The sequence below is a fragment of the Manihot esculenta genome, chromosome 9 (genome assembly GCF_001659605.2).
Source record: "Manihot esculenta cultivar AM560-2 chromosome 9, M.esculenta_v8, whole genome shotgun sequence".
In the NCBI taxonomy this organism is placed as follows: Eukaryota; Viridiplantae; Streptophyta; class Magnoliopsida; order Malpighiales; family Euphorbiaceae; genus Manihot; species Manihot esculenta.
Genome location: NC_035169.2, coordinates 31237131 through 31342602, shown reverse-complemented (window position 1 = coordinate 31342602; position 105472 = coordinate 31237131). Strand labels below are relative to the sequence as shown.

Here is a 105472-nt window from a genome sequence, read left to right as displayed (position 1 = left end):
GATCGTAATAAACTCCTGCAACCAATAACTTGTTTGGGCACAGGGAAGGAATATAATTTTTCGCAAAATGGTGCCAATAATTTATTATGAATTGGTACAGTTTGGTCCATTTCATAACAAACAGCAGCATGTGAATCATGATGATGCACAATTTAACATGTTAATGTTAATGTATGTGCCCCAGCAGTTTTGCCCATTCACGTTTGATTGGCATTGTTAGACTGGTAATTTCAATTTATAATTTTTATTTATTTTTTTAAAATTATTATTCATTATTTTTCTGATATAATACATAAATTTATAAAATTTATGTTTTATAGCAAAAAATAAAAAATAAAGTAACCAAATCAACCAATATAATTTTTCAAGCAAAATTGACTGATTTTGATTCAAAACCAGTCAGTTTTGGTCCCATTCCTAGATGATTCAAAGAATGAAAACCTGTAACTGGCTCCCTGATAAGAGTTCTAAGATCCAATTCATATAGGCCTGCCCAATCTTCTTTGCCAATCAAATCGAAATCAATCTGATTTCAAGGATTTAAAAACGGTTGTGGTTCAATTTTAAAATATTTACTATTAAGGTTTTTTTATATTTCCGGTTCTAATTAAATTTAAATATTTAATTTATTTTAATAAAAAATAAAAGTAAAAAAAATTAAATAAAATTATATAAAAAATAAATATAAATATTAAATATTATTGAACAAATAATTAAATAAATGAATAAATAAATTGTATAAAAAGTGAAATTCGTATAATATAGAAAATAAAATGATATTATGTTTAAATAAAAATAATATTTCTTATAAATTTATTAAATAATATATTTTAAAATTTTAAAATTTAATCGAATTTAACAAACCGATTTTAATTTGATTTTGATTTTAGTTTATAGGAGAGGCTCATAACTTGCTTTCTTACAGTAAGATTCAGTCTTGTTTAAAAATCAAAATCAATTGATTGATCCAATTTTAAATTTGATTAGTTCAATTTATGATTCAAATCAAATCATGACCAACCTATATTCATAAATCCAGACGGTTTGACCGATTATAGTCTCAAACTTTTACCTGATTCTGGTTCAATTCACAATTTAAATCAGACAGCGGTTAAATCGAGGTGGCGCTTTCAGAAATTGAAAGCCAGAAAAAACAAAAAAACAAAATAAAAAGAAAAAACAATAGAGCAATTAATTATTATTGTTTTTGTGGTAATACAGTAAATATTATGCAGATGAGGGTTCAAGTTGGTATACCATTTATGGGAAAATCCCAAATTCTGTCAAACTCGATGCAGACTCTGCTACCCCAAATAAACTCTACACTGACTCGTAGGGGAAGGGGAGGAGGAGAGGCCCTTGGAAATTGAACCCCTGGCCCTACTTTCATTTACTGCTACGCCTCTGCTTTTGGCCTCAATTCCAGAGTTTCTTTTTCTTCCCTTCCCCTCTCTCTCTTCCAAATTGCATTTCTGACCCCTCCGAGCCTTTGTCGTCCTTCTCCATCATTGTCCTGCTTTACTATTTATTTTTTATTAAATTGGCCCCCACCTCATATAATCCTAAACTATTTTTATAATTTTAATTCACTTTAATTTTTCATATATATTATTTTTAGAGTTTTGAGCATAAAAGCAAGATGAGTGGAACCAAAAAGATGAAAATGAGGAGTTGAGGAGGTCATATTGGTATTAATTAGTAAGGATGGGGCGTGTATGGAGAGAGAAAAAATTATAGGGGTAGGTAGCTTTTGAGTCTTGAGCTTTTATATTTATTTATGAGGCGATCTGCCAAGCAGCTGCTTTATGCACTTATCGCTCCTGAATTTGCAGCAACTTTTGGATACCACTCACTGCCCAACTGCTGGAGTAAGCCCTCGCCATTTTCCACCGCAGCTCTTGCATCAGCAATCAGCAGATCAATTTAACCCTTATTAATTATAAATTCTTCATTTTAATCATGAATTGAATTCTATCAGAATTGATGGACATAATTTTTAATTTAAAATTGAAAAAACGAAGGCATAATGGGGATAAAAAAAATGGGGGTGACGGCAAAACCCGTCTGTCGACAGTCGGTAAGAGTTGGTGGGAAGAGCTAATCAAAGAATTGGTGGTGAGATTTGCTTTGATAAGAAAAAACGGCCCCTCACCCTTCCACATTTCAAAGCACAAACCTAGCATATGTATTCAAATTATAAACATGTTACCGATAAGCTTTGCATGTTTTTGATTTCAAATGAATCCACCAATTTGACAATCGAAGAAATAATTTCATTTTGAAAAAGTGAGAACTTCCCACTCGATTATATACGAAGTGTAAGAATCTAGTCAAAGATGTCATATAATGTGATTAAATAATTTAAATTACAAGTTGATTTTATATTGTGGCACATATGGAAATGCCGCAATACTTTGATTTTCAAACCATAAAAATTGACCTCCTTTAAGGTAATTGAAGTAGATTTGTACATTTTTCTGATTTCACAATGGCAAAGGATAAAGAAGAGTAACCTGTTACTCAATTGATTCTTCAATCATTGCGCTTAAATTATAATTATAATTTAAAAAAATACTTTGATTTAAATAAAATACTTTATAAAATCTACAGTGATCACATCCTTGAAGTTAAAATCTATTATTAATTCCATTTACAATACGTTGTAAATATAAAGATATAAATATTAATTTTAATATAATTTAAATAATATTATATATTTAAAAGTATTTTAAAAAACATAGAGATATAAATATTAATTTTAATATAATTTAATTTAAATAATATTATATATTTAAGTGTATTTTGATTATTTCAAATATAATTAAACAATATAATTTTTGACATATTTAATAAAAACTATAGTTTAATTATTTTATGAAATATATTTTTATTAATAAAATAGTATTTTTACTAAAATTACTCGCTAATTGATTTTAAATAAGCAAATAAATAATTCTCTTTATATGAAAATGAAATAGAACATACGTGTTTATTTCCTGAGTTTATAATGAATTGAATATAGATAAAAATTGCAGGTCGAGATGGGCCGTGCTCTGCTGGGGTGAATTGATATCCCATCAAAAGACCATTTTTTTTGGGCTTAATCGAATTTCAATTAGGAAAATACGGAGAAGCCCGAACTGTTCCGTCTTAATTCCCTCCACCGCCATATTTAATTTAATTTTAACTTTCCCGCTTTTTGGAAAAGTCCACTTAATACTGGTGCTCATCTGACGGGAATGCCCTAATTTCATCCTATCCCCGGAAAATGTCAACGTGGAAGATCTTCTCCGACACCGGGAATAATTTTCGCTGGGAGCCATCCGGTCAAATCATCCACCGCAGGCCCTTACATGGACCAAACAACCCCCCGATTCAACCTCGCTGCTCTACTCCTCGTCTCCCTTCCATGGCCGATGTCCTACGTCAAGGTCTCTCTCTCTCTCTCTCTCTCATTATATGTGCCGCATTACAATATTCTTGTTTTTGATGTACGTATCTGGTGTGATCTGCTTTGTAGAATGTTCGCCGCTTCTAGAAAACGGCGAAGAGGATATCGAGCATGCTCCGATGTTCCGCACAGGATTAGGGAATTCGGTTGCATTGAAACAATCTTCGATTGCGAAAGCGTTGTCTATTCTTGAAGACAATGACAATGCTATCAGCTCTGGTAGGTGCTCCTTCTTTTCTTGCCTTTCTCCCTATTCCTTTACTTATTTTGGACACTTGATTGGTCTTGAGCCTCTTAAGTATTTTGGTAAGCACTGTCAATTTGCTGCCTACCTGTCATTTTTGGCTATTTTTAACTTGACTGTGCGGAAGGATTAAAATTGATTTCTTTAATTCATGACACCTTTAGACTATGAAATCAATGTTCTGCTTGATCCCAAGATAAGTGAGGATAGTTTAGAAGAACTGAAATTTGGGCTTATGTTACATTGGCTTTTGTTCCTGAGAATAGGAAGATATAAAGTCATTGAGCTGGGCACAGGTAGCTGGAATTATAGTTTGATACTCTTCTCTTCCTTTCTAGAAATTGGAATAGTGGAAACATAAGACACCGACAGTATTTTGTTCCCCTCCCCTTTACTTCTTCCATTAGCTTTTCAGCAAGCGCTTACTTGCTTGAACATGATCTATCAGACTGAAATTCATGTTACTATACAAAATTTTCATTTGTCCTGCAAGCGGTTTGCATAACTTCAGGGTGCTTGGCAGGTGAAACGCATTCTACAGACAATGATTGTGGATTCAACAACTCCCTGTTCTGTACAGGGTCAGGGAAATCAGTCAATGTCTCTTCTGCTGGTCTTTTCAGAGCCAAGGCATTATTAGGCTTGGAAAATAATAATGATGTCTCCATTTCTCAAGTCTTTCAACATCCAAGGAAATCATCTAATTCTAATGCCACTGAAGAACATGAGTGGCAGGGTTTATCACATTTGAGGATGAAAGAGAGTACGAAAAATAGTTCCATGGAGTCAGTACCAAGGCCATCTTTAATTTCTAAGGCTAGTTCAATTGGAAGCAAATTATCAAATGTGGTTAATCAAAACTTGTTGCAACCTGAGCTGCATAATTCTATTTCCAAGCCGCCTCCCATCAAATTCCATACTGCAGGTGGAAGATCCTTATCTGTTTCTAGTGATGCATTGGAACGTGCAAAGAGTCTTCTTGGTGACCCGGACTTTGGTGCTTTGTTAAATGAAGAAGACGTAGTTGATCCAGCCCTTTCTGTTTACAAAGAGAGTAGGTTCAATGATGCTTCATCCACAAAGGAAACAGATTTTCGCGCTTTTACTTATCCGGGGACTGCAAAAAGCAAGCAAATCTCAAAAATTTTCACATCCCCTATGAGGTTATCTACAAAACACATCCAGTCATCCTTAAATTCAGAAAACATTGTTTCAGGAATTAGCTTGATAAAGAAATTTGATGCAGTTGATGACGACAAATTTTATAGGTTGGATAATACTTCCCCTTTCCCTCAGAGGCCCTTAAGCAACGGGTCTAGTAAAACTGATATGGTAGAAGATAAGTCCTTGGAAATTTGTGACGTTTCAAGGATTAATCAAAATGTAAGGTCATCTAGGGGGCCATTGGTTGACATCTCAAATACCATTGGCACAGTTTACACAAATAATGAGAAGAGGAGATTTGGAAGGGGATCATCAACATCTCCATTCAAGAGGCCCCGTAGCTCCAAATTTACCACCCCTTTGAACAGGAATGTCTCATATGCTCCTAGTGGTAACTTCATGAAAGCAATTTAAATTAACTTTTTTATTTTTATTATAGTTTCTTTTCGCCAAAACAATTTGTGCTCATAACAAACTTGTGTTTTTGAGCAGGTTTATCTGCTTCATCTTCTGAAAATTCTTGCTGCAGAAGAATGATTTCCACTAGATATCCTTTTCAGATTCCAAGAATGTATATGAAGGAGTATTTTGGAGTGCCTTCCTCAGACAAAGGCTTGGTATGTAGCCTTGAAAACTGTTGTTGGCCTCTCACAGATGTGTGTTTCTCTCACCAATCAAAAACATTTTTTTAGTTGGAGCACTTGGCGGATGAAGTAAGAAGGATCAAACCAGAAACTGCAGAAAAATACACATTTTGTGATGAATCTGGCCTGAATTACATTGGAGGAGAAGCTTTCTACCACATGTTGGTTCAATCAGGAGCTTCAGTACAATATGCTTCTAAACAGTAACCTTTCTACCAGCAATTTCCTTATCCTTTTATAGTCCATTGGCATATTTTTGAGTCATGCAAGTTCCTAAACTGCCAATTTTCCATGTTAATCAGCGTGAAAATGGCAGTTATTGACTCAAAAGTTTTTATGTGGGTATTGGAATGAGGATGAATAGAAGATGAATTATTGGCTCTACTTGTAACTACTACTTATGGTTAATGTATTAATGTGGACTCTTGCATTGCAGCTACATTTGGAAAGAATAGTTGCGTGTTGAAATATGGAACTTAAGTCCCATTTCATGATCCATGGGTTTATTAATATATTGGATGCTCTGTCACGTATTCTAAGAAGAAGAGGAGAGGAATTGTAAAATTGAGTGGAGGGAAAGTTTTTATTAGTTAAGTCCTTTGGGGGGAAAATGTACAGGTAGTTTGGGTTGTTAAGAGAGTTAGATTGCAGTTCCACTATCTGTTGTATAAACTGGATGGATTCTCCAGGGATAATGAATAATCAATGCAAATATCCTGTTCCTTCTCTCTGCTTTTCTGCTTCTTTCTCTCATCTGATTCTATTATTTTCTCATCTCCGATCTCTTCTATAATTCTCTTCTCATTTCAATCTCTCTCCCATCTCTAAGTTCTATTTTCTGTCCCTGTTCTTGACATGCTCCTACATACACAAGATAGCTGTCTCTTCCCCCCCCCCCCCCCCTGTTTCTTAACGTCTTAGTAATCCATTTTTTTCCCTGCATATCTGTCAAGGTGGATTGCAAATCACTACAAGTGGATAGTTTGGAAACTCGCATGTTATGAGAGATGCTACCCCTTGAAATCTGCCACAAGGTTTTTAACAGTTACCAATGTGCTTGAAGAGCTGAAGTATAGGTATCTAAACTATTTTTGTATGTGTTACTTTAAATTTACAAGAATTTGATGATAACAATAAAAGATTATTTTTGATAGATATGAAAGAGAAGTGAACCATGGCCACCGCTCTGCAATTAAGAGAATTCTGGAAGGAGATGCATCTCCTTCTTCAATGTTGGTCCTGTGCATTTCAGCTATCTGCATTAGTTGTGAACCAAAGATTGAGAATGTAGCAGTAAATGGAGGTGAATGTACTAGTGGTGCAAAAGTGGAACTAACAGATGGGTGGTAAGAGAAGTGCCAATGTTAGTGCCTGCTCTACTTCCTTGTTTCTTCATAAGTCTGAATGCATCTTTGGCTCACAGGTATTCAATAGAATCTCTTTTGGATGTACCATTGTCAAAGCAACTTGCCGCAGGAAAACTGTTTGTGGGGCAGAAACTTCGAGTGAGATATTTGCTTCTGTGCTTTTCATTTCAGATATTTTCTTGGAACACTTGCCTCTTGCTTACAGTTCAATCTTCTTTGTTGTGAAGATATGGGGAGCTGGATTATGTGGCTGGGTTGGCCCTGTTTCACCTCTTGAGGTTCTTGTGAGCTTTAGATGTCTGGATGAAGTTGAATCCTGTGGTTCTTTTCTTCCTTTCACTGCTTACCATTCTCAGGTTTTGGCTAATTTCAGGCACCGAGGACAGTTAGCTTGTCGTTGCACATTAATGGAACTTACAGAGCTCACTGGTCTGACCGATTAGGATTTTGTAAGCATTATTTGAATAATGTAATTTACAGTTTTGCTCTCAGTTTACAGCAATTTGCCACATTTGTATTTATCTGCGTCCATTTCCATGGCTTTCAATTACTTTCTACAGGCAAGGATGCTGGTCCTCCTTTGGCATTTAGGTGCATCAAAAGTAATGGGGGTCTCGTCCCTCGGACATTAGTTGGAGTCGCAAGAATATACCCTGTCCTGTACAAGGAAAAGTAAAATGAAGCTAATCCTGTTTTCTCAGTCAATTGAAGTTCATATTATGCTCAATTTGGTTAAGGTTTTTTCTGTTTCTCTTTCTAGATTTATTACCGGTGGATCAATTGTGAGAACAGAGAGAATGGAGGCTAAAACTCTGCAATCATACAACCAGAGGTGACTTCTGTAGTTTGCTTTCCCCTTCTTTCTCCTCTTCCTTTTCCTTGAAACTGTTCATTTTCAATATCCCCCGCGTTATTCCCTCTTTGAATACTGTTTCCATTTCAAGTGTCTCATTACGGCCTGGAATACACCGGTGGCATTTGCCTATGGCTGTTAAAAATCCCATATTATGTGATGTTTGATTTCTAATTATGCCATACTAAGTTCTAGAGAATTATGCATTAAAACCTTATGTATGGCGAGTAGGTGGGAGCTTGGGACACAAATGCTGTTAAGGTGCAATGAGAGTAAAATAACAAAAACAGAATTCAGAGGATCTATAGATTGTAAAGTGGATGTTTGGTTGTAAAAATTTTGGATTCTTGGGCAATTGCCAATTGTTGATTTCCAAAATGCATTTGCTTATTTAAACTAAGGCCGTTAAATTTAGTTGAGTTCAGTTTTTTAACTAATTTGCTAACAGTGCCTTGAGAGTCATCATCACTTTTGATCAATAGAAGAGGAAGTAAATTTTTCTTAGATAAATAAAAGCATCGTTAATGCATCCGTGGCGCATGTTGATGTACATTTGCATTACAATTCCAGCAACTTCTAACTTGCTTATTCTTTTGGGTCACAGGCATTCTGCTGTTGTAGAAGGCATCGTTTCTGAGTACCAAAGAGGGATGAAAGGGTCTTACATCTGTAATGACAGTGATAGTGAAGAAGGAGCTAAAATTTTGAAGATACTCGAGACAGCAGCAGAACCGGAAGTTATAATGGCAGAGATGAGTCCAGAGCAGCTAACTTCATTTGCCTCTTACCAAGCAAAACTAGAGGTGGGCACAGATATTATGCTTTGAGCATCATTCTTGTTTAGAAAGTGATAATCAAACTCTACGGATCTGATATTAGGCAATAAAGCAATTGGACATGGAGAAGGCAGTTAAGAAAGCTCTGCAAGATGCTGGCTTAGCGGAGAGAGATGTGACCCCATTTATGAGGGTTAGAGTGGTTGGGTTAACTAATTATCAAGACAAGTGCTTTCCTAAAGAGGGCCTGATAACCATTTGGAACCCAACAGAGAAGCAGGTGAATCCAAGTGTGTAGATATGCCATATTTCATTTTGTACCTTCATCTTTATCTCTCTGTTTGAAGGTTGTTTTTGCCTGTGCTTTCACATATCTAACTAAACACAACGTTACACCCTTTCTGGCTTTCTCTCAGCGTCTTTTATGTTGGCCTACTTTAACACTGAAAACTTCTATTAAAGTTTCTTTGGAAGAAAATTATTAAATTTACTTGCCATTCGAACAGCAAAATGAGCTGGTTGAGGGACAGGCCTATGCTGTAGAAGGACTGTCACCTGTGAACTCTGACTCGAATACACTATACTTACAAGCAAGAGGATCTACAACCAAATGGCGACCCTTATCTCCCTTCACAGTCCAACGCTACCAGTAAGTCTACATATGTTCATCAGTTATCATAACAATTGGAGCTGGCTAATCATTATTACTTTTTAGGCCCTTTTTCAGTTCTCGAGTGTCTGTATTATTGTCAAATTTGGGTGAAGTTCCTCTTTCCAGGTGAATCATGTGATGCAATTTAGGCCTCTGGATTTCTTTCTAGAGTTTAAAAAGAGATAATTTGTAAGCTATCGTTAGTCTCATTTGTTCTCTGGCGTTATGCAGTGAATTTGATACAGCTGCATATGTTGTGCATGTGGGAGAGGTTTATACAACTGCACAGTGGAAGAGACAGTGGGTGTTTGTTACTGATAGCTCCATTTCCACCTTAGATTTGGAGGAAATGTCAAATTCTTTACTTGCCATCAGCTTCTGCTCACCATATATAGATGGTGACTCATTCACACCAATCAACTATAATCTTGCAGGATCCACAGTGAGTCATTTTGTTCCTTTTTTATAGTCAAACTCCAAATTACTCCAATTTGTGAAACTGACATGGATTCTTTCACAGAAAAATTGTCAAATAGGACATGTTAGTTGCCTGACAATAAAGTCCAAGTGTAGGATATAGATCAGTCCATTCTTCTTTTGTCATGGTGTGAAAACTGTGAGAAATTAAAATTCTTATGGCAAAAGACACTGCAATATTCGTGTTGGGATCCAATTAATTATGCACTCCCCCCTTATTCTCATATATGTATTTTCTCTGGACAGAAGTGTAAAATAACCAACTATTGAAACAATAGATGACTTCATAACTTGGACAATTAAAGATTGAGAAACCAATTAACTTTAGAAGTCTGCCCGGCAATCTATGTACTCATTAGTAGTTATATTAGCTTGAGTCATAAATAAAATTCTTAATCAATACATGGACTATTTTAGAAATGCAAGAAATTCCTTTCTGCTATCTCCTTTCTTTTTGGCTGAGATGGATTACGACATACATCATGTTACCTGCAACTGAAACTGACCTGAGCCAGCGTACACTTGCAAAAGCCAACATAAGCGAACAGCCAAATAATATGGAAGTACAATCAGTCCAACACTTGTGGGACTTGAATTTGGTCTCAATCTTAGTAAGCTTACCACTAGATATTGGCTTCTGCTTTCTATTGCGCTACTTCTCAAAGTTGTATTATTTATTCAATTTTGAACTAGTATGAATGAACTGATTAATATGTTTCTCGCAAGTTTTCTGAACTACTCCATGTTTGATCGGTGCAGGTCAGCTTCATTAATCTCATTAAGAAGGCAAAGGACCAAATAAATAACCTCTGGATTGCAGAAGCAACAGAAAATTCAATTTATTCTTTAAGTTTTGATTCTCCAAATTGTTCTCACCTTAAAAATGCTGCTGCTTCTGCACAAAGCTGGGCAAAAACTTCTAGCTTGGTGCGCAATATTTAGAATTTGGATTATGATGGTTTCAGTATGTTGTAATGATGCATGCTTTTTGACGATTTTTCTTGTTACACTTAATGCAGGCTATTGATAAACTCAAAGAGAAAGTTCTACATATTATTGGCGATCATAAAGGCTAGAAGTTGATGGTCCTATTGGACTGACAAGTAAGCTTCTTTATGTGCCAATCCAATCGACATATTATCAGTCTCTTCATTATAGGCAGCACTGGAAGTGTTTGAAGTTCACCTATGCCAGTGTGTGAATGCGTGTGAGATATTGGACCAACAAACTGATGTTTCTATTCAAAATATATGCTTCTGTTGAAGTTCCTAAGCTAGTTCAAAATGTCATCACAAATCAATTACGGGATGTATACTTGATCGTAGATATTGAACAACATGCAGAAAAGGGCGTGGGATGCTGCTAGTAGCAGTTGTGACAAGCACATCCATATGAATGCTTGACCAGCATTTCACATATTTATTGGTAACTGTTTTCTGAACGAGTCATCAGCTTATTTCACTTTCTTATCATTCCTGTAATTATGACAATCTCCTTGCAGGTTTTCGCTCCTCCACCGTTATTTGGTTGAAGCATGTAGATAAAGACATTTACATCGATTTCAAACCATCAAGCACTTCACTGGCATGGGCGTATTCCAGTTTAGGAACTCAAACCATGTAATTGCTGCAGCATAATGTAGCTGTGCAATGTGGTCCTTTTGATCCCGCTCACCATTTGCAGGGAAGGGCTTGAGAATGGCATGTGGGAGTTGTAGATATTTGGCAAATGATTAAGAACCAGTAGTGTTTAAGTGTTCACAGCGTCACTAAAATATGTAAATATCGAGGTCCTCAAAATATATGGAAATTTTAAAGAAAATCTCTTCAATTTTCTAGAACTTGAAGCAAAATTATGCACTTTCTTTCTTTTTCTTTTTTTCTTTTTTCTTTTTTCTTTTTTCTAAAGCAAATGGAATAGCAAAGTGTTCAATTTTATCTTAATTTTTTAAATTAATCCGAAGGTGGACACAAATTCTTGAAACAAAAAAGTTTGTTTCCTTTTCGCTACCAAGTTAAGTAAAGCTCTGCCTGGATTCAATTTACAGATTAATTATTTATTATTTGTATTTTGATGCTACATTGGGATTCTATTGATCAAAGAATCAGTTTGGAATTAACATTAGATTTATTCAATAGAAAATTGAAAGTTAATCAAATTTAAATTGATAAAAATTGCCCTTAAATAGATAGTTGATCTATCTGCTTTTGAATTAAAATTAATTTTTTTATTAAGAAGTCAATATTAAATTTGATTCACATCGAATCAAATTAGGCATAAAGTAAAGCCACTGATGGTTGTCTTATTTTCAGCGGCTGCGGATTGTGCACGTTTGTCCCAACAGCACATTGCCTGAAACTCGCATTGTCCGTGCAAATTGCCTTGAAATGTTAATAAAAAGGTGTTCTTCGCATAAAGCTTTTGATCTCTACCTTCATAGGACTGGAGAAAACTTTATCCATCGGCTCTAATCTCAAGCGATGAATTAGTGATCTTTTGGGTCAAAAGGAAACAAGCATGACCAACTTGCTCAGTGATAATGCTACTCATTCTCTAGAAATATATATCTTTCTTCTCTGCTTACCGTTGTCTTGGGTTTGCAATTTGATTGGCGTGGCTAGAAAATAATGACCTATTTCTTTCTACCTTTCATTCTGAACATGTCTTCTTCCAAGAAGCACAGCATGGAATTTCTCTGCACAAACAAGTACAACTTTTGCATGGGACCTCTATCAATATGCTTCCCAGTTCCTACTCTGTACGACTTTAAGACTATACTGACAGGTGCAGTCACAAAGACGAGCATCGACAAAACTGTCCCTGAACCCACACCTGAAAAATCAGATGAAGCATGCAAATACTGGTAACCCTTTTTGGTAAATGTGGTCATGCACCATGCTCAACTAAGATCAACCACGTTACAGCATCTAGAGAACACTGTTGAGGAACTGTTCATAATATGCTTTTCTTGATTTGCCTACGCTGCTTTTTTGTGGTTCATTTCTTTTAGGAAATTGAAGAGGATTCAGAGAAAGAAAGAAATGGAAGATGAGAAGAAGAGGATAACGAGGGGCTGTATTAAGACTGATAGAGGGCCTTGGATAGTTCATAGAACTACCAACAATGGGATTGTCACTAGATTTCGTGTTCCTTCTGATAGGGAGCACGAAAACAACAAGCAGAGGGAGCGCAGAAGGAGAGCAGTGGCTCGGAAGATATTTGCTGGCCTTAGACAGCATGGAAACTATAAGCTTCCCAGACATGTATTAAGGCTCTTTGTGAAGAAGCAGGTTGGCATGTTGAAGTAGACGGCACCGTTTATAGGAAAAAGGTGAAGTCTTGCATGCATGTACACTTACAAACATTTTAGCTTCGTGTTTCTGAAATCTACTTGTTTTGCATTTTTCTTCTTTCACTGCAACAAGTTTCTTATATATATATGTATATATATATATTGTGTAACAGGAGTTCACGCTCAGATTGGTCAAAGCTAGCTCCTACGATGCTCAGACAGAAGATCTTGATTGTTATAAAGGCAATAATCTTATGGGTTCAGAATATGGAACATTCCCATCAAGCTCTTTGATCGAAGGGTGCCATGGAGATTGAGAAGACCTAAAGCTCTCGCTCTCACCGTCTCTTTCAAGTTCAAATTGGAAAAAGAATACAGATGGCTAGATGCTTTGGGTTCGGGAGCGCAGCCATGCCAATACAAACACTAAATTGGTATGAACTGACTATCAAGAAACACTGTATATATAAGAAACTGTTTTATTAGAAAAAGATAACATTGTTAAACTTAAACTGTTTGATGAAAGGCATATTCGAACCTATACATATTCTTGTTTGAGCACTAGCTAGCCATTCACCATCTCCTTTTGAATGTCTATAAATTCTTAAAATTTAATTTTTGGCTTATTTGATTAAATCAAATGGATCAAAGGTTCACTCTAATTATATATTCACACAATCGGTGCTTAAACAACACTCACATCTTGTTTAATTTAAATGAATTATTTCTTTAATTAAAATTTTTAATTTTAAAAATTTTTTTAAAAAAATAGCTAACTAAAAAAATAAAACTTTAACACTTGATAAAAACTTAAAATTTCTTAATTAAATTATTAAGCTAATTTGTAGGCTACTTGCTAGATCACTAGCATCATTTGCTCTTTCTAATAATTTCTTATAAAGCATCGGGAGATTAAGCAACAATTTTGTCATTTCCTCTCAGGAAGTATATATTTGAAAAATAATCTAAGAATTGTATTTTTTTTTTCTTTCTTTTTCTTTTTATTTTAAATATTTACTGTATTTTTATCCTCCATTTGCAAAAATAATATTTTTCACACTAAAATTTTAATGAAAATAAGTCTAATTAAGTTATTATATTTTTTTAGTCAAATAAATTCAATTTAAAATTTTGATTCAATTAAAATCTTGTATTTTTTATAAGGATCAAATAAATTCTAATATAATATAATATTAGGATTTTTTTTCCATATGATATTATTTACATGTAGAGCTTGTCAATTAGAATCAAATAAAAGAACCTGCGAAAGTCCCAAATTTGCTGGGATTTCTTGAATAAATTTCCAGGATTTGAAAAAGAAAAAAAAATCCAATTTGGATTAAGTTGTAAATTAAGTATCAAAGATTAATAATATGAGCATAAAGAAGCTGATTCCAGACATCAGGCACTCCAGGGAGACACCAATGTATACAATCTGCATAAGTTTTTGGATTCGATATTTGTTCTTCTGTTAAGGGTTCCCATTGCTTTCTGTATATAGATGGATGCCCTTCTTTCCTGTATTCTGAGAGCTGCGTAATATTTATCATCTGCACATTCAATCCTCTTGTTTTCAGGTCATCCAGAACTCTATCCACCACTCTCATCATCTCTGGACATGTCGCTTTTCCTCTGTATCCTTCTTTGAACACTTGCTCTGTTTCGCCGTAGCAGTTTTCGTCTTCAGCTCCTCCCCACTCTGCAGCCCTGCAACGATAACCATGTTGTTGAAACAATCGCATAATCACGTGAATAACGAATGTTACATTTTGGAGCTCAGCAGAGTATAAAGAAGAAGGGCTGCTCGGTCTGTTACGTACTTTTGGTGAGTTGGTGAAATGCTGACGAAGAACAATTGTGTTTTGGTTCGGTTAATGTGCACCTCCAGCCAGTCGGCCCATGTCTTCAAAGCCATTTCATAAACTCTTGGCATCTTTACTGGTTTGTAAATTCCATCTGGGCTTTCGAATGATCCCCACCTGTTGAATTTTCTGTTATCAGATTTTGCAATTTAATTTGCTTATTTTGGTGGGTGGTTTCAAGGTTACTTACAGAACTTTCATTTGGGATCTCCTCCACCAAAGATAGGTATTGAAAACGAGTATATCTGCATCTGTCCAATGCCTAGCATGCTTTTCAATTGCCTGAACTCTCACAATCCGATCAGGTACACGGTGGTTTACTGGATCATCGGAGTTTGATTCCACTAGCAGCGGAGCCCAGTAGAACTCGATCGTTGCATTATATTCCTTAATTCATCAAAATTAGTTAAAATCAACTTCAGTTATATATATATATATATGGAGAAAGAAGAAGCAGCCCATGAAGCATTGACAAGAAACTAAAAGCCCATTGGGATAAAAAGGCCTTCGGACCAGAGCCTGGTGCCTTATAACAATTCGGCCACCTCAACATTGGTGTAGTTATGTGGTAATGAGGAAATTGGCATCGGCTGCTGTATATATCCATTCAATTTAAAATTAACATGTTATTTAAAACTAGAGAATTATTTAAAATATTATAAAATTCACATCTTAATATATTATTTTAATTTAAAAAAAAAAGGGAAAAAGGGCCAAGTTGAAGGACTTACGAAGGCCTTGAAGGCTGCCAATGAACCATTCTGGTGCATGGATTTTTTGGCAGGAGGAATGGAGGAGTCGACAAGACACACCATTGAAACCCATTGACCTCTGTTGAGCGAGTCTCCGACAAACATAAGCCTCTTGTTCCTTAGCCTCTCGAGCAATGCCGTGGCATTGAACCTTTACTTAACAAGGAGAAGAAGAAAAAGAAAATCCACAATAACTCAAAAACATAGCCAAAGTACACAACCTGTACATAATCACAAAGTCACCATACAAATTCAAAAACAACATTAAAAAAAACTGCAAATTCTAGATAGAAAAACCGACCTCGGAAGATCACATTGGTGAGGCTGCCACCTCCAGTTCTGGTAGTCTAAATCCTTCCTGCCAAACTTCTGACAGGCCAACTGATCAGACATGAAAGTGCACTGCTGTTCTTTGTACAAAGGGTAAGTTTTGTTATCGAAAACCCACTTGCCGGAGAACAAATTGCACTGGGAAAGCAAGTCGCCTGAACTTTTACCAGTAGTCCTGTCTTGTGTGAGCTCTCCACTGTTTTGCGTAAGATAAACGGTGATTATGACGAGAACAGCGACGAGGAGGGCAATGAGGGAATGGAAAGTGGTTCTGATCCCCCAAGCATTGGCGGCTGCTGCTGGAAGAATTTGGAGTTGGTGTTTCTTCGGAGCCATTGAGAAAGTGTGTAATGTTGAGATAGCGTTTTCTCCTTTATGAAGTTTGTGAAAAAGGTTGTTGGGAGCAAATCATTTTCCAAAATTAGGAGTAATGGAAGTGGATTTCTGGGTAGTTTGCTGAAAGCTACACAAACAATTTGGAAGCCTGTCTAGCTTCCTTCTTTTTTACCACAATACCCTTCTGTTTCATCCCACTCTACCCCATGGAAAATTCTTCATTAAATTTTTTACTTTTGTGTATTTTTTGTGTTGAGATATCTAAATTTTCTTAATTTTTTGTGTCATTTTTGTATATTATGATTGATTGAATAATTTTTTTTAGTATTATGCATTTATTTTAAATTTGATTTTTTTTATATTTAAAAAAAATAAAAGGAGAAAATGGGCAATTGGGTAAGAATATTATTGATATTAAAGGGAGTATATGGTAAATTTAGAAGCAACAAGTTGCAATGCAAAATTTTCAGTGGAATTATTTAGTAGTTGTAGTTGGGGGTGGTGAAATAAAATAAATGGGCAGTGGTTAATGTCTCCACATCCACTGCCGTTGCCTTAAAGTACCATCCACACCTTCATACGCTTCGTCGTTTCCACGTACATGTATTATATATAAAGGTAATTTATTTCTAAGATCGAGTTTGTATGAATTTATAGTTTAAATGTATAGAATTTTATATGAATTTATTATTATTTTATATTATAAATAAAAATTTTTTAATCGAATATTTATATGATGGTTAAATTATATCCATACATATGTTTTAATGTTTTTTTATGACAAATTAAAATTCGATTGTATTTATTATAGATAAACTATATAATAAAAGTCATTTCTTTTTTTTTTTAAAATAATTATGGAAAAATGTGTTAGAGTTATTATTTATGATAGCTTTTGCTTTTTTTTTACTGATATTTTAATTTTATTTGTTAAAAAAATTTGTGACTCCATATAATATGAATATATATTAAGTATATTTTTAAATAAACTACTTTTTAATTAAAATAATTTTATAATTTTTATATGCTATAAATCCCGAAACATCTTCCTTTATAATTTGCTCCGGCATTCATTTTATCTGATAATATAAGATTTCTTGGTGGATGGGGCCTCAACACCACCAATTCTCATTTCTCTATTGAATCAACTGCTTATATATAACTATTCAGACGTTGATATCTAGCAGTTAAGATAGGATGCTTTACTTGCTCCATCAATTTTGAGATGTGCATGCTTCACCTACTCATCCCTTGCTTTTCTTTCATTCTCAACTAATTTATATTCTTTTTTCTTGTTACCTTACTATTATTGAAAAAAAAATAAATTAAATAAAATAAATTTTTATAAAATTATTCATAATTTTAATTTTACTTAATTTTTATTAAAATTAATTATTTGATATTGAACTGGATAAAAATACAACTCATCTTAGCTTTATCTTTCCAGAAAGTTCTCTTATTCCCTTTCAATTTGATTGTATGACTGAATATTCAAACTTAGGTTATGAGTGTGACATCTGTTCATTTATCCAATCTTTGAATTCGGCCCCTTAAAATTGGTGTTTCTTCAATGTGGCCCATTTTATTTTTATAATTATCATAAAAGTTTTAATTACTATACTAAATTAAACTTGACAAAATTTTAAATTATGAATTGCAATAAATCTTTTATAAAATTTACTAATCTGAGTTTTATACTTTTATTCAATGATGCTAAATAATAATATTGTAAAATTGTAATTTTATAGATAAAAATAATTTAATTTTAAATTTTATTTGTTTGTAAAAATTAATTTATATTTAAAAAATATTTTTTTAATGAAATAATTTATTTTTTATTATTTAATTTTAATTTTAAAAAATAAAACTTAATAAAGATTTTAAAATGTAAAAAATATTTTTTTTTCAAAGAGAAAGTTATGAAAAAAATCTCACTTATAGAGCTTTTTTATTTGAATTTGACAGTTGCTTGACTCAGAATTAATCGGGTTCAATATGACATCCAAGCCTAAGGAGATTAGAATTAAAAAAAAAAAAATGTAAGTTCATGACAAACACAAAATTATCAATTGAGATCAACAACGAATAAGCTTGTCTTTCATATTTTTTTAAAAAGAAAAAATATACTTCATTAATTAAAATTATAATATAAATTTAAAATATAAATTATTTTTTACTATATTTTTCTATAAAGTAATTAAATCTAATATAAATTATTTATAAAAACAATAATTATTAAATTAATTTAAAGGGTTCAATTGTATTAATAAAATATTAACTTGACTAATCAGTATAAAACATGCTCTTTTCAATGATAATTTATAACTATCTTCTGTATAACTCTTTACAATATTATGTAATTTGAAAAATTAAAAAAATTAGATATAATCATTCTTATTTTAACAAAAAATCTATTTCTTTATAAAAAAAAAGTTATTTTAATAAGCTTTCCTCATAATTCAACATTTTTTTATTAATTCTCCAAAATAACATTTAATAAGGTTTCATAATTGGATAATATTTATAAGAAAAAAAATATCACCACAATCCAACCGCAAATTCAATCTGAATATTTAGTCCGTAACCAATCATCTTGAAAATACGCATCATGATAAAAAAATAAGTATCGTCAAAGATAAAACCACCGAAAAACGCCTAACCCCTACATATTAGCTAGTATCAATAAAAAAAATATGTTAAAAATAAATTACATATAGCAAATGAAGACTTACAAAAATCAAATACAAAAGATAAAAAATAGAAAAACTTGACATACAAATTTAAAAGATAGAAAAATGTCATCAACCTCTGCGATAAAACCACCAAAAAACGCTACTAACCCCAACACCTTAGCCTTCGCCAATAAAAAAAACATGTTTAGAAAAATAAATTGCATATAGCAAATAGAGACTTACAAAAACTAAATACAAAAGATGAAAAATAAAAAAACTTAACATATAAATCCAAATAGCGGAGCGACAAAAAAATCACAACAATAGAATAAATTTTAATATAAAAGAGTTTTTAGCATCAATAAAAAATTTAATCTCTAAAAGAATTTGATTCACCTAAGGACATCACCACACAAGAAAAAGAAAGCGATCAACCTCAATTTTATCGAAATCAATGGTAGCGTTATTCACTGAACACAATAATGCAGTTCTAAGATATTACTATCAACGACAAAGAGTTCGTCTTCGAATAAAAAATAAAAATATTTCAAAAAATCAAAATAAACGGATAATTCAAGATCCAACAAAGAATTCGATACCCACCAAAATAAAAGCAAAATCACCACACACACACCAAAATGAAACAACACGAAACATGACCAAACAGGAAAAAGAATGGGACCGAATCCCCTGTCCCGCTGGCCAGCAAAATTTTAATCCAAACTCCAAGAGGGAAGATTCTAAAGAGATTTTTTCCCCAAAATATATGTATATAAGAAATAACAAACAGAGATTTCGAATTAAGAAATTGAAATTGTATATTTAAATTTTACCTATCGAAATCATCTTTCCAGAAAAGTTCTCTCATTCCATTTCCATTTGACTAGATGCCTCAAGGCTCTGAACCTTCAAACTTGCCTCTGACCGCGACTTCTGCTCATTTATCAATTATTAAAATTCGGCCCCTTAAAATTAGTGTTTCTCCATTTGGCCCCATTTTATTTCTATAATTATCAAAAGTTATAAATACTATACTAAATTACACCAGACAAACTTTTAAGTAGTAAACTTTTAAATATCAATTATTGGAATTTGAACAATACTATTAATTCAAAGAAATCTATAATTATATTTTTATAAAAAGAAATTTAAGATTTTTTTTTTGAATTATTAAATAATATACAATGTAATATATAACTAAAAATAATAAATAATATAATAATAAAATAATACACGCTTCAGAAATAGATAAACTCTTTAATGGACTCTCTATTTCTGCTTTATCATTTTCTTTAAGAGGATTAATCTAAATAATCTCAATATTTTTATCAATTTATATTTATATCTTAAATTTTTATTTTAAATAATTAAATTAAAATTTTAAAATTTATCATAATTTTAATTAAGAGTTTTAATTGATTTTAATTAAAGTATGAAATACAAATTTTTATTTTAAATAATTAAATTAAACTTTTAAAGTTTATCATAATTAAAATCATAATAAATTTATAAAGATGAAATTATAAAGGTGAATGTATGAAAGTGTTTGAATTATTTAGGTTAATAAGTTTTTTTTTTCTTAATATTAACAAAACAAATAATATTCGAATATGTACTTAAGTTATCAATATTATTGATAATTTTTTTTTAAAATTTTAGTAATTATTTTTAAATTAAAAAATATTAACCTCATGAATCAAATTACGAAATGGTATCTTATAATTTTTTTTATTTTTATTTTAAAATTTATAATTTAATTTTATATTAAAATAATATTTTTAAATATTATCAAAAATTACTAATATGATAAATAAAATATAATTATTAATTAAAAATATAAAAAATTATAATTTTATTATTTTTTATTTTACCGTTTATAATTTAATTTATATTAAAATAATATTTTATAATATAATTTTTATATCAATATTTTTAAAAATATATAAAAAATATTATTATTTATTAATAATCTAATATTATAGAATATTATTTTTATATAAATTAAATTAATAAAATTTACTTTTTAATTAAATTATAAATATAATTAACACTAATTTTTAAAATTAAATTAAAAATATTGCCTATAATTGATAATAGGCCAAAAATTTTGGCTTTTCCAACATATGTTGCCTTAAATTTAATGGATACGACAGACAAAGAGATGAACATATGGACTCAAGTGGAGGATGGCGCCACAGTTCTGATTCTGAGGCTTTATTTTTTTTTTGAAAAAAAGAAACTAAGAGAAGAAAATTTAAAAAAAAAAGAGGGTGGTGGCGTGAGCGTATTCAAAAAGCAAAAGAGAGAAAAGTACACTTGAAAACATTAAAAGCTCTCTCTCTCTCTCTCTCTCTCTCTCTCTCTCTCTCCTTCCACTTGCATGCCAACTTGCCCAACCCCCCCCCCCCCCCCCTCCTACTCACAGACATCAACATGATACAAACACTGCAACTTGCATCGCATTTATTCATAATATTTATTATATAAAATTCAATTTTTTAAAAATAAAGAGCTCGAGAAAAACAAATTCGCAACTTGCTTCCACTTTCTGATGTATCAAAAGTCAAGTTGCAGCAGGCAGCTGCTTCTTTATTCCCTACTTCACGTTATTACTTATTTATTAGTTGTTTTTATTTTTTTAATAAATTAATTTTTCAACATGCTTTCCATTCCTCTCGCCCCTTCGTATTTATAAAAAATTTACCCATAGTGATAAAATGAAAGTCCATGAAACAAACAATATCCCAGATTTCCATAACCACCGAGTATTTTTCCACCGTTTTCAAATTAAATTATTGTCATCCTACAAAAACGACAATGTCGTTTAATGATTTAATAATAACCCTCATTAATTACCGCCGTTAATGACGACAGAAAATTAGTGAAACCAACATTATAAACCTTGAGATTAAGGATTTTACGAGAAATATATTAATTCATAATAATTTTCTACTTCACAGAATGACAAAAAAAATAAACAAATAAATTAAAGTGACAACAAATAATAAGTAATATTACAAGAAAAAAAATAAAAAACACTAGCTGTTTCAAGTTTCATTGGCAAACTCACATCGGATGCTTACAAAAACGACGCTGTATAATTAAAGCCAACTCATTTTTAACACTAGGATATTCTACATATGATAATTCATATTCTATAAGACGATGATGTGTGTGTTTATTACATTACATGACTCACGATGATGATGTATTGTTTCTGGCCAAGTTCTCTGCGATCTGCGTCAGTGACTGCAGGTTGCACCGGACGATGGTGTCCACAAAAACACACGTATCCTCCTTCGTGTTGCCGGGAGGAATATCCACCACGTAAGACTCCACCAGTACGGTGCCGTTACCTGCGGGAGAAGGATGGAGGGTTGTTACCGACCTGTAATTAGCAAGCCGATGATCCCCACCAACGACGCTGAAGCTAATAACATGACGTTCGTCGTCCAGGATCTCCAGTCGCTCCGTGCTATTAGCTGCAGGGAGTCCAGAGACAACGTGGACCTCTCGGAGGGTACCCACGTTACCATCTCCGACAATTACGTGACAACTCTTCACGAAGTGCTTGTAAGCTTGAGGGTTATCGAATCGTCGAACTACGGACCACACAATGGAGACAGGGGCAGCGATCTGCTGTACCTCGAAGGAGCAGCACTGGTTAGGACCTACAACATGGTTATGATAGCGTGCGACAGTTTCTGGGATCAGGGTGGCACACGATAGAGGCGACCACCGCGTCTGGCAGGCAGATGTGGAGGCAGCGGTGGTTGAATTTGTTGGGGTGGTGTTGATCCGATGGAGCAGGAGTGAGGACTTGTGAGGATTAGAAGGCATTTTTTGCAGCTTCTGAGGTTGAATAGCTTTCTGGGCTTGTGGAATTGTGTAAGCGTATGTGTATATATATGGGATATGGAGCTGAGGTTAGTCACTTTCGAACTCGACTCGAAAGAGGTGAATCATGAAAATTGTTGTTTGCAGTGAGTGACGTCTTTGCACAGAGACAGAGAAAGAGAGAGAGAGAGGGGGCTGAACTGGATTTTCTGAAGCAGAAGGAGAAGAAGTAGGAGAAGAGAGTTGGATGTGAAATGAAAATTCATGTAAGGTAACTAAATAGATATAATAAGGCCCTGGTTTGTCTTATTTGAAATTACGAAAGTAGCCTTCTTTTGAATCGTTTTTTAAGTTACTATTACACCCTTCTATTATTATCCAATTGTTGTCTTTCCTTGGTTAGAAAAAACAAAGTCAAACACACGTTTTTTTTTCTACGTTTTCTTTCCTTGTCAATTAGTATATTTTAATTTAATATTTACGGAGTTAATTCAATGATAAATACATTGCATTGAATTTGAAGTTTAAGGTTGAACAATCCAATGCCTTATTTTTTTATATATAAAAAATGTATTTTTTAGTTCATAAATTTTAAATATTTAGTATAAATGAATAATTAAAAATATATTTTTAATTATAAATGTAAATATGTGTATTGAATAATAGATTAAAAAATTAATACTTTTAGTCGAGCACTAAGGCTAATTTAATTTTTTATTAATTAAATCTTATTCTTTTGTTAAAAGTTAAATAAATTTTGAATAATTATATAACTTTTAATAAAAATAAATGACTTAATTAGTAAAGAAAATTAAATTAATTTTATTTATTCTTTATTTTTAATAAAATAAAGAAATGCTACATGATAGGGGCGACGAAGTGGATATTAAGGAACTTGGAATCCAAGAAAGGCAGTGGCATATGTGTATAACAGGGAAGAGGTGAGGGCGAGAATGAAGGTAATATTATCAGGAAAGTTCTTATACTCATCCAAATTTATATATTTAATTTAATTTAATTTTTAATTAAATAAATGAGAAGAATTTTCCGGAGCTGTCAAGTGGGTGAAGAGGCGTAAGCCTAAATGGAAACTGAACCAGTTAAAGACTGAAGACTGCAAAACTGAAAATGAATAAATTACTAAGAAGAGGAAATTAAAAATATAAGAAAAAAGCAAGTAGGGAGAAGGTGCATGCGTCCACTAGCATCTCTCTTCCAAATGAGGTCTGCTCTGCCCCGCCGTGTTTGCTTTACCATTTGTCTAAAAGTTTTCGCAAATTGAACTTCAACGTGATTCTTTATCTCCTTTTCTTGTCGTCTTCTTTCTTCTTCTTCTTCCACTTGCAGTTGTATTGTTGTTATTATTATTATTAAACAACAACAACTTGGACCCCATGCCACATGATCCACAACTACCAGTTTTCTGATCTGTGGTCCATGTCCCGTTTTATATACGCTGGGTCCATCTTATTTGATGGGCTCCACTTTTACGCTATGCCTAATTTCATTTCTAATTAGATTTCCACTTCGGAAAATTTAATAAAAATTCAATTTAATTAATTTTTTTTATTTACCATCTTTTATTTAACCTGCCGTAAAGGATGATCATCCCTGAAATACGGCCATTAACATATAAAACAAACTCCTAAAAGCAAAATTTGACCTTAGACCAATAGAGCTAAAATACACACAGAACTAACTGTTGTTGCTATCATAGTGATGAAAGAAAACCTTCAATTTTGATGAACAAGGTTAGTGATGATAATGGATCGAGCATTTTTAGTATCTTATCGAATTAAATTTTAATAGGACGAATTTAAATTTAAAATATAATATCTATTATAGATTCAATCGATTTGAATTTTATATATAAGATATTCACTATTTAAATTCGTTTATATAAATAATTAATTTAATATAAAAATATATTTTATAATAATAATTATAAATTAAAATTTAAATATTTTTTAAAAATATTAAATTTTTTAAATAAAAATTATTAATAAAAATATTTTTATATAAATTATTAATTAAAATATATAAGACTAAACGGATTAAAGTTTTATTCGGATAATAATGATCGAATTTGAGAAGACTTTAAATAGTTTAAATTAATTTTTAATTAAATTCGAGATGGATTCAAATATTACTAATATAAATTGAATTTATAATCGGATTGTTTAATTTTCATAAATATTTTATTCATTTACATTTTTAAATAGGATATGTATGAAAAATAAAATTAAAAAAATCCTAGACTGTGATTAAAATAAATTTTTTATTGATATTATTTTTTGGCTTAATAAAAGAAATTAAAAAAATTCTCTCCCTAAAAATTTAATAAACCAAGGTCCAATCTAAAAATTCTCCATCTAAAAGTTTAGATATTGTGAAGCTGCTTGATACTTGAGAAATTCCAATGCCAAAAACTCCAGCTATGGATAAATCAGAAATTTTATTCTTTATTTTTCTTTTGTCTTTTTTAGAGAAAAAGCTAAATGAAGTACAGTCCAGTTTTCTTTTATACTTTTTTTTATAGATTCTTTTATAGTTGTTTTTTTTTTTCTTTTTTAGTTGCTATAATAATAATAATAATAATAATAATAATATCACCGGCTGATACCGTGATTCTCCTCTATCTCGTAAAATATTCCCAAAATATCACCGGCTTCCTTCCACTTCTACATGCCATTTGAAGTATTTACAGCCGTGGATTAGTGGTCATCAACGGTGGTACCATCTCAACATCTATCTATGCCATGTTTTAAAATACAAGTTATTTATAACTTGCATTATCCTTTGACAGAAATATTATTATATTTTTATTATTAAGAGTAAAAATATTATTAAATAATGATATTTTATTTTAAAATTTTTTATTACTATATATAATATTATAAAATAATTTTTATGCAAATTTACTTTATTAAATAAATTTTATTTTCTGATAATTATTAATTATTACAGACGAAATGTTTCTCCGATATTTTTTATTTTTTTATAATGTAGTTGCTAAAACCTATTACTAGTGATAAGTTCAAACGCAACGCTCAAAATACTAATTTTTATAACTTTCATATACGATTTTTTTTAATTAAATTTTTTTAAAAAAAATTAATTTAATTTATGATAAAATTTTAATAAATAAAATTTAAATATTAAGAGATTTTTCAATTAATTTAATTTTAAATAAAATATTAATATAATTAAATAATTAATAACAGTAAAATTATGATTATCAAACATATTAGGGTACAAATTTTTTTAATAAAATATTAATAAAAAGAATTATTCTATATAATAAAATTTGATTAATTATAATTTAAATATTAAGAGATTTATTCAATTAATTTGAATTCAAATAAAATATTAATATAAATAAAAAGAAAATAAAGTTTATATATGTAGTTCAAACGATTCTTGCCGTTTCCTTATAAACTTCCATGGTCATATAACAAAGGAAGTAAACTCAAAGGATATTGCAGCTCTCTACTGAATCTGATGCTCCAGACTTTTGAGATTGCAACGATATATATTCCTTTTACAAACGTAATTTTCTATACATGTGCACAAAAATTACGAAGTGGAATGATAATTTTATATTATTTATAAAATATTTTTGAAAAAACTATAATATTTGATAAAATTGACATACCGAAAATTTTTATTTATATCGAATCTGTATGCTACGATTTTTTCTTTTAACATAAAGGGAAAATCAAACAAGTTCTTTCAACATTGAGTAATCAGCATATCCGCTCATTGCCATTGTTGAATCTCAGCAGAATCTATTTCAGGAATCAAATGTATACTTGTGATTAATTTCATAATATGAAAATACTTGTCCATTATTAAAATTAAGAGTTGATAAAAATATTTTAATAAATTTTTAAAAGTACATACAATGTTGAAGATTAAATAATAAAACTCTATTTTCTTTTAAATGGTTTTGACGTTGACGTGTTGGACATTTTTTTATGGATAAAAATCAAAAATTAAACTAAAAAGAACGGGGCAGTGGAGGACCTGTCACTCTCTCCGGAAAGAGAAATTTCTCATTTTCTAGGAAGACGGATTAAATTCCTTGCTTTTGAATTAGATCTATTTCTTTGTAGTTTTAGGTAATAACAATAATAATAGACAAGGGCAGAAATTATCAGGATAATTAAACCACTTGTTCGATCGAGGGTTTGAGAGAGGGCACTGCACACAAGAGGTACATGGATCAGGTTCTGAATAAGGTTGGTTCCTATTGGTTGGGCCAGAAGGCGAACAAGGAGCTCAATTCCGTCGGCAACGACATTAACGTGCGTTTTCCTTTCCATTTCTCTCCGATTTCAATACGTTCTCTTCAATCGACTTGTTAATTTCACTTTTAATTTCGATCTACTCCTAATCGCCTTCGTTCCCTTTTTTATGTGCATAATTGCTTATTATATTAGGGATTTTTCTTATGCAGAAATGTCAATGCCATGATTTTTCATCTTTCCTGGCAATAATTGCTGTAGAATGCGTTAGAATTAAGATGGTTTTCGAAAATTTGTGATTTGCGTTAATCGGAACTGGATTATAATATTACTGGAATGAACATAATGGGGGGTTTTGTTTTGAAACATCATGAAATGGCTTTGTTTGTTTGTAAACGTATATAACGCTAGCTTTTAATGAAATTTGAAGCTGTTTTCATTTCATGTAACCGCCTGATCAATTTGCTCTTGGTGATTAGGAATATGATACCTAAATAGTGGAACATGTTGTAATGCTGGAGATTGTGATAAATAATTGCTCTGAATGCTTTAAATTAATGTGGAAGAAATGATCAATGTGAGACTTTTTAGTGGTGTAAGATGGTCGAATATAGTAGAGCAGAAATACAGAATGTAGACATATGAACCAATAAAGAAATAGCATCTCTTGACCTAGCTCACCGTCATAAATACTGTCAGACTTGCAACAGCTGATGATGATGCTTGATAGTGTGTCTTGATCATATTTTCATGTCAAGAAAATTGAAAAACTGAAATTTGAGTACCAATTATGATTAGAAGTTGGAAAATTAGATGATGTGTTTGTTTTGGAATTTTTTAGAATGTTATGAAAATTCATATGGTCTCTTTTCAAGTTGAAGTCGACATTTGAGAAGTCCACCTTTTGTTGTTCAGCTTTTAGTATTGATAATGTTGTGCACGCATGTAAAAATATTTCCTTTCTGTATATTTGCTTAAGCCCATATGCCCTGATACTGCTGCCTCAGTGGTTAACGCAATTTTCATGCTGACATTTTCCCCCTGCTGCAGTCACTGTCGAGCAGTATTGAAGGAGGAGCCAAATGGTTAGTCAACAAAATGAAAGGTTGGTTAATTTTCTCTTTTGCTTTCTTCTTGTTCTCCCCCCTGATATTGCATCTTTCGCCATTGTCTATTATGTATTTTTCCAGTTGTAAACTACATTCATTTCCCTTGATTTCATTGCCATGTTGTGATTCCAAAACGTGATGGTTCAATTGTTCTGTGCTGCTTTTGTGTCCAAAAGACTATACTGTATTTTCAAGTGCTTATGATACTCCCGATGTCAAATATAGTAGTATGTTGCCCCCTACTGATTTGAATTTGATTACCTTTGGCATTTTTTCGTTTAATTTCATCCACTGGGGATGTTAAATAAGTTCAAGTTGGCTGTGCATATATTTTACTGTCAGGTCTGATAATTCCGCAATTTTGGCCTCCCTCTCTTTTTCTCCGAGTTGCAAGCTGTTCATGCCTGTGGAATGAACATTTCAGGAACATCTATATTCATTATATTTTATATTATGCTTCTCTATTACTTTGTAGTTAACCAGTACATATGACATAATTCCTAATTATAACTTTCAGTGGTTCAGAATACTAGAGAATAATTCATATATGAAATCAAGAGTGTTTGCTAAGTAAGGATGTGTGGAGATTTGAGTTGCCAGCCTCCCAAATCCCAAGTTAGGATAATAACCAACTAGGCTTAAAGCATAGGTTATTTTTTCATTGTGGAAATAACTATTTGATACTGGCTGAAGGTCAGATTAAGCTGCCATTTGGCTTTAATCTGGTCTTTGTTGAGTGACACTGAAGTTTCTTGGAATAAGAAGCCGTTCTAGTCTGCAGCCTCATCCATAGTGCTATTAGGATAGAACCCTAAAAATAGTACCTCTGAGAGAGAAGCAGAGATTTTAAGAGAAAGAAATAGAAGAAATAGGTAGAGAAGCTAGAAAGTAAAGAAATAGTGTTGAGGAGTATAGACTGAGATGTTTCATTAGAATTGCAGAATAATCTCTACAACAGACTGTACGGCCTTTGTATAACAATTCCCTCCAAAACAGCAACTGCTCTCAACAACTTTTCCCTCCCATTCACAACTACTAACAGTTCTATGAACTCTTAAATCATTTCCCTCCACAACTCTTAACTACTTTTCCCTCCACCACTACACACTTATTCTCGATACTCTGAACCATTCATCTATTTCCTTCTATATGTAACATGCATATGATTAGTTCATCTTCATGTTTAGTGTGTGTATTGATTCGTTGGTTCTCTATAAAAGTTGTTCCGAGGTAGCCTTGGCATTTATTTGTTGTAGTAACTTCTGATGCACAGGGAAAATGCAACAGCCATTGCCAGAACTGCTCAAGGAGTATGACTTGGCTGTCGGAATCTTCCCTCGAGATGCTACCAACTATGAGTTTAATGAGGAGACGGGAAAGCTTACTGTCTTTATTCCCTCAGTATGTGAAGTGGGCTACAAGGATTCATCTGTCTTGCGTTTTTCCACTGCTGTAACCGGGTATTTGGAGAAAGGAAAACTATCTGATATAGAGGGGATTAAGACTAAGATAATGATTTGGGTTAAAGTGAGTTGTATTACCTCTGATGGATCGAAGCTCTATTTCACAGCCGGGATAAAGAAAACCAGGAGTAGGGAGGCTTACGAGGTCCTTAGAGATGGAGTGAGTGTAGAGAAGTTCTAAAAAGTGGTCAAAGTGTTTCTTAGGTATGATGATGCTGTGAATAACAAACTCCGCCATTCCTTCTGCATATGCCTGCCTTTCTCGTTGTACGATTACCATGACTGATTTAAAACTGAATTTCTTTTCCTTTGTTCCCTGTGGAAGTATTTATGATATATATAATTCCTTTATACTAACACTGGATCAGGCAAATAGATAACCAAGGAGCGATGTCATTTATATTTTGTTTGACAAAATTTTCTTGTTCAGTTATTTGAGACATGAGTTGCTCTTTTCACTGCAACTTTAAAGATGAGAGGATATTAAACGGTGAAAATTTGTCGCAAACCCAAAACTATAATTTGTTTTCTAATATGATTTTCTTACGAATTAGTAAGCTGGACACAGGGTGTGCCACCGAATTATTGGGTTTCCCGAGGGACATGATCTGCTTGCGGAGCTGGTAGTCTAGCTCCAAATTGCATGGCCGTGGTGCTAATGGCCTGACAGAGTCCAGTTGGGCCCACGAGTTTGAAGATAGAGTCTAGAGAGTGGCGTGCTCCTACCCTACGAAGAAAATCATCTAATCTTCCAAACACAGTATATCGACAATGAAGTTCTCGTCTGATATGGCGGAGATGGGTCCTCTTCAATAATCCTAAATCTCTTTAGTTCTACACTGGTGTCTGGTAGTGGTTAAATATAATAAAATCCAATTGAATTCTTTTATATTAGAAAAATTAATAATAAATTTAAATTAATTTAATTTTTATTATTTTTAAACTAAAAATAAATATTTATTCTTATAAATAATAATAGTTTTCATCACATTTATTAAAAAATTATTATTATTATTTTTATAACATTTAAAATTTAAATTTTATATAATTTTTTACCATTAAAAATATAAAGTTGTTTTTTTAAATTACAAAAATATAATAATTTTTTTAATATTAATTATAAATATACTAAATATTAATAATTAATATTAAATTAAAATATTTTTTTAAAGAGTAATTATTAATTAAAAATAAGAAATAAATTTAAAATTAAAAAAAATAAAAGTACAAAAAAAAGGAAAGAGTTCTGAAGAACTAATTAAGAATTTTGATATAAATAACTTTAAATGAAATCATTTCTTACAAAATTTTAACGATTTTGATAAAATTTATTTTTAGTTTAAAATTAATTTTTATAAAAATTTAAGAAATTTAAATTTTTATAATATTAATTTTGCTAAATATATAAATTTTAAAATTTTTTTTTCTTTTAAATTCTTTCTAAAATAGAACATTCCAAATGAGGGCATATAGTTTTTTCATTAATTTTATATTTTAGATTTCAAATTAAGTTGGTTATATATATATATAGTTCATTTTACGAATTAATTTTTGGCTAATTGAACGGAAAATGTTAGTATATAATTGTTTTCATTTTATATCATACATGTCAACTCTAACGATTTAAATAATAATAGTTAAACCTTAATATTTATAACAAAAATATTCAACTAAATAAAGTTTTTATTATGATTTTTTTTTCTTTTACAAAGTTAAGATTTCATTAAGGAAAATGCCCAAGTCCCTAGATACACGCATCTAAATATAAACCTACGTTATAATGCCCATGGCTTTAAAGGAAAGCCCAGTATCGACTAAGAAGCTACCTTCAAACCAGCCGACGTCATCCATCTCAACGATCGCTTGCCTCGGACAGCTAAGGAAGAGGTTCACAATAGAAGCTAAAAGCTTATCAACAAGTACAGGAACCCTAAAACGCCAACTGGGGAAAAGTGGCGCCTACGGGAAGGAACCTAGGCAAAAGCATCAGGTCAAGGCAAGAGCTAAGCACTGGTCAAGGAGAACCAGCAAAACCAGAGATATAGGATAGCTAAAATACCAAACAAGCAGGCATCCAGAAATGCCATGTCTATAAAGGCTACCGAAACCTAGTTGTTTGATCTATGCGATGTAGAAGCTCAATCCATCCTTGTGTACCTTCAGCCAATGGTGCAATTAGGATTCTAGGTCTTGCATGTCAGCCAGAGACGATTGCCTTCCAGAAGTAGACCTGCAGGCAGGAGATATTCAAGTTGGAAAAAAACCATTTCCCCTCCTGCTCCTCCTATCTCCTATTCATTTTTCTAATTTAATTAAGCAAACGAAAATAACATATTCCTAATTTAATTTTTATTTTATTATTTTTTAAATATAAAATATGAAAGATTAATAAATATATGAGATTAATTTATAAAAATTTTCAAATATAAATAGTTACAATATTTAAGTACTGATTTATAAAAGTATACAAATGAATGGTAACTTTAAAAGTTTAAATCCAAGTATTACTTTATTGATAAAATAAAATAAAAAATTCTGAATTAAATTTAACAATGCATTAAAGTTTTTATTTAATAATTTATTCTAATTAAAAAATTAATTAAATATTTAATATCATCTAACTATATTTAACTGTGTTTAAACATTAAAAATTTTGACGATATTAAAATTTAAAAATAAAAATATTCTATTTTAAAAATAAAGTAACAGATGATATATATTTAAGGTACTAAAAAGGTAATTTTTCTGATTGGCTCGGTCGATGAGATACTAATCCAACACCATGCAATAATTTCCAGCACTTAGATAGAAGCAAACAAAACTCTGGAGAAATCGGGAAGGCAACGTGGATGGGATATTTGCTTTTTCACCCTGGAAAGACCACGAGCTCGACACACGCCTCTACACGTGCTTCATATCCCACCCTCCATTTTCTATTTAATCTAACGGTTCAAAATTAACACCCAGCCACACTGGAGCTCCTCCTCTAGTACTCTGGTCACTCAATTTATATGTTCTGCATCTTCTCTTCGCCCAACGTTCTTCAATTTCATTCCATCTCCGATTTGGCTTTCGAGTTTCTGTTTCTGCCACACAATTTCTTCCCCAGTCTATAGTAGAAATGCAAGCAACAACGTTTCTGAGAGCTGTTTCAGCTTTTTCTCTGTCAGCCAGACAGAGAGATGCTGCTTTTAGTTCCAGCAATGGTCTTTCTTCTTCTTCTTCTTCTTCTTCTTCTTCTCTCTCAGCTCTCAAATTATCGCCAGGACGGCCAAGAAACAGCCGTGTGGTCTCTGCCGCTAAGGAGAGCGGTTTGCAGTTGACTGGTGTAGTTTTCCAGCCATTTGAAGAGGTCAAGAAGGAAGCTTATGTGGTTCCTATCTCTCCTCAAGTTTCTCTCGCTCGCCAGTCATATGGGGATGAGTGTGAATCTGCCTTAAACGAGCAGATCAAGTAAGCATCTTGAAATCGAGGAAATTTAATTTGATCCAAACACTAGAATTTTTATTTTGCTATTTTTTTATTGTGTCTTTCCCCCCTTCTCCCAGCGTGGAATACAATGCTTCCTACGTATACCACGCCATGTTCGCATATTTTGACAGGGACAACGTTGCCCTGAGGGGCCTAGCCAAGTAAGCTTCTTTCTCAATTTGCTCTCCATTTTTCTAATTATTATCATTATGAACTAAGAGATGTATTCTTGGGAACCAGATTTTTCTGGGAGTCCAGTGAAGAAGAAAGAGAGCACGCTGAAAAGCTAATGAAGTATCAGGTACTTTATTCTCCAATTACGAGTAGTGTCTAATTATAAATTAAATGTTTGAGTATTTGATTAATACATAATTATTCTCCTATTATGAGTAGAACACACGTGGTGGGCGAGTTAAACTGCACTCTATGGTGATGCCTCCGACAGAGTTTGAGCATGTAGAGAAGGGAGATGCATTGTATGGTAAAGTCTGCTCATCTCCATAGGATGTTAGAAATAAAGTAGATGCGTCATTACAAAATTTGGGCATTATCCTTTTGCTGTATTCTGTGTTGACTTTCATGCTGAAACTCTCTCTTGATACTGAAGATGCTAAATCATATTTGTTGGCTTTTGGAAGAAGAGATATAATGGTATTTGAATGTCTTTACAAGTTTAAATTTTTAGGTTGAGTGATTTCTAGATACTTGCTAAGTTAATACTGTATCATAAATCAGGTGACTTTTCAAGTTGTAATTGTTGGCCACAATTGAAAACTTGTGGATCTTTTTTGAATTGTCTAAAAGATCAAACCAACTCAAAAGGCTAAATATGGAGGGAAGCGTTGTATGTCTCTGATGTAGCTCGTAGCTTGTATTTATTAGCACCGGTCCAAATAACAGCTAAATTTTTTTTGGCTTTTCTCCTGTCCAAAACCTTGGATTTCTGTGTGTCTTTTCCTGTTATGAGGTCTAAGAAAGAAGTTTTCTGTATAAGCCTTTAGAAGTCAGTTTCTGTCCAACCTTGGTTTTCTCTGATGCTCTCGTCCTGTAGCAAGGTCTAAAAGAAGTTTCATGTCCAAAACTCATATTTCAAGGTTCTTTTGCATTTCTGTGTCTAAATTTGAAACAATTATAGGCGATGATGATATAAATAACTGCTGAAATGCAATTAGAAGCTCTAAAGGTCAGTTTTCTGATTGAAATGGTGTTATATTTGGCTTCTCATCGCTGTAAATGTTCATTGTCACAGAAACCCTAATTGTGGGTCTCAGTAACCATAGAATTAGAAGAAAGAAGAGTTTTAGGGTGAAGAGAGAGAGAAAATAAGAGAAGTATTTGAGAGAGAGAGAATGAGATAATTCTTCATTGATCTAAGAAAGATGTCCTTTACTACTCAGCTACCAGTCTTTATAGTGAGCTGGAAGTGAGGCAGTTATACACTAACTAACTGACTTGTAACTGTCTAACTATCTTTAACAGTCTTTCCCTCCAATTCTTGAGTCTTTCTAAATCTCTTTCTCTTGTATGTAACATTCATTTTCTCTAATGAAGAAGAAAAGAGTTCATTTTCCTCACCGCACCCCAGTTTCTCGCTTCTGGTTGCATATAGAGAGTTGTGCAGTACACAAAAGCCAAGGGCAAAACAGGATGCATCTCCATGTGATGGCAGACATGTTGGCCTTCTGCTTTTGGTGCTCTGAAACTTAGCCATGAGGCTAAGTGCTCTAGAAGAAGCCTCTAAGTTTGCTGCTTACAGGCTTCTAAGCCTTCTATTGATACAGTGTTGCCCAAAAATTCATCAGCAAACTTTAACCAACTGGTGCAGTTGACACCCTAAGTAAACATGTTGCACACATCTTGGAGCATATCTTACAGTTTGTTAACCCATTTTGTACAACCAATTTTCCATTGTGTTTCTTTTTGAATGTTCTTATGAAGCTAGTGTATTATAATTTACAAAAGAAAGGGTCATGCTTTAATTGTCGACTATTTGATCTTTGTGAAGATGCACATAAATTTGACTTGATCTATGGTCTGAACCACATTTGCAAGTCTCAAATATGCGCTTTTCTATTTTTTAACATCAATTTCTTGTCGTCTTCGTCATGTGTGCCAATAGGTATGCCATCTGTTTTTTTGATTGGCAGTCTTTGTTCTGAATACATTAGATACATGTGGCTGCAATTGTCAGCAATTTTGGCTATTCAAATTAACTTCAGCTTTGATTCTTTGGTTCAGCTATGGAATTAGCATTGTCTTTGGAGAAGTTGACAAATGAGAAACTGTTGAGCTTGTACAGTGTAATACATCTTTGCCATAAAAGTCTCATTTCAGTACATTCCTTCTATGATCAAGCAGCAGGCATTTTCTCACAATGACATGAAAAGTATTTTTGTGTTTTGTATCGATTTTATGAACCATGCTATGTTCTTTATGAACTCAGGTGGCAGATCAAAGTAATGATCCAGAAATGACAGAATTCATTGCGAGAGAGTTTTTAAAAGAGCAGGTGAGCTCACGTATTTCTATTTCTCTGGAACTAATGCAGTTTTAAAACACAGGTTTTAAGTTCCAAAACACAAGTTTTATTTAGAAGATATACTTCAAGAATATGCTTATTGATTTTCCAAATAATTTATCTGCTTGGTTTAATATTTTCCTTCAAACTTTAAATAAGAGAACATAATCTGCTTTTACTGGTTCTTTATCATTTTCATGGGTTGCACACTGGATGTAGCATTTACACTTAGAGGAGCTAACATATCATTTACATTAGGGGCCAAATTATTCACTAACGCAGTATTTACACTTGTAGGAGTAAAATATACATTTAACAAGTTTAAATTCAATAATTTTGCTAAACTAATTATAGTTTACCTAAAAATATAATTCTGATTTATTAACTTTGAAGTCATTAAATTTTTATTTAGTTAGACTAATAAAAAGATCAACTTCTGAGGGGTTATGCTTAATAGTATATTAAAATAAACTCATATTCAATCTACTCCTACTTAAAATTTCAGAAGCTTTGTCGCCCCCTGCCTCCTTTAGGTCCGTTACTGCTTGTTTTGTCCAACACCAAGATCAGAATTGACAACCATCTAGGAAACCAGAATCATGACATTTTGATAACATATAACGTTAACATTTGAAAATTATATATTGCTCGTTGTTTGAATAATTCGAATTTTTGAACAGGTTGAAGACATTAAAAGGATAGCAGAGTATGTCACTCAATTAAGGATGGTTGGTAAAGGCCATGGTATGTATGAACTTTCCAAATACATCTTCATCTTTTCTTTCACTAAGCTACTTCAATTTCTTCATTGTTATCTTCGGTTCCATAAATGACTATACAATACTTTATTTTTCTGAAAGAAAAATTATATATATATAATACAAATATGTTCTCAGAGATTGTTTATGGATTGCAGGAGTGTGGCACTTTGATCAGATGCTTCTGCATGAGGATGATGCTGTATGATGTAGATTACAACTTGTACTTTGTTCTTGGTTTAAGTATGCCCTTCTGTATTAAAATTATAGGACTTTTGTAGCTTTGGTGTGTCGGTGAAAATAAATTAGCATTGTGCCACATAGATTGTATAGACATCGATGTGTACAGAGCAGGTGGCTGTCTTGGTTAAAAAAATGAGAGTAACCTCACAGGAGTAGGTGACAGAATGTGAGCTTTTGTATCATTTGAGTAATGCTTGATACTTTCTTGACTATTGTTCTGTGTCACTTTTTAGTATTGAGTTGATTTGAAATCTTTCAAACTCATTCCGAGCAAAATTCCCTTCTGTAGATGAAATATACGAACCAGATGGAATTCTATTGAACAAAAAAAACAGATCAGAAAATTTGAGTCCATTCTCTTCTGCTGGTATATACATGTAACATTTGGATGCTTCTTTCTTCTTTTTTTTTCAACCTCTGCGAATCTTTTTATTTTTCTCAGCTCATACGGATAAATACAACAATTGTAGCAGTAGTAATAGGGAGCCACACCAAGTTCATCAATCCTGGCCACATCCTTTCAAAGGAATTGCATTATTCAAGTTGGCCTGAAACAGAACTTCCAGTAAGTTCTCTTCCTCCTGGCACAATAACCATTTGGAGGAGAAGAAGAGTGAATTATCTCCCACATAACTTGTATATCTGTGTATCCCCCGCAAGATTCCATGTCCTTGTAAAGATTCATCAGCCCCTGATTGTTCCCTGCATCATCATTGTCATCATCGTCATCAAGGGGACATAAGAACTCCATGTAAGAACAACATTGTACCGACAGACAGAAACAAGTGAACTTGTATTTCCAGGTGAAACCTGAGGACAAGGCATAAAATAATGAACTTGATCTTACCTCTGGCCTTGGGTCTTAAATTTGAAGTCAGCTTCAGAAGAATACGCTTAGCTGAGAAGTGAAACGTCTGCTCAAAGCATAGCCAAGCCTTCCACCTTCCCATCTTCCCATCAACTTTGCTCAAAGCTCATAGCTTCTCTTCCATTTTATACTTCCATTTCTTGTTTTATTCTCCCTCTCTCCCTGAAAAACTAATCCTAAAGCTAGCAACCAAGTCAATCCGACAAAGCAAATAACAACACAAGTGAAGACATGAGAGCCTTTCTGTAGAGTAAAATAATATAATGGACACTCGTGGGCAGTTGTGCTTACTCGAAACTCTCCAAAATGCAAGATATTTAAGTTATGAAAAAATTTATTATTTTTTTCCGTTATACAAATATTTTTAAAAATTATATTTTACTATTTATTCTATATAATTTTAAAAAATTTATTAATTAATCTCTATAAAAAATTATTTAATTTTTTTAATAATATTTAACATTAAAATTAATGAAAGAGTAATTAATAAATATTTTAAAATATTAAAATGTTTTAATATATTTTTTAAAATAAAAAAATTAACTAATGTGTTTTAAATAATAATTTTTGCTATTTTTAATTGTCAGCACTGCAAGATAGTCAAATAGCTCAACGGCTAAAGTAAGTTGGGATTGAAATGGAAGTGATAATTGGAAGGAATGGACAGAGAGCAGGGGAAGGTTGATTGGACTTAGCAGACTATAACTTTCCTCTCACCAAATATTCTCACTGGTATTTGTGTTGAAGGGCAGTAGGTAAATGGGGCCCAAGTCAAACGGTTAGTTGGTGTTTCCTTGGAAGGTTCTCTGTTTGTCCACACTTCTCTTCTCATAATACATGAAAGATTTGAAATTTAAATTGTTAATGATTCAAAGAAAAATTCTTGGAATATGCTAATACTGTTATTTGCATCGCTTTCAATTTGTGTGTTTAATCAATCTACTGGGGTAAGGAGATTGAAGCATGTGCTTGGCAACTACTGGAGATTGAAGCATGTGCTCGGCAACTACTTGGCTTTATCCAATGTTGTCTGAGGAGCAGGCATTGGCTATAAGCCTAAATACGACCAAGCTCTGATCAGCAGGCACACAGACCAGTGAGAACTAAGCCGATAAGCTCGACCCAAGACTCTAAACGTACTCATGAACCTAGCCCATTGAAGGATCCAAGCCCACAGGAAGACGACCTATTTAATCGATTCTTGTTTGATGGCTTATGGCAATCTTTCTTATTCATATATGAAGGAAAATTGTAAATGCACCTAAAACTTGTCTAGATAATCAAACTAAAGCATAAACAAGAATATAACAAGCTAATAAAAATTTAGCAAATAGATATATATACTATAAAAAGTAGATAAGTAAACTCTTAAAATATGGTAATTAATTAATTTTTTTTTTCAAAAAAAATAACATACTTATTCTATATTTTCTTTCTTCTAGGCCTTCAACACTCTTATTAATGAGATAGTTTTCCTTTTAATTTTATTTTATTTCTAAGGCAGAAAGGTTTTTATTATTGGCTAGTTCACTCTTGGCTCTTCCCAACTTGTTCAATGTGAATTCGCTCCCTCTCATTTAGTGATGTTGTATATAATTTTTCTATTTATTTTGGTCTTTAGCAATGTGAGTTTTTACAAGGAAGACAATTTAAAATCCTTTGTAATTTTTTGAGTGTTTATCTGTTTTTTTTCTTTAAATCTATACTATTTCCTTCAAATCTATTCTATCCAAAACTAAAACTCAATGAAGAAGAATGGTTATTTTTAGCATAACACTCCCTTCTTTCGTTGGTGTCAATTGATTTGAAAGTTATTTCTCTCGATTTATTAGTCATTTCTTCGAATTGATTGTAGAAGTTTTTTCCTTTCCTTTTATTTTGTACTATTTGTATGGCATTTTGCATGTGTACTAATCTAGTGGCTTCTATTTGCAAGTGTTAATTGGTGACCTCTAATCACCGAGTGAAATGAGTTTAAAAGTTTTTTGGCTTAGGTGTGGCATATCTTTTTCTTCTCAAATATGAATTACGTGTAATTGTTCGAGTTTATTTGCGATTGTCGGAGATTTATTTAAATTTTAGTGGCAATTTTAGTCTTAAATAGCATGTAGATAGAGAAATCATATCAAGGGTTTTCAACAATTGATTCTTAATTTTGAATCGTGAATGGAGCTTAAAATTTTATATTGTACAGATTTTCTTTTGTATTTAGACCTTAGATCTTCATATAAATGCATTACTAAAGTAAAATTAATCTTGCACCATGAAAATAGAGTAATTTTTTATTAAAAAGATTTCAAACATGAAATTAAAGTAGAGGGAAAAGAATCACATGTGACATTTTGAATAACTCAATTTATCTTATAGGCACAACCAATAGCCCTCCTCATTCTGTTATTTAACCTCTATTTCTCCTAAGCTTAGCTTTTCATCTATCTCAATCTCTATATTATATCGGCTCACCGAAAACCTATTCTCTTGGCACTAAACAAAAAAAAAAGAGCCATCAGTGAGATGGTATCAATCTTTTTCAAAATTTTAAAATCCATTTATATAGATTTTTTAGATATAAATATATACATGCTACCAATCATCCTCATGCTTCAGAAACTGTTTGCTTTTCAGTTTCTGCATTAAGGATTAATACGTGCTAGATTTTAATCACCTTATTTAGTAAAAAAAATTACTTAATTACTTTTCAATAAAATTGACTTTTATTTGATTACTTTTCAATAAAATTCACTTTTATTATTTTTAACAATTAAAGAATTCACTATTTTAGATTTTAAAAAAATACACTAAAAATAAAGTATTTAGGGATGGCAACGGATTCAAAATTTTAATAAAATGGATTTGGATAGTTATAGTCGGATTTAAGACGAGTATGAATTTAGAAAATAATATCTATTCCGAATTCGAATTAAATTCAAATTTTATATAGATTATTCATTGGGGCGAACAGACACTAAAATGAAATAAACTCGCTAATATGTCCAGTGTTTCCGCTGTAATATGACTCTAAACTTTTATATAAATTATTCACGGTCTGAATCCATTTATATAAATAATAAATTTAATATATAAAAAAGTATATTTTATAATAATATTTATAATTTTTTTTTATATATTTTTATTTAAAAATTAAAATTTAAATATTTTTAAAAATATTAATTTTTAAATAAAAATTATTAATAAAAAATATTTTTTATATAAATTATTAATTAAAATATATAAAACTAAAATGTTCGAATTTTATTCAAATTATAATCATTAAATTTAAAATGAATTTAAATAATTTAAATTAATTTTTAAATAAATTTAAAATAAATTTAAATGTTACTAATATAAATTAGATTCAGATTTAAATAGTTTAATTTCCAATATAATATCTTCCTTTATGATGACCGCTGGATTCCTTCGCCCCGGGCCAGGGGCTTGACCACAGCCCAAGGCCCATGACGTAGAGGCCCACACACCTGACATACATAACAAGCATGGCTCATCCAACCCTCAATGCCGGACTCGACCCATCTTCTTCATCCGACCGGCCCGGCCCACACGAAGCAGGCCCTCTCCACTCAGGCTTAGCATCCGGCCCAACTCTCAGCCTAGCCCAGGATCCAGAAAAATATTCACCAGACAGCCTGGCAGATCCGCTCGAACGTACGCACGAGAAGAATCAGAGGCCGTTACGCATGGAGCAGGCGGCTGATACCCTAGTACCTCCGAATCCGCATGGCAGAGACGCGTGGCCCAATCCTGGAGAGACCTTTACACGTCACCAGCAAGCAAGACAATGTATAAAAGAGGAGTCCCCTCCTCAGGAAACTTAGGCCTTATTCAGTAATACAAAACCCTTGTAAAACCTTATTCTATTGGATCTCAGATCATCAATTGGCGCCGTCTGTGGGGAACGAAGGAGATCTTTTCATCACCGGAGTTTTCACTTTCAAAACCCACTGAGATCCACGATGGCAAACCACCAAGAAAGTAACCTTAATATTCCAAATGACCTGAGCTCTGCCCACGATGGGCAGCAGTTCTCCTTTTCTAGCCCTACAACGTTGAATAACCAAACACCTATTTCTCTTAATCCCTCGCCAAGCCTGGCAGGGAATACTCCCACCATGACCCTATCTAACCAAGACATTCAAACCATGGCTCTCCAGCTACAAACCACTGCTCACTGGTTGGGGCAGATAATGCAACAAAGGGGACTTAGCACCCCAGTAAACGCACTCCCAGTAGTGGAGGAACCCAGAACCGATGAACCCCAACCTACCTCTGCCCGCCTCCAAACTAACAACCACGATGCCAGAGAAGAAGAAGAACCGGAGGCCCGAATTCATGGGAGAAGGGCAAGAGAGTTGATAGAAAATGAAGAGGTGAACGACTATTCTGCTGAAACAACCAGGGAAACGGGAACTGAAACAGAGGAGGAAGAATGTAGTTTGGGCAAAAGATCCAGCCCGGAAGACGAGAAAATGAACCAAAAGCTGAAAAGGTTGAAGGAGCAGCTCCTAGCCGAGCTAGGTAAGAAAGATCAGAGTCAAACCTCCTTGCCTACTTCTTCTCCCTTCTCAAAGTTAATGCAGCAGGAGACCGTTCCCAAAAAGTTTATGATGCCGCCAATGGCGGCCTATAATGGGGCTGGTAACCCGAGAGAGCATGTCATGAACTATAAGACCTTCATGGAGTTGCAAACTCTGTCAGATGCTTTGATGTGCAAGGTGTTCCCAACAACGCTCTCGGGACCAGCGAGGGCATGGTTCAACAGCCTGGAGGCCAGAAGCATTAAAATTTTCGGAGATCTGGCCACCCGCTTCATTAGCCGGTTCGTAGCCGGGGTGCCAGCAGATAGGAAGACGAGCTATCTGGAAACAATGAGACAAAAAGCTGGTGAATCCCTCAGAGAGTATGTCGCCCGTTTCAATACGGAGGCCCTGCAGATTCCCGAGCTTGACGAAGGAAGGGCGGTAGAGGCCATGCAAAAGGGAACAACCTCTGCCGAGTTCTTTGGTTCTCTGATCAGGAAACCTCCAACCTCACTGGCCGAGTTGATGAAGAGGGCGGAAAAGTATATAAGGCAGGATGACGCCTTAGTAACGAGTAGATTTGCCAAAGGGGTGGAAGGAAAAGAGAAAGCCCCGGAGGAAGGGAGGTCGGAGAAACACGAGAAGAAGCGTGGAAAGAGGCCTGAGCCGTACAAGCAGGCCTAGGAAAGAAGGGATCAAAGGCCTCCTCCTCCTCGGGTTCTCGAACCAAGAGTGCTCCCTCCTTGGGTCCCGGAGAAACCGACTCCATTAAATGCGTCCAGAGCCGAGGTGCTCATGGCTGTCCAGGATAAGGAGTTTCTCCAGTGGCCCAAACCTTTGAAGTCGGAAGCAGATCAGAGGAATCCTGACAAGTATTGTCAATACCACCGGACGCATGGCCACGATACAAATAACTGTTTTCAGTTAATCGCGGAGATTGAAAGATTGATAAAAAGGGGGCATCTCAAAAATTTTGTGAAGAAACCGGAGGGGCAGAGGCCTCAACCCGGTCCGGCAGCCCAGATGCCCAGGAGAACTGGAGCTGGACCAGTGAATGATGGGTCCAGTGGGACTATTAATATGATTGTTGGAGGAACTGGAGGACGGATGAACCGTCGAGGAAAGAAGAGAAACCGGGAAGGGGAGACCAGCAATGGCGAGGTTATGCAGATCGTTGAACACTCTCCCATGACCATCGCTTTCTCTTCGGAGGATGCACAGGGCATTCAGATGCCCCATGATGACGCGCTTGTCATTGAAGCAGTCATTCATAATTTTCGGGTGAAGAAGGTTCTGGTGGATGATGGGAGTAAGGTCAATTTATTGCCATATCGGGTTTTCCAGCAGATGGGAATCCCAGAGGAACAGCTGGTTCGGGACCAGTCACCCATCAAAGGGATCGGAGGAGCACCGGTACTTGTAGAAGGGAAGGTGAAGCTGGCCCTTACCTTGGGAGAAGCACCCAGAGCTCGCACCCATCATGAGGTGTTTTTGGTGGTCAAACTCCCACTAAGCTACAATGCGATTTTGGGGAGGCCGGCGTTGTTCAACTTCGAAGCTGTCACTAGCATCAGGTATTTGGCACTCAAGTTCCCAACGGAAGGAGGAGTGGGAATGGTCCGGGGCAGCCAGGAAGAAGCAAGGGCAGTATACTTGGCCACAGTGACGGAACCGAACTCAACCGGAGAAGCGCTTGATTCGGAAGTTTTGGAGGTCAGGGATGAGACAAAGGAAGCCCGGACAGAACCCGTAGGAGAGCTGGAGACCTTCTCTCTATCAGAAGAAGAAGCGAGTAAGGTCTTCAGTCTCAATGCCGGCCTCACCAAAGAACAAAAAGGTGAAGCCATGGCCCTGATCCGAAGTCACTCGCCGACCTTCGCATGGAAGCCCTCAGACATGCCGAGAATTGACCCCAAAGTGATGACACACCGATTGAATGTCCTCCCCGAGGCCAGACCAGTAAAGCAAAAGAAGAGAGTAGTGGGAAGAGAGAAGCAGCAGGCTACCCAGGAAGAAGTGCAGAAGCTAGAAGAGGCAGGCTTTATTAGGGAGGTTATGTACCCACAGTGGTTGGCAAATCCTGTGTTAATCAAAAAAGCCAATGGCAAATACAGGATGTGTATAGATTTTACCGACCTGAATAAAGTCTGCCCTAAAGATTGTTACCCCCTCCCCGATATTAATAAGATGGTCGACTCAACGGCCGGTTTTGATTATATGTCTTCTTTGGATGCTATGTCTGGTTACCACCAAATCCCAATGGAAAAGACGGATGAGGAGAAGACCTCATTTATAACTGAAGACGGGACTTACTGCTACAGAGCTATGCCCTTCGGATTAAGAAACGCCGGGGCAACTTACCAACGATTAATGAATAAAATCTTTAAGAACCAGATCGGTAGGAATGTAGAAGTGTATGTGGATGACATGGTGGTTAAAAGTTCAACTTTTCAACAACACATAACGGATTTAAGGGAGATATTTGGGGTGTTAGATCAATACAGGATGAAGTTGAATCCAGCAAAGTGTGCTTTCTTCATCAGGGGAGGAAAGTTCTTGGGATACATGGTGAGTGGAAAAGGCATTGAGCCCAATCCGGAGAAGGTGGAAGCCATATTAAATATGCCAGAGCCGACCTGTGTAAGGGACGTCCAGAGATTAACCGGGAGAGTGGTGGCGCTTCACCGATTTATGTCAAGGTCGGCAGAAAAGTGTTTGCCATTCTTCAAAAAATTGAGGAAGGTCCCAAATTTTGAATAGACAGAAGACTGCCAAAAAGCCTTCACAGAGCTTAAGGAATACCTCAGCTCGCCTCACGTGCTCAACAGCCCCATAAAAGGGGAAGAACTCCTAATATACTTGGCAGCCTCAGAGCAAGCAGTCAGCGCAGTACTAGTAAGAGTGGAAGAAGGGGAGCAGAAACCTGTTTTCTACGTCAGCAAGGTACTCAGAGACACTGAGGTCAGATACTCGAACATTGAAAAATTGGCGTATGCCTTGTTGTTAGCAGTCCGAAAATTCAAAGTTTATCTGGAAGGCCACCAAGGAGTTGTGATGACGGACCAACCTTTAAAGAAGATCATACGTAGGCCGGAAACTTCAGGACGGATGTTAGCATGGTCCGTGGAAATCAGCCCTTACTGTCTGGAGTACCAACCTCGGACAGCTATAAAATCTCAAGCGCTGGCTGACTTCATAGCAGAATGCTCATTCAACGAGGAGAAGGAAGGATCATCCTCGGAGATACCAAGAAAAGAAGGAGAGGGAGAGCTTTCCCAAGAGTCCAGCTGGAAGCTATTATGTAGACGGAGCATCAGGCTCTGAGGGCAGTGGCGCTGGGATAATACTTAAGGGGCCGAAAGGCTTTAAAGTATGTTATGCCTTATGGCTAGAATTCAAAGCTTCTAATAATGTGGCCGAATATGAAGCCTTGGTGAACGGAATGTTGGTAGCTTTGGAAATAGGGGTAACCGACCTCGAAGTAAATAGTGACTCTCAGCTGGTGATCAACCAGGTGATGGGAGTATATCAGGCCAGAGATCCCATCATGCAGAGTTATCTTGATAAAGTAAAAACTGTGGAAGTCGACCTCACGAGCCGAGGAGTTATTACGAGATTTCAGAGGATACCTCGAGATGAAAATGAGGAGGCAGACCTGCTTAGTCGACTGACCAAAGAAGAGTTAGAGCAGCTCCCTGATGAAGTATACATACAGCATGTCAGCACACCTGCTTTCAAGAAGACAAACACAGTACTGCAGGTGGAGCAGAGCCCAACTTGGATGACTCCATACCTGAGATACTTGGAAAAGGGCGAACTCCCCGAAGATACAGTTGAAGCCAAAAAGATAGCAGCTCGAGCTGCCAATTACCAAGTAATAAGGGGAACTTTATACAGAAAAGGGAAGTCCAGCCCATGGCTCCGGTGTGTGAGTCCGGAAGAAGCTGCAAAGGTAATGGAGGAAATACATAGAGGCCTATGTGGGGCTCACGAGGGAGCAGGGACATTAGCTAACAAAATATTCAGGCAAGGATACTACTGGCCCACTGTTAAAAAAGAAGCAGAAGAGTTTTTCCGGAGGTGTGACGTATGTCAGAGATTTGCTAATGCCATCAGGACCCCTGCCACTCCTCAAGCAAGCATATCCAGTCCATGGCCTTTCTCACAATGGGGAATTGACATCCTGGGACCTTTCCCCAAGACTACGGGGCAAAGGAAATTCGTAGTGGTGGCTGTGGAATATTTCTCGAAATGGCCAGAGGCAGAAGCAATAGCCACAATCACAGCTCGCAAGATGATAGATTTCGTATGGGGACATATCATCTGCAGATTTGGCATACCAAGAGTACTTATCTCAGACAACGGCAGACAATTTGACTGCAGCACTTTCAGAGCCTTCACGACGAACATGGGCATATGGTATAAGTTCTCCTCCGTGGCTCACCCTCAGACTAATGGCCAAACGGAAGTCACTAATAGAGCTATCCTTCAAGGATTAAAGAAACGGCTGGATGGCGCAAAGGAGAATTGGGCAGAAGAACTCAATAGCACTCTATGGGCACTCCGAACTGCTCCCAGAGCGCCCACTCAAGAAACCCCGTTTGCACTTGCTTATGGCACAGAGGCTGTAGTCCCAGTTGAGTTGCAGATCCCCACTCATCGAGTTCAATTCGTTAGTGAGAACGCTAATGGGGACAAATTAAGGAGCAACCTAGATGCTCTTGAGGAAGTTAGGGAAGAAGCCCAAGTCCGAACTGCTGCTTATCAACAACGAGCGGCAAGATATTACAATCAAAAGGTCAGAGAAAGAAGCTTGAAGGTGGGAGACCTGACTTTAAGAAACCTGGAAGCTACATGAAAAAGAGCAGCCGCAGGCAAGCTAGCACCGACCTGGGAAGGTCCATTCAAGGTGACAAAAGTGGTTAAGCCCGGGGTATACCGAATCGAAGATATGCAAGGAAACCCCGAGCCCCACGCTTGGAACATCCAGCACCTAAAAAGGTATTTTCCTTGAAATATTCGTAAAGAAAAACGTTGTATTTTGACAGACATGAGAAAATAAAAATTGTTTATACAATGTGATTATCTTTATGATAACGTTCTACATGAAACAAGGCCTCAGCTAGGCACAAAACCAGCTGAGATGACGAAGCGACAGTAAGGCCAATGAGCCTGAATTTTGTACAAACAACCGGTGAGGCCCCGAGGTCGTCCCGGAACTTCAAAGAAAAACAGGATCCCGTAAGATCTCCTGAAGTCAAAAACAACCGGCGAGGCCCCGAGGTCGTCCCGAAAATTCAAAGAAAAACAGGATCCCGTAAGATCTCCTGAAGTCAAAAACAACCGGCGAGGCCCCGAGGTCGTCCCGGAAATTCAAAGAAAAACAGGATCCCATAAGATCTCCTGAAGTCAAAAACAACCGGCGAGGTTCCGAGGTCGTCCCGGAAATTCAAAGAAAAACAGGATCCCATAAGATCTCCTGGAAACAAAAAACAACCGGCGAGGCCCCGAGGTCGTCCCGGAAATTCAAAGAAAAACAGGATCCCGTAAGATCTCCTGAAGTCAAAAACAACCGGCGAGGCCCCGAGGTCATTCCGGAAATTCAAAGAAAAACAGGATCCCGTAAGATCTCCTGGAAACAAAAAACAACCGGCGAGGCCCCGAGGTCGTCCCGGAAATTCAAAGAAAACCAGGATCCCGTAAGATCTCCTAGGATCAAAAATAGGTCGGTGAAGGACTTAAGAGCCTCCCAAAATGAAAAATTTCTCCACAGGAACAACTTATAAAATCCAATTCCGACCTCGGAAAGAGAAGAGCCCAGAGCTGTAAAAAAAAAAAAAAAAAAAAAAAAAAAAAAAAAAAAAAAAGACCGAGCTCCCAGCTCGGATAGACTTATATTCTTACAAAACTCAAGATCGAGCTCCCAGCTCGGACCAATATTCACAAAGGGCCAAGACCGAGCTCTCAGCTCGGATAGACTCATATCCTTAAAGGATCAAGATACGAAGGCCAAAGAGAAAGGCCGAGCTCCCTCCATAGAAAGACTCGTAAATAAAGAAATCCTTAGGAGGATAAAAAGGCTATAATCAAAGCCTCAATCAGTTTATCTGGAACAAATATACGAAGTCACAACCAAGAACAAAGGACTAAAAGCCAAAAACTGACATGATAGTTGCCATTAAAACGGTATGAGATTTGATCTCTCAGACTATCAGCTGAGAGCTGAGCTCACAACTTAAGATTAATTCAGAGCTTATGAATGAAAATATGTAGTTTACATCACAAATACGAAAAGTAGAGATACATGTCAAGAAATATGAAAAACAAGAAGGAAACTAATATTTCATTAATAGCTATTACAATTTATCCCTCCGGCGAGGCAGGCGGATAAATAGTCCTTAAAGGACTTACATCAGTAAGAACACCCTCGCCTGCATTATCTCTATTTACAGCCACCTCCGAAGGAAGCTCGGTGTCCCTTGGGCCAGAGCTCTCAACATTAATAGTAGGGGCAACTTCTGACCCAAGGTGGAGGCCGTCTTTCTCAGAATCAGGATCATCCTCCTCCGACCCTATCTCGGATTCCCCTGACGAAGACTCAGCTGGCCGGTCTATGTTCCTCCGAGAATCTCCTCGGGGCAAAGGGAAATCATCCTCCCCGTATAGCACTGACTCGCCATCTGAGTCCACTTCGCGCCTACGAAGCTTGGCCAAAGGAATATCAGGAGCCTGTCTAGCTTCTCTTAAACCGCGATTGTAGCCAGTTACATACATGCGGTAGGCCTTATCAATGATAGCCTGTTTCATTTCACTAGAAGCTTTATACTCATCAAGATGTTCTTCACAAGCCTCGGCTACAAATTCCTCAAACTCAGAAGAGTCTTTGTAGTCCTGAAGATGAGCTTCACAGGCCTGATCAATTTTAACCTTCAGCTCATCAGACTCCTGATACTCCGCTATATACTGTTCACGCTTCAGCTGAGCCTTCCCTTCGGCATACTTTACCACCTCAAGCAGGGCTAAACATTTACGTTCCAAAGCCCTGACTTCATTTTTCAGCTGTTGTTGGCGAAGGTTGAACTCTTCAGCCGATGAAGACAGATCTTTGATACGTTCAGAACTTGTGTCCAATTCCTGCTCAAGGACCTCCACCCGGGCTAGGGCACTTTCCCTCTGAGCCTTCACCTCATTCAGGTGAGCTTGAAGCCCCTCAAAATCAGCCTTTAAGGCCTCATGTTGGCGCTGAACCTCGGCTTTTTGGCCAACAGCCTCATCCCTCTCCTGAAGGGCCGTTGTCATAGAGGACAGCTGTTTTACAACCTCTACACAACGAGCTTCCACTCCAGCTGCCCTCTCATCAGACTCCTGGAGAACCCTGCGAGTACGAGACAGCTCTGATTCCAGGGATTTGCTATGCTCTGCCGCCTCAACCGCTCTGTCCTCAGCTCTTTTAGAGGCCTCCAGCGCAGAATGTAACTCCACCTGGAGAGACTGGATCTGCTCCCGGGCGGCTGCCAGGTGGCCCCTCGCGTCGCTGGTGGCAGTCAGGTTTTCATCGCGACGCGCTTCTTCGATCTGGCGGTCCACGGACTCCCGGAGAGAGAGGTCACGGGCATCCACCTCCATAACCAGGCCTAACATCTAGTACGGAAGAACAATTGTCAAGAAAAGAAACAAAGCAAACTCAAAGAGAAGCGAAAAGAAAAAATAACTTACCATCATAAGCATTTCTCCAATCGTAGATCTGAGCTCCTCACGAGAGCGAGATTGGAAGGACACCTGCTCCTTGGTAGAACTGGCCAAGTGACCAGTCAGGGCCAGAAGACGAGGATCCGAAGCCTCTGTTATCCCGCCGAACATCCGCTCCCGGATAAGTGCGGCAACAGCAGAGGCCGGAGACTCAGAGGAAATGCTTGACAGGTCCAGAATGTTGTCAGTAGGGGACGACGAAGGAACAGAAGAAACACCCTTCCCCTTCCCAATGGTAGAAAGAGGTGGGGAAGGACCCACAGCAGTCTTGGATTTCTTCCGAGCAGGAGATGGGACAGGCGTTCCAGAAGGGGTCGGACGCTTGCCCCCGGTCTTTGAGGGGACACCCTCAGATCCCTCAGGCTCAGTCCTCACAGGGGCAGGGGCACCTTCACCAGAAACCTCTGGGCTTTGATCCTCTAGGAGGATGATCTCCATCCCTGTCCCAGAGGTCTCCTTGTCTTCAACAGGGGACTTAAATTTCCCCCCTAACACCCCCTCAGTAGAATGGACGGCACCCTGCCCCACTTGTTCAGTAGCTTGGGTCTGCTCCACAATAGCTAGGGAAGTTCCCCCCACGACCTCTGAGGAGGCTGGAACGGATCTAGATCCTTCAGCAGGCGTCGAGGTTGAGCTCGACCCACCATGGCTAGATGGCCGAGCTGATTTGATGTTGCTAGAGCTCGGCTTGGAAGTTCGAGAAGAAGCTTTGACGGGAGGTCGGCTGACCTTCTTGGAGGAAGCGGCCTGAGCCAGCTCTGCAGCAATCTCAGTTACAGAACGCCCATCCCCAAAGGCGTCAAAAATTGCATGCATGTTCTCCCGAGACAGGTCAAAATTCTTGGGGAATTTGATGCCATCCATTCTAACCTCAGAAGCTGCAAGAAACACGAAGTTATAAAGAGTCAGCATACTTCCTGATGTTATGAGCAAAGAAGAAACAGAATAGCTGGACAAAGCACTATACCCGTGTCCCGGATATCCCTAAGGTTGGACGCAAACATACACTTCTCGACATCATACTTCCTCTCAACGGAAGTCAGTCGAAGCAGCCCGACCTGCTCAATAAGACTCAATTCGGGCAGATCGTTGCAGCCCGGATAGATCTCCCCCCACCTTAGGTCCACATCCCACGATCGGCAGGACCCTAGTTTTAACTCGGCCACAAGGAAATTCTCTACCCATCCCTTTATAGAATCCTTGTAGCCCGTAAGAAGAGACAGCCCATTACGGGGGGAAAAGTAATAGAAGTTTTGCTTCGCCCTAACCAGGCGGAAAAAAGTGACAAACAGACAGGCCGTAGGTGCGAAACCCCAACCTAGACAGATAGACTCGAAACAGGACATGAATAAAATGGAATTTGGGGATAACATTCGAGGAGTTACCCTAAAGTATTCAAAGACCTCAACAAAGAAAGGGGTAAAAGGCAACGGTAGACCAAATTCTCTCTGCTTCAGGAAAAACACTATGCTACGAACCTCTTGGGGATCCACCAAACCAGGAGGGCGAGGGTAAGGAAGAACTATCCTCTCATTTGGAAGAGGTGCTCGAATAAGATACAACGGAGTATCTAAAAGCCTCCGGGAAATGTGATTAGTTATGTTGGAAGGTGTAATATGCGACTCAAGGTCAAAAACATCAGGAAGCTTTAAACTTGCCATGGAAGAACAAGGAAGCGTACCTGAGAACACGATGGGATGAAAAAAAAGACGTAGAAGGAGTTGCAGGACGACAGAGAGCAGACAAGAGCTAGTTCTTCAAAAGACAGAAGGAATTCGAAACGAAAGAAAGAAAGGCTATTATGAGGCAGAGCGTTGATACTGAACAGTTTTGTCTTGGAGCGGCGCGATCATTAATTGTTCTCGAAGTTTACCCTTTCGACGGTTAGGAAATAACCGGCGAGACGGTAAAGGAGCAAAAGGATGATCGCTGGGCTTATCTACATCTATCAAGGGCCAAGTATACGATGAACAACCCATCATTTAAAAGCCCATTCGCCATTCACATAATACAGGCCCAACTCATCAGTCAGAGCAACTTAGCCTACTACTTTACCATCCCTATGGTAAATGCCGAGGAAATAGAGGGGCAAGTCATGAAAAGACTCAAAAGTACAAACAAATGGGAGCATGATAAAGGTCAGACTTGCTCATCACTTAAAAAGTTACAAGATTTGATTTATCGTTATTAAACAAAGGATGTGAGATCGGAAAGAGGCGCCAAGAGCACCTCGGAATCATACAGAGCTGAGAGCTTAGAGTTTAACTCATCAGAAGCCGAGCTCAGAGGTCGGATTAGTCCAGCTCGGACAGCATGACTTGGGAGCTCGGCCAGCTAAAGGAAACTCAGAGCTCATTTCACTAAGCAAAGACAGAACTCTCGGGTCGGTCAGTCCAGCTCGGACAACATGACCTGAGAGCCCGGTCGGATGAAGGAGACTCAAAGCTCAATTCATCGAAGTAAAGACCGAGCTCATAGGTCGGTCAGACAGTCCAGTTCGGAAACTTGAAAGCCCAGTTGGCTAAGTGGATCCGGAGTTCTTCCCCTTTTATGGGGCTGCTGAGCACGTGAGGCGAGCTGAGGTATTCCTTAAGCTCTGTGAAGGCTTTTTGGCAGTCTTCTGTCCATTCAAAATTCGGGACCTTCCTCAATTTTTTGAAGAATGGCAAACACTTTTCTGCCGACCTTGACATAAATCGGTGAAGCGCCACCACTCTCCCGGTTAATCTCTGGACGTCCCTTACACAGGTCGGCTCTGGCATATTTAATATGGCTTCCACCTTCTCCGGATTGGGCTCAATGCCTTTTCCACTCACCATGTATCCCAAGAACTTTCCTCCCCTGATGAAGAAAGCACACTTTGCTGGATTCAACTTCATCCTGTATTGATCTAACACCCCAAATATCTCCCTTAAATCCGTTATGTGTTGTTGAAAAGTTGAACTTTTAACCACCATGTCATCCACATACACTTCTACATTCCTACCGATCTGGTTCTTAAAGATTTTATTCATTAATCGTTGGTAAGTTGCCCCGGCGTTTCTTAATCCGAAGGGCATAGCTCTGTAGCAGTAAGTCCCGTCTTCAGTTATAAATGAGGTCTTCTCCTCATCCGTCTTTTCCATTGGGATTTGGTGGTAACCAGACATAGCATCCAAAGAAGACATATAATCAAAACCGGCCGTTGAGTCGACCATCTTATTAATATCGGGGAGGGGGTAACAATCTTTAGGGCAGGCTTTATTCAGGTCGGTAAAATCTATACACATCCTGTATTTGCCATTGGCTTTTTTGATTAACACAGGATTTGCCAACCACTGTGGGTACATAACCTCCCTAATAAAGCCTGCCTCTTCTAGCGACAAGAGCTAGTTCTTCAAAAGACAGAAGAATTCGAAACGAAAGAAAGAAAGGCTATTATGAGGCAGAGCGTTGATACTGAACAGTTTTGTCTTGGAGCGGCGCGATCATTAATTGTTCTCGAAGTTTACCCTCTCGACGGTTAGGAAATAACCGGCGAGACGGTAAAGGAGCAAAAGGATGATCGCTGGGCTTATCTACATCTATCAAGGGCCAAGTATACGATGAACAGCCCATCATTTAAAAGCCCATTCGCCATTCACATAATACAGGCCCAACTCATCAGTCAGAGCAACTTAGCCTACTACTTTACCATCCCTATGGTAAATGCCGAGGAAATAGAGGGGCAAGTCATGAAAAGACTCAAAAGTACAAACAAATGGGAGCATGATAAAGGTCAGACTTGCTCATCACTTAAAAAGTTACAAGATTTGATTTATCGTTATTAAACAAAGGATGTGAGATCGGAAAGAGGCGCCAAGAGCACCTCGGAATCATACAGAGCTGAGAGCTTAGAGTTTAACTCATCAGAAGCCGAGCTCAGAGGTCGGATTAGTCCAGCTCGGACAGCATGACTTGGGAGCTCGGCCAGCTAAAGGAAACTCAGAGCTCATTTCACTAAGCAAAGACAGAACTCTCGGGTCGGTCAGTCCAGCTCGGACAACATGACCTGAGAGCCCGGTCGGATGAAGGAGACTCAAAGCTCAATTCATCGAAGTAAAGACCGAGCTCACAGGTCGGTCAGACAGTCCAGTTCGAAAACTTGAAAGCCCAGTTGGCTAAGTGGATCCGGAGTTCAACTCATCAGAGCTCGCAGATAGGTTAGATCAGCTCGGGAAAAAGCAGGACAGAGCTCAGTTGGTTAAAATTATAAGGCGAGCAATCTAAAGTATTTCACACATGATAAAAGAAGAACAGCTTAAGCATGAGAGCAGAACAAGAACTTCATTAAAAGAAAAGTACATTACAGCACGTTACAAAGGCCTACACTACGGGATGAAAGACTATCCTTAAAGGATTTACATATCCAGATACTTCATCATCTACGATTATCACCTACCCTACTATTCTAGTCTTCAGCTCGGAGGACTTCTCGTAGCTCGGAATGTGAGTTTTTCAGAAAAGGCCAAGATCTGTCTCGCTATTATAGGGGAACTGAACAAGTTGATTCCCATAAGCATTTCTCACTGTCCCCCTGGGCAAACGTTCGGTTACCCGAGTGTGATGCACGGTACATTCGAACAAGCTCAGATATTATATGCCGGCCGTGCACCACACATGAAAAACATAAGTCTTCGAGGCTATGGCCCCGAAGAGATCGCGAAGTACACATTCGAAGAAATCGCTGGAGACCTGACTGAGTGCAGCAGATCCCAGTCTCACGTAATACTGGTACTTCACACCAAAGGGAATAATAATACTGGTACTTCACATCAAAAAGAACAACAAGCTGAGCGCCGGCGTCACTCCCATTTATATCAAAAGAGGACAACAGGGGCATCGAGGAAATTCCCTGTTTCTCTGCGGAAAAAGGTGAAGTTAGAGCGAACCCCTCAATAGCCCAGAACTTCTTTGGAGCCCGGGCAACAAGCAGAGGAGGAGGCCGGCCAGACGACCTGGATAAAGCAGTTTCAGCAGCTTCCCAAATGGTCCCACCCTTCGGCTGCCATACCAGAAGGATCTTCAATGCACCATCCAGACGCCTTAGAGGTAACATCAAATTTTCAAGAATTTTGAGCTGACCCATTTTTATTTCAGGAACTGCAAAAAGTTTCAAAATAGAGACAAGTCAGAAACAGTTCTCCCTTAAGATGATAAGAGCAAAATCAAAACAAACCTCTGAGGCACAAGGCAATCTGTTTGAAGAAGGCGTCGAATAGACCTGCCACAGATAAAACAAGAATTTCTCATTTCAACAGAAGGCTCAAGAATGAAGAAAAGCTGGCGCTGATATATACTCGGAGCCTGTGGACTCAGTACGGGGCAGAGCTACACTAGACTCTAAGCCAGCGATGTCAGATTCTTAAAAGATATTCACAGGAAAGGAAAGAAAGGAGATGCCCAGATAATGATGACAAAAAAAAAAAAAAAGCAAAGGCGGCAGAGGACAAGAAGAATAGAAAAAAAAGACAGAAAGAGAAAAGAGCAGATAGAATTCAGAAGCTGCACAACGACTGAAAGATGAAAGGATGTTATTAAGGCACCTGAACCCGAACAGACGCGATCATACTAGTTCTTGGTATTCACCCCCTCGGCAGTTGGAGCAATAACTGCCGAGAAGGTGAAGGGGCAATTGATGACCGCTGGATTCCTTCGCCCCGGGCCAGGGGCTTGACCACAGGCCAAGGCCCATGACGTAGAGGCCCACACACCTGACATACATAACAAGCCTGGCTCATCCAACCCTCAATGCCGGGCTCGACCCATCTTCTTCATCCGACCGGTCCGGCCCACACGAAGCAGGCCCTCTCCACTCAGGCTTAGCGTCCGGCCCAACTCTCGGCCTAGCCCAGGATCCAGAAAAATATTCACCAGACAGCCTGGCAGATCCGCTCGAACGTACGCACGAGAAGAATCAGAGGCCGTTACGCATGGAGCAGGCGGCTGATACCCTAGTACCTCCGAATCCGCATGGCAGAGACGCGTGGCCCAATCCTGGAGAGACCTTTACACGTCACCAGCAAGCAAGACAATGTATAAAAGAGGAGTCCCCTCCTCAGGAAACTTAGGCCTTATTCAGTAATACAAAACCCTTTTAAAACCTTATTCTATTGGATCTCAGATCATCACTTTACAATGGCTATTTTAAGAGTATTTGTGTAAAAAAATAATTTTATTCAGTGTTGGGTAAAAAAAGCAATTTTATTCAAAACAAAATCAACATGAAAATGAAACCAATATTGAGTTGCAGTGGAGTTACAAGTACATGATTACATCCCTGCAATCATTGCATCTTCTACCCTATAGAATGAAAAATCCTGACAGTTAATTACACATAAGTAGTAGAACACCTTCTCCTCTAATCATGGACAATGGAGTGAATCAGAATAGAAGCCTCATCATCTGTTGGAACAACATCTTCTGTTTACATCCACAAAAGTTAATCAATGGCAATAATCCACTCCTGTTTTCACTAATCATAATTAATTTATAAATGTTGCCTTTATTAACAAATCAAATGAATAGTGTTTCCAAAACGATTAGAAGGTGAAAAGAAGATACCTGGGAAGTGGGAAACTATTTTATCAATGACGCCTCCGCCACTATCTTCGTCGATCTTCACTACAAGCTCATCTTCTTCTTTGCCCTTCTTATCATCAACTTCATCACCTTGGCTTGTTTCTCCGGCTTTTGGATCAATCGAAGGAGTAACCAAGTGGGAGATAAGATTGTTGAGAATCCCACCTCCCTTACCTTCTTCTTCTTCTTCCTGTTTCTCTTCAGAAGCTTCCCCTTTAGAAACCAAGTTAGAGAAGATATGGTTCAGTAATCCAGGAGCTGTGTCTTGATGATGATGGTCTTCCTCTTCTTGTTCAGGATGCAGAAAACTCACTGTTTCAGTCACACCATCTTCCATGGCTTCTTTCAGCTGCTTCATCGCACACCGACTATAAGTAGTAATCCTGAGAGAGAGGCGGGGGACAAACGTCTTCCCAGAAAGAGTTATTTAATAGGGAAGTGTGTTTTGTTACACGTACATAATTTTTGTCTGATGGGGATTAAGATGTGCAATGGACAGATGGAACGTGCGTCTCGTTGGACGCTTGTGAAAGTGTGGATTATTATTATCATTTCAATACAGAAGTCGGTGGGAAATGCATTTTTAAATCAACCCAATATTTGCCATCAGAATTTTTGGACTTCGATGAACTTGGCTAAAGTGCTTCGAATCACGATAACGGTAAACAACGTAGTTTTATCTCTCTAAGCTTTTTTAGAGAGAGTTGTCCCTCTGGATCTCCTTTTCTGTTAATAAGCATGTCCATAACATAGTTTCCTCTCCAAATTGCTGTAAACGAAGGCTATATTAATGTAGATCTAAACCCCAAAATCCTTTTTTTTTCCGAGTGAGAGAGACTGCAGATTCAGATCCATTGATACGTCCCTCCACTAAAACCTTTCCCACTATGGGACATGATAAAACAATCAATGACTGCAAAGTTAAAACTGCACAATAGATAGATTTAGATCCAACTTTGAATTTTAGATGGGTCCCAATGAAAATGCAAGAAGTACAAAAACATTTAAAGTTCCTTCATTTTGATGCTAACATTGCCTGCATGGGGTATAGAGAGAGAGAGATCGTGAAAGTAGACCCGAGCTCTGCATCACTTGCAAGTCTGACGAGAGGACTGGAGCATTTGTGCATTGAGTATCAGGTTCTTGACCTTCTGGTCGTAAATAAGTTCTCCATCAACCTTAGCAAGTTAGGAAACTGCCTCCACGCCATACTGGACTGCAACCTCGTCACGTTTTGAACTCATTGGACCTTTTCATATAAGCTCATTCAGACTGGATAAGCCACCACATTAATGCTCTCAGCATTTCTTTCATGATTTCAAGAAATTTGGGTTACCAGTGCCCAACTGACAAAAGAATTTCATGATGCTATTGATTTAAAATAAATAAAATTCACATAGGTCACAGAAATTAGTGAAAAGTAAAATAATCATTCATGAAATTAACTCAACATTAGACCATGGACTATATATTTCTGAAGTATTCTGCGTCACCTGTAAAGACAAGCAGTCAAAAACAAGAGCATCAGCTCTGAATTTCAAGCTTGATCAACTTTAGAGGTGGGGAAATATAGCTTTGAAAAATTATGAACTACCTCTCATTTCAAAGCAGAACAATGACAAGCAATTTTGTCCAAAGTATTCCACAAGCCAAATATGACAGTTAAGAATATACTGCCTAGGGGATTGCCATTAAATCATCCAAGATTGAGGAAAACTGAGGTTGCATTGGCACTATGGATATTTCTTCATATATCGTCTGCGTACCATCCTTTCTTCCCTAGCTTTCTTTTGAGCTTCCCTCTCCTTAAATCTGGCCTCCCTGGCAGCAGCATCAGCCTCAGCTTTCTCCATTATAGTACTGAAACCAGGAATTGTATTCTCCAAATACTCGCAAACTTGGAAACTAAGAGTGTAGAAAACTCCAAGGATTCTCTGAAGGCACAGTAAATGAACAAAGCTCAGGCACTGCCATTACTCAAAGGGCTTAAAACAAATATAAAAAGGACAGTTCAGGAAGAACCATTCAAAAAATTTGCATCATTCAGATTACTAGAGGACTTATCCAGTTATAATTCCCAATGAAGAATATGATGCAATATATGCCACGGATGCTACACAGCGATCCACCTTTACTGATTCCTCAAGCACATAAACTTGAACAATTCTCCAAATAATTTAATGCCTACCTAAACTTTCAAGCTCCAGAAATAAAGAAAAGAAAAACCTCAGATAAAAACCTGGAAGTAGGAACAAAAAGTACCTTGACATCCTCATTCCAGTCCCTGATGTATGGCGGACCTGTAGTATATGACCCAAGAGGTTCACGGTACCACTTTCCACCATACGTTATCTGATCCATTGCTTGCTCAACACTTAGAACCTCCCATGGCCTTAGCCCAGGGATAATGTCAGCCAATTGGAGCCTGACTCACAAAAACAACCAAAAAGGTTATTAATTGATACGGGCAGCACAATGTGATGCAATGATATTTCACATAACAAGCATGAAATGCTTAAGAGGCCACGACAGAATCTTGTCCCTGACCAATTTGACCAACAAAAATAGATGCCAGTGCTATACCTGAGATCTTTTGGAATGTATTTGTTAGGCATATGGTCAGCTTCCAATACATTTGTAAGCTCTGTACCACTTGCCCAAAGAAATAGGGCATGACTAGGAATTCGAACTCCTGGCCATACACCATCATTTGCTTGCAAAACAGCTAAGTCACGTCTTTTGCTCTCTATGGCTTCTTGTTGCAACTGCTTATAGGTTTTCTTCTCGCGTCCCTTGAGAGGAACCCAAGGAGGAGTTCCTTTCTGCAGCTTGTGTAGAAAAGCGGTTGCTGCTGCAGCAAGTCTAACTGCAGTAATCAATCCATAATCCAAGAGTTAAATAAGTTGACATATTTCTTAAATGAAAGACAATCAAAGAATAAAAAAACATATAACTGATGTAGTCAACAGATTCTGGGTTTGAGTTAAATAAGTTGACATCTTTCTTAAATGAAAGACAATCAAAGAGTAAAAAAACATATAACTGATGTAGTCAACAGATTCTGGGTTTCGATTGCTGGCTTTAGACATGATAAAATGTTGATGACATGCAAATGCATTTGCCTTGTTCATGCAACATTATGTTTAATTTGAGTAAATTATGCTAGACAAGCATTTTTTTTATCCAAAACCTCAACATCCAATTCTGGACAAAAGGAAGACGGCCTAGATTCCCTGTATTTAGAGCTAGGCCCTTATTTTCTGTATTTTCTTGTACAAGGATAACATTACTGTAACAAGAATCCCTTGATATTATGAAACATCAGATGGCATCATGGAGAAAATTAAACATAAACATTCATCCAGAGAATTTTCAACTAAAGTTTTTTCTTCAAATTCATTCCCAATACATCTTTTCTTTTTGTTGTTGTCTTCTAGTACCATTTGCACTTCCAGAGACATCCTAGAGAAGATGAGGGATTAAGTCATCCAGTCTTTAGACTTCATAACATTCACAATTCACATCCAACATATGATTTAGCCCTTGCCAGCATCAGTTGCTAGATAACTCATGCGGTCCTGAAGTAGTAAGTTACAACTTCAGAAAATTAAAAGAAATGGACATCCAAAATCACATTCTTCAAATTACTCATGTATAAAAGTAGACCATCATATACACAAAAAATGAAACTGCACGGACCTTCCCAAGTGGCAATTGCGCGCTCCATGCCATAAATCATGTGTATTGGTGCCCATTCATCCAAGTCCTCACCCCATATGAAAGTGTCCTTATCAATTATCCCAGCACCCCATGCAGTTTTAAGTTGTATTAGCTCCATTGGTCCTCGTGTCCGGCCCAAACGATCCTTATAGTAAAATCCACCACTTCTCATGATAACTATGATAATGAACTATAACAACATCAATAAACAAGCAAGATAGCAATAAGACATATAAACTGGCCACATCAGATATAGTGCTCATTAACCCTTTGTTTGGATGTCTAGTTGTAAAGTGGAAGTGGAGAGAAATTAAAGAGGAGAAAAGAAAAATTATTACTTAGCCCCTGTGGTATATGAGAACTCACTAGTTAGACTTTCGATTTTGAAAATTGTATTAAAATGTCCATAACGTTTTAAAAAAAGTCTACTATTTAGTCCCTTTGTTAATTTTGCTACTACTAAGTCCTTCCATTAATTTTCCTACTAAATATTTTACTATTTAATCCCTATGATTTTGAAAAGCTTATTATTTGATCTCTCCAATTTTTAAAAAATTGACTAATTAGTCCTCCCTATCAAGGGCATTTTAGAATTTTTTACTATACTTAACAACTAAAACTACCAAAGGGACTAACTAATAGACTTTTTAAAATATGAGGGACATTTTAATGCATTTTTCAAAATTGAGGAACTAACTACTGAATTTTTCTGTACCATAGGAATTAAGTAGTAATTTTCCCGAAGAGAAACAGTGAGAAAAGAAAATAAAAGGGATGTGATTTACTTTGTTTTGTTTGGTTAGATTATTAGAATAAGGGGAAATACAGCTTCTTTAATGTAAAAAATGACTATTATGCCCTTGCAATTTAATAAATAGAGGGCATTTAAGTAGTTTAATACAACTAATTCTCATTTCTCTCCATTTCCCACTTTGGACAAAATATAAGGAGTTGAGAAATATGATTTCTCCTCTTTTATCTCCATTTCTCTCCTTTTCTCCTCTTTAGTTGATGTCCAAACAAGAGAATATAGGGAAATCAAATTTCTTTTCCCTTCTCTCCATTTCCCTCAATCCAAACATAGCATTAGACTAAAATGACAAAACAAACACAGAAGTAGCGGATTACAGACCAAAATGAAATACTCAACTACGACTACACACTTAAGACTTCTGCATTTAGTTGTCACTTTTCTTTGTGATTGATATCCACCAATTTTTTCTACAGGCAGACAATTCAGTCCAAATACAACCTATTCATAGATGTCCTCACAACTTCAGTACAAGTCAAACCAAAATTTGAACAGCATTAAGAGTAAATTCTCAAAGAAATTGCTTATCTCAGCATACCAGAAGTTGATTAAAAGTTTCATAGAGCAAACTCACAATCATAGTATCGCTTCTCCAGCCGTTTGTAGCCAATAGCTTGAGCAACATCAATGGGTCGGCTAGACGGGTAGGGTCTCCGTCTAAACCCCCATAGCCCAAAAAAGAACTGCTTTGCAAAATCCCAAAACTTATCGTCACTCTCTTGCTTCGTCATTATCGCCTTTCTCGGCATGGGCCGTCCGTCAGGCCCAATGACGTTCGGCACCGCTTGCCACATCTTCCTGTCCTCCCACCGGTAAGGAAGCGGATTGGCATTCACCTCCAATTCATTCATCTTATCCGCAATTTCCTCAGCTCGGGCCAAAAACTGCACTACTGGGTTGGAACGGATTTCCTCCCAGAATCTCTCGTTCTCTTTGATTTCTTCTTCAGTTGGGTTTTCCTTTTTCTCTAAATATGGATGATCATTTAGGATCTTCTCAACTTCTGGTGCGTGACGGTAATCGGGTTGGTTCTCGCTCTCCCAGAAGTACTGATCCAGCATTTGCTGCCAGTAGCCCGGTTCTTTGGACTCCGGTTCCGGCATCTTCGGTTTTTTGAATGGGTTCGAGAAGCTGATAGAAGCGAAGTTAGTGGTGCGAGAGGTTTTGTTGGACAGTGAGTGGATGAGTGGGACAAGGTTGATAGGAGGAAGTGGATTCGGAGGCTTGTTGAACCAGTTGTCGAAGAAATTGAAATTGAAATTGATAGACGCCATTAGTACAAGATTCGAAGACTAGGGTACAGGGTTTTGGTCCTTGACTAAGAACAGAACCTCAACCTAGAAATGGAGAACTGGGAAGACGAAGAAGAGAAGAGGGTGAAGAAGTCATGGGCAAATGGGCCGCAGTGAGTTTGAACTCGTGAAGTCTAATTTTTTAGGCCTTTGAGCTTCAACTGCTTCGGCTCTATAAGTATACTAGGCCAGGCTTAGATGGATTTTTTTTTTTTTTTAACTTTTCTTTTTTAATTAGTTCTGAAAATTCAAAGTAAAATTTTTTTTGTCAATTTTAAAATATAAACATATTTTATTAGAAGTAATTTATACTTACTTTTTTTAAAATTAATAAAGTTATTATATTCACAAAAATAACTTAAATTTTGGGTATTTTTATATTATATCTAGTGATATTTATTTTTTTAAGTAATCATTCTAAGAAAATGTATTAAATTGATTAAGAAAAGTAATTTACCGTTTAATTCTTGAAATTTATAACAGCACACAATTTAATTTCTGATTTTTAATAATAAATAATTTAGTCTTTAAATTTTATTTTATTAATAAAATAATATTTGTCAATCAATGATAAAAATTAAAGAGATTAAATTATTATAAATATTAAAGTTAAAGGGAATAAATTGATATAAAAAATAAAATTTAAATAATTAAATTATTATAATTTAATAATAATAATTATGTCTGACAGAGAAATTATAAATCATAAAAATGCTCGAGTAATATTCATCAAGCTCACATAAACTTCCATTAAAATCTGGCTCGTGCCAAAATTGGAAGCATTGGCTGGTAGGGAGATTCAAATGGCAGATCAAACAAACACTTGCTTATGAATGGAAGAAGAACTGCCAGGTTTCTTATATAATGCTGAAATTTTGCTAAAAATCTGTTGTAGTTTCTCTATTGGGTTCCCATGCATGGTTAATCAGGAATGGAGTGCTTAAGAAAGTCTTAATCAGGATCATCTTTGTCTTGAAATATTACTATGAAGATGGAGCTTTACAGCTGTTCTTTCTTACATGGATTAGACATTGAACTTCTTCTGTTGCAGATGATGTAAATAGACTGATAGGCATCTTAATCATGGTTCAGAATTAACATGACAGATCAACACTTAACCAGATTAAGGTTTATGTAGATCAGATTTGAGGGTGTTCTTTATTAGTAAATTCCATTCTAGGTAAAACAAGGTTTCCTATTTCAGCTTAATTGTGATCTGGATGATGTTTCGAGCAAATTTTCACTTCAAAATACAAGAGGTAGCAGCAAAGATGCAAGGCAGTTAGCCTTCATTGCATGGACATTGCTTCATGAGATTGATCTGCCAGTGCTATCACCATTGGCAAGGCAATTCAAATGACTGTAAATACCTGCTGAATTACATTTAGAGAAAGAAATGATGATCATGGTGGGTCTCGTGTAGGTCCCATCATAATAAATGTAACATGTACAACGTTGTATGTTATAATTTTTTGAGCTAGAGAAGCGCAAATTTGACATAAGCTATGGTCGCAGGTATTATAAATAAAGCCTCTAGCAAGGAGTCTCGATGCAGTTACGTGTACCAATTGAGCTTACTGCTAGAAATGGCTTTTGAAGTTCTATATTGCTTCTTTATCCTCATCTCCATTTCCATGTTCATCTTTCCAACTCAATCGACTTCCAGCAACGATATTGCTAAGTTTCCACCTCATGTGAGCTATATTGAAAAGGTTAACGTCTCCATCTACTATGAAACTCTCTGTCCAGGCTCAGCCTACATTGCAAATGATCTGCTCAATGCTCTCTTCAAAGAGCATCTTCACTACATAGTCAACCTGAGGATGGTTCCATGGGGAAACGCTCGCGTTGTGGGACCTCACGAACTCTTCCTCTGCCAGGTTCCTCATCTTCATCACATTCTTCATCTGGGTTTTCATCATCTTTGCATTACATATGTTAACAATCACAGACTACATTTTGCAGCATGGCCCAGATGAATGCTACCTCAATACTATTCATGCCTGTGCTCTTAAGGCATACACAGACCAGGTAAAAACTGCCTTTTCCAACTCCTCAATATCTAATACAATGTGCACTTAACATATTGCTAGAGATTCTAATTTGAGATGATGTATGCAGCTTGAATATCTCTCTTTCATTTGGTGCACGGAAAACGGAGCCTTAGATCAGAAGCCTGCTGCAAATACAGAAGCTGTGTGGAAATATTGCTGTGGTTTATTAGGGTTGGATCCCAAGCCTATTGAGGCTTGCTATGATAGTGGAGAAGGAAGAAAGGTTAATTGGCTTTGTACTTCCAATTGCAGTTTGCTTTTGGTTATAACACAAGTGTTAGAGCTTAGAACTACAACTACTTCTGACCTTGAATGTCTATGCAGCTGGAGCTTGGATACTCTGATGAGACCAATGGTTTGGTTCCAGCAAAAGAATATGTGCCATGGGTTGTGGTGAATCAAGAACATATAGAAGTAAGTTCCAGAATATATATATATATATATATATATACATATTGCTTCTCTTTTCTTCTCCCTTCTCTCTAAATCAGAAGCATTAATTTTTCTAATTCAGGAAGCCAACTTGGTAGCCAGTATCTGCAAGGCCTACAAAGGCATTGCTAAGCCGGTAGTTTGTGCAAATATTCCACCTAAGAAAAATCCAGCTCCCCCTGTATGCTACCCACATGATATAAATGGGGCACTGGAAGCGCCACTTGCCTCAGAGAAAATCAGCCCAACATCAGAAGCACCGCCTCGCTCAGGGAAAATAAGCCCAGCAACAAAAGCACCGCCTGACTCGAGGAAAATCAGCCCAACAACAGAAGCACTCCCTGGCTCTGGGAAAATCAGCCCAGCAACAAAAGCAACACCTGGCTCAAGAAAAACTAGCCCAACAACAGAAGCACCGCCAGGCTCGGGGAAAATAGGCCCAGCAACAGAAGCACCGCCTGGCTCAGGGAAAACAAGCCCAGTAACAAAAACACCGCCTGACTCGAGGAAAATCAGCCCAGCAACACAAGCACCACCTGGCTCAGGAAAAATCAGCCCAACAACAAAAGCACCGCCTGGCTCAAGAAAAATTAGCCCAGCAACGGAAGCACAGCCTGGCTCAGAGAAAATCAGCCCAGCAACAAAAGCACCGCCTGGCTAAGGAAAAGCTTCATGGTTGCACCTAGAAAAACACAAACCTTGAGCTTGTATATGTTATTGCAGCTGCCTTGCCCCAGTGACTACTAATAAGCAATTGATAAGCTGAGTATCACTATTTAGATTATTATAGTATGTAGGTCATGGAGATTGGAAACTGTCATATTATATATACGAAGACGAGTAATTGGGGTTTAATATCATACATTTGACTATGCATTGTTGTTATTACCAAGAGGAGAATTTAACATCTAAGTAATATTAACAAAGTATTTCATCGACCCTTATTTTTTAAAGGAGGCAACCAAGCCCTCAAAAACCAAAGACGGAACCTTATAGAAATATTTCTTATAATCCAAACATCTTAACTAATACTATCAAAATTAATCAGATTGTGACTTTGTCAGAGGCATTTCAATAATTTTAAGCATTTCAATAATTCCAAAACCTATACACCATAACCCACCTCATCAGCAGCACTTCTCCATGTGAATAATTTAAATGTATTACAAAAGATGGATACAAAGGAAGGATTCACAGAATCACCGAAAGATAGTGTATGCCCGTTGCATGCAACAATGTCCAACGTCAGCAGCTATCGCATATTTATCATCTTCCAAATGCTCTGGCATGTATCAAAGGCAGCCACGTTTGCTGGGTCAAATTCAAATTTCTCAACCATCTTGTTCTCTCTATCCACTATATCTGAGAGTGATATTAAGGACAACCCATATACCATACCAGAACAAACTAAAAGGATACTCCGGAAAAACAAGAAGGTTAACATTTACAAGGAAACATAAAGAAGGTTGCAAAACAAGGATACGGCCTGAGATTTTGGAGTGATCATCCAAGTCCGGAATAATATTAGTGACAGAAGCATACATCGAAAGCTTCCTCCTGCAAGATGAAATAAAATTCTTCATTTTCTAATCTATGGGAACTGAACTATATCTAGTCTACTGATATCAACCATTAAATGCTAAAGATTCTCAGAAACAAAACTGTAAATGTGATAAGGCTCAGAATTTGTGTTTGAACATAAAAACTGAGAATCTTTATCTTCTATCAGAATATGAGTTGACCTATAGATTAATTAGGCTTGGTCATTTTTAACTGATTTAAATTAGACTAGTTCCACATAATAAGATTATGCATTATTACTATTTGCAGATTCAGGTACAGAATCCTAGAATAATGCAAGGTCATAAAAGATGAAGACTAGATAACTCTTAAATGATGGCATTGAGGTTTCTGTATATCCTTACTGTGCCCTCAGCTCCTCCTGCTCAAGTTTCTTTAAAGCTTTCTTTTGATCTTCACGAGAAATCCTTTGACATTCAAGATCACTGATCTCATTGTTGATGACTGTGTTACATAATTACAGAAAGAACCAATCAGCATCATTGCATAATACGAAGAATCTCAACAACTAAATAATTAAAAATCAACTTTATACTTATCTGAGCTCCTCCATCAGCAAATGTTCTTTTTCCTGCTCTGCTTCCAATTCCTTCTGAAGAATGTCTAATTCAGCATCAGCAGGAACTTCAAGTTTTGCCTTCTCTGTTTTCTGCTTACACTCGTTTATCTTTTTCTGATGAGCTGCTATATGAGCATGCCGTGTCAAATGCATGACAAAGAACTAACTGGATTTCTATGCATAAAGGCAATAAAATCATTTAAAATTGTCCATTATGACATAGATCATTAATAACCAATAAACCTAATGTTTCTAATATCACCGTAGGAAAAGGGTAGTTCCTTCTCATTATACTTCTGACTTGATCATGACATTTGAAACAATGTTTCATATGTTTGTTTATTACAAACAGTCAAGCTTTCTTTACCTTCTATAGTAATGGCAAGAATTCTATATGAGCAAAGACGCACCGAAAAACCAGAAACTCATTAGTCATGAAGAAAAGAAATCTTCCTCAAGCAACTGACTTCACTTTCAACTACTACAAAATTTTCCCGAAGAGACTTACTCAACTTACCAACCAAAGTTACAAAATAAAAGCGTAAATGACCAACATAAAATGAACAAATAAACAAATGAATGATTCCAGCACGACAAGGGATCGCAGAATAGCATATCTACTGCAATATGGGCACAAAATAAATTGTTTACGTCCTAGCCCTCTACCAGAAAATCGCAAACAAAACCCACAAAATAATGAGAAATGAATCTTCGCAATGTACATTAAAAAGGTGGGTTTCGATAAAAACAAGTAATTGTTAAGTAAATTTGGCACAACTGTGTAGAATTAAACCAGTAGCCAAAAAATACAGCCATGAAAACTATACAATAAAAGAAAAAGTACAGAGAGACAACGGAAAACGACCTTCGAGAAGAGTCTGAGCCTCGTTGAATTCGGCATCGCAAGAGGAACGAAGAGCCTTAGACTTGTCAAGGCACTGCGTTAAAATGTTGATGTCCCTTTTCTCCTTCAACACCGCCACAAGGTCGTCGCTATAAGTTATCAGCTTCTCCACATCGATCTTTCCAGAGGAATCCGCCATTTGCCAATCCGACAATAACCCAATGTCGTCTGCTATGATTCTCTAGGGTTCTAAAGTTTTTATATCACATCAAAACAACTAGGGAAATTAATCACGAAAGGCTAGAATGGTTTGCAAGTGAATAATGAAACTGAATAGCAGAAATAATAAGCGCTGCTTTTAGGACTCCGATCTGGTGAGCATAACAGAGAATTTTCAGCAGCCAAAATGAAAGTGCAGTGAGAGGGAAATTGGAAAAAAATACAAAAAGGGGGCTCCTGCCGATCAATTTGAATCATAGAAGGCCAAATGACCAAATTGTCCTTGAACTTTGTTTAGCCCATTTAAGCTAAATAATTATTTATTTGACAAAATAAAAAAAAATCGATATATTATGAAACTCATGTATAAACATCTAGGGCGTATTTAATTTTAACACTTTTTAAGAATTTAAAATTTGTTAATTAAATTACTTCCAAAGACTTTAGACCGGCTAGAAGGCAATACAGCAAGAGAAGAACATCTTAATTAAATTGATTGTTGCAGGGCCATGAAAGGATATGAGCTTGAAAGTTGAAACCATTAAATTAAGAGGTGACAATGACTGGCTCTGTAATAGTTGATGCATTAAAAAGCTCACGAGAAATGGTAAGCTTGCCAAGTAGGCGTCTATTATATTAATAGCTTAGTGATTAGCAAGGACGCAACCTTGAGGAATTAAACCAATGACGAATATCAAGTTGTCAAACATCTTCAAGAATGACGGAGAATGGACGTAGAGTTTGCGTGCTTTTTAGAGTTTCAACCCGAACCAAAAATTATTATAGCAAATAAAATTTATTTTACCGTTTTATTTTAATTTTTATTTTTTATTGAGAATTAAAAGCAAAACAAATGAACCCATATCATGTATAATTGAATTCATAATCGAATTCATAATCAATTATATATATTTTTATTTATGTTTTTTTTATCAATGATATTTTAAATATATTTGATGTGTTATGTGATTAAGTAATATGTAAGAAAAATATATGAGGTGATCGGTATCTAAACTCAACAACTCATGTTTAAGTGGGTTAGGGAAATAAGAATTATAATTAGCTTAAATAAGTAATAGAATGTATATTTTCAACTCGTATTCTGAATAATTTTTATATTGCGTTATAAGAAGTAAATATTTTAATATAAAAAATAAATATTAATAGATGTGCTACTCCCTTAATTTTAAGAAGAATTCCTTTTCTTTCTAAATAAGATTTTTTTTTATATATAAATCTCTATTGTAATACATACAATAAATATTACTCTTCTACATGATATCAGTGTCTCTATACAAAATATTTGAATTTTTTTTTCTTTTCTGGTGTAGTTATAGACTTAGGACTGCATTTATGCTGTTCTTTTAGGTTACCTATATAGGGTAACATTTATCTCTCACTGTCCATCCAGGAAGGATGTCGAAGAGCCGGCGATGCTATCCTGAAGAGCCGACAATTGGCCAACCGGTAAGTGGCCGTCATGCGCTGCAACAAGTTTTAATGGCGTCCCACTCGCCGGCGCGTGGAGGCGCGTCGCATATCTATTTTTACTCTGGTCACCATCGTCAGAGTCACCTCGAAGTGCTCTCTTCAGTTCTATTGTCAGTTTGCCGTTTGGGTGTTTTATGGAGATGTTTTTGGTTCGGATTGCATTCTGGTACTGTTCACACATTTTGGTACTGTTTACATCTTTTTTTTCCTGTGCTTTCCGTTGTCATTGCTTTGGGTGGGTTGTCTCATGGCTAAAATTAAAAACATCGTAGCTGATGTGATTCCGATGATGAGTAAAATTACGAAACACAAATTAAATGGGTCTAATTTTATGGATTAGAGTAAGACTATCTGTATTTGTTTACGAAGTATTGAAATTGATGGTCATCTTACCAAATATCCTCCAACTGATGACATTAGGAAAGATTGGATGAGGGATGATACTCGATTATTTTTACAGATTCGATTTCATTCATAGTGAGGTAATCAATCTTATTAATCACTGTGAATGTAACGACCCGAAAATCGGACCGCTACCGGCGCTAGGATCCAGATCGGCTTAAGGCCGCCGGGACCTGTAGCAAGCCTGACATACAACCTATAAACCTGTTTAATCCCATACATGATCAACATATACATAAAAATTTGAACTTTTCTCATTCAATTACCAAACTCAACCTGTGCATGCATAAAATCATAACTATAATCATTAACCCCACATTGGAATCCTCATCAATGCTCCAATGGGGTAACATTCATACATTAAGTTTGGTTTACATAAAACATTCATAAGTCATTACTTTGGAGAGATCATGTATCAAAAGGGATAACCATACAAACTAGGGTCAAGCACATTCTAATCCTCAATAACATCATTTCATTACATAACTATTCAATACAATACATTTCAATATCCGTCATGTCCACTACTAGCTATTACATAAACAAGACTTTACTCTAGCTGACCTCCTGGTCTATCCCGTACCTGCAAACCTGGGGGATTAGGGAAGAGGGGTTAGCTACTAGAGCCCAGTGAGCAGAATAATAAAACATTTAAAATACATGCTATCATGGAATGCATCACATCACAGGTAAATCACATCAAGGATGGTGTTGTCACCTATAGTCCTCTACATTCCAAAGTGCCGGGACGTAGAATGGGTCAACCGGTCTTTCTCTTACATAGTGCCGGGACGTAGAATGGGTCAACCGGACTTCCATACCATACCATACCGTATCACATCACATTGTATCGTATCGAGGACTAAGGATCATCCAACGTCCATCCACATCCATTATAGAATTATGCAATGCAGCATATTCGTGAATTCTAATGCAAACAACCTAGGATATCACATGGCATTCATGATGCATGAACATGTTCAAACTTTATAATTTATTTGCTTTAAAACATGAAGGTTTATTCTACTCACCTCAGCTAGCTCTGACAATGACTGAAGCAGCTGACTCACTGCTGGGGTCCTCGGTTCCTCGGGTTCGAACCTACACATGTGGACTCAAATGAGGGACCAAACAAACTAGAACATGACTCTAAAAACATCCCCCAAAAACCCCCTAAAACACCTCAAAACAATCATGCAAAACATGCAAAGGAAGGCTGAACAGGGCACTTTCGGCGGCAGGTTCGGCGGCCGAAAGTCCCTCCAGAGCCGAAAGTCAGGCAGGTTCGACGGCACCTTCGGCGGCCGAAAGTGCCCTCTAGAGACGAAAGTCCATTTTCGGGGGCATGCTTCAGCAGCCGAAAGGCTTGCCTCCCAGGCATGTTCGGCGGCCGAAAGTTCCTTCGGCTGCCGAACCTGGTTTCTCCCGAAAGGGCAGAAACTTGGCTCTTATGCACATTTGCCTCCCAAAACCTTCAATCATGCATATAACTCAACCAAAACATACATAGAAACATACATCAGCTCCTAGGGGCTTCAAACTATCCTAAACCCCAACTACAACACATAGCAAACAACACATCAACTCACATTGTCCACAAGTTCACATAAAACCTAACCATGCTCATCTAACCTAAACATGCATTTCTACCCCATGAATCAACTTAAAACTTACTTAAAACATAAAAAGAATTCAAGATCGACCCTTACCTCTTGAAGATCGAAAGGGGAGGCGACCTAAACTTGGAGAACGGAGGGAGAGGGCTCCTGAGTCTTCCAAGCTTCAAAACTTGCTTTATGTTCAAAAATCTTCAAAACAAAGTTGTAAACTCATAAAAATCATGAAGAATGGAAGGAAGAAACTCAAAATCGGCGAGGGACGGCGGAGAGCTCACCTTGGCCGAAAATGGGAAGAAAAACTCACCCGTTTCTATAATACCCGGCTAGACTCCGGTATCGGAATTCCTACCGTCCGGTGGAATCTCGGATGTCGGAAGCCTCTAGTAGGGTAGAAACAGGTTTTCATAAAATATTTTAAAGCATTTCATGGTTTTAAGTATGAACATTTAATGAGTTTATGCATGAAAAGTCTTTGGAGGAAAACCCAGGTTTGGCCGCCGAAGGTCAAGTTCGGCCGCCGAAGGTCAAGTTCGGCCGCCGAACATGCATGCGTTTTGGAGGCACGTTAGGCCCCGAAAGCATGATTGAGGGAAGTTCAGGTTCGGCCGCCGAAATCAAAGTTCGGTCGCCGAACATGGCATGCATACAGAAGCACTTTCGGCCCCCGAACGTGGCCTGGCCAGCCACTATAAAAGGGTCACTTAGCCGAAATGGGCGAGCTTTCTCCCATTTTCGGCCATAGCTAGCTTCCGACCTCCCTCTCCCCAGATCTAGTGTTTTTCCTTCAAATCCCCACCATTTTTCTTGAGTTTTAAGCTTGCATTGAAGGTTTTGAACTTTTGAAACAAGTTTTGGAGCTTTGGGAACTCAGGAGCTCATTTTCGTGGATCTCCAAGTTTGGGTCGTCTTCCTCTCGATCTTCAAGAGGTAAGGGCCGATCTTAAGCTCCTTATATGTTTTAAACAAGTTTTATGAAGTTTTATAGGGTAGAAATGCATGTTTAAGTTAGTTGAGCTATGTTAGGTTTTATGGGATTTTTGAGCAATGTGGCATGTTTGAGTATGTTGAAGTGTTGTAGTTGGGGTATATGCTTGTTTGAGGCCCCTAGGAGCTTGTATGCATGTTTTGGTTGAGTGGTATGCATAATTTGAGCTTGGGAGGCGAAATGTGCTTAGGGGAGCTGAGTTTCTGCCATTCGGGAGAAACTCAGGTTCGGCCGCCGAAAGGAGTTTCGGCCGCCGAACCCCCTTGTGGAGGCAGGCCTTTCGGCTGCCGAAGTTGCCCCCGAAAGGAGACTTTCATCTCTGTCTGGGACTTTCGGCCGCCGAAGGTGCCGCCGAACATGCATGAGTTTCGTCTCTGTCTGGGAGTTTCGGCCGCCGAAGGTGCCGCCGAACCTGCCTGACTTTCGGCTCTGGAGGGACTTTCGACCGCCGAACCTGCCGCCGAAAGTGCCCTGCTCAGCCATTTCTTGCATGTTTTTATGTGATTGTTTCATGATGTCTTAGGGGGGTTTTTGGGGAGTATATTAGAGTTATGTTTATGTATGTTTGGTCCCTCATTGGAGTCCACCTGTGTAGGTTCGGACCCGAGGAACCGAGGACCCCAGCAGTGAGCCAGCTGCTACAGAGTTGTCAGAGCTAGCCAGAGGTGAGTGGAATAAACCTTAAGTTTTTAAAAATATATGAACTATGAATTTTGAGCATGATCCATGCATCATGAATGCCATGAGATATAGTAGGTTGTTTGCATTAGTGTTCACGAATATGTTGCATTGCATTTATGATGTTGATGTTGATGTGGATTGGTTATTGGATGATCCTTTAGTCCTCATATGATATGATGATGTTATGGCATGATATAGTATGGAAGTCCAGGTTGTACCCATTCTACGTCCCTGGCACGATGTAAGAGGAAGTCCAGGTTGTACCCATTCTACGTCCCTGGCACAGTTGGACTGTATGATATGTTATGTTAAGGAAAAGACCGGTTGACCCATTCTACGTCCCGGCACAGTTGGACCTATGTAGAGGACTATAGGTGACAATATCATCCGAGATGTGATTTGTTGTGATGTGTTGCATTCCATGAAAGCATGAAATTTTAATATATTGTTTTCTACTATTCTGCTCACTGGGCTTTGTAGCTCACCCCTCTCCCCTAACCCCAGATGTGCAGGTACAGGGTAGACCAGAAGGTTAGCCAGAGTTTTTGACGTATGTTGATGTAATAGTTAGATTGTGGACATGACATTTGTATTGTGATGTAATGTAAGAAAATTCAGTATGTTATGTAATAAGGTATTATGAGGTTATAGATGTGCTTGACCCTATGAGTATTGTAATCCCTTTTGATACATGATCTATAGAAATGTTTTATAATGTTTATGTTTGAGCCAACTCATCTCAGGTTGTATCGCCCGATGGGGCATTGATGAGATCCCACAGAGGGATCGTGATTATGATCATGTCTATGTACATGTATGTTCAGGTTGAGTTGGTGTATGAGAAATGAATGAAAGAAAAGTTTTAAATTTTTATGTATGATTGTGGATCATGTATGGGATTAAACAGGTTTACAGGTTACATGTCAGGCTTGCTACGGGTCCCGGCGGCCTTAAGTCGACCCGGATCCTAGCACCGGTAGCGGTCCGATTTTCGGGTCGTTACAGTTTCGGCTAAGGGACCCCTTTATAGGTGGCTGGCTAGGCCACATTCGGGGGCCGAACGTGCCTCCGCATGCATGCCATGTTCGGCGGCCGAACATGAGGTTCGGCGGCCGAACCTGGACTTCCCTCACTTATGCTTTCGGGGGCCTAAAGCACTCCCGAAGGGCATGCATGTTCGGCGGCCGAACTTGAGGTTCGGCGGCCGAACCTGGGTCTTCCTCCAAGATTATTTTCATGCAAAAACTCATTTCTTACTTGATTAAAACCATAAAATACATTAAAACATTTTATAAAAATATGGTTTTACCCTTTCTAGAGGTCTCCGACACCCGAGATTCCACCGGACGGTAGGAATTCCGATACCGGAGTCTAGCCGGGTATTACAGTGAATTTGTTAAAAAAGTAATGGATTATTTGGAGGTTTTATACTCTGACAAAGGGAATATTTCTCACATTTATGATGTGTGTAATGCGTTTTATTGAGCTGAGAAACATGATAGAATTCTGAACTCATAATTTATGGATTTTAAAAGAGTGTATGAGGAACTTAATGACTTGATATCTTTTAGCACAAATGTGAAAACTCAACAAGTTTAATAAGAGCAAATGTCTATTTTGAGCTTCATTACAGATCTCCCTCTAGAGTTTGAGATAGCTAAATCTCATATATTCTTTCTGACTCTGAAATATCATCGTTACATGATGTCTTCACTAGGGTGTTACGTATAAAATCTTCCTCTCCAGCTCCTTCACACACCACTAGTGCCCGTGTTAGCCATAATGATAGTGGCAGACAGAATAACAGAGGTGGGAACGGAGGGAGGGAGTTTAATGGTAGTAGAGGATCTCAGCGTTCTGGAAAAGCAGTTCCTTCTTCTGACTATAATGGAATTATTTGTTATTACTGATGTGAATCTAGACACACTACGAAGACATGCCTGAAACTTCAGAATAAGAATCAGCGATCACAAATTGTGTACATGGCATTTGAGTCCTCTTCTAATCAGAGAATTTTGATATTTGCAGAAAGGTATGCAATATTCACTCAATATCAGGAAACTATGAAATCATCTAATTCTCCTATCACTGCAATTGTTAAGCCAGGTAACTCTACTGCATGCCTTATGTCTTCATCCTCAAAATAGTTTATTGATTCTGGTGCTATCAAACATATGTTAGATAATTCTACACTTTTATCCAATCTTAAGTCTCATACATCATCTTCTTATGTTACTTTTACTGATAGCTCTAAATTTTCTGTCATGGGTTATGGACATGTCCACTTAACCCCTTCTTTTTTGTATCATCTGTGTTATGCCTTCCTAAGTTCTCCTTTAATTTGCTTTCAGTACTAGTGCACTAAATTATTGTATCTCATTCTTTCCTGATCATTGTATTTTTCATAATCTTTCGATGAAGCAGATTATTGGTAAAGGGCATGAGTTAAAGGGTCTTTATATCTTAGATCAGAAACTACCTAGATCTCTTGCATGTTCCACGAGATTAACTTTTTTTGATATTCATTATCAGTTGGGGCATTTTTCTCCCTCTATTTTGAAGAAGTTACATCCACAGTTTCACTCTTTATCTATTTTAGATTGTGAGTCTTGTCAATTTGCTAAACATCATCATTTAACTATAGTGTCTCGAGTCAATAAATAAGCTTTGTCTCCCTTTGAGTTAGTATATTTAGATATTTGGGTCCTTGTCCTATTGTGTCTAAGTCTGACTTTAAGTACTTGTTACTTTTGTTGATGATTTCTCTATGACTATTAGGTTATTTTGAATGAAGAGTCGTTCAAAATTATTCTCTATCTTTTGTGCTTTCTATGCTGAAATCCAAACTCAATTCAATATTTCTATTCAAATATTGCAAGGTGATAATACTAAATAATACATTTATGGGGAATTTTAATTTTATTTGTTATAAAAAGGGTTTTTTTATTAGTTTTCCTGTGTTAACACTCCTTCATAGAATAAAGTTGCCGAATGAAAAAAATTAACAATTGCTTGAAGTAGCCAGAGCTCTCTTATTCCAAATAAAAGTCCCTAAATGCTTTTAGGCTGATGCTGTCCATTGCTTATTTTTTTATCAATCGCATGCCCTCCTCTATTTTTCATGGTGATACCCTTTATAATATTTTATTTTCCACTAAATCTTTGTTTCCTATTGAATCAGGTATCTTTGGTTGTACTTGTTTTGTTCGTGATATTCATCTATAGGTTACAAAATTAGATTTCAAATCACTCAAATGTGTCTTTCTTGACTACTCTCGACTTCAAAAAGAGTATAGTTATTTTTTTCCTGATCTTAATTGGTACCTTGTGTCTACTGATATGACATTTTTTGAGTCCACTCCATTCTTTCCACCATCATCTGTTTATGACACACATAGGAAGGAAGATAACCTCTTGGTATACACTGTTCACTCTTTGTGTCCTCCTTAGAATCTTTCTACACTTTCTACTCATGTGCCAGGTCGCCCTCCTATTTTTTATGTTTATTTCAGACGCCTAGAGGACTTTGACTCCGCTTTGCTACCAGCCTCTTTGTCGGTAAACCTTGCTCCCACTGATCCTTCATCGTCTGACTTAGATTTGCCCATTGTGCTTTGTAAAGGTAGACATACTTGCACTCATCCTATTTTGTCTTTTGTTTCTTATGATCAATTATCCTCTTCTTCTCATTATTTTGCCATTATTTTAGATTCTATTTCAGTCCCTAAAACTATTATTAAGGCTTTATCCCATCTTAGTTGGTGTGCTACGATAGAAGAAGAAATGATAACCCTAGACACTAATGGTACTTGGGAGTTGGTATCCTTGCTCCCAGAAAAGCGGGCTATTGGGTGTAAATTGGTGTTTGCGGTGAAAGTAAATTCTGATAGATCTATTGCTCGCTTCAAGGCCTATTTAGTGGCCAAAGATTATGCTCAAACTTATAGAGTTGATTATTCTGATACATTCTCTCCAGTTGCCAAGCTTGCATTTGTGCGATTGTTTATTTCCTTGGTAACTACATATGATTGGCCTTTGCATCAACTGGATATTAAAAATGTTTTTCTCTACGGTGACCTTCAGGAGGAAGTTTATATTAAGCAACCACCTGGTTTTGTTACTCAGGGGGAGTTAGGTAAGTTTTGTAGACTTTGAAAATCCTTTATGGCTTAAAACAAAGTCCTCGGGCATGGTTTGACAGGTTTAGTGAGGTGGTTCAACAGTTTAAAATGAAGATGAGTAAGTGTGATCACTCGGTGTTTTATACAAATTCTAATAGTGGAGTAATTCTGCTTGTAGTATATATGGATGATATTATTATCACAAAAAGTAATGTTGCTGGCATTACATCTCTAAAAAAATTTCTTAAAACACAATTTCATACAAAGAATTTGGACTCCTTGAAATATTTTTTGGGCATTGAAGTTAAGCGGTGTAAAGAAAGACATTTTCTTATCTAAAAAAAAATATGTTCTTTATTTGTTGACGGAAATAGGAAAATTGGATGCTAAGCCTTGTAATGCACCAATGACCACTAATCTTCAACTTACCACAGAAGACAGTGAGCCATTTGCAGATCCTGAAATGTATAGAAGATTAGTTGGCAAACTAAATTATTTGACGGTGACTCGTCCTGATATTACATATTCAGTAAGTGTAGTGAATAAGTTTATGTCTTCTATTACTGTTGCTTAGTGGAATGTTCTGGGACAGATTTTTTATTACTTGAAAGGGGTTTCAGAATATGGCATTTTCTATGATAACTATGGGCACTCAAACATTGAATATTTTTCTGATTCTGATTGGGCAGGTTCGAAGGTTGATAGGAGGTCAACCATTGGAATTGTATTTTTGTGGTAGGTAATATGGTCTTATGGAAAAGTAAGAATCAAAATATGGTCTCTCATTTTAGTGGTGAATCTGAAATCGAGTTATGATACAAGTCATATGTGAAGTATTATGGGCGCATCAACTATTGGAAGAGGTTAGGTTCACAAATTCAGCCCCTACTAAGTTGTAGTGTGATAATCAAACAACTAACCACATGTAATTTTTGCCTGAATTCAGTTTAATATGGATTCAATGTATAAATATATATGTCCCTCCATATGTTACCCTTGCATTTATATTTTATGTCTATAATGAACCATGTCTAAGTAAATCTTTTTCTTAATTTTGTTTGCTTATAGTTTGAAGAATGAGTTGCAATTTGGGATTTATTTTATTTTCATATATTACAAAGAATGAGGAGTTTACCGAGGAGAATGCATAGGAAGAGTCAAAGAGGAGAGACTAACTAGGGAGAAAGAAGCTAAAAAATGAAGAAGCATAGGCAGGGATATGAGAAAATGAGGATGAGTGATTTTTTATGACAAGGAGTGAAGGACCATTACTATTGTATAGATAAGACAGTGAAAGGGATCCAAACATATCGAGATTGACTGTCATTTTCTTCATGAAAATGTCCAACAAAAGATAATCTCAATAGGATATATCAAAACTGGAGGACAATTAGGAGATACCTTCACTAAATCTCTAAATGGGACTTTAGTTGATTACATATGTAACAAGTCGGGTATGATTAACATCTATACTCCAACTTGAGAGGAGTGTTATAGGAAGTAAATATGTTGATATAGGAAGTAAATATTAATAGATGTGTTAGTCCCTTAATATTAGGAATTGCATGATTATAGGCTTGATAAAAAAATTCATTTCCTTTCTAGATAAGATTTTTCATGTATAAATATATTGTAATTTCTATTGTAATATACACAATAAATGTTACTCTTATACATACGGTAAGAAGAGTAGGTTAATAAGTAGAGTCTCTAAAAATCTAGAATGTAGTGACTAATGGATAAGAGATTCCAGTATGATAAGGATTCTTATAACTGATTTGTAACAACCCTTAACGGTAAGAACCAAGAATAACAAGTCTCGAGAGACTCTGCCGATGCAAAGGCGAGTCTCCTCGAAACAAGATATCCTGGTGAATATCATAAGAAATCGAGTCTTTACATCTTGAACACTCAAATTTAGATATCTGAATTTTTTATTATAGACATGTCATCACTTATCAGTTAGACCAACAGAAGATTGTCACCATATGAGCTAGTAGCAAGTAATATCAGTAGTGAATATTATATACTCTCAATCTAATTATATGTATTTATATGCATTAACATTATAAATACGTAATTTAAACTAAATAATTCATAATTTAAAAATCGGCAATTTAAACAAAATTCGTTTTATATATAATTTTAATAGATAAACTAGTTTGCAATTCAAAATTTTCGGTATCTGAATATTCAAGAAAATGAAAAAAATAACTTTATAATTAAAAGAAAAATAAATCTTAAAAAATGATTTATTATTTTCAAAAAATAAATTCATTCTAATAATTTTATTAATATCGCTAAAACTTTTTATATATTGCTTTATTTAAAATACTTTTTATTTTTTCAATAAAGCAATTAAATTAATAATGAAAAATAAATTATTTTCTTTAAAAATAATCTTTTAAAATGTTTTTTATATACAACATATTTTCTAATGAAAAAAATGGAATCCAATATTTAATTTATTCTTTAATATAATTAACTCTAATACTTCATAATCTTAGAAACAAATTTGATGTTATTTTTAAAATAAATTTATTTTCATTGGCACAAAGAGTTAATTTAAGCATACCAAACAGATCTTAACAAGATATACTTTCTCTCTCTTTGTATTGTTTGGTTCTTTGAAAGCAAGGTCCCTCTTCCACTTTTACTTCCAGGCAAAAGGAAATCTACCTCAAGGGTAAGTTCCTCTTCATATCATATTATTTCATGTTTTTTCTTTTTTTATGCTTTGATTTTGAGATTTTGGTAAATTAGAGTGATTGAAGACTGATTATATATATATATATATATATATATTGATTTTATTGGATATGGATTACTTTGCATGTAGATAGAGTTTAGTATCGAAGAATATGTTGAATTCTACGTCAGTTGTGAAAAGGAGTAATGTATTTCTTATATGAGTTATAGGTATTTCTATCTTTTATGATAAATTAAATCTGATTTAAATTTAATATAGTATCAGAGTCTCCCATTTAAAATTGAGTCTTTTATAAATATCTTATAAATATATCACTTTACCAATTACGAACGTGATATCATAGTATAAATTGAAAAAAAAAATGAAATTATTTTACTTGATTTAAATGGATGTAAATATTTAAAAATTTTAATATACCATTCTCTATTATATTTTAGACAATACACAGAGATAATATTAATAAAAACAAAAAGTACATTTATGTAATTTTTCTAGGTTACTGTGCATTTTTCCCATTGGGAGGGGATAAATCACAAAAAATTTTCCCTCCCGTGAATTTTCCCTTTGTTTTCCAAATAGATGAAAGCATCTTATCAAGGCCACTCTCCGCAGCTTAATTTTCTTTTTCCCCTCTTTTTCCTTATCCAAACAGAGCCTAAGGTTAGGTTCCTATGTGCATGTTTTTTTGTTGGGCCTAAAAAATCTTCTGCTGTTAGAATATGTCTTCCCAGGACCTTAGACTTGATTCTGTTGCTGTTCTTTTCTGAGCCATGCACTAATTTTAAAAACTCAATGGGTATCCTTTTATTTTAAAAAACCTAAAGAAGATGAAAATAAACAAAAAGTAAACTGGTTGCTGTAATTAAATTAAATTAAATTAAATTCAATGGCGTTTCTGCAAAAGAAAAAAAAAAACAGACTACGAAACTAAAACATTCCAAATTTTAAATTTATAATAAGGTAATATTACAAGTTAATTCATTTTACATTTAAATTCAACATCCATCAACCATAACATTTTTTAATTTATTGGCTTGTTTAAATAGTTAAAAATATACCAATCACTTACATAATATATTTAAATCTGAATTTTTAATATTTTCAATTTTTAAAAGTATATCTCTTGTTTATATTTAAATTAAAGTTTTAATATCTTTAATTTTTTTAATATTAAAATATATAATAAACTGATTGTTGATACTGGTTTTTCAAATCGAAAGAAATAATATGAATTAGAACAATTTATCTTAGATCATAAGAAATTATTAGTCAATGAGACTGATGATTTTAATTTAAATTCGATAATAAATTAATATAATAGCACATTTCATATTGTTTTTTAGCTTAAATCTTAGATTATAGGTTGACTATTATGGGAGGCTTTAAAGATACTTTCTCTTAGGATTGAATTATAATTTATTAATAAAAAATTTATAATTTAGTCATTAAATATTATTATTATTAATAAATTAGTTTTTATATTTTTAAAAATCTATTAAAACGTTTTTATCTTTTCAAAAATCTATTAAAATGTATTTATCTTTTTTTTTCAACAAAATAATTATTCTGTTTATTTTTACCGTTAAAAATATAGTAAAAGATCAAATTACTCTTCCTCTTCTCCTCCTTCTCCTTCTCCTTCTCTTTTTTTCTTTTTTCTTTGAAAGAGAATGAGAGATTATTTTATTGACAAAAAAATAATGAGTTTTAATAAATTTAAAAAAATATAAAAATATTTTAATATATATAAAAAAAGATAGATATTTTAATAGATTTCTAAAAATATAGTGACTGACTTATTAATAATAGAAATATCTATAAATTAAATAAAGAATTTTATTTGAGTATAAAATTGAGTTTTAAAAATTTTTATTTTTATTTTTTATTGATTTTTAATGAAAAAAGAAAAAAATTATTTTATTAAAAAAATTAATAAATTTTTAAAAATATAAAAACTAATTTATTAATAATAATAATAATAATAGATAAATATTAAATAGCAATTTTTTTTAATAAATAAGCTTTTAGTTTCGTTTTCTCTATAAAACATAATGTACATTCCAATTTTTATTTTAATTTGAAAGATTAATGTGAATGAGTCATCAGATCACGTCAACACGCAAAAAAAACTGTAAAATTACAACAGCAAACCAAATCCATGAAATTTCCAAACAGTGATTGCAGTTAAATTGGAGTTTTGGAACTAGCAATTCAAATCGTAGAAATCTCCAGAACGTTGGAAAAATAAAGAAACAAACAAAATCAAATGCAAAAGAATAAAGCAGACTACTACATTCCCTCCACCTAAACATTTAATAAATCATTTCAAAATCCCATTCTAAAACCGGAGCAGCTCACGTCAATCCATCAAAACACCGAACTTCTCCTCTCTCTCTCTCTCTCTCTCTCTCTCTCTCCAAAGGGAGATGACATGAAGCCATCGCATAAATCTGATCCAATTCTTAAACCCTAATCGAATATACCATAACAATTCTCATCTTTGCTTCTTTCATCTATCTAATCTTTCGCGATCGCTTCCTTTCTTTTCGTGTTCTACTCGGTATTTTCTCATTCTCTTTTTTCATTCTTTTCTTGCACACATCTCTTTCAATTTTTAAGATTCACCGTTACTGATTGGTTGCCAAGAAAACGAAAAAAGAAGGGGAAATCTTGGGGTTTGATTACTTTGCGTGTATGTAAAGCTGTTTTGTTTGGTTTTTATTGGAATCAAAACATATAATTACTGGACCCCTGAACTTTAGATTTATTTGTTTATTTTTTAGCAGAAGATATTTTAAAATAATTCACTAATAATTTTGGGAAATGGGATTTGATTTGAATAGTTCAGCGCACTATATGCTTCCTACCAAGAGAGCTGGTGGAGGAGAGCTTGTAATAGAGGAAGACGGACCGATTCGCACCGCCACTGAATCTCTAACTAAGAAACCCTGTTTAGATTGTGTCGCCTCGGACGCGGCTGCTGCTGCATCACCTGCAACCACGGGGAACGCTAAAAGTACCGGCAACAGCACCATCTCCATTATCGCCGATAATAATCACGGTAGCGGCGAACTTGAATCCCCGATCATGACCCTCCGGAACGGGAACTCGCAGGATATTGATGAGGATCTTCACAGCCGTCAGCTTGCCGTCTATGGCCGCGAGACCATGCGGCGGCTCTTTGCGTCCAATATCCTTGTATCGGGGATGCAAGGCCTTGGCGCCGAAATTGGTATGCAGGATCTTCCTTTTTTTTGAAAATGCTCTATATGTAAGCGTACACCGGAAGTTTTTTTTTTCTTCAAAAAAGAATAAAAACGATTGGAATACATTTTTTTGTTTTTGAGTTTGATTTGTCTCTAAATAATTCTACAAGCCAAACGGTTGATACTGATCTGATATGGATTACTGGTAGATAATAAATAGTAAATTGATGATGATTATGGTATTACTTTCGGATGGAATTTAATTTTTAAGGAAATTGAACTTGCTTGCAGCGAAGAACTTAATTCTTGCTGGGGTCAAGTCTGTGACCTTGCACGATGAGGGAGTCGTAGAGTTATGGGACTTGTCCGGCAATTTTGTTTTTACAGAGGAAGATGTGGGAAAGAATCGGGCCCTTGCTTCTGTCCAAAAGTTGCAAGAATTGAATAACTCTGTAGTGATTTCCACCTTAACTACTGAATTGACGAAGGAACGATTATCTGATTTTCAGGTAATCTTTCTTTAGTTCTTGGATTCTAATGCTGATGCCTTGAGTTTTCTTCTGTTGTCTGTTGCAAGGACTTGCTTAATGAGTGCATCATATAGACAATTGAATGTATGTGTACATTTCAAAGTTCATATGTCCAAACTTCTAAGAGAATTCTTATAATACACATTGAGTTTCAGGCACATGACCACCTCTTAAAGTAGGATAATGGCATTAGTTTACCCAGTTCTTGGAAACAATATGAATGACCACTTGTATGATTTTGTGCAAAAAGATGTTTGTACGTGCCTAAGTAAATATCATGGGATCTTCCTGATTGCATAGGTGAGAATCCATGAGTTCTATGAGATTTGTAAAACTCAGATGGGAATCGTCTTTAATATGATGAATACTTTACAATTTTGAAGACAGCTGCACCAGTTTCCTGTTTTAATTTTGAAGACAGCTGCACCAGTTTCCTGTTTTGCCATCTGCATGTTTTTTATGTGACACATTGATTGAAACTTTTAATTTTATTTTGTATTGTTGCACATTTTGGAATTATATTTTCATTGTCAATCATTATGGCAATATAGAATAAAGTCAATCTTGCATTTTAGATGTTTTGCTATGCTTTTAAATTTTGTCATTGAGCAAATTTAAATACCATATGTGATTATTTTTTTTTAGAAGTTATTGTGACTTTGGAATGTGATTATCTTACCAGGCTGTCGTATTCACTGACTTGAGCTTAGAGAAGGCAGTTGAATTTGATGAGTACTGCCACAATCATCAGCCTCCTATTGCTTTTATAAAATCTGAAGTTCGGGGCCTTTTTGGTAGTGTGTTTTGTGACTTTGGCCCTGAATTTATGGTACTGGATGTTGATGGTGAGGACCCACATACAGGCATAATTGCCTCCATTAGCAACGATGATCCGGCACTTGTGGCTTGTGTGGATGACGAGAGGCTTGAGTTTCAGGATGGTGATTTGGTTGTGTTCTCTGAAGTTCAAGGGATGACAGAACTGAATGATGGAAAACCAAGAAAGGTTACAAATGCTAGACCCTACTCGTTCCAAATTGAGGAAGACACAACAAAGTATGGTTCATATGTGAAAGGTGGTATTGTGACACAAGTGAAGCAACCTAAGGTGTTGAATTTTAAGCCATTGCGGGATGCACTGAAGGATCCGGGAGATTTCCTTCTTAGTGATTTCTCTAAATTTGATCGCCCACCTCTCTTACACTTGGCATTTCAGGCATTGGATAAGTTTATTTCAGAATTGGGACGTTTTCCAGTTGCTGGCTCAGAGGAGGATGCTCAAAAATTGATATCTTTTGTGGCCAGCATCAATGATAGCTTGCCAGATGGGAGGCTTGAAGAAATAAATGAAGAAATTCTTCGCCTTTTTGCATTCGGTGCTAGGGCCGTCCTTAATCCCATGGCTGCAATGTTTGGTGGTATAGTTGGGCAGGAAGTTGTGAAGGCCTGCTCTGGGAAGTTCCATCCTCTTTTTCAGGTAGTTGATTAAGTCTGGTTTGTTCTTAATAGGGTATGAAAATTTGATATGATGGTCCTTGGTTGACGCTATGTCTGGTCTACTAGGAACAGCCCTTCAATCGAGCAGGGAGTTTCTGTTGGATTGCCCATAGTGTCAAAACTATCTAATGCTAATGTTGTAAGCCATTTAGTTTTATACTATACGCTTGCTAATGTGCATATATCTTTTTATTTTTGTGGACAGTTTTTCTACTTTGACTCGGTGGAGTCCCTTCCCACAGAATCTTTGGATCCCAGTGACTTGAAGCCCTTGAATAGCCGTTATGACGCACAAATTTCGGTCTTTGGGTCTAAGCTTCAGAAAAAACTAGGAGATGCTAACGTTTTTATGGTAGGATCTGGCGCACTTGGGTGTGAGTTCTTGAAGAATTTGGCTTTGATGGGGGTCTCTTGTTGTGAAAAAGGGAAGCTGATAATCACAGATGATGATGTCATTGAAAAGAGTAACCTCAGTAGACAGTTCCTTTTCCGGGACTGGAACATTGGACAGGCTAAATCAATGGTAGCTGCATCTGCTGCTACTTTGATTAATCCTCATCTCAACATTGAAGCACTGCAGAACCGTGCTAGTCCTGAGACTGAGAGTGTTTTTAATGATACATTCTGGGAGAATCTAAGTGTTGTTATAAATGCTCTGGATAATGTGAATGCTAGGCTTTACATTGATTCAAGATGCTTATATTTCCAGAAGCCCCTTCTGGAGTCGGGAACCCTTGGTGCCAAGTGCAACACTCAGATGGTCATTCCTCACCTGACTGAAAATTATGGTGCTTCACGAGACCCACCTGAAAAGCAAGCACCTATGTGCACAGTTCATTCTTTCCCACATAACATAGATCACTGCTTGACATGGGCTCGATCTGAGTTTGAGGGTTTGCTTGAGAAGACGCCTACTGAAGTTAATGCCTATCTGAGAAATCCAAAGGAATACACATCTGCAATGAAGAATGCTGGTGATGCTCAGGCAAAGGACAACTTGGAGCGTATTCTCGAGTGCCTTGACAAGGAGAGGTGTAAAGAATTCCAAGATTGCATAACATGGGCTCGTCTGAAGTACTGCTCTTCTTTGTTTCCTATATTTGTTCCAGTTCACATTATAGCATAACCATTTTCTTTATTAGGCTTCTGATGCTATGGTTTTGTTTTTTTTCCTTGGAACCAGATTCGAGGACTATTTTGTTAACCGTGTGAAGCAATTGACATTCACTTTTCCTGAGGATGCAACAACCAGTAATGGAACACCATTCTGGTCAGCTCCCAAGCGATTCCCCCAACCACTGGAATTTTCCACTGATGATCTCAGCCACCTTCATTTTGTTATGGCAGCATCCATCTTGCGTGCTGGAATATTTGGCATTCCAGTTCCTGATTGGGTTAAGTCTCCTAAGAAGCTGGCTGATGCTGTTAGCAAAGTCATGGTCCCTAAATTTCAGCCTAAGGAAAATGTGAAGATTGAGACTGATGAGAAAGCCACAAACATTCCTCCATCGTCTGTTGATGATGCTTTAGTGATTGATGAATTGATCATTAAGTTAGAGAATTGCCAGCAGCACTTGTTGCCTGGTTTCAAGATGAATCCAGTTCAGTTTGAGAAGGTTTGTTACTTTTTGCTTCTGGATATTGCAATTACTTTTCATTATAGCACAGGGTTTAAGCTGCATATTCCTTGGTTAACTCCCTGATGAATGTCAGTATCAAATAGATTTTTGCTTGATTAGGTCCATTGTGTTTGTGGTTGGGTGACTCGAGTCATTTATTGGTTATCCATTATTCCATGGACATTTGCATGTTCCTCGCAAGAAAAACATGACACCCTTCATATGTGTGTGTTTTGTCTTTAATATTTTTTGGTACAATTAGCTGGGTATATCGGATTTTTGGTAATGCACGTACTTTTTTTAGGGTGAGATAGGTCTCTTTCTATGTTTAAATGAGGTGGCTAGATTAGCAAGTGAATGTTTGATGACAATGCCTGCCTGGATTCTGAAAGAGGATATTAAACTGGTTGTAAAAAAAATATTAGTATCCTGGTTTTGCTTGATATTCTGTATAATAGTCTTCCAGTGCAAACTATTTCTACTCTTCGACACTAGGAATGGCTTTGTTTTGTCCTAAAATGACTTATTTTTTGTGAGGGTGTGCGCCATGCCTGTTTGTGCCCTCTGTGTTTTATGTATTTTATCTTAGAAATAATATGTTGTAATTTTTCAGTGCATCTTGGTATGGACTTGGATAATTTTCCTTCAACAGCATCATCTCTCGCTCATTCATTGTCATATCAATTTTTTAACTTTCATTTCCATTTATTTCATGGAAAATATTTTTTAGGTGACCATTTTCTGCAATCTCAGGTGTTTGTGACACTTGAGAAAATTGTTCAACTGCAGAATTCTTTTCTTGGTCAAAGGGAATACTTGAAAATGAATTTTTTTTCCTTGAGAAAAGAGAAAAAAATATTTTTCAAACTTTGATGAGTCATTAGAAGGGAATAAACTTACAAAGGAACTAACTAGCTGTATATTCTCTATTCGTGGTCATCTCAGCCACTATGAGCTATTGACATTCAGAATTGACTATGGCAAAAACCACTTCTCTGTCTCTCTGTCTCTCTGTCTCTCCCCCTCCTCCCCCCCTCCTTCCACATGATACAGTCACAAGTATTAATACCTTTGGCAATTTTCTGCATGTGCAGGATGATGATACAAACTATCATATGGACATGATAGCTGGACTTGCAAACATGAGGGCAAGGAATTACGGCATCCCTGAGGTTGACAAGCTCAAGGCGAAATTCATCGCTGGAAGGATCATACCAGCAATTGCAACCTCCACTGCTTTGGCAACTGGCCTTGTTTGCTTGGAACTGTATAAGGTTCTTGATGGAGGACACAAACTGGAGGACTACAGAAACAGCTTTGCTAACCTGTCACTCCCTCTGTTCTCTATGGCCGAGCCAGTTCCACCCAAGAAGATCAAACATCAAGATATGAGCTGGACAGTGTGGGATAGATGGATCTTAACAGACAACCCAACATTAAGGGAGCTTCTTGACTGGCTTAAAAACAAGGGCTTAAATGCTTACAGCATTTCATATGGCAGTTGCCTACTTTACAACAGCATGTTCCCTAGGCATAAAGAACGCATGGACAAGAAGCTGGTTGATCTGGCTAGAGAGGTAGCTAAAGCAGAATTGCCTCCATATCAGCAACACTTTGATGTGGTGGTTGCTTGTGAGGACGATGAAGACAATGATATTGATATTCCTCAAATTTCCATTCGCTTGGGGTAGGTTTCTAGCCCTTGAAATTTAGCATTTGATCTTTTAGGACTGGAAATGAGTGCTATAAGCTTAACGGCATTGGTTATGAATAATAGTATTCATGAACAAATTGTATATTTGGTATCATACTATCATTGCCTGTTTCAAATATTGATTACAATTACAAGCTGTCCTACTTTTGAACCTCATTTGCTTTTGATGTGCTGCAAGTTTTGTGCAGCAACTCCTCTTTCATATGGTCACTAGTTATTTTCCCATGTGTTGCATGTGCGACTATGATTTATGCCAAGTTATCCATATGATGATATGGATTCTTTGCATTGAATTTTTGGGATTTTGAGATAAATTGGTATTCCAATCGTTGCTAGACAAAATTACAATGTCTTCTATTGTTATCACCGTCTACTGCTCTTTCTGTGCACAGTTAACCTTGTACAATTTACAACAAATGAAACTATAATTACACAATTTACAATATTTACTTGAAGATGAAAGAATATTTCAGCTAATTTTTCCATGCAGAAACTCTCACTAATGATTTTCCTTTCCACTCCAAAATCATCTCATTGTTCAACTGTCCTCCAGTTCTCAACCCATAAAAGCTTTCATTTCCTTTTACTAGTTCTCTAGCTTCTTCGGTGCATTCTCTGCTTATGCTCCACCCTTCCAGGCTACTTCCCATCTCAACTTTGCAGCATTCCTTTATATCCATCCACTTCTCCAACCAAACCTCTGAAGAAATGTAAGGGGCCACAAAGAGACATTCCAAGGCCATTCTAGCCTCTGCAAGATTCACTGGGAAATCTGACTCTATTGACTCGAGAAGGGTTAGGTAATGCGCCATGTTCCCTTCAAAAAAGGAGCCAAAACTTGAGCTATTGCTCAAATTTTCCCCACAATCTCCATCTCCAAGAATTATGATACCCCTATTGACAGAATTCGCCTTAGATTCTCTAGCTACTCTTAGAAATTCTTCCACCACTTTTCTGCTCCTTACTCTGCCCATATGTGGAAGTCCCACCATGCAATTAAAGGCTAACCATTCTTTTCTACCACCTCTTTTCTTTCTTCTATTGATCTCACTCACTAAATCCTCAATTGCCATCTCTTCCATCTTCAACTTTAGACCAAACCTTCTTGCATGATCAAGTAGTCTCCTTTTTGCCTCTTCGAAGCTCCACATCAAAGGATCTCGATCGCAATCCGTATTTTCCCATTTCACCGCTGTCAATTTCACTCCCTTCTGTAGCCTTGCCAAGGCCTCAAGCATTGGAGGCCACTGAACACCTTCCCCCATGTCGAAATCCACTATGTGTATCCTCTCAGTATCTGCAGGCACAGCTTCAAGAATTGTTGAATTAGCAGCAAAGTGAGCAAATCTCCCATATGGGAATATTTGGTAGAATGCCCTGAAAGCCTCCTCAAAGTTCTTGGAAGATTCTTGTTTTAGATAATCCCCATGCTTCTCGAGATCCTGCGACAAGTTGAATGCCAGACGCAATAAGGGTTCACCAGCCAAGCTAACTTTCTCGCTCATACATCTCATAATCACATCGGCAAGATGACCCTGTCCCTCTTCCATGGCTTCCCCATAAGCCTTGAGGAGATGGAGGACACTCAATTGGCTATTGAGCTCTGATTCTTTCCTTGGCAAGGTCAATGAGGATGATGATGCTTCATTGGACTTGATTGAAGGGCTTGGACTCCACCCACTTCCTTCATTAGACGCCTCCTGTGAAGGAAAACTTCCTTCACTATCGCTCAGTACAAACTCCATATCTCTATAAAAATTGGGGTCATTCAAAAAATCCTCCAGTGTTAACATGGTTTGCATGTGATCATCACCAGAAGGAGATTGAGAAATTTGAGTTTGGAACATGGTAGAAAAACAACCCTCTGGGGTGGAAAATGAAGAAGATTTGAGTTTATCAAAGCACTCAACCTCATCAACATCAAGATTTGAGTTTATGATTCTGTGGAATGGCCATGAAGGCTGGAAAAACTGAGAACCCATTATGATCTTGATCCTTTTCAGATAAAAAAAGGAGATCTCAGGGGAAAAAGAGAGAGAGAGAGAGTCTGTGGTTGAATTTTGATGATGAGAAATGTGATACTTATATTAGGATTTTGATCAAAAGAGTAGCGGGTAACAATCAATCGCTTTCTCAAGAGTTTTATTCCTGCAAAGTTCCCTGCTTATTCCGCCATTGTCAGCTTCTTGGATGAATATTTTAATCCTAGAGATGCATAATCTTTTCAAAGAAATTACCTTCCCATGATGAAATAAACTAAAGAAAAAAACAAAAATGTAATTCCCTTTCACTAATTGTTTATAAATATATTCTTAATCAAATGAATTATTTAGAAAACCCTTTTCTTGTCTCTTTAAAGAGATTGCCTACCCATAACTTAATAGAAAAAAGTTAAAAGTACAGACCATGCAATTGGTCTGATAGCATTGACTCCAACCGGCCCTTTGCAGAGTGCCAAGTAGAAAATTGGAGCTGTAAATGGAGGACGACCTAGTAGTAATCATTATTATTATCATTTTCTAAATCATTCGCCATCAAGCTCACTCAACCAATTAATGCGGAGTTATACCAATTAATCTGAATTTACAGCGGTGAAGAAGGCAAATCACTGTGATTAAATTTTAAATGTATAAAAATTTAATCTTCAGTTTACTGGTTAAGAAAGAAAGGAACCATATTATTTCATTTTATGCAATTTAATGAGAGCTTGTATGCATGTAAATTTCATGGAGTCAACAGGGGTGCAGGACTTCAACGTTTACTCTTCTTTTTTTTTTTAATGCAAAGTAAGTAATTACTCGTGTTATTTGTGGTTTGAGTCAATAAAAATTTGATTAGATCGTATTCGATTTATTTTTTAAATGAATTAAATTTAAATTAAATTTTTAAATTTGTTTGATAAACTAATTAAGTTTAAATTTTATCGGCTTATTAAAATTCGTGAATTCGATTCATTTCAAAATTTATAAATAAATTCATGAATAAATTTGCGAATAATTTTATTAAATAAACTGATATTAATAGTATAAGAGAATTAAACTTAAATTTTATCTAAATTTTTATAGGTGAAACTTAAATTTCTATATAATTTAATTAAGTTAAATTCTTAAAATTTAAGAGTTATTTTTTATAAATTTATGAGTTAATTTGTATCTATATTTATTTAATTAAAATTATTTAATTTTAAATTTTTTAATTTTAAACTACAATTCATTTTATTTATAAATAAATTAAGCTTTTTTCTGAATTATTTAAGACTAAACTCGATAAAAATTAAATTCGTCTAAACTTATTTATTAAACGAATTAAACTTAAATTATTAATACTTAATTTGAAGTTAAAATAAAAAAATTTTTTAACAAATTAAATTTTAAGTCTTCGAAACTCAGATCGTCTCGATTAATTTATATTCTATTTTTTATCCGGTAAAAGTTAATGCTTAAGTGCAGCAGATATATTTGCTCACCTTATGCAATTTAATGAGAGCTTGTATGAATGTAAATTCATGGAGTCAACACGGGTGGGTCGTGTAAGATTTCAACATTTACCATTTTCATGTCTGGTAAACGTTAATGCTCAAGTGCAGTTGATATATTTGCCTCTGACTTATATTCGAAAAGTTATATTATTAGGAATTCTATATAAATTACTTAATATATTTTATTATTTAAATTAAAATTAAATTAAAAAATAAATTATCTTATTTGAAAATCTTTTTCATGAATTTTTTTTTTCAAATATAAATTATTTTCTACAAAGTCTTAATTTTATTATAATAATTAGTCACTTAATTATTAAAATTTTAAATTATAATTATATAAAATTATAGTGTAAATTTAGTTTTTTTTATTTTTTTCATTATTAAAAAAATTTATCTAAATAAAAACACACTTTAATTTAATATTTAAAATTTTATATAATTTTACATTGTCAAATTATTGCATATAATATGTAGAAATAAAATGAGCAAATATATATATAATTTTTTAAATGTATTAAAAAATGGGTATGGACATAAATGATGTATTAAATCCTCATTTTCTTTACTATTATTAACTTTTTATCTTAAATTTTAAGAAATAAAAAGTCACATGTTAATTAATGATAATAATGAAACAGAAAAATTTTATTTTTTTTAAAATGCCAGAAAAATTTTATTTCACATGTAAATAATAAATATACATATTTTAATGATCAGTATATAGTTTAAATAATAAAAATATGACATAAAATACTTGGTCAAAATAGAACACAACATTTTATAAAATTCGATAAATTATTAATAAATTTTAAAATTTATTGATAATTTCAATAGTAATTATTTTTCTCTTTTACCCTTATTCAATATTCCTAAAATTGGTTGCTAAATTAATTAGCAAAGTTGTCAAAATTTATAGGTAAATTTAAAATTATTTTTTAAAAAATTTAAAAAACCCATCCTTTTTAGGTTAATGACGGATTACAAGTGGATTTTATAGCTAACAAATTTTAAAATGCGTCAGTAAATTTAAAATGCAAATTTCTATTTTTCTATTTTAAAAGCTTATATATTATTTTATTATTAAAATCCGTAGATAATATTTTGGAAAGAAAAAAAAAAAAACATATTTTCTTTCATTTTTTTAATCAATTTTCTTCTCTTTTGCTTTACTCTTCTCTCATTTTATTTTAATTTTTTATTATTGTTTGTTTAATTATAACATACACTGCATAATCACTCATAAAATTCAAAATTTCATTAAATTATACAGTGAATCATTTGTTTTTTTGTCCTTTTATTTCTTTTCTCTTTTTTCATTTCCCTTTTTTTTCTTTTTTTATTTCAATAAACTTTTCATTTCTAATATTTTCTTTATTTCTTTTCATTTTCTTTTATTTTAATCATTTTTATCCCACTACCATTTTAAAATAAAAAATAAATTATGGAATAATTTATTATTATAATAATTAATTTATATGTTAATTATATATAAAAAATAAATAATAATTTTAAAATAATTAAAAAAAAACAAAAATTATAGAATTGATGAAAGCATATTATTGATGATTATTTTCTGATAATTAATTAATTAATTATGATCACGTAAACGCCGAAAAGGAGTGTTGAAATTTCAAGTTGACCTCACAAGTCTCGTCTCAATATCATTTGTACGCGTGTGAAGAAATCAAACCAATATATAATAATTTTTATTTTTTTTAAATAATTTAATAATTTCAATGTTTGACTTTGAAATTGTCAATTTTAAATTTTGATTGCAATTAAAACATTCTTTACATAACGCTCCTAATGTCAAGATTTTTTTTTATATTTTTATTAATAACCTCACATAAAAAAATATAAAAATAAATATAAATAATTAAATTATAATATTAAATTATAATTTGGTGAATCTACTAAAACAAAAGCCAGATTCCCAAAAATCATAAATTTACAGACAATTGAATTGAATTTTTGAATAAATAATAATATATCATTTTTAATAATATAAAATTATAAAATAATAATTAAAATTAAAATATTAAATTTAATATTAATTAATATCAAAATAAATAATAAAATATTTTTTTAAATTATATAAATTTATATATATATGAATAAATAAATTAAATTAAATTTTTATAAAATTTAGAGATAATTTATTTTAAAAAATATAAATTGTTACAAAATTAATTATATATGAATAGATAAATTAAATTTTTGTGAAATCTTTCATTCAAAATAAGGGATTTATGATTTATATATTTTATAATTAAAATTAAAGTATTAAAATTATTTTATTGTTATTGGAAAAGCATAAAATTAATTATTTAGTTTAATACTTTTGTTAATACAATCTAAAAGCAAATTGAAAATATTTTTTAATCACACTTTGATTTTGTGGTTAGATATAAAAAATTATTTCTTTATCTTGATTCTCATGTTGTTTTCTTTCTTTTATTTAATTGAAATAAATTTAAAATAATATTATAATAAATATTTTTTAATAATAGAGAATATTTGATCATCACTTTGTTGGTAGCATTTCTCATTAAGATAATGTAAAAAATTGATGATCAACTGTGTAAACCTAATAACTTAATTGTTCGTCACATGCTAACCGTACAAGTCATTCTCTTCAAGACTTTAAGAACTTATAGCTTGTGGGAATAATCTTTGAAGTCTAGAAATTAAGCAGTGAAAGTTCAAAGCCATGAATACACGGCACTTGATCTATCAAGCAGTCACATTCTCTCCCCCAACTCCTTTGAGCCATGCATGTCCACATAACTCCTTCATGTCCACATAACTCCTTCACCTACACTGCATCTCTATTCTCTAGACTTTGAAAAGTTCAAGTCTTTCATTCTTATCACCGATCTTCTTTTCTTGGGTATTCATTTTTGTTTATATATACCCATCGTCTTTTTGTTCCTTCTTCCAATTCCACAGCAAAAGAAGAACAATCCCTCGTGGCCTTTTTATCCACATGAACTCTTTAGCTTTGCTCGTCTTCTTCTTTTCTGTTATTATCGATCAAGCTCAGTCTGAACACTTCTTGTTTGAGGGATTCAGTGGAAGTGATGAAAAGGGTAGGCTTTTTCCTGAGGGAGCTTCCATTTTAAAGCCTAATGGCGCCTTGAGGCTCACTAACAAAACCAGAAACGCCATAGGACATGCGTTCTATTCCAAAGCAATACAAATGTTTAATACAACATCGCCAAATTCCACTTCTTTCAGCTCGTACTTCGTCTTCTCAATTGTCCCTCCAGCCTCAGGTCAAGGTGGTTTCGGCCTAGCTTTCACGATCGCTCCTTCCTACCAGATCGCAGGAGCTAAGCCTGGCCACTACCTTGGTCTCTTCAATGAGTCGAATAATGGCAAAGAATCAAACCATATTGTCGCAGTTGAATTCGATACTGTCAGAGGTTACAATGAGGTATCAGACAGAAATGGAAACCATGTCGGAATCAACATTAACAGCATGGATTCCAACACATCGAAGCCAGCTGGTTACATTATCGACGACCCATTAAAAGTACTCGATCTAGACATGCATAACAGTGATCCAATTCAAGCCTGGGTAGAATATGATGGTACGAGAAAAGTTATGAATGTTTCAGTAAGTCCCATGTGGGAATCGAAACCAATGGAGCCACTCCTTCAACTTCATGTTGATCTAACACAAATTGTGAAGGAGTTTATGTATGTCGGATTTTCTGCTGCTACAGGGGACACAGCAAGCTCTCATTACATCCTAGGATGGAGTTTTTCCACGACCGGAGCAGCCCCTTTATTGAATCTCTCTCGACTACCTATGCCTCCAGTGGACAAAGAATCATCGTCTTTCCAATTCTCAGTGATTGCTCTTATCGTCTCTTTGAGCGTCTTGATTGTTATCTTGTCTGGGATACTGATCTTTCTCACGGTTCACAAAAGAATGGGAAGATTTGAGAGTCTGGAAGATTGGGAATTGGAGTGTCCACACAGGTTTCGTTATTGTGATCTTTATACAGCAACTAAAGGTTTTAAAGACAGCGAGATCATCGGAGCTGGAGGGTTCGGTATAGTTTACAAAGCTGTAATGCCTAGTACTGGAAATGAAGTTGCTGTTAAGAAGATCAGTCGTAATAATCCGTTTCAAGGGTTGAAAGAATTTATAGCAGAGATTGAAAGCTTGGGACGATTGAGGCATAAGAACTTGGTCAATCTTCAAGGATGGTGCAAAAAGAAAAATGATCTCCTTCTAATCTATGACTACATTCCAAATGGAAGCCTCGATTCTCTCCTCTTCCATTCTAAAAACTCCTTGAGCTGGGAACAGAGATTAAATATTGTTAAAGGCATCGCCTCAGGTCTGTTGTATCTGCATGAAGAATGGGAACAAGTGGTGATTCACAGAGACGTCAAATCTAGCAATGTCCTTATAGATGCAGAAATGAACGGCCGATTGGGAGACTTTGGTCTAGCAAGGCTATATGATCATGGCATAAATTCGCACACCACAAATGTCGTCGGAACTATAGGTTACATTGCGCCGGAACTTGCACGAACAGGGAGGGCCTCTACAAGCTCAGATGTGTTTGCATATGGGGTTCTACTTCTTGAAGTGGCTACAGGAAGGAGGCCTATTGAATCAGGGCAGTTTATATTGGTAGATTGGGTAGTGGAATGCCAACAAATAGGAAGAATTCTTGAGACAGTAGATCCAAAGTTGGAATCGAGATATGTAGAAGAAGAGATGAAGTTGATTTTGGAATTGGGTCTTCTTTGTTCTCATCAGAACGCAGAATCGAGGCCTACAATGAGACAAGTTAGGAGGTATCTTGATGGAGACGAGAAGCTTCCTGTAATGGAGGAAATGGGTTCAAATGATTCTAGTCGGCTGAGTGAAATCAATGGGAGATTGATGCAACTGAGTTGCATAGAAATGACAAGCACATCTTATCATTCATCTTCTGTTGGATTCATGTCCACAAATTCAATAGATGACGGAAGATAGTAGCTCTTAGATGTTACTGCTTTGTACTTTTATTATTATTCTGGTAAAAGATGAGTAGAAGCTGAGAAAAAACTGCACAACACCTAGGTAGTTCTATTGATTGGGACAGTTATGTCCTACTGCAGCCTAATTGGGACATTTAACTACATTTTAATTAATTAATTAATTGAAGGGTTTCATTTGACTTGTAGTTTTGGCATGTCATTGTTCATCTCCAATTGTTCTGGAAATTGGAATATTGACTATTGAGAATATTTTTCTTCCCTGACCTGGTGCTAATAAGGCAAAATTTTAATGAATGATCCGACAATAATTTTAGGGTGAGGTACTCATTATCATTTGTTGTCTGAATATGTAATTGTATAAAATTATCTCTTCCATAAAGGACAAGCCTTTGACCAAAATAAAAAAGCAAAATCCCTCAGAAGCCATAACCGCCTTGAACGTGGTGTGCATGAGCAGATTCTTTGTTTGCATGGGTTTGATGAGGTGTCACTTTTTAACCCAAATTCTAATTCATCTATGCACAGTTAGCGATGTCAGGGGACAGGTTTTCATAGACATCAGACCAAACTCTAATAGAATGGATTCAAATTTTTATAAAATGAATTTGTCCAAATTTAAATTTAAAAAGTTTTACCTGTTTCGGGTTTGGATAGGGTTCAAATTTAATTGATCGGATACTCATTACCGGAACCTGATTAGTTATACTAATAAAATTAACCCTAATTCTTTTTTAATTTCACATCAGACCAAACTCTAATAGAATGGATTCAAATTTTTATAAAATGAATTTGTCCAAATTTAAATTTAAAAAGTTTTACCTGTTTCGGGTTTGGATAGGGTTCAAATTTAATTGACCGGATACCCATTACCGGAACCTGATTAGTTATACTAATAAAATTAACCCTAATTCTTTTTTAATTTCAGTTCGACAGAGTCGAGATACTCATATATAAGGCTTTCGTCCACTTTTCTTTCCATTTTCTAATTGACACCTCTCTCCCCCACTTCACTAACAAGTGCCGAGATCGTCGGCAGCTCAATCGGAGACAACCCTTTCCTCTCCTCAGTTGACGTCGGCGACATCTCCTTTCTCTCCCTAGTCGACGACAAATCTTCTCTCTTCCCAATTAGCAATATCTCTCTTCAGGTTTGTAATCAAATTTTGATAATCAAGATCTTTTTAGTGCATGTTGGTAAATAATTTTTAGTTGCTATTAAAAATCTTTAGAATTTATGGACTATTGGAAGGAAGAATAGTTATGGAGGAAAAACAATAGAGATGATAGGACCAGTTAGATAATGGACCTTTCTGTGAATCCTTGTGCACTGTTAGTTTCTACATTCCAAAAAGAACCTAGCAATCCACCTTTTTTAGAGGGCTTCCATGTTCAAAGATAGAAACAAGCATATGCAGCAATAAGGTAATTCAGTGGAATTATAACAGATTCAAATGTTGTAGAGGAAGCTACTGCCTTGCAGGCACTGTTTGGTGCCACTGCAATCGAGAAAAGCCATGAGCTACTTTCGTGTATAATGTTGGACACTACAATTCTTTATTTGAATTTGATCACAAGGTCAATGAGATACGGATGTTGTTTTACATAGATTATCATAGAAGTTGAGTCATTGATTTTGGTTTAGTGTCTCTCCATTGGCTTCTAGCTCTTATTCATGAGATAAGAGAGCAAATTGACGCTGTTGTTTTAGTTTGTGCTTTAGAATTAATTTTAGCATGGTTTAGAATGCCTTATTCATAGATAGAGGCATCCCTTCCATATTGATGCGGAACCAAGGATCAACATGTGATAAAAAACCTGTCACACAACTTGATAAAAAAACAAAGCAAAGATATCTTCCAGAATATTGCTCTACTACACCCCTAACCAACCAATGTGATTAGAAACATAGATAATGGAGCGAATGTTGCTCTACCACACCCCTAACCAACCAATGTGATTAGAAACATAGATAATGGAGTGAAGGTTGCTCTACTACACCCCTAACCAACCAATGTGATTAGAAACATAGATAATCAAGCGATTCCAGTTTTGAGAACGCCACAAGAAATTCTTAATAAGTTAACTAAGCATGGAGCAGATCCATATTAGAACGTCACAAGGTTAAACCTTGATAAGTTGCTAAATAATAGAGAAGAACCAAATATTGTTCATAATATCATCTTTATTCGTTGGCTTATTGTGGCTGTCACCTTAAGGGTATTTTTATAACCTTGAAAACCCCAATTCTATTGTAGGAAGATGTAATTGCAATATAAGAAAGGTATTTAGTTAAATAGTCAAACCTGGATTACATTAAAGATCATTTTCCTAAATTATCTTGGAGAAATCTCATTCCTAAATGGGCTGCACGAATTTGGCTTCTAATATAGGCCAAATTAATTTAAAACAAATCTCACAAAATACTAAAATACCAAAATAATAAAACTGACCTAAATACAATTTGGCCATACATACATTACGCGATCTGAAATTGTGTTGTGCGTCCACATGTGTTGAAGAGAGTGTGACTTGTTTCCTTATTCTTCCATACTTCCCAAATATAGTTCTCATATTGTAAGCCTTGAATTAAGCGATGGTAATTTGATTTGTCATGATTTGGAGTTTCTCATTTTAAATCTTTGAAATTTCGTATTATTTTCTTGCTCGTATAACATATGTTATTTTAGTTTGTGGTTATGTATTGACTTAAATAAATTTATTTATTGATTAAGTTACTATATGTTATTTGTTCTTATGGTTATATATTGTTTGCTAATACATATGATTGTTTTTCATATTTAGGATATTTAAAATGTCAACGTTTAATAGTTCTGAAGCTGTAGCTAGTTGTAAAGCTATTATTGTTTCTCAACCTTCTTCAACCACTCAGCTTACTAGTAGTTCCATCCATTCTCGATTGGAGCCATCGACACCAATCAATCTCTCTCATTCATTGCCAGCCAATACAAATCCAACTGGTAATCTTCCTCCAATTAGCAATTTGGAAAAAAAAAAGGAAGTTAAAATCAACTGTTTGGGATCGTTTTGAAAAAGTCCATCGTAGTGGGGATGATTGGGCAATTTGTAATTATTGTAAGACAAGCCTCAAAGCTAATAGCAAAAATGAGACTAAGTCTTTGCACAATCATATAGAAAAATGTGCAAAGAAAGGCAATCAAGACATAGTTAAATGTCTAGAGAAGCAAAAACAGATTTCTATGGATATAAGAAATGATGGAAAAGTGCCATTATATTACATGAGTATCCACTTTCCATTAGAAAGTTTGTTGCCAGCCTTCATCCACTCTTCAAAATAATTTCTTGGAATACCATTAAAAAAGATATTTTGAATATCTACGGTCTTGAGTTTAATAAATTATACAAATCTTTGAAGAAACTCAAGGGCTAGATAGCAATCACTACTGATATGTGGACATCAAATCAACAAAAAGGCTATATGTCTATCACAATACATTATATTGATGAATCCTGGGTACTACAAAATCGAATTTTACGGTAAATTTCTTATCTCTCTATCTTTGTTCTTATAAAGATTTGATTTGATATGTTATTAATTTTTTTTCATTTTTATTATGTAGATTTGTGTATGTCCCAACACCTCATACTAAGGAGGAGCGTGCTAAATATCTAATGGAGGCTTTTAGCAAGTGGAATATAGAGACCAAAATTTCTACAATCACCATAGATAATTGCTCTACTAATAATGGTATGGTTTCTATTGTTATTGATAAATTGTTGGATGTTCTTTTATATGATGGGGCTATATTGCATATGAGGTGTTATCCACATATTTTAAATCTTATTGTTAAGGATGTGTTAACCACTATTGAGAGTTCACTTTCAAAGATTAGGGATAGTGTAGTATTTTGGGTAGTTTCTTCTCAACGAGTGGAAAAATTTTAAAAAATGGTTAGACAATTGAAGATTACTTGTACAAAAAAGTTGAGTTTAGATTGTAAAACAAGATGGAACTCAACATATCTTATGCTTCAAACTGCAATTGAGTACAAAGATGTTTTTTTTAGATTGAGAATTAGGAAAAAAAGTTACAAGGATGTGACTACTGATAATGATTGGGAAATGGCAAAAAGAGTTGTAGAAAAATTAGAAACTTTTCATAGCATCACTAAAATATTTTCTGAGAGGAAATATCCAACTTCTAATTGTTTTTTTATTTTCATTTGCCAATTGCGAAATTCAATAGTGGAATGGATGCATTCTGATGATGATGTTATAAAGTCAATGTCTGTTAGAATGTTTGAAAATTTTAAAAAATATTGGAGTGTGGTTCACATTGTTTCAGTTGTTGTTGTCATATTGGATCCACGGTATAAGATGAAAGTAGTGGAATACTATTTTCCAATGTTTTATGGTGATGATGCGACAAATGAGATTGAGCAAGTTAAGGTTACTTGTTACAACTTACTTAATGATTACTAATCTCGAGCTTCCAAGCCAAAATCTCAAAGTTCATCTTAAGTTCCACCTATTTCAATTTCAGAAAATTAAGGTTTTTTGAAGAAAGATCTTAGTAATCTAGTTGCATTTCTTAACTTTTCTTCCACTAGTGTTCATGTGAAATCTGAATTAGATCATTATCTTAAAGAGCTTGTTTGCCATGGACGCAAGAATTTAATATTCTTAATTGGTGGAAGACAAATGTGATAAAATATCTTACATTACAAATGATTGCTAGAGATTTTTTTATTGTACATATGTCTTCAATTGCATCTGAGTTTGCTTTTAGTACTGGAGGTAGAGTTGTTAGTACTCATCGAAGTAAACTTCGTGAAGATACTTTGGAAGCATTGATGTGCTCACAAAATTGGTTATGGTCAGAAATTAAAGGTAATTACAACAATAAACACTTATTTTTATTTTATTTTATTTTAATGTAAAGCTAATAAATGTTAGTAATTTTTTATATATTACTATGCAGCTGGTTATTCAAATGGGAGTATATCTTGTTTATGTGATGCTAAGAATGATGTGAATTAAATCATGCCTTTCACAATTTTAATATGTAAGTTTGATTTTTATTCTTTTTTTTATTCCATTATTTTTTATGATAATGTGTATTATTTTGCAACTGTGATATTCTAATTTTTTTGTATTTATTTATTTGAAGGTTTTCAAGCACAATTTGATATTGGAGATTGAAATGGCCAATTGAATATATTTTATGTTCAATCAATGTAGTTTAATAAACTTTTTAGAACTTTTTATTTGTTCAAAATTTTATATTGGATAGATAATTGATTAATATGATGAATTTGTAATATATTTATTTTGTTTTATTATATTTAAATTTTCTTGATATAATTTTATGCATGTTAATTCAGGTTTGTTATTTGGGTTATAATACCAAATCCTTAAATTTTTTGTCATTGAATTGAAGCAAAAAAATCGGGTTCGGTCGGGTTTAGGTATTATGTGAGTATTGTTAAACAGATTTGAAACTGGTATGGGTAGTAAAATTAAAATATTAAATGGATTTGGGATGGGTTTGAGAATTTTACATATAATCGAGTTCAGGTTCAGATACTCTTAATTTTGCGGGTACCCTACCCGTTTACATTCCTATGCACAATGACTGTTGTAAGCCGTGTTGATGAAGTGGTTGTAGTTGACCCAAAACGTAGTCATATGGAGAATGACACTTTAATTGTGATTTCTAAAGAGGGCTATCTTGCAACTTTGGATGATGTGACTACTCTACCAAAAAGCTATACATTGGCAAACTTTGAAAGGGAGGTCTATCGGGAGAGATGATGATCCTAAGTTAAAACTGTCATGGACTAGGCAATCCATGAGCAGTTTGAGTCTTGCATGAGTTTGCAAGAGATATGCAGTCTATGTTTATTTTTCTCATTGAAACTTTGTCTACTTGAACTCGTCTGAAATCTCTTTGGTCTTCTCTAGATTTTGAGGGTTTGTTTACAGTTGATTGTCATGAGCGGAGTGGTGGTTTAGCTTTGTTATGGCGTAAAGAAGCTTCTGTGTCCCTTATTAGTTATTCTCTTCATCATGTGGATGTTTCAGTATTTGTTTAGGATTTGGGTTCTTGGAGATTGACAGGCTTTTATAGCTTTCCAAATCATGCTCATCACCATAACTTTTGGGACCTGTTACGCCGATTATCTTTTGTTTCTTCTCAACCCTGGTGTGTCCTTGGTGACTTTAATGATAGTCTGTCTGTGTTTGATAAGCGAGGAGGTGCTCCTTAACCAAGTTGGCTTATCGATGGATTTCGAAGTGCTGTGGTAGATGCACACTTAACTGATTTGCCTCAGCATGGTAGTGATTTCACTTGGGAGCGAGGCAAAGGGTACTAAAAATTGGGTAGAAGAACATCTTGATCGTGCGTTGGTAAATTCTGAATGGTTGTCTTAGTTTAATAATGCAAGATTACAGATTGTGTCTTAATCTTCCTCAAATCATTTGCCAATCATTCTAGTGCCATAACCTTTAGACCAACAACCACTTTCATCACGTTCCTATTGTCTATCTATTGTACAATGAAGTTGGGCTACTTTCAAAGGGCAAAATATTATGACACAGCCACATTCTTACAGGGTTCATCTTGGTGTTTGGAATTCAGCCAAAAAATAGGAATGTTCTAAGATGGTTTCTTCGTGGAAGGACCATATTCGTGTTTTACGTCATTCACGACATGTAATTGATGTTGCAGCCTTTGATGAAGCTCAACGTAATCTTCAAAATGCATTGCTTCAGCGAGAAATATATTGGAAGCAACGAAGTAAGCAATCCTAGTTACAGGCACGTGATGAAAATACACGTTATTTCCATACTTTGTTTTCCTCACGATGTCTTAGGAATTGTATTGATAAGTTAAGAGATGCCTCTGGTGTGTGGCATAAAGGATTGAATCCTCTTGGGGCTCATATGGTTTCATATTTTAAAGATATGTTCTGTGTCCAGTTAGTTAATGCATTTTCAGTCATATCTTGTCTTTCAGCCCGTGTAACAGATGCTCATATTGTTTCTCTATCTGCTCCCTTTAATGCTGAAGAAGTACGCGCTACTGTTTTTGTTATGGATCCGGACAAGTCTGCTAATCCGAATGGTTTAAATCCTGGTTTTTCCAAACATTTCTAGGATATTATTAGAGGTGATATTACCATTATTTGTTTGCTAATTCTTTCTAAAGATAGATTTCCACATGATTTTAATGACTCATATTATTTTAAATCCGAAGGTAAAAAAGCCAGCTACAATGGGTGATTTTCGTCCTATCTCATTATTTAATGTTATTTATAAAATTGTAGTGAAGATTCTAGCTAACAGATTGAAGTTTGTTCTTCTTAATATTATTGATCCATCTCAAAGTGTTTTTATCCTAGGTCAAAATATTATTGATAAATTGTTGATAGGTTTTAAATGTATTCATTATTTTAAAAGATGCACTCAAGGACATGATGATTATGTGTCTTTAAAGCTTGACATGTCTAAGGCCTATGATTGCTTAGAATGGCCCTACCTTCACATGGTTCTAGAACTTTTGGGCTTTCCTACACATTTTGTCTCGATGATTATGCTTTGCATTTCATCTGTTTGTTATAATGTTTTGCATAATAGGAAAGAGTTTGATCCGTTAATACCTTCAAGGGGTCTTTGTCAAGGTTGTCCTTTATCACCATATTTGTTTATTCTGTGTAGAAGGTTTTTATGCCCATCTTAAAAAAGTTGTAGCTCAAGGCAGTATTCATGGTTGTCGGATAGCTCAAGGAGCCCCTACTATCAGTTATTTATTTTTTGCAAATAACAGCTTGTTATTTTTTAAAGCAACAGAGGTGGAAGCAGATAAAATTTAGAATGTGTTACACCATTATGAGATAGTTTCTAGTCAATCAATCAATTATGCAAAGTCACAATATTTTTTAGTGCTTCTGTGTCTCCTCTTCATCGCCATCGAGTCTCTACTTTGCTTGGTGTTGGTTCTTCTTTGAATTGGGAAAGTATTTGGGCTTACCTTCTATGGTTGGTTATTCTAAAAATGAAGTTTTTGCATTTATTAAGGACATAGTGTGGCAAAGGTTGCATAATTGGAAGCACAAATTTTTGTCCCGGGCAGGCATGGAAATCCTTCTTAAGACAGTGGCTCAAGCGCTTTCAAATTACATTATGGGTGTGTTCTTGCTACCATTTTCTTTATGTTCTGTTATTAACAATTGCAGCAATGTAGAGCAAGGGAAGAAGATGAAAAATGTAAAAATATTGAGAAAGAAAACTTCTTTATTGATATGGTATTCTCATATTGGAGAAGTTGCAAAAGGAAGCTTTTATAGAAAGTTTTTACAAATCAAAAGTGTCTATCTTAGCATCTAACCTTTCTAACATTAAAAGGACATAATCCCATCAAATCTGGAATTTTGATTTCAGAAACAGAGTTTCTGATACAACAGGTACAACAGAAACCAGAGTGCAATAATCAAAGGATAAAGCTTAACAAAAATACAAAATATTTCTAACTAGTTTCCAACTACAATCTCTACTAGACTAACACTCCTTCTTGAGATTGTTTTTGAAAACACCATGCAAGGATTTCATGTACTCAAGTTTTGCTCTTGGTAATGCTTTTGTAAAAA

At 35.6% G+C, this 105472-nt stretch overlaps 11 protein-coding genes across 15 annotated transcripts; 5 read left to right on the top strand and 6 right to left on the bottom strand.

Annotated features, from left to right (window-relative positions):
* Positions 1–3207: 3207 nt before the first annotated feature.
* LOC110622456 (protein BREAST CANCER SUSCEPTIBILITY 2 homolog B) lies at positions 3208–11456 on the top strand. Its single transcript, XM_043959542.1, is given in 19 exon segments — positions 3208–3445; positions 3448–3670; positions 4219–5250; positions 5352–5476; positions 5552–5706; positions 6457–6579; positions 6658–6849; positions 6927–7008; positions 7098–7148; positions 7244–7319; positions 7431–7542; positions 7631–7702; positions 8328–8526; positions 8603–8779; positions 9006–9148; positions 9215–9277; positions 9383–9593; positions 10388–10555; positions 10648–11456. Coding segments are annotated over 19 exon segments (3438 nt in total). The 5' UTR covers positions 3208–3268; the 3' UTR covers positions 10705–11456.
* Positions 11457–14182: 2726 nt separating this feature from the next.
* On the bottom strand, positions 14183–16248 carry LOC110623301 (protein trichome birefringence-like 34). The gene is made up of 5 exons (XM_021768218.2): positions 15836–16248; positions 15514–15685; positions 14973–15169; positions 14741–14899; positions 14183–14627 (listed from the first exon to the last, which is right to left on the bottom strand). The coding sequence occupies exons 1-5, from the start codon at positions 16198–16200 to the stop codon at positions 14279–14281; spliced, it is 1242 nt and encodes a 413-aa protein (XP_021623910.2). The 5' UTR covers positions 16201–16248; the 3' UTR covers positions 14183–14278.
* Positions 16249–21834: 5586 nt separating this feature from the next.
* Positions 21835–22970, bottom strand: LOC110622129 (abscisic acid receptor PYL4). The gene has a single exon (XM_021766535.2). The coding sequence runs from the start codon at positions 22710–22712 to the stop codon at positions 22068–22070; it is 645 nt and encodes a 214-aa protein (XP_021622227.1). The 5' UTR covers positions 22713–22970; the 3' UTR covers positions 21835–22067.
* A 3739-nt stretch (positions 22971–26709) lies between these two features.
* Positions 26710–29885, top strand: LOC110621942 (uncharacterized protein At5g01610). Its single transcript, XM_021766247.2, has 3 exons — positions 26710–27016; positions 28007–28061; positions 29339–29885. The coding sequence occupies exons 1-3, from the start codon at positions 26930–26932 to the stop codon at positions 29707–29709; spliced, it is 513 nt and encodes a 170-aa protein (XP_021621939.1). The 5' UTR covers positions 26710–26929; the 3' UTR covers positions 29710–29885.
* A 2633-nt stretch (positions 29886–32518) lies between these two features.
* LOC110622202 (ferritin-3, chloroplastic) lies at positions 32519–36730 on the top strand. Its single transcript, XM_021766628.2, has 8 exons — positions 32519–32981; positions 33077–33160; positions 33240–33300; positions 33393–33480; positions 35238–35299; positions 35443–35508; positions 36198–36261; positions 36434–36730. Exons 1-8 carry the CDS (start codon positions 32650–32652, stop codon positions 36481–36483), a joined length of 807 nt encoding a protein of 268 aa, XP_021622320.1. The 5' UTR covers positions 32519–32649; the 3' UTR covers positions 36484–36730.
* Positions 36731–55873: 19143 nt separating this feature from the next.
* LOC110622779 lies at positions 55874–57525 on the bottom strand. The gene is made up of 2 exons (XM_021767409.2): positions 56253–57525; positions 55874–56111 (listed from the first exon to the last, which is right to left on the bottom strand). Exons 1-2 carry the CDS (start codon positions 56626–56628, stop codon positions 56050–56052), a joined length of 438 nt encoding a protein of 145 aa, XP_021623101.1. The 5' UTR covers positions 56629–57525; the 3' UTR covers positions 55874–56049.
* A 155-nt stretch (positions 57526–57680) lies between these two features.
* On the bottom strand, positions 57681–62224 carry LOC110622778 (protein TIC 56, chloroplastic). Of its 2 annotated transcripts, XR_002489172.2 has the most exons (6): positions 61376–62224; positions 59970–60167; positions 58854–59136; positions 58533–58695; positions 57865–58204; positions 57681–57763 (listed from the first exon to the last, which is right to left on the bottom strand). XR_002489172.2 is itself a non-coding variant. In XM_021767408.2 (5 exons), exons 1-5 carry the CDS (start codon positions 62073–62075, stop codon positions 58004–58006), a joined length of 1545 nt encoding a protein of 514 aa, XP_021623100.1. In that variant the 5' UTR covers positions 62076–62224; the 3' UTR covers positions 57681–58003. The 2 variants fall into 2 exon arrangements, 1 of the variants encoding a protein (XP_021623100.1); XM_021767408.2 differs by having other exon boundaries at positions 57681–58204.
* Positions 62225–65584: 3360 nt separating this feature from the next.
* On the bottom strand, positions 65585–68015 carry LOC110622262 (kinetochore protein SPC24 homolog). 2 transcript variants are annotated; one of them, XM_021766722.2, is made up of 5 exons: positions 67585–68015; positions 66700–66841; positions 66505–66606; positions 66063–66136; positions 65585–65935 (listed from the first exon to the last, which is right to left on the bottom strand). In XM_021766722.2, exons 1-5 carry the CDS (start codon positions 67760–67762, stop codon positions 65832–65834), a joined length of 600 nt encoding a protein of 199 aa, XP_021622414.1. In that variant the 5' UTR covers positions 67763–68015; the 3' UTR covers positions 65585–65831. The 2 variants fall into 2 exon arrangements, with proteins under 2 accessions (XP_021622414.1, XP_021622413.1); XM_021766721.2 differs by having other exon boundaries at positions 65585–65941; positions 67585–68014.
* Positions 68016–82074: 14059 nt separating this feature from the next.
* On the top strand, positions 82075–88513 carry LOC110622026 (ubiquitin-activating enzyme E1 1). 3 transcript variants are annotated; one of them, XM_021766368.1, is made up of 7 exons: positions 82075–82351; positions 82635–83023; positions 83289–83506; positions 84210–85004; positions 85230–86098; positions 86208–86640; positions 87738–88513. In XM_021766368.1, the coding sequence occupies exons 2-7, from the start codon at positions 82648–82650 to the stop codon at positions 88332–88334; spliced, it is 3288 nt and encodes a 1095-aa protein (XP_021622060.1). In that variant the 5' UTR covers positions 82075–82351; positions 82635–82647; the 3' UTR covers positions 88335–88513. The 3 variants fall into 3 exon arrangements, with proteins under 3 accessions (XP_021622060.1, XP_021622063.1, XP_021622062.1); XM_021766371.1 differs by having other exon boundaries at positions 82103–82351; positions 82640–83023; XM_021766370.2 differs by lacking the exon at positions 82075–82351 and adding an exon at positions 82460–82483.
* A 91-nt stretch (positions 88514–88604) lies between these two features.
* Positions 88605–90596, bottom strand: LOC110622028 (protein NODULATION SIGNALING PATHWAY 2). Its single transcript, XM_021766372.2, has one exon. The coding sequence runs from the start codon at positions 90337–90339 to the stop codon at positions 88831–88833; it is 1509 nt and encodes a 502-aa protein (XP_021622064.1). The 5' UTR covers positions 90340–90596; the 3' UTR covers positions 88605–88830.
* A 3980-nt stretch (positions 90597–94576) lies between these two features.
* LOC110622420 (lectin-domain containing receptor kinase VI.3) lies at positions 94577–97159 on the top strand. Its single transcript, XM_021766914.2, has one exon. The coding sequence runs from the start codon at positions 94825–94827 to the stop codon at positions 96835–96837; it is 2013 nt and encodes a 670-aa protein (XP_021622606.1). The 5' UTR covers positions 94577–94824; the 3' UTR covers positions 96838–97159.
* The last annotated feature ends 8313 nt before the right edge of the window (positions 97160–105472 follow it).

Excerpts from the sequence above, each read along its gene's own strand:
- LOC110622420 (XM_021766914.2), top strand. The coding sequence starts at position 94,825 with ATGAACTCTTTAGCTTTGCTCGTCTTCTTCTTTTCTGTTATTATCGAT.
- LOC110622026 (XM_021766368.1), top strand. The coding sequence starts at position 82,648 with ATGCTTCCTACCAAGAGAGCTGGTGGAGGAGAGCTTGTAATAGAGGAA. Across the intron at positions 85,005-85,229 it reads AGTTCCATCCTCTTTTTCAG|TTTTTCTACTTTGACTCGGT; the intron begins GTAGTTGATTAA and ends TTTTGTGGACAG. Across the intron at positions 86,641-87,737 it reads ATCCAGTTCAGTTTGAGAAG|GATGATGATACAAACTATCA; the intron begins GTTTGTTACTTT and ends CTGCATGTGCAG.
- LOC110622778 (XM_021767408.2), bottom strand. The coding sequence starts at position 62,075 with ATGGCGTCTATCAATTTCAATTTCAATTTCTTCGACAACTGGTTCAAC. Across the intron at positions 60,168-61,375 it reads GGAGAAGCGATACTATGATT|TTATCATGAGAAGTGGTGGA; the intron begins GTGAGTTTGCTC and ends TCATTATCATAG. Across the intron at positions 58,696-58,853 it reads TACATTCCAAAAGATCTCAG|GCTCCAATTGGCTGACATTA; the intron begins GTATAGCACTGG and ends TTTGTGAGTCAG.
- LOC110623301 (XM_021768218.2), bottom strand. The coding sequence starts at position 16,200 with ATGGCTCCGAAGAAACACCAACTCCAAATTCTTCCAGCAGCAGCCGCC. Across the intron at positions 14,900-14,972 it reads AGATCCCAAATGAAAGTTCT|GTGGGGATCATTCGAAAGCC; the intron begins GTAAGTAACCTT and ends AAAATTCAACAG. Across the intron at positions 14,628-14,740 it reads ATTTCACCAACTCACCAAAA|GGCTGCAGAGTGGGGAGGAG; the intron begins GTACGTAACAGA and ends TTATCGTTGCAG.
- LOC110622129 (XM_021766535.2), bottom strand. The coding sequence starts at position 22,712 with ATGCCTTCTAATCCTCACAAGTCCTCACTCCTGCTCCATCGGATCAAC.
- LOC110622202 (XM_021766628.2), top strand. The coding sequence starts at position 32,650 with ATGCAAGCAACAACGTTTCTGAGAGCTGTTTCAGCTTTTTCTCTGTCA. Across the intron at positions 32,982-33,076 it reads GCCTTAAACGAGCAGATCAA|CGTGGAATACAATGCTTCCT; the intron begins GTAAGCATCTTG and ends CCCTTCTCCCAG. Across the intron at positions 36,262-36,433 it reads GATGGTTGGTAAAGGCCATG|GAGTGTGGCACTTTGATCAG; the intron begins GTATGTATGAAC and ends TATGGATTGCAG.
- LOC110622779 (XM_021767409.2), bottom strand. The coding sequence starts at position 56,628 with ATGAAGCAGCTGAAAGAAGCCATGGAAGATGGTGTGACTGAAACAGTG. Across the intron at positions 56,112-56,252 it reads AATAGTTTCCCACTTCCCAG|AAGATGTTGTTCCAACAGAT; the intron begins GTATCTTCTTTT and ends GGATGTAAACAG.
- LOC110622262 (XM_021766721.2), bottom strand. The coding sequence starts at position 67,762 with ATGGCGGATTCCTCTGGAAAGATCGATGTGGAGAAGCTGATAACTTAT. Across the intron at positions 66,842-67,584 it reads GGCTCAGACTCTTCTCGAAG|CTCATCAGAAAAAGATAAAC; the intron begins GTCGTTTTCCGT and ends CTCATATAGCAG. Across the intron at positions 66,607-66,699 it reads TTGCTGATGGAGGAGCTCAG|AGTCATCAACAATGAGATCA; the intron begins ATAAGTATAAAG and ends ATTATGTAACAC.
- LOC110621942 (XM_021766247.2), top strand. The coding sequence starts at position 26,930 with ATGGATCAGGTTCTGAATAAGGTTGGTTCCTATTGGTTGGGCCAGAAG. Across the intron at positions 27,017-28,006 it reads CCGTCGGCAACGACATTAAC|TCACTGTCGAGCAGTATTGA; the intron begins GTGCGTTTTCCT and ends CCCCTGCTGCAG. Across the intron at positions 28,062-29,338 it reads GTTAGTCAACAAAATGAAAG|GGAAAATGCAACAGCCATTG; the intron begins GTTGGTTAATTT and ends TCTGATGCACAG.
- LOC110622028 (XM_021766372.2), bottom strand. The coding sequence starts at position 90,339 with ATGGGTTCTCAGTTTTTCCAGCCTTCATGGCCATTCCACAGAATCATA.